The 128,224-nt window shown below is 37.2% G+C and overlaps 3 protein-coding genes and 1 long non-coding RNA gene across 4 annotated transcripts; 1 reads left to right on the top strand and 3 right to left on the bottom strand.

Moving 5' to 3' along the window:
• Positions 1–31,398: 31,398 nt before the first annotated feature.
• Positions 31,399–37,790, bottom strand: LOC124389335. The gene is made up of 6 exons (XR_006926564.1): positions 37,596–37,790; positions 34,870–34,947; positions 34,468–34,731; positions 34,252–34,269; positions 33,968–33,994; positions 31,399–33,499 (listed from the first exon to the last, which is right to left on the bottom strand). It is a non-coding gene; the product is annotated as an uncharacterized LOC124389335 (long non-coding RNA).
• A 5,221-nt stretch (positions 37,791–43,011) lies between these two features.
• LOC124389323 (PH and SEC7 domain-containing protein 1-like) lies at positions 43,012–99,798 on the bottom strand. The gene is made up of 17 exons (XM_046854688.1): positions 99,402–99,798; positions 83,611–85,799; positions 82,666–82,783; positions 80,633–81,134; positions 80,040–80,483; positions 74,615–74,806; positions 73,760–73,840; positions 73,394–73,506; positions 72,190–72,248; positions 71,124–71,213; positions 61,024–61,067; positions 55,427–55,596; positions 54,336–54,406; positions 51,307–51,464; positions 47,792–47,936; positions 47,442–47,585; positions 43,012–45,193 (listed from the first exon to the last, which is right to left on the bottom strand). The coding sequence occupies exons 2-17, from the start codon at positions 83,986–83,988 to the stop codon at positions 44,948–44,950; spliced, it is 2,955 nt and encodes a 984-aa protein (XP_046710644.1). The 5' UTR covers positions 83,989–85,799; positions 99,402–99,798; the 3' UTR covers positions 43,012–44,947.
• Positions 99,799–101,932: 2,134 nt separating this feature from the next.
• fbxl15 (F-box and leucine-rich repeat protein 15) lies at positions 101,933–108,320 on the bottom strand. Its single transcript, XM_046854705.1, has 5 exons — positions 108,221–108,320; positions 105,598–105,757; positions 104,974–105,476; positions 104,263–104,608; positions 101,933–103,255 (listed from the first exon to the last, which is right to left on the bottom strand). Exons 1-4 carry the CDS (start codon positions 108,298–108,300, stop codon positions 104,419–104,421), a joined length of 933 nt encoding a protein of 310 aa, XP_046710661.1. The 5' UTR covers positions 108,301–108,320; the 3' UTR covers positions 101,933–103,255; positions 104,263–104,418.
• Positions 108,321–111,286: 2,966 nt separating this feature from the next.
• gpx9 (glutathione peroxidase 9) lies at positions 111,287–115,386 on the top strand. Its single transcript, XM_046854707.1, has 4 exons — positions 111,287–111,380; positions 113,178–113,308; positions 113,726–113,856; positions 114,967–115,386. The coding sequence occupies exons 1-4, from the start codon at positions 111,296–111,298 to the stop codon at positions 115,022–115,024; spliced, it is 405 nt and encodes a 134-aa protein (XP_046710663.1). The 5' UTR covers positions 111,287–111,295; the 3' UTR covers positions 115,025–115,386.
• The last annotated feature ends 12,838 nt before the right edge of the window (positions 115,387–128,224 follow it).

The following is a 128,224-nucleotide window of genomic DNA, read 5'->3' on the forward strand; positions in this document are numbered from 1 at the left end:
ATGAGAAAAGAAATACTTGAATTATAATAAAAACTTAACTAACAATTTTAATAAACTTACAAATAAACATATGGAATGAAAAAGGGAAAGTACCTATGGTCACTGTGAAATTGGTGATGTTCCATCCACTACTCAGTTGTATCCAAAACGTGTAACTCCCGCTATCATTTACTGTTGCAGTTGCAATCGTGTAATAAAATGTCTGATTGCCATTCACAGGCATTTTATTTTGAAGCATGGTATCGTTACGTTTAAATCTATGGCCTTTGTAGATATTTGAATGTGTAACTTTGCAGGTTATATTTAACGATTTCCCAACAGTCCCTTTTTGGTCAGGGCAGGTTATGTTGATCTCTGTAAACAACAACAAAAAAATGTAAGTTATTAAAGCCTGATAGATTACAAACACACACTCTTGTAACAGACACTTTGTCTAGTGGTGCTTTATCAGGGCAAAAGTATTTGACTGACTTGGTTCTCCATAGGCGGTGATCAGCAAGACTGACATCAGCACACAGTGAAGAAGATATATTTGATCCATTACATCTTTCCTTTTGGAACAACACATGATTATTACACATCACTATACTGGTATAGAAAAAAAAATATTCATTCATAACACATATTCATGTTTTATATTAATATTAATATATTAATGGCAGAGTAAAAACAGAATTCTAAAGATGTCTGTAATGTGTTTATTATATATTTATTCTGAGTTATTGAATTCAGTTCTATAACATTTGCAGCATTTGGCAGATACCCTTATCCAGAGCGACTTGCAATTATCTCTTTAAAACAACTGTGCAGTTGTGGGTTAAGGGCCTTGCTCAAGGGAGCCACAGTGGAAACTTAGTCGTGGTGGGATTTAAACTCGTGACTCGTGAATAGCTGTAGTGTGGTAGTGTGTTAATGGCAACATTAATCAAGTTTAAAACCGAAGGTATTAAGTGGATTTGGCTTCTGTAGCTTTCTTGAAATGGTTTAAATATGTTAGGCTGTACAGCAATAGTTGTGACAGCAAAATATTCCTGTTTTTCTAAAGGCAGCCTGAACAAATGAACAGTAGCCGACCCTGCCAGTGCTTTAATGAACAGTGATTAGAATTCCGATGAGATGTTTCCTTTCTCTTGATTATCTGATAAAACTTTCTCCCTTTTTATTCCACTGATCTTTCAGTGATATAAACAAAGGCATTAGGTCTGCCTTTAAACACAATCATTTAAAAGCTGTAAAATGATCAGAATGTGCCCACATGACCCCAAGACATTAAAATATTCTAGAGACTGTGTCTGTTTCTCGTTTCACTCTTTATAAGTTTGCCAAACAAAAATCATTCCAAGTATTGCATGGGGTACTCAGTTCCTGTTAATAAACCTGGTACGGTTCTCAGTCATTGCATTTGAAATGGTTTTTGGGTTTACCATGGCTGATATCGGGAGAGATTTTAAAACACAGCTGTTCTGATTGTGAAAATGGTTTCTAATTATTTGGCTGGCGAATGAATCTAAAGAAAATGCAAATGTAGTGAAAGTAATACCTTCAGAATCACAAAAAGTTGGGTATATTTAATTTGATCTTCTAACTGACCCAACTACAAAATAAACCAAATACTGATGAAATCAGCTCCACTGTGTTACTTATTTGTAGTTACCCATCATTATCCAATTCCATGCTTCAGTAAGTTGTAGTTACTGAACACACTATGGTCCCTCTCACAAGACTACTACCATTTATTGCTATGTATTATGTCCCCACTGCATTCAAGCAAACAAGTGTTATTCCAATCCTGGTGAAATCAACTCTGAATACCTTAGATATAAAACAGTAATCAAAAAGTATTTCTCTTTTCTTTTTAGGATCCTGTGCTGACATGACGGTTTCCTTAAGTTTCACAGAACAACCTCCAATATTTTTACACTCATACTTTAAAGTGGACCATCTTACGGAAACATGAGATTGCAAATACTCACTAGTTTATGGGAATATATATATATATATATATATATATATATATATATATATATATATATATATATATATATTCACCATAAACTAGTGAGTATTTGCAATCTCATGAGAGATGGTTTGTTTACAAGATGGTGTGTTTACTACCCGGGGAGTTTGTTTATATGTTGTTTTATTTATATTCGACTTTTACTTTCACTAAACATTCAGCCTTCTGCAACTAATCCAGAATTCAGCTGCACTTGTTTAGATTCTTCTGAAGTTCTCAATACAAATATTTGATGGTCGACAAAGCAAAAAACAGACCAGTACCCACTTTTGTTTGTGAACTTCTCATCCTGCACTGCATCAATGCTCACTGGTCCCATCATCTTTCAGGGTAAAATGAATGCAATGCAGTGCAATATTTTATCTGTCTGACCATATGGTAATATATTGCATCTTATTCTACTAAAAAGCATTATATTATTTCTGCTGATAGAGACTTTGTTGCACTTTTGTAAACTCTCTGTCTAGTGGCATCTGCCAAATGCTATGAATATAAATGTTAATGATCTGTGACCACACATTATTTCTAAATAAGCAGTGCACCCATGTGGCTACTCCACTTAAATGCTTCATGTAGAAAAAGCAGACCAGCCGGCTGCAAACTCATTACTTACGGATCCTGAGTGTTGAGAATTCACGGCAATGTTTATTCCTTCTTGCCTCTGCTCCTTTCCTCTGCTCTCCAAAGGTTCAAATTAAAGCCAATTTCTCTGGTGACATTTCCATTAAACTCTCACAAAACTGGTTTTCTCATATATGTTGCCTAACAAGGAAAATCACTGAGAAAAGATTTGACAAATGCTAAGGACAAATGCACACACAAATCCAATCAACATTTATAGCTCTCAGAAAGAGCTCAAGTTACACCTTACCCTCAGAGGAATTAGGTTTACTCCACCTCCATCCCACCCACTGACCCACCCACTGACGCACACACCCACACATATATAGTATACATACGGTTTACTTGAAATAACTTGTTGATACAAACAATATTTACAATATAAAATATGTTTTGGAACACATTAGGAAACACCTGAATAATATACTGCATAAAATCATACTTCATAACTGCATTTTCATGTTTTAATATTTCTTGGTTTCCCCTGGCATGATGTCTAGGAAATTCCCAGAGCACAACCATTTCGTTTACACTGTGTCTACAAGCTGAAATGAAAACTTTTGAATAATAAAAATATTATATTTAAATATATATTCAAAATATTTTATTTTGAATAATAATAAAAAAACTTAAAAAGCCAGATCATTGTTGCAGTTCATACTATAAAAATAAAAATAAATTTATATATATATATATATATATATATATATATATATATATATATATATATATATATATATATATATATATACAGTAAGGAAAATAAGTATTTGAACACCCTGCTATTTTGCAAGTTCTTCCACTTAGAAATCATGGAGGGGTCTGAAATTGTCATCGTAGGTGCATGTCCACTGTGAGAGACATAATCTAAAAAAAAAATCCAGAAATCACAATGTATGATTTTTAAACTATTTATTTGTATGATACAGCTGCAAATAAGTATTTGAACACCTGAGAAAGTTAATGTTAATATTTGGTACAGTAGCCTTTGTTTGCAATTACAGAGGTCAAACGTTTCCTGTAGTTTTCACCAGGTTTGCACACACTGCAGGAGGGATTTTGGCCCACCTCCACACAGATCTTCTCTAGATCAATCAGGTTTCTGGCCTGTCGCTGAGAAACACGGAGTTTGAGCTCCCTTCAAAGATTCTCTATTGGGTTTAGGTCTGGAGACTGGCTGGGCCATGCCAGAACCTTGATATGCTTCTTACAGAGCCACTCCTTGGTTATCCTGGCTGTGTGCTTCGGGTCATTGTCATGTTGGAAGACCCAGCCTCGACCCATCTTCAATGCTCTAACTGAGGGAAGGAGGTTGTTCCCCAAAATCTCGCAATACATGGCCCTGATCATCCTCTCCTTAATACAGTGCAGTCGCCCTGTCCCATGTGCAGAACCCCCCAAAAAAGCATGATGCTACCACCCTCATGCTTCACAGTAGGGATGGTGTTCTTGGGATGGTACTCATCATTCTTCTTCCTCCAAACATGTTTAGTGTAATTATGACCCAAAAGTTCTATTTTGGTCTCATCTGACCACATGACTTTCTCCCATGACTCCTCTGGATCATCCAAATGGTCATTGGCAAACTTAAGACGTGCCTGGACATGTGCTGGTTCAAGCAGGAGAACCTTCCGTGCCATGCATGATTTCAAACCATGACGTCTTAGTGTTTTAATTCAATTCAATTCAATTCATTTTTATTTGTATAGCGCTTTTAACAATGAACATTGTCTCAAAGCAGCTTTACACAGATAATGTGGTGATTAAATGTAAATATGTTCTTTGTAAGTATGTTTGTCCCCGATGAGCAACTGTGGCAAGGAAAAACTCCCTGAGATGGCAAAGGAAGAAACCTTGAGAGGAACCAGACTCAAGAGGGAACCCATCCTCATCTGGGTTGCACCAAATGTCCATTTGAAGCATATATGCAAAGTTGCGGGGTACAGTGATGATGATCAGAAGCAAACTGCACTCCCGAGTCAGTGCAGCAGACCGCTGACACCAACTACAGTCCAATCCATCCTCAAAAGCACCCGTTCTACTCCGGAATTATATGGAACCACCCAAGGTGTTGATGAGAGACCGTTCGAGCTGCACAGAAGTGTGAAGATCCATGGAGGAGAGGGGCAGGAACAGTGGTCACTGGAGCCTCAGGAGCATGTTTAACTCGACCGAAGAGAGAGAGAGAGAGAGAGAGAGAGAGAGAGAGGGTGACGGAAGAGAAGTATATGGATTATTAAGTGTAACTATTGGTGTATGAAAGTTAATGTCACTGTGCAGTTTGGACTCCGGCAAGACTCGCTATGGCAGCATAACTAAAAGAGAGAACCAGAAGGTAACACAGACATGAGGGATCTCTGGGATAAGAGACGACCCACCACACCACCGTCAACAAACCTGAGTGAACGTGTGAATGTGAGGATGACAGCATACAAATATACCAGTTCACCAAACACTCTATATCCATGCCTCCAGATCTGTGCCTTTACCTAAGAAAATCTACTGATAAAAGGCTTGACTAAATAAATAAGTTTTCAACCTCGACTTGAACACTGAGACTGTGTCCGAGTCCCGAACACTGATTGGAAGGCTGTTCCATAACTGTGGGGCTTTATAAGAGAAAGATCTGCCCCCTGCTGTAGTCTTCATTATTTGAGGAACCAACAGATAGCCAGCACCTTTTGATCTAAGTAGGCGTGGAGGATCATACTGGTACAGAAGTTCACTCAGATACTGCGGTGCGAGACCGTTAAGTGCTTTATCGTCAGTAGTAATATTTTATAATCAATGCGAGATTTGATTGGGAGCCAGTGTAGACTAATTAAAACAGGGGTGATGTGGTCATATTTCCTAGATCTAGTGAGGACCCTTGCTGCTGCATTCTGGACTAACTGAAGCTTATTTATGCACTTACTCGCACACCCAGACAGTAAAGCGTTACAGTAGTCTAATCTAGAAGTAACAAAAGCATGAACTAGTTTTTCTGCATCCTGTAACGACATCATATTTCTAATCTTAGCAATATTTCTAAGGTGAAAGAAGGCGATTCTGGTGATATTATTCACGTGAGACTCAAAGGAAAGACTCGGGTCAATAATCACACCAAGGTCTTTGACAGCCGTACATGCTGAAACAGAAACACCATCCAGAGATGCTACATAATCGGAAAGTTTATTTCTAGCTGCATGTGGTCCTAGTAAAAGTACTTCTGTCTTATCTGAGTTGAGCAGAAGAAAGTTATTAAGCATCCACTGTCTAATGTCCTTTACACACTTCTCAACATTGTTAAGCTGATCTAGCTCATCTGGCTTTGCTGAAATATACAGCTGTGTGTCATCAGCATAGCAATGGAAGCGAATCCCATGTTTATGAATGATTTCACCAAGAGGCAGCATATATAAAGAGAAAAGCAGTGGGCCCAAGAAAGATCCTTGAGGAACACCAAACTTTACCTCATAAAGTGTGGAGAACTCACCATTTACATCCACAAACTGATAGCGATCAGTCAAATAAGACCTGAGCCAAGAGAGAGCTGTTCCCAACAGTTTTACCAACAGTAACCTTGGAAACGGTGGTCCCAGCTCTTTTCAGGTCATTGACCAGCTCCTCCCCTGTAGTTCTGGGCTGATTTCTCACCTTCCTTAGGATCATTGAGACCCCACGAGGTAAGATCTTGCATGGAGCCCCAGTCCGAGGGAGATTGACAGTCATGTTTAGCTTCTTCCATTTTTTAATGATTGCTCCAACAGTGGACCTTTTTTCACCAAGCTGCTTGGCAATTTCCCCGTAGCCCTTTCCAACCTTGTGGAGGTGTACAATTTTGTCTCTAGTGTCTTTGGACAGCTCTTTGGTCTTGGCCATGTTAGTAGTTGGTTTCTTACTGATTGTATGGGGTGGACAGATGTCTTTATGCAGCTAAAGACCTCAAACAGGTGCATCTAATTTAGGATAATGAATGTAGTGGAGGTGGACATTTTAAAGGCAGACTAACATGTCTTTGAGGGTCAGAATTCTAGCTGATAGACAGGTGTTCAAATATTTATTTGCTGTATCATACAAATAAATAGTTATTATATATATAAATATATATATATATATATATTCTGGTTGTAAAAAACAGTTCACAAGATTAAAGCAAGGTATTTTATTTTCATGTTGTTGAAATGTATTCTTTAGTAGCCTTGGCGAACCTTCCTATCTTGACCTCGCATATTCTGACTTAGATGTTTATGTCTTTGCTGTCCTGTACATTTTGTGCTATCGCGTTAACAGGATAATAGAAGACCAAGGGCGTTCAGCTAGACGATAGCTGTAAGCACATCCTGTTCCTTTTTCTTACGCACATATTTTCTTACGCACATATGTTTCTGACTATCTCTGTCAACACACGATAACTCTGTCTGTGTCCCCGCCTTTCCTACGCACTATGGCTTGGACTGATGTGTATATCTACCCGGCCGTGCGGCCCAGTCCTTTGAGCAGTTGTATTGAATAAACCAGACTTGATTTTAATCGTGTGGGTTGTTCTTTCATTGCTCCGGAGCGCTCCTAAGGCCTTGCAGAGAAGAGACACAGACGAGAGGGCAGGGGATCTTTCTTACAATTTGGTAACCCCGACGTGATACTCTCGACCAGGTAAGACATGTCTGATTGACTACCTGGTTGGCAGTATTTGGACTAGGATATCTCCTTCAGGGGAAGGTAGACCTCAGTATTGGTATTACTGAGCAGGTATAGGATTAGGGTATTCCTGTATAGCCCTGAAAGGAAGGAGGACCTCAGTATTATAGTTACTGGGCAGAGCGCGCTGTAAAACAAAAGGAAAATATTCTCTCTGTGTCTCTTGCCTGTATTGCTGATAAGTATTAGTGTTGGTATTTTAAAATGGGAAACTCATACCCTAAGCCTGAGCCTGAAGAGACGCCTTCTGTTTGGATGCAACGTTGTGGTCTAACATACTTCGTTACCCCTTATCTTGACAATTTAGCTGGTTGGACTGAGGCAACCCCTCAGATTCCACCTTACCCCAGAGAGGGTGCATTCGACCCAGGATATTTAGCCTCCGCGTATCGCATGATTTATGAAGGCCTCGGAGATCCACAATGGAATCTCGGTTAGATGCGGGAATGTTATGGGCGATGGTATGAGATGAAGAAAATCTGGGACAAACGCAAAAACATTTACACTCCAAAAAGAGTATTGAAGGGTATTCCAAAACCCAGGACCCCAAAGGATTCTGGTCTTTTAACGCCCATACCACTCTCCATTTCTCTCGCTAAACCGCCGCCTTATTCGGGGAAGGGTCATGGAAAAAAGGTATTGCCCAATGCACCTGACCGCAACCCCAAACCACCTCCAGTGGCTAATATGTATCCATCGCTAGCCACGATGAAGGTCTCCGACACAGGAGAAACATCAGCTAAGAAAAAACCAAAGAAGGGGCTAAAAAAAAAACCCAAGGACGAGGAATCTAGTGATTTCAGTTCCGACTCTAGCTCTGACAGCTCAGACGATGACAGTGACCCTGATGATGTTGGTCCCGATGCTTCCCGATCCTCCCCCATGGAATGCAGCATGTGTATGGGTAGCTAAACCCTCAGGAGTACAGGTTACTCCGCCTTCACCATCTGCTCTTAAAGATATCATTAGTCTCTTGCCCTCCCCTGATAAACCTCTGCCTTGTGTCGATATGTTAATCAAAAGTTCGCGTAACTGTCAGCTGACTGGCGCAGATTATAGATTCATCTTGCAAAGTAAACACCAATTGTCCCTGACGTCTCCTCCATTATAGCCTCAATTCCATGTACTCATACAGTCTTTTCTGTGATTGACCTCTGTTCTGCTTTCTTCAGTGTTCCTGTAGGGAAGGAGACGCAGCCTCTCTTTGCCTTCACACACAGGGGGCAGCAGTACACGTGGACTAGGCTGCCACAGGGGTATATCGATTCCCCCGCGGTCTTCGCGACCACGGTCAAGAACGCCCTGTCGAGCCTCTGTCTCCCCCCTGATTCAGTGGTTCTACAGTACGCTGATGATCTCCTGGTAACTGCTACCGACTATGACACCTGCCAGGCGGCCACACTGGCCCTACTCAAGCACCTGGCTGCAGAGGGTTTCAAAGTTTTCAAGACAAAACTACAGTTCTGCCAGAACACTGTCCGGTACCTGGGCTATGAACTTTCTCAGGGTTCCAGGAAACTGACTGCTGAACGAATACAAGTCATCATGGACACTCAGCGGCCTGCCACTAAACAGGCACTGCAGGCTTTCCTCGGCCTTATCAACTACTGCCGTCAGTGGATTCCAGACTGCTCTTTGCATGACAAGTGTCTGCGCACTGCAGTGAAGCACTCTGATCCTCAACCGCGCCTTGACATGGAATCCGGAACGCTGGCCGCCGGGACCTTGAACGAGCCCTGTGTACGGCTCCCACACTGGGACTGCCTAACTACAGCCTTCCGTTCCACCTGTACGTGGCAACTCAACCAGGGGTGTTGGCTCAGGAACATGGGGGAGGCATGCGACCTTGTGCGTTTCTTTCAAAATCCCTTGACTCCGTGGCTCAGGGTTTGCCGGCCTGTCTTCGTGCCGTTGCCTCCTGTGCTCTGATGGTAACTGATGCTGAAAAGATCGTTCTATCTCATCCTCTGATTCTGCACACCTCACATCAGGTAACACAGATATTACGCAATCTAAACACACAGCAGATGTCTTCACAACGTCGCTCAGGGTATGAGACTGTTTTGTTGGCCACTGAGCAGTTAACTATACGTCCCTCGTCTTCCCATGACACTGTAGCTCACGCCCTACAGCGCCTGCTTAACGCACGGATGACTGTATGGGGGCTCCGACCATGATTGCCTCACCGAAATTGTCAATGACAACAGTATTCGCCCTGACCTATCCTCTGTTCCCCTACAGATAGGCGATGTTCTTTTTGTTGATGGTTCCTGCTCCAAACCTAGTGATGGTGTTTATTTTTGTGGTTATGCTGTTTGTCGCCTGCCTAACACTGTCCTTGAGTCTTTCTCTCTTCCTTTTCTTCTGCACAGGCTGCTGAACTCTTCGCTCTTACCCGCGCCTGTGTCCTCGCGAAGACACTGACGCCACAATTTATACTGACTCTCGTTATGCCTTCGGGGTAGCTCACGATTTCGGCCGCATCTGGCAATCTCGGGGCTTCACTACTGCTGATGGCAAACCCATTTCACACGCATCATTAGTACAAGATCTAATCACTGCCTGCCACCTGCCCCGTTCGTTGGCTATTGTAAAAACTAAGGCGCACTCCTCTGGTGATACAGACGAGGTGCGGGGTAATAGTCTCGCCGACCGCATGGCTAAGCAAGCTGCGGCCTCACGCCCTCTGCCACCAGATTTATCGCCAGCCATGGTGTCTGTTAATACCATGATCAGCGCTGTTCTACCTGACATGGACCTCTCTTCACTGCAGGCTTCGGCTTTACCTGCTGATCGCCTATTTTGGACGAGTCAGGGTGCTACTGACTCCCCAATTGTTCTAGATGGACAGGGTCGTCTTTGCCTCCCACGTCACTGTACTCCATTTCTCGTCCGTGAGTTTCATGGTCCCACTCACCGCGGACGAAGAGGGGTGTTACATGACTTAACTGAGAATTTCTGTATAGACCACCTGTACACAGACGTGAACAACATTCTAGATAGGTGTTTAACATGCGCACAAAATAACATCTCCAAACCAACACCTTCCCGTCCCTGAGACACCTTTTCAGGAATGGCAGATCGATTTCACACACATGCCAAGACAGGGCCCTTTCAGATATCTTTTGGTAATGGTGGATAAATTTTCACGGTGGGTAGAAGCTTTCCCCTGTAGCAAAGAAAACGCTAGAGTCGTGGTTCAAAAGCTAACTACTGAGATAATTCCTAGGTATGGCATCCCTGTAGGAATTGATTCTGATAAAGGAACCCCATTCACTTCTAAGGTCACTCAACTTCTGTGCAAAGAGCTGAAAATCAATTGGCATTTCCATATTCCGTACCACCCACAATCATCAGGCATTGTGGAACGCGCTAATCGTAGGATAAAGGACAAGATTCGTAAAGCCATGCACGCATCTGGCTCCAAAAATTGACTGCATGCTCTCCCACTCGTTCTCGCCGATATGCGAATGACCGCACAAGTGGCCCTTGATTATCTCTCACCGTATGAACTTGTAATGGGGCGACCCTTTCCCCTCCCATAGCGACGAGGCAAACAGGCTGTGGGTACGGGGGACCTAGATGTGCATCTCAGCGAGTACGCTGCAGGGTTGCTACAAACATTAGATGATTATTGGACACGGGTAAATGCAAGGAGACCCCCAATTCCGATCAAAAACACTCACCCCTTTAAGGTAGGGGATCGAGTCTTGGTGAAAAGATTGGACAAAATGGGAACACCCCTGGGTGACACCCCATACAGTGAACCTGCAGACGGGATCGCTGTGACTCGTACGGCTGTATTAACTGATCTCTTTCCACAGTGGATCCATGCCGGATGACTGAAACATGCCCCACAATGATAATTGTTATGAAACTTTGTACCTAACCACTATGTGTTTTTTTGTGACCAGAAGTAAACCCTGACGCCCCTTCCCAGAGTTTTTTCCCTCCCGACAGAACTAAGGGAGTACCTTTCGGCTAGCCTGCTAAGGCAGCTCGTGGATGACCTCAGTTACACCTCAGAAGTTCCTGTGTCGTCTCTTTGGACATTCTCCTCACTGTAGGAAGTGTAGGGAGAAACTACAAGGGACTGAGTACCAACCTCTTCTTGGGACGGGCGCAGCCAGTGACTGGTATGGCTGCCATCATTCTACTACTCCTCACCCTGCTTGGGACAGGGTTACCCGTCCAAGCCCATCCACATGACATTTTGCGTTTGCGAAATTCATCTAATGATCAATACTGCAGGGGATCTTTCTTACACATGTTTTACTGACATTTTATTGGAAGCCTATACTGAACATTTGAACATGTATATTGGTTGAACAAAAAAAACGCCTAGCAAAGAGAGAAAAAGAACCACACTGCTCCCTATAGCTACAGTTGAAACTGTACAGCTTTTTTTTTTTTTTTTTATATATAAACACCTAAATAACAACATAAACATTTTGATTATTACATCTTTAATGTGGTCTTTTAACAAAATTCTGAAATAAATACATATATATATATATATATATATATATATATAATTTGGAAAATGTGAAATAAAAAAAACCCTACTGCACCCTGATTGCATAACTCTGCACACATTTTCATAATCTGGGAATCAACCAGTCACATTCAAATGAGGCATGTACAGTGCCTTGCAAAAGTATTGACCCCACTTAGCGTTTTTCCTATTTTGTTGCCTTACAACTTGGAATTAAAATATATTTTTATTTGGATTTCCTGTAATGGATGTACACAAAATAGTCCAAATTGGTAAAGTGAAATGAAAAAAAATAACTTGTTTCAAAAAATTCTAAAAAATAAATAACGGAAAAGTGGTGCGTGCATATGTATTCACCCCCTTTGCTATTAAGCCTCTAAATAAGATCTGGTGCAACCAAATTACCTTCAGAAGTCACGTAATTACTTAAATAAAGTCCACCTGTGTGCAATCTAAGTGTCACATGATCTCAGTATATATATATATATATATATATATATATATATATATATATATATATATATATATATATATATATATATACACCTGTTCTGAAAGGCCCCAGAGTCTGCAACAAGTCAAGTCAAGTCAAGTTTATTTGTATAGCGCTTTTCACAACAGGCATTGTCTCAAAGCAGCTTTACAGAAATCAACAGTGAAGGTGAATGGTGTGTGTTTATCCCTGATGAGCAGCCATGGCGACTGTGGCAAGGAAAAACTCCCTTAGATGTAATGAGGAAGAAACCTTGAGAGGAACCAGACTCAAAAGGGGAACCCATCCTCATTTGGGTGACATCAAGAGTTTGATCATAAATCTTTCAACAGTACAAAACACTGGAGAGTGAGACTAACATGAGTACTGGAGTATAAGATTATAAGTAAATGTTCTTTCTACAGTCTTTGGTATAAAAGTAGGAGCTACTGAGCTCAACATTTGTGATCATCACAGCAACACCACTAAGCAAGGGGCACCACCAAGCAAGCAGCACCATGAAGACCAAGGAGCTCGCCAAACAGGTCAGGGACAAAGTTGTGGAGAAGTACAGATCAGGGTTGGGTTATAAAAAAATATCCAAAACTTTGAACATCCCACGGAGCACCATTAAATTTATTATAAAAAAATGGAAAGAATATGGCACCACAACAAACCTGGCAAGAGAGGGCCGCCCACCAAAACTCACAGATCAGGCAAGGAGGGCATTAATCAGAGAGGCAACAAAGAGACCAAAGATAACCTTGAAGGAGCTGCAAAGCTCCACAGCGGAGATTGGAGTATCTGTCCATAGGACCACTTTAAGCCGTACACTCCACAGAGCTGGGCTTTACGGAAGAGTGGCCAAACATTTGGAAGAAGGTACTCTGGTCAGATGAGACTAAAATTGAGCTTTTTGCGCATCATGGAAGACGCTATGTCTGGCGCAAACCCAACACCTCTCATCACCCCGAGAACACCATCCCCACAGTGAAGCATGGTGGTGGCAGCATCATGCTGCGGGGATGTTTTTCATCAGCAGGGACTGGGAAACTGGTCAGAATTGAAGGAATGATGGATGGCGCTAAATACAGGGAAATTCTTGAGGGAAACCTGTTTCAGTCTTCCAGAGATTTGAGACTGAAAAAGAGCCATCAGAGAACATCCTCATGCAAAAGAAAAGTGAGATCAAATTCCAAAGTCTAATAAACTAATAAGATCTCAATCACAATGACATTTATGTTTTTGTTATTTCTGCAATTTCATAAGGGTGTGTAGACTTTTTTATATTCACAGTATTCCCCAACCTGATTAAAAGTCTAAACCCAGTCTTTAAACCTAGTTTAAAGTTTTATTAATTCATCTCACTACATATCAATAAGTGAGAATGATTTAATAATTGTATTTGTAGTAAAGTCTCCTTACAATTTCAACATTTTATTACAAAGGCAATTGATGATATATCTTAATTAGATTTATTCTATGTACTCAGTGGTTATCACAGTTTTTAATCACATTGCATTTGTGTATTTCAGGTACTCTGTTAATGAATAAGGTACTGTTAAATACACCCCATACAAAATGGCTACCCCTCATAGAGGTGTATCAAATGAGGCAACAAAAAAAAACAAAAAACGTAAATGAAAGGAACTTTTGGTAGAAATTCTGTGTATTAACATTATTTTGTGTTGACAATTTTCAAAAAAAGTAGTGTATTAATATAATGTGTTTATAAGAGTTAATAGTGACAAAACAAGTGTTAACTGTATAGTGTTTTATATCACGTGTTCTATTCTGGTGTTAATATCCTGATCAAAATAGCAGACCGATTTGTTTCCAGGTCAGGGGGGAATTTCTGTGTTGGTAGAATGCCCTGAGTATAAATGTCTATCTAGTACTTGACTATTTTGCTTATTATTGCATCACTGAATATGATCAGTGTGTCTTTGTTTAAATAAGAAGAGTGAATTAGAGCATGTGCTTTTGAATTGCTGATATATAAAATGTAGAGATTTCTGTTAATGTAAAACTCTTTTAAGGCAGATAATATGGTTTCATGCATTGCAAGAAGCAGTCAATTTGTGTTTTAATTTATTTAAGATATATTTTCCTCTTTGAGAGATTGGGTGTTTAATAAATGCACAAATTTGAGTATGTCTTACCTATTAGTTATAGATCATTAATGGCCAAAAATATTTGTGCATTGTTGTACTGTAAATAACAGACAACTTCATTCTGTTGGCCAGGATTTTGAGTGAAAGTTTTGTTGAGTGTGAGCAAAAGGGAAATACATACACATATGATGAATTGATGAAAGAAAAAGCAATGCACACAGTTCTGTCTAATTTATTATCAGTTTATCAGTAAACAGAGACTTATATCTATATATAAAACACATCATGCAAAAAACAAACAAATAGACCTTGGTGTACAGTAAATCAGCTTATATATGTGTATATATGTATATGTACTATATCAAATGTTTAAATGTTCCAATGTATTATTTGGTGGTTTGCTACAGTACAGTATTTTGGACAGCACTTGTATAAAATACATTGACAATACTGGAAAAATGCATTTAGAAATAGTTGAGTTCCCCCTCCCCTTCCTCACAGTGGTTTGACCCACTGCCTGCTTTCCCAGTTCATCTCACCTACTCTACACACACGAGTCAGTTGTGTGTTCATCTCACCTACTCTACACACACGAGTCAGGTGTGTGTCTGTGGCTCAATTAATGTTCAACTCCATTAAGTAGGGTATTTTATTCACTTTAAATAAAGCGATTCTTTTTAATGTAGTTGATGCAGACTCATTCATAAATTAGTTGCGGCAAAAATGCTGATTACCGATGTAATTTTCCATGAATCTGCTCTATTACTGATTAAAATATGACTTATCTAGTGAATGTTAGCTTGTTTACAATAGCTTGTAGCATAGTGCACTGACACTAACACACCAAAGCTGTTTCCCATGCAGTGTTTTATTTGGGACGACTTGGAATAATGTTAACATTAACACACAATTAGCATATTTTTTATCTGTGCATTTACTAAATGAGCACTGTGCTACATCTGAACTGACCCCACTGTATTTCTTTTGTGTGTAATCAATTTCTATTCTGTTCTTAAGTGTCTTAATTAATTTTAAATAAAAAAAATAACTTTTTTAAATTCCTCGTTTTGCTTTGTCATTGAACCTGAGGAAAACTGAAAATAACCATAATGACGCAGTCTCCATGCTACAATAATAATGATAAAAGCAAAGTTTTTCACTGTGGGGACACTGTGTCTTCATAAGTACAATTTGAATATTATTTGTGTCCCCCTTCAAAAATTGCTCATGGGAGATTTTATATTTATTGTCCCCCCTACTGTTAAATGGAATTTACGCCCATGCCCATGGATCAGTATGCCATGCAATATATTTAATATCTCAAATTAGTTGATATATTAATGTATAATAATATAACATTAATAAAAATGTATAAAGAAGGGGGAAAAAATCACTTATGACAGACAGGGTTGTGCACAAGTTTTCCCCCCTCATATTTACATTCAAAAAGGATTTAAAAAAGATCTCAAATTTCAATGTAATTGTCATTAAAAACCTCCTACGACCTGGGTGTCCACATACGTGGACATTGTGCACAATGGTGTCTTTATTGTTTTCTGTAGATACAGACCGAGTGTCCACATAAGTGACATCATACATAAGTGACATCATTTTTTTTTTCAAGAAGAGCTTCATGTTCAAAGAAAATATATGGTTATTATAATTATTAGTTCTTCCTAACCCCAAATAACTGGAAGAAATCTAAAATGCAAGCCACACCAAACCTTAGGTCTTAGGAGGTTATTGTTGGTTTCTACATCACAGGTAGTGCTACAATGCAATGTTTTTTCTCTTTCTATAGGTGCTTATTGCAATAAGTCAATTCAGTTTTATTTGTATAGTGCTTTTAACGACAGATATGTTCCCAAAGCAGCTTTGCATAGACACATAGGTTAGTAAATAGGCATACTAAAATAGTGATGGTAATAAGAGAAAAACCGAGAAGAGACACAACAACTGCAGCTGTGACTTTAGCTGGTAGACCTGTGAGAGAAACAGAAGTCATCATGATTTCTAAAACCCACATCAAGACCCCTAATAGCAAATAAAACAGATTCACAGTCATCTAAAAGTAGAAGTGTGGAGATTAATAATGACAGCAACAGAGCATAATCCAAGAATAACAATCCGAACCTGCCCATACATTTATTTACATTATATGCATTTATTTCCAAACGTGCTACTATTATGTGTAAAAAAAAAAAAAAAGAGAGATGGATTCTTGCAAGTTAGATTTAACGATTTCTGAACAATGTTTTAGTCTGGACAGATTATATTGAAATTAAGGGCCTTTGTTAAGGTGCCAACAAGGTGGTGCAGGGTATTAAACACATGACCTTCTGATCCAAAGTCCCATGCCTTACCCACTGAGCTACCATCTCTCTACAGTTGTACAATTTACTAAAGGTTTTATCCATGATTCTTAAAAAAAAATGAAGGAATGTAAAGCAAAGGAACACTGTACCTGTTTCAGGTGGTTTATGCTCTGATGCTGCAAAAAGAATAATACATTAATTAATTAATAAATAAATGTTAAATGTAATACTTAATGAATAATAATAATAATATTAATAATTAAAAGAATAATAAACAACTAATAATCATAATAAACTTACAAATAAACTTATGGAACAAAAAATGGAAAGTACCTATAGTCACTGTGAAATTGGTGATGTTCTGTCCATTACTCAGTTGTATCCAAAATATGTAATTCCCACTGTCATTTACTGTTGCATTTGCAATCGTGTAATAAAATGTGTGATTGGCATTCACAGGCTTCATTTTATTTTGAAGCCTGGTACCGTTATGTATAAATATATGGTGTATGTAGATACTTGAATGTGTAACATTGCAGGTTATATTTAACGATTTCCCAACAGTCCTTTTTTGGTCTGGGCAGTTTATAATGGAATCTGTAAACAACAACAAAAAGTGCGAGTTTATAAACCCTAATAGATTACAAACACACACAGTCTTGTAACACACTCTTTGTCTAGTGGTGCTTTATCAGGGCAAAAGTATTTGACTGACTTTGTCCATAGGCGGTGATCAGCAGGACTGACATCAGCACACATTGAAGAAGATATATTTGATCCAAACACTGTTTTTTTTTTTTGGTTGCGCTCTGTGCAACCAAAATGATGTTTTTTACGCCGTCACATGACACTATGAACGGCGTAAAATCGGCGCTTTTCTTGTATACTAAACGCCGTCAAATATGGCGTCATTTACGTATTTTCGCACGCTTTTTACGGCGTTTGTGATCACAACGGCGTATTTTACGGTGCCAATACTGTTTAAAACGCCGTATTTAACAGCGTTTTTAATGTTAGCGTGTTTAATCGAAGGCGTAATCTGACCCTTTTGGCTTGCCACAATGAACAGGCCTTACACCTCATGATGGCAACGTACAAAGTAAAATTTCGTCAATTCAACATACAATAAAACAATCCTAAAACAAAGTAGTGTTCAACACTCGTAAATAAATTCTTAATCTTCTCAAAGAAACGTTCTCAAAGATGTCAAGAGGCTAATGTTTCACAGTGCTTGTTTAATAACAAGTCTATAGGCATCATTAACAGATATATATGTAACAGTTTCCCCTCTCTGAATAGTGTGTTCAAGTAGAATAAGAAAAATTGGAATGTATTTGCAGCTATGCACATATAGAATTTAGACCTAGAGCAGGTATTAGGGTAAGCTATGTAAGGATGGTCAGACCTGTGTAGTGGCTATCACTGATATAGCAAGGTTTGACCAAGTAACTAAATCAATAGTTCTTTACGAATGAGCAAGCATTAAGTGGCCTACTTAAAGAATATTAGTTTACCGTTATATCCTCTGACTGAGATTCGGACTGGCTTATGTGCCTCCGTGAGCAGGTATCGTTAGCTAAGCACAAGGCTCTAAACGACTCCAGGTCCATAATGAATGATTAATTGAAAAGATGGAATGCTTAGAATAATCTATTAAAATCAAAGAAGTACAACCAATAAGCTGATCAGCTTGAATTAGAGATATTCAAGTTAAATCTTTATTATAAACTGATTTAATCGTTGAGCCATTGAGTGAACACCCTACAACTAAACAAAACAGTCAAGGGAGTTAGATCTTCACCCCAGAGGTGGCCCTCTTTCTACTATAAAGAAAGGATCTTTCCGTGGGCTCTCAGCTGTTTTAGCCCTGAGTACTCACTTAGGTAGGCTTGTGCAGTATGTTGTACAGGTCTATGTATATTAGTTTTGGATCAATATCTGGTATATTGGAGATATGTGTGTTGAACAGCATTTCACCTATGAGATTAGAATGTGCTATAGGCTTTCCATCAGCTGTTTTAAAATGTCTGCTTCCATGGTTCTGCAAAATTGTGCACAGCACTTTAAGCATACCAAGAATCAGTGTATATAGTCACTGGTTTACCTTCAGACAGCTGACATGCTCTTGTAAGTTCCACCAACTCTGCAGCTTGTGCAGATGTGTATGGTAATGATTTAGCCTCAACTATTTCATCAGGTAATCTTACAACCACATATCCACATAAATACACATCATCAGAAGGTTTTGAACACAAATCATCTACATAAAGGCAATCCCCTATTCCAGGGCCGTATCTAAAAGATCGGGCCTCCAAGAGGTCTCTTGTTCAATGTGTTTAAGGCAATCATGTGCATGGTCAAAACCATCTGAATCAATAAAGTCGAGCAGATCATGCAGCGCTACTACAGCTGAATGAGGCTGAGAAGTAGGCTTAATGGTTAAGTTTTCTGTTGTTAAAAGTGTGGTTTCATAACCAGATCTACGTTGTGCCATCATGTGTTGTGTGTGTTGAGGTTGTGTTACCTGATGTGAGGTATAGTATTGAAGGATGTGACTATTTTCTCAGCATCCCGGACCATCAGACCCGCAGATATATGATATGAGACCTTTCGCTTCACCCACTGTTTCTGGTGTGAAGCTTTTAATCCAGCCTGATCCAGAATTGTAGCCACATTGAGCACAAAAGGAGCTAATGGAATAAATATTTTATTGAACTCTCGTAAATCTTGTGTTAGCCTTCAGAATTTTTTATCTGCCTTCAAGACTGGATTTATATGTATGTTATAAGGTGAATGTTTCTCACCTTGTAACACCTTGTGACAATAAATTGTCAATAACTGGAGCAATGCCAGCATTCTTCTCTTCTGACAATGGATATTGCTTAATAAAAATCGGATGATGAAGTGCATGATACGGTTTTACTTGGATTAAACCCGCTTCATCCTCATGAGAGGCCAATTGTTTAGGTTTAACTTAAATTTGGTTCATTAGGCAAGTCTTCTATACTATCATGGAAAAAATCTTCAGATGTGGCTGAGGTTTAGTTGAGAGCATGAGAACAGAAGGAAAAGACAGTGAAACATTGGTTTAAATTTTTTTTTTTTAATCTATTTCCGTTTTATGCATCATATCTCTTTCTAAAAAGGTTTAAAGGTGAATTTGGAATTTGGAACTATTCCCTGATAGATGAACCCCTTTCTCCTAGGACCTCCTCCTTGTGTTTTGTAATGAGGCTGGAATGTGTCACTTCCTGTTGCAGCAAAGAGCATAAAGGTTAACCAAACATGCAGCACAGTAGAAACCTCTAGCAGCATTTAAAGCTTTACAAAAAAGTATCTAGATGTGACACAATTTCACTCCATCATGCCAAAGGATCTAAATAAGAATTAGTCCAATGACCGGCACTATTCCCATACATAAAATCTTTGGGATTTTCTTCCGGCAATAGGCAAGAGTTATCATGACCCATCTTCTTTACACAAAACTAAAAACAGACACAAAACACTGAGCACTCATACAATACAGCTGCGCTAGACACCAGGCGGATCGTAGTCTTCAAACATAAAAAGTATTCCAGTCTCTCCAATTGAATCACAAATGTTGTAAGTTAGGAGATGTAGACTATAAAGCCAAAACCTAAATTTTAATCTTTTGAATATTTCTTTTTTTTTTCAATATTTCATTTTTCGGGCATATAAACATGATTGTGGATTCTTTTGGATACTTCAGACAATATCGCCTATATTAGACAGTAAAAAGTCTTCTAATTTTGCATCTTACGCCTAAGGTGAGGATAACTTTGTCGTGACGAATTCATTTCACCAGAGGAAATTGTTATCAATTAATTAAATAATGCATAACCAAGGCACGAACAGACATGCAGCCCCTTTTAGCTGGCGAATGGGAAAATCCCCACAAACAAGGAAGTTTTAACAATTTACATTGATGTGTGATTTCCCTTTGGATTTCGCTGAAAAGTCTCCCACTTCTGACACTAAAACTGTTTTTTGTTTTTATAATGCTGAACAAAACTTAATTCTTGGATAGGTTTTCGATGTGACCTACAATGTCCGTAGTGTCTTTTCTGATCAGGGAAGAATCACACAGCACACAAAATGAGGCAAATCTTCTTCAGTTTAATGGAGATAACAGACAAGTATATATACACACTGGAAAAAACCTGAGCTTAAACTGTTCCTGATTGGGTTAAAGGACATAGTAACAATATGACAGACAATGACTTTCTGTATACCTTACATACTCTTATCATAAAGATCCTATAGACACTGGACACACAACATAGAAATGTGTTTAGAAAACCAGTGTGAGGCCTATCTTAATACTAACAGAATCTAATTCAGCTTATTATCCAGTCATCGTCAATGTCCCTGAAGGAACTTTCTCTCCTCATTCCTCCATTGGCGTTATCCTCCAGCTGTGTGATCATCAGCATTGTGCACAGGGTCACCACAGCATTTTTATGTTTACAGAAATTAGAGTGATTGTTAACACTTTGCCAAAATCACCGTATGAATTAGTGGTATCCTCCACCTGAGATAAAATTTAAAGATAAAAATGCAGTGGTCAAACATATTTCTTCATGCCGGTTTTGTTATGAACACCATTTGAGTTTGGACTGAAAACAAGGACGAAGTGTGTAACAATTGCACAACAGCTTAATTGCTGTATTTCCACACTTTGACATTTGATCATACATGCACAGTATTAAAGGAAAATATGTTTTGCAGTTATCTAATGGTAGGTTATTTAAATCTATCCTATTCCATCTATCCTATTCTATGCAGTGGGCCATCTCCTTCTCCTGCACTCCCTTAGTTGGCAATGTGATGGTAAGACACCGCTGATTAAATATGAATTTTGATTTAAGATTTGAGTGGGATTTTATAATAAGTTGCTTTTAAACAATTATCACTCAGTAATGTAGAAAACTTTGTCAGATCATTGTTGCAGTTCATAACTAATTAACAGGCCATACACATCATTAGCAAATTTCAATAAACATATTCAAACCATTTAGTCAACCCTTAAAAAAAAAATCTCTGTAAAAAGGTAATCAGATTAAAGCAGGATATTTCATAATAAACCACACAAAATAGAAAAAGAGTAGAGGAGAGACACAAAGAGAAAGAAAAAGTAAGAATAATGAAAACAAGCTGTTGTAAAATGACATTTTATTAGCAGCTTATACTGAGAGCTCATTTAATAATGTAAACTTGTTTGAAGAAAGAAAGTGTCACACTGCTCCCAAAGGCTACAGCTGAAATTCTTTCCCAGGCTCCTCTCTTAAAATAAAAGGATAAACAACACACACATGCACACGCACACGCACACACACACACAGTTTTGACTCTCCCAATTACTGACTGAGCATAAGTATTCATGAATACAGTGTTTGTTGCTGAACAGTGCTTCCTTATGTTCCCTTTCAGGAACTCGAGCTGCATAGAAACGTTTTGGGAACACACCTGAGTGTTCACGCTCTGAAATAATGTGTGTAATCAGTAAAAAATTTTATGTTGGCTGTCACCGGCAGGGTGATGTCAGGACAAGGAAGAATAAAAGCGCACGAGTGAAACGAGCGCCAGCTTCTGTTTGTTCTCTAAGCGAATCCTGAGCAGCACTTTCCGAGGTAGTGTTTGCGCTCCTCACAGTTCTGGCCCCGCACTCACTGAGGCGGAGCAGCACACCAGTTCCTGGGGCTCGTAAATGGACCTTGCAGAGGGTTTTGAGACAGGCTTGTCCCTTTCCCTAACCTCACCGGATCTGTCCAGCACTCGCTCTCAGGCTTGGAAGCACGCCTTTCGGCAGTTTCTTCAACTTGCAACGAGAGCATTTGCTCCGCCTCTCTTTCTCTAAGGAGGGGGGGAATGCAGTTTGCAAGCTAGGCTTAAGAACCTATGGAGTTGGGGCAGAGCTAGGTCGGTTCCCGAGGGAGCCGGCTGCGCACATTCGGCACAGATTCTCTGCAAATTCTGTGCATATTGTGCCGCGCTCATTGTGTCGCGTTTTTTGTGCCGCGCAGATTCTGCTCACAGTTCTATGCAATCGCTTCACTCCCGGAGAGCACTTCTAGGGGTGGTGCTCTCACTCCTCATGGTAAAAAAAAAATAATAACAATAATAATCCTTCATGCTGTTTTTTCCAGACCTGCACACTGAGGTGCCATGGTCATGGGCGAAGCCCCTTTAGCCTCTTTTGATGCTGTATTCACACTTTATGGGCCAGAAAGTACAGGGCAATGGAGTGATGCACGGTTTAAGAGATGCTTGGGAGATATCTCTGCATCCTTCCTTTTCACAGGAAGTTCCTGGGGTTCGCTTTCGGAGTCGAAGCTTATCAGTATCAGGTTCTTCCGTTTGGCCTTGCCCTCTCACAGAATGTGTCGATGCGGCTCTGGTTTCCCTGAGACTTCAGGGCATCCGCATCCTGAATATATTGGCCATTGGTAGATATTAGCTCGATCAGAGCAGTTAGTGGTCGGCATCAAAATGTCATTCTCGCTCACATGAAGGTTTTGGGGTTTTGCCAGGAAACACCGGGAAGTGTGCGCTTTCTCCATTACAGAGAAACGCCTATCTGAGCTTTATATGGTTTTCGACTACTTTGTATGCGCATCTTTCCCCGCCTGCATTGTGGCAATCCTTACGGCCATCATGAAGGTCAGAGAAGGACAGCCTCTCACTGTCAAGCAGTTACAGAAACTGCTGAGGGGGCACAGCTGCGAGGTTCTGGCCTCTCCACCTAGGTGGTAGAGACCATTCTCCACTTCAGAGCTCCTTCCCTCCCTCCCTCCCTTACAGAAGCTGGCGCTCACCTCACTACATGTGCGTATTATACTTCCTGGTCATTTCTTAGTATGCTCTTAACTGCACTTGCATCTGCCAGCCCTTGTGTAAAGTAAGTAAAGTAACTGGGGAGAAAAGCATGTCACATTATGCTATAATGATAAAAGGACCTGACTTACGGGTTATGATCCTGGAGAACATTACTCAGGGGCCTGCACAGGAGATACTTTAACTCATGTTTCTCTCTGAAGTTAAGATATTATGAAGAACTGATGAAATAAATAGCAATGCATACAGTTCTGACCAGTATCAGTTTATTAAAAATAAATAGACATTTATTTATCTATGAAACACAATATATAAAACCAAGTTTATACAAATACAAATAGACTTTGGTAATAGACAAATACAGGTGAAGTGAATAACAATGATTATCTCTTCATCATGGCACCTGTTAGTGGGATATTTCAGGCAGCATGTGGACATTTGGTCCTTAAAATTGATGTGTTATAAGCAACAAAAATGGGCAAGCGTAAGGATTTAGGCGAGTTTAACAAAGGGCCAAATTGAGATGGCTAGACAGCTGTTTCTTGTGTTGTGTTCCGGGTCTGAAGTGTCCAGTATCTGTCAAAATTAGTGCAAAGAAGAAACAATAGTGAACCGGCCACAGGGTTATGGGCGGCCAAGGCATATTGATGCACGTGAGGAGCGATGGCTGGCCCGTGTGGTCTGATTCAACAAATTAGGCCAGGATGGTTTTAGCAGCAAAATTAGGTAGGTGGTCATATTATGCCTGATTAGTGGCTATAAAGTTATGCCTGGTCAGTGTATATACTATTTAAAATGTTTCAATTTAGTATTTGGTTGTTTGCTACTTCATGTTGGTTAGTTCTTGCATAAAATACACTGTCGCCACAGAAAAACCTTACAATCAGAAAAAAAACACAGTCACATCATTAAATTCTATTCACAGTTTAAAAGATATTGTCCACCAGTGATTAGTACAATATATTTAAACTTACATTATTTCATATATACAATGTTTAATAATATTACGATATTAAATACTTCGTGCGTCAATAACTGTCTCTAAATTGGTTTTTCACAATACCACAACATTTGAGTACATGGTTATGAAGTTTGGTATCAAACATCCTATTGTACTTATATTAATTTACAGACCACCTAAACAACAAAGTGATTTTTTCTCAGAACTCAGTGAATATTCTTCTTGGTGATTTCAACATCAGCTAAATGTTGTCTTTGACTGTTTTGACCTCATCCAGCATGTTAATTTTCCAACTCATACTCATGGTCACACGCTTGATCTTGTTTGTACATCTGGTCTGAATAATATCTCTGTTGACAGTTTAGCTACCCCTCTTTCTGACCATAGACACATTTCCTTTGATTTTACATCTATTTGTCCAGTCAACCACATCAAAAATCGAACCATACCTTATCGTCATTTAAATACTGTTGACACTAGCTCCTTTTGTGATTCTGTTGCCTCCTCTGCTTTTTCTGATGTGCTAAATTTAACCTGCCCATCTATGATTTATGACAAGTATTGCTGTTCTGTTGAAAAATTGTTGGATGAGTTTGCCCCAACTAAGATTAGGTCTGTCCCTATGTCCCATTCCTCCCCGTGGTTCAATGCAGAGCTTCGAGGTTTGAAGGTAAAATGTAGACAACATGAACATCTCTTCAGGAAAACTGGTTCAACTGGCCATTTTCTTATTTTCAGCAATATAAATTAGCCTTAAATACAGCCCGCTCTTTCCATATCTCCAGCATCATTAACAAAGCAAGCAATAGGCCCAAAATGTTATTTAGCACAATTAATAAACTGACTCAAGATAAAGATAAGATAAGATAAACCTTTATTCGTCCCAAAGTGGGGAAATTTCTATGTTACAGCAGCAAGACAAAGAAATAAAAATAGATGCAAATATATATAAAAAAGAAGAATATACAAAAAAATAAAAAACAGAAATAAAAATAAATAATAATAACAATAATAATAATAACAAAGAAATAAAAATAAATGTAAATATCTAAAAATAATATACATATACTACAATACCAGTATATATACAGTACAATGTAATAATACGAATAGGAGAAAAAAAAACAAAAGTACGCTTTTTAAGTCGTTTTGAGGTAGTATTGCACGTAAATTGCACGTAATATTGCACATAATATTGTACCTGATTTGTTTAATAATATTTCACACAGATAAAGGTATTGCACATCTTAAAAAGTAATAGCAGTGTGGTATGTTGGTGACTGGTTTTACTGGGAACAGCTTTGGTTGTATAGTCTAATAGCAGCAGGGAGAAAAGACCTTCTGTATCGCTCCTTCAGACACTTGGGATGTATTAGTCTGTTACTAAAAGAGCTGCTCAGCGATGTAACGGTTTCATACAGGGGGTGGGAGGCGTTCTCCAGCAATGATGATAGTTTTGTTACCATCCTCCTTTCTCCCACCTCCTGTACAGTGTCCAGGGGAATCCCCAGGACAGAGCTGGCCTTCCTGATCAGCTTGTCTAGTCTCTTCCTGTCTGCAGTAGATATGCTGCCCCAGCAGACCACTCCATAGAATATGGCTGAGGCCACCACAGAGTCAAAAAAGGTCTTCAGTAGCTCTCCCTGTACTCCAAAAGACCTTAGTCTCCTCAGCAGAAAGAGTCTGCTCTGCCCTTTCTTGTAGATTGCCTCAGTGTTGTCTGTCCAGTCCAGTTTGTTGTTTAGGTGAACACCCAGGTATTTGTAAGAGTCCACTCTCACAATGTCCTTTCCTGAATGTTCACTGGTGATAGAATTTGTTTGTTCCTACGGAAATCCACCACCAGTTCTTTCGTTTTCCCCGCATTTATCTGTAGGCAGCTCTGTTGGCACCAGTCCACAAAGTTCTTTATAAGTCCTCTGTACTCTCTGTCATCATCATTCGTGATCAGACCGACGATGGCAGAGTCATCAGAGAACTTCTGTAAGTGACAGGTTTCTGAGCTGAACATGAAGTCTGCAGTGTAGATGGTGAAGAGAAACGGGGCAAGAACCATTCCCTGCGGGGCTCCAGTATTGCAGACAATCATGTCAGACTCACAGTCACGAGTCCTCACATACTGTGGTCAGTCTGTGAGATAGTCCAGTGTCAGACAGACAGATGATGGTCTACTCCCATGTACACCATCTTATCCCTCAGGAGCGCAGGTTGGATGGTGTTGAAAGCACTAGAGAAGTCAAAAAACATGACTCTCACAGTGCTCCCAGCCTTTTCCAGGTGTGAAATAGCCCGATTTAGGAGGAAGATGACTGCGTCTTCCACTCCAATGCCAGGTTGGTAGGCAAACTGAAGTGGATCCATTGATGGGCTCACCAGAGGTCGGAGATGAGTGAGCACTAGCCTCTCCAATGTCTTCATCAGATGCGAGGTCAGCGCTACTGGTCGATAGTCTCCGAAGTCTTTTGGGCGCGGCGTCTTTGGTACAGGCACCACGCAGGATGTTTTCCATATCTGTGGCACCTTTCCCAGCTTCAGGCTCAGGTCAAACATGTACAGCAGTATGCCGCACAGCTGGTCAGCACAGGTCTTAAGTAGCCTGGAGCTGATGCCGTCTGGGCCTGCAGCCTTCCTCGCTTTGATCTTCCTTTGAAAGCACAGCCTTAGTGACTCTGAATCCATGGTTATGTGCTGCTCTTTCCTGAACCATTTCCAGGGTAAGTTAGATACTCTGTATGCGACATTTGGTGAGGAACCAACTACCGATGAGCATATGAAATCTCAATCTAATAATTTTATGACAACCCTAGCCTTAACCAATTTCTCATTAATCACTGAGTTGATACAAAAATCTAACTCCTCATCATGCACTATGTGATCCTGCAACTACTTTCCTGCTAATAGACTATACATCGGCGATTTCTGCCCCCATCTCCCACCTTATTAATATGTCATTTATCTGCTGCTGTTACTCCCATACTCAAAAAGACTAATCTGGACCTGGCAAACTTATCCAACTACCACCCTATTTCCAACCTGCCATTTGTATCAAAGATCATGGAGAAGGCTGTGGCCTCTCAGCTGCAGTCATTCCTAGATGGTAACAACCTCTTCGATATTTTTCAATCTGGCTTCCGCCAACAGCATAGCACGGAGACCGCGCTAGTATAGGTTGTTAATGATCTTTTACTCACTGGAGACTCAGGTAGTCTCTCTATACTTCTGTTATTAGACCTCAGCTCTGCCTTTGATACTGTCTGTCAGAAGATATTACTTTCCCGCTTAGCGGAATTTGGCATATCAGGCTCTGCACTATCCTGGTTTTCCTCTTATCTCACGGGCAGGCAATATCACATCTCCATACACAATTCCAAATCTCCTACTGTCTTACTTAAACAGGGTGTCCCACAGGGCTCTGTTCTTGGCCCACTACTATTCATTCTGTACATTCAGCCGCTTGGCAACATTATTCGTCGACATGGTTTTAGTTATCATTGTTATGCTGATGATATTCAGTTATATACTGCTTGTCAACCAGATTCTGTTCATGTACAATCCTCACTCTCCTCTTGTATTAGTATGTTCTTAGCCTGAATCTGGGTAAAACCGACATTCTGATAACTGGTCCCCCATCAATAAAAAAAACTCTATGGACTTTAGTCTTGATCTGGATGCTACTATGATTTTCCCCTCAGCTACTGTTAGAAATTTAGGTATCATACTCGACCCCTCACTATCCTTTGATGCCCATATTCGCAGCCTCTCCAAAACGTCTTTTTTTAATTTACAACGCATTGTTAAACTGCGATCCTTTATCTGCAGAAATGATGCCGAAACATTAGTACATGCTCTGATTACGTCCCATCTCGATTACTGCAATTCACTCTTCTCTGGTCTATCAGCTCACTCAATCTCACGTTTACAGTGCATACAAAACTCGGCTGCCAGAATGTTAACCTCCAATAAAAAATCTGCCCACATTACCCCTATATTATTTGATCTTCACTGGCTGCCAGTCTCATCTTGCATAAAATATAAAATCATACTGCTCACTTATAAGGCACTAAATGCCCCCCCCCATCTTTCCGATGTTTTTACTGTATGTTTTTGTGTATAGTGCTGTCTTCTGTTATTATCTCATGCAGCTGCATGCGATCCTTCGTCCTGGGCAAATGTCCGACGAATATGTATATGTATGTTACACTATATTTCATCTGTCTTGAAATACTGTACCTTGTAAAGCGTCCTTGAGCTTGGGAAAGGCGCTATATAAATTAAACATATTATTATTAATTATTATTATTATTATTATTATTAAATATTACATATTTAATATTTAATGATATAACAATAATAGTTAGTTGAACAGGTTGATAAGATGCAGACCAGGATAGGTGCTAAGGAGGATAACTTAAGAGATGTGCACGAATTGAGAAAAAACCCCCCAAAAAAACAGTAATAGGATAAAATCAACAAAAATGTGGTTCTTATAGACCTCTTAGTCTGCACATCACAAATAATTGCTATGCAACTAGGGAATGTAATTCCCATAATTATCCATGCAGATCAAACTGCATTTGTCAGAAACAGACAAGGAGTAGATAATGACTGTCGATTGTTCCATGTATTATATGGCAAATAAAAACGAAAACATCCCCTGGCGATTTTATCGATGGATGCTGAGAATGCGTTCAGCAGAATATATTCATCTTTTCTGATATCCACCTTGAAACCTAGGAACTTTGTAAATTTGAACTCAAGTAGATTTTTCTGGTATCAATACTTTACTATTTATTTTTCAGACAACTTTTTACTTTTACTCTACATTTTTACACAAATATCTGTACTTTCTACTTTTTAAAAATTATGTCAATAATGTCAATATTGACAATGATGTCAATATTTTATCTTCTCACTGAGTGCCATTTTCAGCCCATCAACCTATTTCCTGTTATTGGGCTGCTTTTTCAACCTACCACTGGTGTATAATTTCATGGCTATCACACATCACAGTCGTACTGTAGGCTAGTTTACGAAGCCAACAATAAGCAAAGCAGAAGGAACAGGCCAAAAAAGGCCAAGAAATATGGATGAGACAGAGGAAGTCAATGATGTAAACATGATTGAGAACTGAGACATTCCTGATCAGTGGATGTTCAGCCTGGATACATTCATTTGGTAACAAAATAAAAAACTTTTTTTGACATTAGTATATTAATTATGGCTGTCAAAGTTAACGCAAATTCATTTTAACAGCACAAATTTTATTAACGCACGATTAATGCAGTGCGCATTTCTGTTTGACCAGTTTTATTACAAATATAAATGAACTTAAAAGAGGCGAAATTAAAAGCTTCAACGTAGCAACAACAACCTTTATTCACAACGTTCTTTCTTTACTCAAATATAAAAATAAATAAACTACACCAAAAAATAATTTTTAATTAGTAAACATTTGCTTTACTGTAGTCTTAGATGCTTTCTTTCGGCTTCTCCCGTTAGGGATCGCCACAGCGGATCCTCCGCACGTTTAATTTGGCACGTTTTACGCTGGATGCCCTTCCTAACGCAACCCTCCCCAATTTATCCGGGGTTGGGACCGGCACTGAGAGTGGCTGGGGATGGTACCCTGACCGGGAATCGAACCCGGGTCGCAGCGGAGGGAGCGCTGTGTCTTAACCACTAGACCACCAGGGGACCTTACTGTAGTCTTAGATAAAGCACGAAAATCCACCATGATGCACACAATTAACCCCCTGGGGTTGACCCCCGGGCAATTGATTTTTTTGATCGTACAGGAAAGGGAAATACATGATTTGAATATGTAAAGGGTCTACTTTTATTTGTTTACACTCATTATAACAACAAAATGTTGTGCTTTGGTAAAATAAAGAAAATAGACAGGGGGCGCTTTCTGAGGCGCATAAATAAAACAACCTGAAACTTAGTGAATATTTGCATCCCATAAATAATATATATAATAAGAAAGCTTAGAACGTCTATGTCAGAGAACCACCAGGCACTCTCCCACCCCCCCCACCCACCACCCACCACCCCACGCTCAACACTCTTGCTCAGGCTCTCCCACCTATAATTCACCTTTTCCTATTTCCCCTAAATCCATTTCTATTAAAAGATCCCTCTCGCCCATCACTCGCCATCCGATCTACAGTATCCCTACATTAGATCATCTACACTACTATTTCCTGAGTTTCCTGTGTTACTCGCTACGCTTCTCGTAAAACTCACTACAGCTAAGTTAATTATTTCCTGAACAATTCCTGGCTATCACACATCACAGACGTACTGTAGGCTAGTTTACGAAGCCAACAATAAGCAAGGCAGAAGGAATAGGCCAAGAAAGGTTAAGAAATATGGCTAACATGGATGAGACAGAGGAAGTCAATGATATAAACAAGACTGAGAACTGAGACATTCCTAATCAGTGGATGTTCAGCCTGGATACATTCATTAGGTAACACAATAAAAAAAATGTTTGACATTAGTATATTAATTATGGCTGTCAAAGTTAACGCAAATTCATTTTAACAGCACAAATTTTATTAACGCACGATTAATGCAGTGCGCATTTCTGTTTGACCAGTTTTATTACAAATATAAATGAACTTAAAAGAGGCGAAATGAACAGCTTAAACGCAGCAACAACAACCTTTATTCACGACGTTCTTTCTTTACTCAAATATAAAAATAAATAAACTCCACCGAAAAATTATTTTTAATTAGTAAACATTTGCTTTACTATAGTCTTAGATGAAGCACGAAAATCCACCTTGATGCACACAATTAACCCCCTGGGGTTGACCCCCGGGCAATTGATTTTTTTGATCTTACAGGAAAGAGAAATACATGATTTGAATATGTAAAGGGTCTACTTTTATTTGTTTACACTCATTATAACAACAAAACTTTGTGCTTTGGTAAAATAAAGAAAATAGACAGGGGGCTCTTTCTGAGGCGCATAAATAAAACAACCTGAATCTCAGTGAATATTTGCATCCCATAAATGATATATATAATAAGAAAGCTTAGAACGTCTATGTCAGAGAACCACCAGCCACCCCCCCCCTTTACCTTTACCTGTTTCCCCTAAATCCATTTCTTTTAAAGATCCCTCTCTCCCATCACTCGCCATCTGATCTACAGTACCCCTACATTAAATCATCTACACTACTATTTCCTGAGTTTCCTGTGTTACTCGCTACGCTTCTCGTAAAGCTCACTACAGCTAAGTTAATTATTTCCTGCACTCTAGTTGATGATTTTCCTGAGTTTGTTCTGTTCAAGATCAACAAACTACACCTTGTTTTACTCTCGGGTTCTGATGTCTGGTGTATCTGTGACGATCTACTTTTAAATAAAGTAAAAGGTATAACCTCATTAACAGGTTGGAAACATAGCAAAGGTTCTGTTTGGTATCCTGATGATTTACGGAATTTAAAACACCATAATTACTGATGTAAAACATTTACAAGAATATTTGGTCTTCATGCTCTGAGTTTGGTTTCACTAATAATAAACATACATTTGCATAAAGCATCCAGATTTGTCCATATCCATGCTGATTAGAGTATTCAAAACCTGAAAGGTATTAATTTAAGGTACATTTAGAACAGATACAAATGTGCAATTAAGTAAATTCATGACAATTACGATATTAATCACGGGTCAATATTTTACTTGATTGACGAGACAATTTTAATACCAGCATAATACCAGCAATACTAAAACAGGTAGTAGTAACCTTTTTTTTTGCCACCTCTGGACCCTCTTCACTGACATTCACATATTTTCTTTTTTTTCCTGTTTTTACTTTTTATATTTACTTACATTTATCTTTGTATTTTTAGCTTTGGTTAACTTTTTTTTTGAACAATACTACAAACATACTGTGCAGAAATGTACGGTGGCCGAGAAGTGCAAAACACATTAACAAATCCGAAAACAAATAAACAGATCCAAAAATAAAATAACAAATCCGAAAACAAAATAACAAATCCAAAAACACATTAACAAATCCAAAAACACAATGACAATGGAAAAAAATGGAAAAAAAATGGAAAAAGGTAGGTATAGCTTGTAAATGAAACTCTTACCGATCATTGGACGAGACACCTGTCATTCAAGATATACAGTGTAAAATTCTCCGTTTACTTTAAACAATTTTTTATTTCGATTAGTGCTTCTTTAAATATAAGAAAATAGAAGGTTTGTCTGAATTTTCGTTGTGTTTTCAGATTTGTTAACGTGCAACAATTCAGACAAACCGGAAAACGTTTATCCATATATAAAGCACACTATATAATACAAAGTTAAAACAAATATAAAGCAAATGCAACGTAGAAAACTCTTGTATAAAATACACTGACATTACAGAAAACCTTACAATCAGAAACCATCTGAATAGACCATTTCATTCTATTCACAGAGTAAAATCGCCACGGCTTGCTCATCAGGGACAAATTCACACCATTCACCTTCACTGTTGATTTGTGTAAAGCTGCTTTGAGACAATGCCTGTTGTGAAAAGAACTATACAAATAAACTTGACTTAACTTAAAATATATTTGTCTATCGTCCAGCGATGAGTATAACATGATATATTTAACATCTTACATTATTTTATATAATGCTTAATATATAACATTAATAGACATTAAAAAACAAGGGGAAAACACTTTTTGACACTTAGACAGGGTTTTGCACATACAGTAAAAACAGTATAAACCACCTTCTTTTCTTACATTCTTTTCTGAGATTTAAAAATGGAAAAAAATGTCAAATTTCAGTGTTAAGAGTTGTCATCATTTCTAAATCACAGGTAGCCCTATACTCACAGGAAGCACTTCTTTTTTTTCTCATTCTATCTATTGCATGTACTGCAAGAGTGACTGTAATAAGAAAGCACACAAGAGAAACCAAAACAATTACAAATGGGACTGCAGTTGATGAATCTGTGAAAAAAAACATAAGTAAAACATAAGTTTTCTAAAACCTACATCACAAACCCTAAAAGCAAATTGAACACATTTACATTAATTTGTAAGGAGAAGTGTGGATATTAATAATTACAATACTGTAACAGTTGTAAGTTCACTTGATGAATATAAAACAGAATAACCATGAATGTGATATATTTACTTAAATCCTGCCTACAATTAACATGTCATTTAAAAAATAACATTTTTACCACACCTAAGAACAAATAGTTGACAAACTAATTCTAGCTCTGGGTAATAACAGCAAGATTACTCACTTTTACTCATGAAACAAATGTGTAACAAATTTACTCAAAGTCAATATTTGTCAAACGTCAGGCTTGTTAAATAGCAAATTTCACTATTATAACCAACTACAAACATGTAAGATGTTCACCTATTTTATTGCTATTAAACAAAGTGAAAAAATACACTACACTGTACCTTGTTTTGAAGAAGAAGTGGTGCCTGCTGTAAAAAGAATAAATGATATGGAATTTAATTGCACTTATCATATGTTTAGATTTACAGCATTTAGCAGATGCCCTTATTGAGTGTGATTAACAATGATTCCTTTTATGAAACTAAACAACTGAGGGTTAAGAGACTCGCTTAAGGAATCAGCACGGCAGTACACAAATTTGAACATGTGACCTTCTGATCAATGGAGAAGGTTATATCCATTATGGTGTACAGATAACGAAATGTAAAGCAAAGGAACACTGTACCTTGTTTAACTGGTATATCTATTGATTGAAACAACAACAACAACAAAAAAAAAAAATTACAAAATTATTAAGAAACGTAATAGTTATTAAATAATAATAATAATAATAATAATCATAATAATAATGATAATACTAAACTAATTATAATAATTATATTGCATGAATAATCATAATTAAACTTCCAAATAGACTTATGAAACAAAAAAGTGAAAGTACCTATGGTCACTGTGAAAATGGCATCATTCCATCCTTTAGCCATTTGTATCCAAAATGTGTAATTCCCGCTGTCATTTACTTTTGCATTTGCAATCGTGTAATAAAATGTGCATGTGCTATTCATAGGCGTTGTTTCATTTTGAAGGATTATATTATTACGCTTAAAACTATAGTGTATATAACCACAAGGATTTGAAACACTGCAGGTTAGATTTAATGATCTCCCAACAGTCCCATTTTGGTCTGAGCACTTTATGTTGATCTCTGAAAACAACAACAACAGCAAGTGTGAGTTAATAAAGCCTGATAGATTACAAAAACTTTTGTAACTATGTAACTTGTGTAGTGGTGCTTTATCAGGGCAAATTATATAAATAAAAAAAAAAAAAGTATTTGACTAACTTGTTTTTCCATAGACGGTGATCAGCAGGACTGACATCAGCACAGTGAAGAAGATATATTTGATCCATGGCATCTTTTCTTTTGGAGCAACACATAATTATATTCTCATCACTAATCGTATAGAACAAATGTGATTTTTTTTCATAACACATTTATGTATTATATATTAATATTTAAGTGAAAAAATGTTAATATATTAAGTGAAAACAGAATTCTAGAGATGTATGTACATTTTTTTAAATATATATTTTGAACATTTACATTTACGCAATTTTGTACATGTCCTTATTCAGAGTTACAGAGTTGCAATAATCTCATTCATACAACTGAGCAGTTGAGGATTAAGGGCCTTGTTCAAGGGCCCAAAAGTGGCAAATTAATGCTGGTGATATTTTAACTCACAACCATCTGATCAGAGGTCCAACATATTAAACATTAAACTACTTCTCACAAGCAAAAGAAGGTGTTTATTGGTTTGGGCTTCTGTAGCTTTCCTGAAATTGGTTAAACATGCTAGGCTGTACAGCAATAGCATTGACAGCCAAATATTTCCGTGTTTCTAAAGGCAGCCTGAGTAAATGAACAGTGGCTGACCTTGACATTGTCTTCCTAAACAGTGATTAAAATTCAGCTGTAAGAATTCCTTCCTCCTGATTTTCTGATAAATCTTTCTCCCTCTTAATTCCAGTGATGTTTCAGTAATATAGTCATAGACTTAATGGAATGAAGTACTGGACAAGGAAAAAAAAAAATCAGTCCTGGCATTTTGGCCCAGGCCAGCCTACTACATACAATCACAAATTCTACCCATCTTTGCATGCCGTTGGATACGTATAAAAACTCCTATTTCGTAAAAGCACTAAAGCTTTATAATAATAAGAAGGAAAGAGTAAGAATTGATACATTTAGAATTTTTTAATGTCAATTCTCACTCTTTCCTACTTATTCCTAACTTAAAAGTTTATTGTTTAAATCAATGCATCAGAGACGATAAAATAAAATGTAAACTTTTAGCTAAACAGGAAAACATCAAAAACTAGCTTAGCTTAGCTAACACAACTACTACATTAAAGCTTAATCACTTTCCCAAATAGTCTTAGCGTACTGACACATGGAATTTCAGGATGTAGAATAATAAATACCGGATTGTATTGAATAAACAAATGTTTTTGAGTGGTAGTTAAGGGAATGTATTTTTTAAATAGTTGTTTTATTTTATTCTTCTGTATTGTGAACTATACATGCATAAGGGGCAAGCCATCACCTTTTTTCTCATCTCCTGCTGTTTCGGTGACCATTTGTTCATGATTTAATCAATGATCTGAGAGAATGCTAAAGCTGCGTGAACCTTGAAGTGGTTTGAGAGGGATAGTTATATAAGCAGCAGCTGATGAAGGTTCTGCTGTGGCCAAAATCATGTCTGTTATTTTGACACATTTTTGCAGCGTCTACATAAATGACCTGTTTCTCTACACTTTCCTTGCAATTCTTCTCCACCTCTTTCTGTCTATTTTGACAGATACACACTGCCATGCTGCATGCTCATACAGAGAAAGTTGTTTAAAGATGTGATTGGGTTAGCCCAATGTTCCGGTCTGTCTGGAAAAAACCCTACGCCAACATTTTTGACAAATACATTACAACGCTGTAAAGAGCCCAGCGGCATCAACTAATTAAACTGACAAAAAAAATAGGCTGATAAGAGTTCAAGATCAGTATGAGATATATCAGCCCAAAAAGTACATCGGCCCAGCGGGAAAATCCCCTGTTTGCCAGATAGCCAGTCCATCCCTGTAAACATTAGTTTCCTGATAAAGTGTAGTATGGGCTGGATAGCATATGGCCTGCTTTTTGCTTTCCCCAAACCAAAATTAGGTCAGCTGTTATGCAACTATTTGACAGCTGAGCTCAAGGAAACAAGTCAGATCCACTGTAGAATACCCAGACAATAAGTTTGCCATACAGAAAGTGTTCCAAGTATTAATTGGGGTACTTAGTTCTAGTTTATAAACCTGGTACTGTTCTCATTCATTTATGTAATGACATTCATTTTTTTTTTTTTTTAATGGTCTCTGGGTTTCCCATTGCTGATCTCTGAGGAGATTTCAAAACACAGCTATTCTGATTGTAAAAAGGGTTTCTAATTATTTGGCTGGTGAATGTATTAAAAAAAAATCTAATGATGTAAAAGTAATAATTTTAAGATCACAAAAAAGTGGGTATATTACATTTGATTTTCTAACTTGCCAAACTACAAAATTTTGCTTCTACAACTAATCCAGAATGCAGCTGCACTTGTTTAGATGTGTGACTTTTCACCAAAAATATTTTATGCTTGTCTACAAAACAAAAAACTTTTCACCCTGCACTGCAACACTTTGCCCTGTGATACTTCAGCACTGCTTACTGGTGCCAAAATCGCTCAGGGTTAAGTTAATGCAATGCAATGCAATGTGTATCTGTCTGCCCTTTTAGTAATATATTGTAACATATTCTACTAAAAAAAGCACTATATTATTTCTGGTAATAGAGACTTCAACGCTCTTCTGTAAATTTTCTGTCTAATGGCATCTACCAAATACTTTAAATAGAAAGGTTATTTGTGGCCACATATTAGTTCTAATTAAGTATTCTCTGATATCATTAATAGTGCAGCCATGTGGCTACTACACTTAAATGCTTCACATAAAAAAAGCAGAACAGCAGGCTTCAGACTTGTTACTTACGGCTCCTGAGTGTAGCCACTTCACAGCAAGGAATACCCCTTCTATAGTCGTCTTGCCTCTGCTCCTTTCCTCTGCTCTGCAGACTTTTACTTTAAAGCCTCTTTCTCACCAGAGAACTTAAAGTTTATAAGTTCTTTTTTTATAGAGCTCAGATACAGCTCACATTACAATTCCCCTCAGACTAATTAGGCTTACTTCACCTCCGTCCCACCAAATGTATCCGCCCACAGAGACACATCCCACAGAGACCCAATCCTCAAAATTAACAATTTACTTACAGTAACTCATTAATAAGAAAAATATCTACAGTATACAATCACAATTTTTTTTTTACACTTGAAGGACCACCTGAAAAAATACTGCATAAAAACACATTAAACACATTGAGAAATAAGTCTTGCTTCATTTCTGTGATAGTGTTAAAGGACTTCTGGTTTCCTTTGGCATAATGTTTAGGAACTTCCCAGAGCGCAATCTTTGATTGTAAACCTTGATTACAATGTGTCTCACCAAGCTGAATTCCACGTATCTACTATTCGGGTTGTCAATGAGCAAAAATGTCATAAAAAACATTGCTTGTTTATTATTAACTAATAGATCTAGACATTTCCATTACATCATTGTTGCAGTTCATGCATAGCCTAATGAACAGACAATACACATGATGAGCAAAATCCATTCAAGCTTATTTGAACCATTAAGTTTACCATAAATAAATTCTGGCAATAAAAACGGTAATTAGATCAGCAGGGTGATTCATATTAACCCACAAAAACAGGAAAAGGCAGGTGGGGAGACAGAAAGTGAAAGAAAAAGTATGAAGAAAAGATTTAGCTGTAATTACATTTCACTAGAAGCTTACACTGAGAGCAAAGAGAAAGAGAACCACACTGCTCTCTATAGGTACAAGTGAGGCTTTTTCCCCGGCTCTTCTCATTAAATAAAGCTCATATCCTAGAACACACAAACACAGTTTTTGATCCTATTACTTATTGAGCACAGGTCTCCTCAGTCAGTCCCCCAACACACACACACACACACACACACACACACACACACACAATTTATTTACACAGTATTTTTTTTTATCAAGACTCGAGGGAAAATGCTCACGCAACTACACAGGACATCCTTTACCTCATGCGACGATCTATAATGAACACAGGAAGTACAGAGTTTCCTGAGCCACGTCGTAAGATAAGAAAAGATACACCTTTATTCTTCCCACAGTGGGAAATTTCCAGCTCAGTAATGCTGACACCAGTGGCATACAGAAACAAAATATTTTTACTTTGTTACTGTACTCAAGTAATTTGTTCAAGTATCTGTTATCAGAGGACTTACTCTGATGATATACTTTCCCATTTATAGTCACTCCACTCCAAATTAATTAGAACCTGTTACAAGACCACAAGTGTAACTCAACTTTTTTGCAAGAGACTGTGTGGAGCAGATATCTTACTGTGTCTGTAAAAACCTCAGCTATTCATTAGTTATTTAAATATAGTTCTCAAAGATTTGTTCTTTTAGTTTTGATACCAAAGTCCGTTCAAAAGACAGAAAGCAAAAAAATAAATAAATAAATACAGTAATGATGTACTTCATCCATCACCGTGTATAAACGCTGTTATAAACTGTAATAAGCAAGACTTCCATCTAAATACAATGTTAATATGATATAACCTTATCTCCAGCTTACTAATGTCCTCACTGAACTCTGTAGCTATCTTGGGCCTCAGTGTGAGCTCAGGAAAACAAATACCAGGGCACTTACTGTTGGGTCGAAATGGCCTGTCAAAAAAAGAAAATTTTGTTGTTTAGATGTACAACCATGATCATGGCATTTGTGTGGAACCCTTTGTAAGTAACTCAGGCGGAGGATGAAAAACAGTGGCATCCCAGCGGCATCATCAAGAGGGATCTTTCAAGACAAGTAATTTAATCATAAATGAGTATAGGGACCCTGAATGTGATTTTTAGTATTTGAATAGGGCTTTAGCACAGAGTTTATCTGTAGAGACAACTGATCCTGTTGTTTAATCTGAGCTCGCTGACATAAAATGGTATGAGGAAGACACCTTTAGAGGAGGGAAATTCAACAGGAAACTGTCATCTGTGTGACACTGACTGACCTTTCATTATAATTTAATTCTTGTTAAAATTATTAACTGCTATCTGGTGTGTGCTTGAAAGCAAAACAGGCATTTTAGCAGGCTGTTTATATTGATTACAGATCCACTTTCATGGTTATTGACTTTATCCTTTCCACAGTAACCACATGGATTTAGTTAAATGAAAACATCATCCAGTGGTATGGAGAGGTAAGTGTCAAAAGAGAGAGAGAGAGAGAGAGAGAGAGAGAGAGAGAGAGAGAGAGAGAGAGAGTGTGTGTGTGTGTGTGTGTGTGTGTGTGTGTGTGAGTGAGAGAGAGAGAGAGAGAGAGATAAAAGAAAAACGAGGAAGGGGGAGATAGAGAGATAGAGAGAAGGAGGGAGGGGGAGAGAGAGAGAAAGAGAGAGAGAGAGAGTAGAACAGGTCATAAAGAGAGAGAAACATGGATTATTTGGTGTTCTTATTTTTACATAATAATAGACACCGTGTAATATTTACAGCTAGTCACATCTGAAAGAAAGAGCCAGAAGATAACACAGACATAAGAGATCTCTGGGATATAAAACAGCCAGCCATACCACTGTCAGCTAACATTAGTGAACGTGTGAGAGCTGAGGGATGGCATCTCAGTTCACCAAAACACAGATCTGCTCCTTTACCTGTTCACAAAGGCTTGACAAAACAAAACAAAACAAAAAAAATTTAATCTAGACACCGAGACTGTCTCTGAGTCCTGAACACTAATTGGAAGGCTGTTCTATAACTGTGGGCCTTTGTAGGAGAAAGCTCTGCCCCAGCTGTAGTCTTCACTGTTCAAGGAAAACAAATAGCCTGCATCATGGTGTATTATACACGGCAGATAATAATACTCCAGAAGTTTGTGCCGGTACTGTGGCACAAGGCCATTCAAAGTGCTTTACACATCACAAACTAATAATCAGATAAGACCTGAACCAGAAGAGGGCTGTTCCCCGTTAACTCCCAAAACATTTTCTACTCTAGCAAGTAAGAAATTATGATCAGTGGTGTCAAAAGCTGCACTAAGTTCAAGCAAAACACGTTAGGAGACACAGCCCCGATCAGAGGTCATTAGCAAGTCATTTAATACTTTAACCAGCACAGTCTCTGTGCTATGATGAGGCCTAGATCTTAACTGATACATTTTACGAATCTACTCCTATGAAGGTTTGAGCATACTGGCAGTTTTACAACCTTGTCTTGGATCTTGGAGATAAATGGGAGGTTTGATATCGACATCAATTTGAACAGTTGACAGGGTCAAACAATTTTTTTTTTTCAATTAGGGTTTTGATAACTGCTAGCTTTTATGATTTACAGTAGGTACTGTACATAACCAGTGTTAAGGAAATAATTTAATCGTATTTAAATGATGTTCAATTGTTTTTGGAATGATCTGTTTCATGTAAAATGCAGGTAAGGGATCTAGATTTTGATTTTGAGAAATAGGTGATATTGATACACTGTCTTAAATGGAAATAAAACTTATGAACTTATGATTGATGGAAATAAAACTTATGATCAAAAACCTGTGCAGTAGTTGATATGGATGTATGTTTAACACTGTAAAATGGTGAGGTACTGTAACAAACACACAGTACATTAAAGGACATGAGGTAATGATCTGAAACACTTCAGACTGTGGATAATGACTATTTTCTCCATTTACTCCAAATGTTAGTATTTAACTAGTGTGTCCAATTCTAAAGAATTTTTACTGAATCCAGAACAGACACAACTGCTGTTCTCAGGGGGTCTTCCTAATGATAAAAAAAAAAAAAAAAAATCACAGACAATTGAAGCTTTGTCTAAATAAGTTGCTAGGTTTAAAATGAAATGCAGTCATCCAACAGCCCGATTGTGCCAGATGTCTATATTATTTGACAATGATGCATGAGCATGACCCTTTTTATTGTTGTTGATCTCTGTGGTACCTTTTTCAAAGTCCCTGTCAGTGAGCAGATGCAGCCTCTGTTACATTAAAACAACACCAGTAAACCAAGACTCGAATGCTAAAAGGGTTGATCTATTATACCAGCTTACACTGCACGTGCCACGCCAGGATGCTGTGCAGTCACATGTTGTGTCTGGATATTATAAGGAATTCTCACATTTCAAGCCATCCTTTTTACCATGTATAATTTTATCATTAAGCCAAACACTGGCCAAAATACTGAAGTATTCTGGCCAGATGATGGTCTAGCAGAGATCTGAGAATACTTATCTCTGCCTACAGATGTCACACAACACCCATTGCAGGGCAGTTTACATATATTCATAGATACCATCTTATGTGGATATTTTGTCTGTTCTTTGACTGATATAGTACATGAAGATCACACCATCCTCTCCTTCAGCTCAAGCTGGACTTAACACTCAACACACACTCATTACTCATCTCAGCCCATTCCACCATCAATTATTTATTATTATTTATACTCTACCATACTACACTGTTTACATGCTGTTTTTTGCACCTTTGATTCTTATACCGTTTACATGCTGTTTTTTTATTACACTATGCTGTTATTATACTATACTGTTTACATGCTGTCTTTTGCACCTCTTGACTGCTGCTGTTTTTTGCACTACACTGTGTCTGTTTATATTCACTCCCGGGTATAGTTTTTACAGTTCTACTCATACAGTACTGTATAACCAGAGTATACAGTAGGTTTACTAGTCGGCGCTATCTCAGGTTTTGTGTCTTGTCTTGTGTTGTCTTGTTTTTTCTGTCTGCACTGTCTGTCTGTATTGTTTTTTGTCTGCATTGTTTGCGCTAGGTTGCACTCGATGCACTTTATGTAGCTTGTTGTGTTTAGTGTAGCACCAGGGTTCCGGAGGAACGTTGTCTCGTTTTTACTGTGTACCACTGTGTATAGTAGAAATGACAATAAAAGCCTCTTGACTTGAGCTGCTAAGCTTGTAGCTCATCATATGCTTTGGGTGTAGCTCAAGCTTTTGGCATACACATGGTTTAATTGCTGCTGATGCTAAGCTAATCTCACACATGGCACTGGCTTTTAACTTATTGGCTTTGAAAGCCTTAAAAATTACATATGTGTCTTGCCATCGATAATTATAAAAGTCGCAACCCAGTGGACTTAACAGTAGCTAGTGGTAAGTCTTTAGCTGATGATGTTGCCAAAAAAAGCAGTCAAAGAATGCACACCTCACCCGTTGTTCATGATAGAGCTTACATCATAATATACTGTATCCCCCATTCTCAGTTCTCTTAAAATAATAATAATAAAACAAAAACAATAACAAAAAAAACCCCAAGTCGTTTGTTTTGCAACATTTACTTGCTGAAACCATTTTACCAAACAGAATAATAAATATATTATATGATGAGAACAAGTGAATCTCCTAATGTGACTGCTGAATCTCATCACCATGACTCACTGAGTTTATAATATTCTAATAGACGATGCCTTGGTAATTAATATACATACAATATACAGACATTAGATTTTCATTTGTGTATTAATATCTCTCATACAGGTCAAAGCGTGCCAATAAGTGAACATGAAAATGTTCTGACTGAGCATACAAATATAGGTCTATGCTGAACAGGATGCAGTTGATGATCCATAAACTGATTATCCATGATCCAGCCATGTACCGCACATTCAAAATACATTTGATTGATCAAGAATTTTTTTCCAAGCACTCATTCATATACACATACAAAACATAACACAATAATGGATCAAATTGTATCCACTACCCAAGTGAAAAACAAAAATAAAATCAGACACACTTGCACCATGTACACCTAGTCATTTAACGTGTCTTGTATTTCAGCTGAATTTTGTTATTTGTATTTCTTGGTCAAATGTCTATGGTTAGCCAGATCGAAATCAGATCCATGTTAACCATTGGCCAAGCTGTCCTATGCAAAGTCGATTGCCATATAAAAACGAAATCACATTTTACTGGTACCAGCTTTTATATGATGTGATGTGTTTGCTTTTTGGTTACTGCTGGTGGCTTTCAATGACATGACAATGGTTACTTAATTGGATTTCAGTAGTTTTAAATCCATCACAATCAGAATTAATCCGTCGGAGCAGAAGACTTAGGAAACGACCAGGTGCCATAGGGGGCATCCAGAAAGAAAGGTAGGAAACATGAGAAGCCTAAAAGACAGCCAAAAGACATTGTATATTTCTCATCACCACTAGATTCACTGCTTTTTTGCAGAAGAGAGGAGTTTACAAGAAGCCATCACTATTCAGCCATGCTGGCCACATTAGACAAAAACACTCAGCCAAGAAAACCAAGAAAAAGAATTAAGGACGAGTAACATGTTATAATATTCAAAATGGAAATAAACTCCAGAGACATATAATAAAGGTAAGAATATTTGAGTTTGAGTGCAAGAGACATTCTGGGGTATACAAATTTTTGCATTCAAAATGAAAAGCCACTTGTTCGATCCCAAAGAGAATCCACTCAGTCCACAAATTGTATTTTTTTTTAATTGTAGTGCCACTGGGAGTTATTTCAAGTTGGTTGATTCCTGGAAGTGATTTCTGGTCAAAATTAACGACTGACAGAATCCTTTTATAACAGCTTCCAAATTGACTACATTGTTATACCTTGGTGCTGAACTAAAATCATACTGTTTGGGATTCAGTCCAGCAGAATCACATAATTGGAACAGCTATGTGCTGTTATGCATGCAAGTAAAAATTGTGGGCACAAATAAGATATAACTTTATGGGCTGAGATGCCCTTTGGTTCCATAAACTACATGAATAGTGAGTGGAATTCTAGTATGGTTTGTAAAAACAGGGATCGACAACACCATCGATTTGAGTAACTGCCGTTACGATGCTGCAGGGCTAACAGTCATTTTTAAAGGTACAGAGCTCTTTTTGGTCCTAAAATTGATTCGATCTGTGTGTGCAAATCCAAAGAACACATGGAAACTGAAGACATAATGGGCATTGGGAGAGAGGGGTTGTAGATGAACAGATAAAATTTCTTCTGTCCCTCAATTCAGCCCTTGACAAACACCATGGAGTGTTTCCCCACACATTCCTGTACCTCCACATCTTTATTCAGCTCCTGCACTGTGACTTCTTTGACCACATTATGATCTCAGAGTCAGACTCAGTCAGGATCTGTGCCACTACTTCCAGGCACAAAGAGCAGGAAAAGAGAATCACCTCACTTCATTCCTAGAACAAAGAGCTTTCTGCAAGTTTCCTGAGTCATTTTCTGACAGCCTGGCGATAACTGTGTCTCTGGCCTTGGCTTGTGCCTGTGCCATTGCCTGTGTTGGAAGGAGCTTTGTCTCTGGTGCTGCAAGTGACACTGATCTCCTGGAGACTGGGGCTGGACTGAGCCCTCTGCAGAGACCCCTCTGCCAGCAGCATGGCCTCAAAGACTGACAGATCATCACTTTCACAGCGCTGCTTCGCTCTCAGTAGCATGCTGTATGTCTCATATCGTGTTTTCTAAAAGGACAGAGAGAGAGAGAGAGAATATTGTATACATAATCCAGTCATTTTCAAAAAGTTTGAACACTGTAAAATATAAATAAAACCGAATTTGCAAATCCATATTCTATTCACAATAAAAATAAATATCTATAATGCTTTAACCAAGAATATATACCATTTTAACAGGGGGAAAAAGTTATTTTTGAATTTGATAGCTGAAACTCGTCTAAAAAAAAAGTTGGGACAGGGCCATATTTACCACTGTGTAGCATCATGTGTTCTGTCTGTATACACCTGGGAACTAAGGAGACCAGCAGCACCTAAACTCTTCTACTACGAAGTGATGCTATTGTAATAGATGCAATATGCAGTTAGCATTGTCCTGCTCAAATATGCAAGATCGAAAAAAAAATTTCTGGATGTAAGCGTTTTTTGCACTAAAACAGTACAGTACATTATATACCGTTCAGCATTGATGGAGCCTTTCCAAATTTGCAAGCTGCCCATCTCACAGGCAGTTATGCACTCCCATACCACCAGAGATGCAGCTTTGTGAACAGAGTGCTGATAAGCCTGGTGATCCTGCTCCTATTTAGTCTGAAAGATGTGGTGTCGATGGTTTCCAAAAAATTTCGATACATCAGACCACAGAATAGTATTCCACTTTGCCTCAGTACATTTTAAATGAGCTTTGGCCCAGAGAGGATGGCGGCATTTCTGGATCATGTTCACGCATTTCGTCTTCTTTGCATGATAGAGATTTAACCTGCATTTGTGGAAGACATGGCAAACTGTGTTCACAGACAATGATTTGTTGAAGTTAATGAGCAAATTCAGTGATTTCAATTTCCAATCATGACTGTTTTAAAAGCAGTGCCACCTGAAGGCCCGGCAAACACGGGCATCAATATTGATTTTCGGCCTGATGCCTTGTTTTACAGAGATCACTCCAGATTTTTTGAAACTTTTGATGATATGTACTGTAAATTATAAGATATTCAACTGCTTTGCAATATTATCTTGAACATTTGTAGGCACATCACAGTTTGGTGAAGCTCTGCCCATCTTTAATTCAGAGAGACTTTGCCTCTCTAAAATCCAAATCATCTTACTGACATGTTGTCAATTAACCTAATTAGTTGCAAAATGTTTAGTTTTAAGAACACCTGTGGTTTCTAGACTTTTTTTTTTTTTGCCCCATCCCAACTTTATTTAGACAGAATTACTTAATTTTTTTGTTAAAATGGAAAATTTCCTTATTTCAAACATTTCTATATATGTGAATATAATATGGGTTTGGAATTTGCAAATCTTTGCATTCTGTTTTTATTTACATTTTACACATTGTCAACTTTTTTGGAAGTGGGGTTGAATTTACATTATTTTAGAAAAAAAAAAATGTACACATGCTTAATAAATTTCATTTGTATAGTTATGTAGGACAGAGAAGTGGATGCAAAAGCAAATTATTTTAATAAATTAATAATAAACATATAAATCACAAAACTATTGGCAAAACAAAAGGCATGAAGGACCATCAACAATAATAAACAGTAAAGACAAATGTAAGACCCAGAGGGCTGTGAAAGGTGAGACTGACATACATGTCAAAATGTGGCTTAAGTGCAGAGGTCATGTGATATGTGAGGGTGGAATGGCTGATAGGAACCAATTTTTTCTAATCAAAAATCATTTTTGGCCAAAAAATGTTAAGCACCAACAAAGAATATGGGCTTAGTTTTCCACCTCTTATATAATAATGTACATTTAAACATGTAGTCTAATTCCAATCCAAAATTACTAGCACCTTTTATAAACGTATCTAAGGAAAAGAAAAACACAACAATGTTTTATACATACATGTGTTTAGACAGAATTTTTTAAAGCTCTGCCCGACGAACACTTCTTAAAGTGCTGCAAAACCTTCTGCAATATTAATATTTGTTGATGTTTTTTTGGCAAAGAATAACAGCAATCAGTGACATTCCATAATGTCCATGTTTTCTTTTAAGGAACCTTCAGTTCTTCTGTATTGTAATGCATTATGTTTATTCATGTTTATTTTAATACATAATCCTGCCTTTCTTTGTGGAAGGTAATCAAAGATTTTTGCTCACTCCTTTTAGAGGATGCAAATAATTTAGCAGTTGACCATATAAGACTAACAAAACACTGCTAAAATTGAATCACCGATTAATATTATGAGTCAAATAAAAATATTATAGAGAGCTTAAATGTTTAATAAATCATAGTGGTCTCTCACCTCGAACTCCAAATACTCCTCCCTAAGCCGGTATTCCTCAAGCTCACGACCTTTGACCTTCCGATCAGGTGGGTATGAGCGAAGCTCTGCCAACTCTGTGGAGGTGGCATGAAAGCGAGCCTCATGAGCTTCTACCTGTTCCTCCTAAACACACACAAAAAAGTAAATATGTATATATATATATATATATATATATATATATATATATATATATATATATATATATACATACACACACACACACACATATACATATATTAACCCCCACACACACACCCACCCACCCACACACACTTTGTCTTGCATTATTCTTTATTCTAAAACATGCAGTTATATATGAGTCATCTGACCTGTGAGTGTCTGGAGGTGGAGCCTGGTAGCAGTGGACGACTGAATTTCTTCTGGGAACCAATGGCAGCTGGGAGAGGCGGCGCAGAAAACAATGCTGCCACTGTATTGATGCGAGTAATCCAAGACTGCATTTGTTCCGCATTCCTATACACACACACAGACACCCCCCACACACAAACAGTTTATGGATCCAGTTTATGTCTGCAGTATAGAGGTAGTACTAACATAATATTTACTTGAAATACAGTTGGTTCAGATATGATTAACTACTTTTCGGGAAGGAAATACGTTTCACAGTCAATGTAAACTGCACACATATTCACATACACTTCATAAAATAAGACCTCTAACTAGGGCAAAAAGGAAGTGGAGCAGAACAAAATCCCAAGAGAGTGTGGATACAGGGCCAGCAGAAAATATATCCAATCCAAACAAACCGAACACATAACAGATCAGTGACATAATGGCCATGCATGCCACATACAAGGTACTGGGCTTTTGGTTGGGTGCACATGTGTACCAAATGCAATCCTTTTCACATGCAGAATATAGATAAAATATGAATTCCTTCACCGAAATACGATTTGTAGTGCTTTATATAACATGCACAAAATTGCTACCAAGACATTCTAACAATATGGATTCTTTAGCGTTTTATGTCCAGCTTCAAGAATTTATCTTAAAAGGAGAAATTCCGCATATTGAAGAAAATAATGAATAAAGGATGGAAGGAATAAAGACATTTGTTAAAGTATGCAGAAATAAGTAGAACAATCTGAATTACCCAAATGGGATCTAACAAATGTAAACTATTTAATTACATTTTTCCATTTATTCCATTTTATTTGTGCCAATTGAATTGATTACTCAATTTAACCAATATAATAAAAAAGTTGTTTGTAGATTTGTAAATTGTATTTATTCTATTTTATTCTTTATATATTTTATTCTTTATTAAATATTATAAAATATTATTGTATATATTAATTAACCAGGCAGGCATTTAATTTTAGATTGTTTACAAATTTTTAAGAATAATAAATTGCAATTCTTTCCCATAAATGGACTGAAATCGAATCGAACCGTGAATTAAAATCTGAGGCACGAACCAAACCATGAATTTTGTAAATCCGCAGCCTGATCAAAAGAAGTCACACACACCACTTTCAGCTTTCATGAACACATGCTAATGTGTTTCATGAACACATTATTTCATTAACCACATGCAACAGCACATCATTTATTTACTTTCAGAGTTACATTAGACAGGAGAGTGAAATTTTTCTAAAGTCTTCACTCTTTCACAATTAGAACCTGATGAATCTCAGCATAGTCATCCTTGTTTCATCAAAGAAAAAAACACTAATTACCTGGCCATTCTTTATATTCAGGTGCTCAGCTAAATTCATTTTATTGCTGTATAATGCTGCTGAGCTGAGACCTGACCAACTGAAGCAATCCCATAACACTGCCTTTAGAGCCACTGTGCATGATTGATGCATCACTTAAAGTGCTTCCTTACTTACCCTGATGCTTTCATCGGTGAAAATAGTGCAAATCTGGACTCAGATCACATCACTTTTTTTATTGCTCTGTAATAAAATCGTAATGCTCCCTGTCAAATTAGTACTAGCTTCTTTTCTATACTGGATTAATCTTCCTTAAAAGAATTGTCACTAGCTTGTTATCATCATGAACAGCAGCTACGCTAATTCCTCTGTAGACAGCACTGTAATAATAACACACAATCAATTACAAAGAATAGCTTAATTTTATTTATTCCCTCATCAAAATCATCAACTTGTATTCTCGATCCCTTCCCAACAAGTTTCTTCAAACAGATAATTCCAGATTTAATTAAACTGGTTATGTAACTATATCCTTCAAACTGGCTGTTATCAACCCGCTAATTAAGAAACCTGCTACAAACTACAGGCCAATATCAAACCTCTAATTTATCACAAAGACTTTAGAAAAGGTTGTAGCACAGCAGTTATTTTTACACCTACTTAGGAATAAAAATGTTTAAATGTATCAGTTGGGATTTAGGTCTCATCATAGCACAGTGTCAGCGGTAGTACCTTATATTGGCCACTGATCAGGGTTTTGTCTCTTTACTTGTTTTGCTTGACCTTATTGCAGATTTTGACACCATTGATCATAATATCCTACTTGCTAGACTTGTAAATGTTGGAATAAAGGAAACAGCTCTCTCCTGAATTAGGTCTTTGTTGACCGATCACAATCGGTTTGTTGATGTAAATTGTGAGTTCTCCACACTCTCTGAGGTAAAGTTTGGTACTCCGCAAGGATCTGTCTTAGGCCCACTGCTTTTCTCTTTGTATATGCTGAAGCTACACAATTTTATATAGTTCAGCAAATCCAGATGAGAGAGATAAGCTTAACAATGTTGAGGAGTGTGTAAAAGACAGTGGATGCTTGATAACTTCCTTCTGCTCAACTCGGATAAGACGGAAATACTTTTACTAGGACCACATGCACCTGGAACTAAACTTTCTGATTATGTAGCATCCCTGGATGGTGTCTCCATCTCAGTGTGTACAGCAAAGACCTTGGTGTGATTAACATTTCCAGGATAGCCTTCTTTCACCTTTTCACCAATTTGAAATACGTCATTACAGGATGCAGAAAAACTAGTTGATGCTTTTGTTACCTCCGCAGTATCTGAGTGAACGCATAACTATACCAATATGATCCTCCATGCCCACTTAGAGCAAAAGCTGCAGGCCATTTTTTAGTACCTTAAATAATGAAGACGACAGCAGGGTGCAGATCTTTCTCTTATAAAGCCCCACAGTTATTTAACAGCCTTACAATTAGTGTTTGGGACTCAGACACAGTCTTAGTGATCAAGTCGAGGCTGAAAACATATTAATTTTGTCAAGCCTTTTATCAGTAGGTTTCTCTTAGGTAAAGGAGCAGATCTGGAGGGATCATGGATATAAAGTGTTCGGGGAACTGGGATATTTGTATGCTGTTGTCCCCTCACTCTCACAGGTTTACTCAGATTTGTTGACAGTGATGTGGCTCACTGTTCCTGCCCCTTTCCTCTCCTCGTATCTGCCTGCTATCATTCCGGCCTGCCTCTGAATGGTGTTCTCTTCGATTGGAAGCCACTCTGTGCAGCTGAGGATGGTTTCACTTCAACGGCCTGGGGATCCAAGAAATTATGGAGTAACACAGGAGCTTTAAGGGTGGTTTTGGACTGTAGTGACTACGTTTGCATGTAATAAATGGACATTCGGTGCTACCCAGATGAGGATGGATTTTCTCTTGAGTATGATTCCTCTCAAGATTTCCTCCTTATGCCATCTCAGGGAGTTTTTTCCTGCCACATTCTTAAGAACATTCTTATTAGGGCTGCAACTAGCGAGTATTTTGATAACCTTATTTTAGTATCTGGATCTTGTGCATAATTGTTGCAAAATAGGGGAACCTGGCACTACTCTGTGAGCAGGGACATCCAGAGAAATGTTCTGCGTGTGGTACTCACGGAGCTTGGAACAGGTAGACCCTCCAGTCGGCCGTGCGCAGGTAGAACACGTTGGGCCGCTTGTGATAATCAGTGGCTCTAACAGCCAGCGAGTGGTGGATGGACACGGCGTTCTTCAGATCTTCATCAGAAAGCTGCTTATCAGGCTGAATCTCACCCTGGTACAGAAAAAAATTATTGATTAAATCTATTAAAAACATCGTAAAAATGGGAACAGACAAGACAGAAGACCCTGTGGGTCATTTGCCACATTGCCAGAATTAAGATTTTATTTGTTAAATCAAATAAAAATAAATCTATGAAATCTAAATGCTTTCCCATACTTTGTCTTTATTTCAGATTGCAAAATGAAAGAGCTGGACATGCTTTGGTATTAAGCCTTAACAGCCCTGAAACATTCAGTCATGTAATACACGATATACTATATATCTTATGTCACTGATACCTTAAATCTAATGCTACATTAAGCTACAGAAGGACAAATAGATAGATGATTCTTCTTCTTTCGGCTTCTCACATTAGGGGTCACCACAGCGGATCATCCATCTCCACAGCCCCCTGTCCTTCACATCTGCTTCTTTTACACCAACTACCTGCATGTCTTCCCTCACCACATCCATAAACCGCCTCCTTGGCCTTTCTCTTTTCCTCCTTCCTGTTGGCTTCATCCTCAGCATTCTCCTACCGATATACCCCATGTCCCCCCTCTGAACATGTCCAAATTTCATTCTCGCCTTCCTCACCTTGTCTCCAAAACGTCATACATGCGCTGTCCCTCTAATAAACTAATTTCTAATCTTGTCCATCCTCGTCACTCCCAAAAAAAAACCTCAACATCTTCAGCTCTGCTACCTCCAGCTCCACCACTTGTCTTTTACTCAATCCCACTGTCTCTAAACCATACAACATTGCAGGTCTCACCACAGTCCTATAAACTTTCCCTTTCACTCTCACAGATACCCTTTTATCACAAATCACTCCTGTCACTCTTCTCCACCCACTCCACCCTGCCTGCACTCTTTTCTTCACTTTCTAACGCACTCTCCATTACTTTGCACTGTTGACAGTAGGTACCTGAACTCCTTTACCTTCTCCACCTCTTCTCCCTGCAACCGCACCCCTACAATGCACTCCCTCTCATTCACACACATGTACTCTGTTTTACTCCTACTGACTTTCATTCCCCTTCTCTCCAGCGCATATCTCCACCTCTCCAGACTCTTCTCAACCTGCTCACTACTCTCATCACAAATCACAATATCATCCGCAAACATCATTGTCCAGGGAGACTCCTGTCTGACCTCGTCCGTCAACCTGTTCATCACCACTGCAAACAGGAAAGGGCTCAGGGCCGATCCTTGATGCAGTCCAACCTTCTCCTTGAAACAGTCTGTCGTTCCTACTGCACACTTTACTGCTGTCACACTGTCCTCATACATGTCCTGCACCACCCTCACATACTTCTCTGACACACCAGACTTCCTCATACAATACCACAACTCCTCTCTCTGCACCCTGTCATACGCTTTCTCTAAATCCACACACAGTGCAACTCCGTCTGACCTTCCCTATACTTCTCCATCAACATTCTTAAAGCAAATAATGCGTCTGTGGTGCTCTTCCTCGGCATGAAACCATACTGTTGCTCACAGATGGTCACCTCTTCTCTCAGCCTGGCTTCCACTACTCTTTCCCATAACTTCATGGCGCGACATGGTGACTTAATTCCCCTGTAGTTACCGAAGTAAATACAAAATATGCTCTTTCATGTAATTTTTAGACAGCAGAAATTTTAGAAAAATATTTGTTTTTTAGAGCATTAAACAGTATATAGCTAATATTAACATCATAAACAGCTTATCTCTCAAAAACCAGAAAAAAAACCCAAAACAATTCATTTTGTACAATTATACACTTGCTGACATCAAAGCCAGAAAGTAAATAGAAGTCTTAATCAGCAAGAAAGCATTTTTCCTTTTTACCTAAAAGCATGAGAAGAAAAGGAAAAATAAAAACCCTGCAGACACACCTATACTATATAAACTTTATATATACACCCACATACACAGTACCAGTCAAATGTTTTAATACACGTTCTTCTTAGTGGTTAACAAAAACATGTTGAACAACATTAACATAGCAATCTCTATCAGATTCATAAGTCACATGGAATGGTTTTTAATTTACAGTTTTGCCTTGCCAAGAGTTCATCTGTGTCATTTCTTGCCTTTGTAATGTGCTTTAGACTATCAGTTGTCTTGTCCAGAGGGAAGGGTAAGTACCATACAATTCTGTACTGTATAATTCCACATTACAGCAAGAATAAAAAAAAAAAATACAAATGAAAGTCAGTCAGTCCAAAAAATCTCAAGAACTTGTGAATGTTTTCCCAAGTGTATTTGCCAACGCCATTAAACGCTACGGTGAATCTGGTTATCACTTAGTGGGGGCATTATTTGTTTTCCAACAGGACAATCACCCAAAACACACCTCTTATGAAAGAGCTATTTTTTTTACTATTCTTATCTACTATTCTGATGGAATGCTGAATCAGATGACCTGTCCTCCACAATCACCTGATCTAAATCCAGTTGAGATGATTTGGGATAAGTTGGACTGGTGTGTGAAGAAAAAAACAGCTAACAAGCACGTAACATTGATGAGAACTCAAGTTTGTTGGTAAACCATTCCAGGTGACTACCTCAATAAGGCTGACTGAGACAATACCAAAAGTGTGCAAAACTGGCTACTTTGAATAACCACAATCTAAAACATATTGTGGGTTATTTAACATGTTTTTGTTTACTATCATTTATTTTATTTACATAATTTACATTATTTTATTTACATTTACATACAGTCAATAAAACACAGTGCATATATATATATATATATATATATATATATATATATATATATATATATATATATATATATATATATTTATCGTGTGTGTGTGTGTGTACAACTCATGCTCATAGTCAGGCAGAAAGTCATGTAGCAACACAAGAAGGAAAAACGCTTCTCACCTTCTGGAGGTAAAGAATAAGACCCTTCAGGATAGCATAGAAAGTCTTCCAACCTCTTTTTCCACGTGGAGCTGTAATTTGTAAAATAATTGAATGCGGTTAATGTACTACTAAAACACAGAACTGTCCACAACTGGAAATGTGTGTATAAGTAGAAAATATAGCAATTTATGCTGCTCTTCTGTCACAATTCATCACAGAAACAAAATAAATGTTTATATTAGGGACACATACTAGCAGACTTCCTATATACATATAAATATATTAAGCTGAGATGATATCACCAAGTGATAGATGTGCATTTATGGGACTTTGGCAGACACCCTTATCGAAATGACTTACAGTTGAAGTCACTTACTGAGCAGTTGAGGGTTAAGGGCAGCTTGGCCGTGGTGGAAATTTGAACTCAAAGCTTCCTAGTCAGAAGTCCAATGTCTTAACCACTGAGCTACCGCTTTCCACCCCTATCCCAAGCGATATCATTGTAGTAGATGTTTAAATATTTATAGTGAAAGATATGAAGGATATATGAGAGGTTAGAGTTGTAAATAAGCAAATTGGGATAGTGTGGTTTCAAAGAGAACCAAAGTATTTATTTTTCCACTGGCTCATTATAGTAAATGTCACATTGAAGTAATTAGAGAGTAATTATTCTATTATTCACAGTATTCTTTTTATATTGCATTTAGTCCAATATGCACTCACGTCAAGCTATATTTGAGGTTCAGTTGCCTCTTATTGTTGCTTCTTTTGTCTGATTAACTATTAACAACTGTACTGAGAGAAACTGTGAAAACAATGAGGTGCCAAATTACAATCAGCAGTTGCCTTGATGGCCCACAATGGGCTTCAATCCAAAAACCCATATTCACAACAAATGAGAGTTTAGCACCCTCTAGTGCTAACAAATGTATATAGCACCAAATTAATTGCAGTATTTTCCCAAAGTTCATTCATATTTGATGAACAATGCTTGTGTTTTTTCAGTGATTCTCTGCACTCCCATATATCAATCAGACCAGCCACATGTTTTGCACTATAAATAACTGTCGGGGCTTGAACTGATAAAAGTAGTGAATATTGAAACATACTTCTTTTCCCGTCACTGTCAGCGTGGACTTTGCGTACCAGGAAACCCATCTTGTAGAGAAGTGCACCAGATGCTGGCACTATCCCTCTCCCTGTGCACTTCATGTCTCTTGAATTTGTGTCTTCACGATGCTCTCCCAACTCCGAGAACGACTTACGCAACTCCTCATCACTAAAGAACGTAAATAAAAATCCCATTAGGTTAGACACACAAACCCATTTCTAAATACAATGAAGCCCTCGGGATGATCAATTAGAGTACGTCAGAACATTTAATTACTAGTGAATTAAACACAAAGCTCTGTTGCCCTATTCTGTGTCCCTATTTTATACGGCACACATGGCTGAATGCATGGTACCGTGCCTGCTAATGAGCTCTCCTGACTTGCGCTCATATGAGACTGTTGTTCCTGATAGTTGACACTATAATACTTGCTCTTCTCCCCACCATCTGTTTTTTGTTTTTTTTTTGCCCTTCACTGTGTGCTCTCTAAAGCAACTCTTGGTGGCGTGTCAGTGATTTAATTAATCCATAGTGTGCAAGGTTGCATCACTTTACAAGACAAAGTGTCACTGGACCAGTAGGAAACTTTTTTTTATTATCTAGCATTGCTAATGCAAAGGGATTGCATAGTTCATGTCTTTTAGGGAACCTTCAAAGGGCCAACTATTCAATAAACCATGAAATGTTTTATAAAGGAAATACAATTTAAATATTAATATCGGTTCATGGATTACAATTAAAGTACAATTGTTAAAACAGCACATAAGAAAAAAAACTAAGAATCGGTCGGAAGGTTATTTTTTGAAATCCGTATTTAAAAACACCTACAGACAATTTAAAACCTGGAGCTGTGTCTTATGCTAAAAACTAAGGGAAGGATTTTGTCAAGGCTTCTGTTAGCAAAGTGAAATATTTGGAATGAGCTATGCTGCTTCAGAACGCCAACAAGAAAAGCCAGGGTTAAACCATTCAGATATTTAAACAAAAAAACAGATTTCGTACTTATTGTAAAACCTGACTACAGACCATGAGCATATTTATTTCCAAGTAGAGATATGAACTTCTGAAATCAAGCAAGCTTTAATTAAGAAAACAGCAAGGCAGTCAGCCACCAAAACATTGTAATAGTCCAAAAACTAATCTCATCATTGTACAGAGCTAAAATATGGTCTCTAGATACTTCATCAGAGGTGATATCCGTTTATGTGGGACTTTATTAATGAGCAACTTTTCACTATACCAGGGTCTTAAACTGTGGGGGTAAAATCAGCTATTTTGCATGTATGAAACAGCAACACAGTGCCACATATCAGTTACAGATCCACACACTGGGCTTGAGAACATTGTGGTTAAATGATTGTATAAACCTATTCTGGTGTTATATAAGCCACTGTGAACATGTCCAAATCAATAAGATATCTTCTGCTGAAATACTGTACCATTTTACAGCTCAAAGCGTGGGCCAAAAAAGCTAAAATGGATCTTAACCAGAGGCTGAACCCTGAATGGTTTCATCACCAACAGGCAGAGAAAAAGTGCAGCGGTCAACCGCATACACAAACACGGCTGACTGACGGAGCATGTGCGGAAAACTTCAAGCCTGTTGCCTGGTAACTGCCAGCATTATCTCACACAAAGGGAAAAAAAAAAAACATGGAGAGATGAGAGGAAGACTGACACGTGCATGAGAAATGATATAAGAAATGGTATGAGAAATGGTAAGACAAAGAAAAGAAAAATCTAAAGGTGTTATAATATTTGCAGGTCTATCTTCTTTACAATATAATATACAGATCTATCTACTATACTGGCAACTTTGTAGGTGCACAAGTATGTCTTTATATGATTGTAGTAAAGATTTCAGTATAGTACACAGCTTTTTGTTAGGTTTATTAAAATACATGTATAAGCCAAGTGTCTCTGAAGCTCCATGATGTAAAAAAAAGCCGATGTTTCAATATTAAGCATATTTAAGATAATAGTACTGTATGAGATATAATTTGACCATTCTTCCCTACACAATTATGTAGAATTAATGCCCAGGACTGGGTCTGATTTGATGGTGATCGAAAATCAAAATGAGTATAGTAGAATGGCAACTTTCTGTATAATGCTGCCAATCATTCTTGAGGATCGGTAGTGAATGTACAAAGAAAGACAAACCAAGTGCAGAGGCTGAAGTGTGTATTAATGGACCAGCACTAAGTAGGAACAAACAATGTCATGCAAGAAGGAGTGTGGCAGCTAATGAGGACACATAAAACACACACACACACTGAAAGGCACACACACATCCACAAAAATAACCTCACCTTAACATATGCAATCAAATAACATCAGCCAGCCATCTTAATTCACTGCCATTCTGATGGGTACATTAGGCACTGCCACAAAACACATTCACATATACATGAGAATGTGTTTATTCTCACACACACAAACACACACACAGATTTTAATCACAGATTCTCCCTACCCTACATAAAAAGCTATATTTAGGCATGCAGAGACCTCAAAATTACTCTATAATTAATAATAAATAATGTTACACCCATGTTATTTACATATATGGGAGCTTTTACTAGACATTATGACAAAAATATATTTAATGGATTAATATCATCAATATTGTTAATATTGAAAACATGTTTAAAAAAATATTAAGATAATAAAGTTGTCATTTTGAAACAAAAATTTTATATAGTTTTCTGTACATAGACAACCATCCAAATCCCAAGACTACCATTTAGAAGCAGCACACCAGCACCGGTGGCTTTAGTCATTTTCACGGTCATCATTGAACTGATGCATCACTTTAAATGCTATTAAGCATCTGAGACTAGATATATAACCGTGACATTTAGTAGAGCTAAGAAGTATGGAGGCCAACAATTAAAAGCTGCCATCAAATCTCAACAGAATAATATACACACGAGAGATGACAGGAGTCACAGAAATACCATAGGCAGCAGGGACTGAGCAGAACTTCATCTGTTACACATTCACTTGGGATGAGGTGGAGAAATTAATGAAATTCTGGCAGATTCTGTATAACACAGAAGCCGTTCCAGCCAAAAATATGTGCATAACTGGCAGTGAATCAGAGAGATCCCTAAAAAATCATTAATTTAACAAAATATTGTGTGGCAAAATATACACAATTATAATTGAATCTATTATGAAACTTTGTCCAACAGAATACGATCACATCTCTACATAGGCCATAATTCTGCAAAACTCTGCATTTGTTTTCACGAGATCTTGCTAAAAATGATTAACGCTCCACTCTTAATCATCTCAGAGATCCTTAAAATTTAAATTCACATGCTTCAAAATGGTTATAGTGGATCCAGAGGTCATTCAAATAACAACACAGAACTGTCCACAAAAATACACCCAGGCTGGGGTAACCACTGCATTTTAGAACTAGGAGAAAATCCAGTACCCAGAGAAAACTCATAAAGAAACAAGCACAAACTCAAAGAACATAACTCCGGATCGAACCTGAAACTCTAGAGCTGTGAGCTGGCTATGTGCAATGTGCGATGTGCTACACGGCCACACTTTCCATATACTGTTATGATATGAGCCTAAATAACTATCATCATCCAAGCACATAATTAGAACTTGAACCTGCATCTTAGCACTGTGACACTCTTCACTTATGTACATAATCCAGATAATTATGTCTGTGCTTACCATAGTTGCATGTAACAATAAAACTCTAACTTGCAAACTGAAACTGTGGAAAAAAAGCATCATGTAAACTGAAAGTTTAGCTAAGAAAATATGGACATGATCTACAACAAGCCTCAGACATGCTGTGAAATTCATTCACATGTAAGCTAGAACATCAACAGCAAAAAAAAAAATTAATGCCCACATCACACTAGCACCACTGGCTTGCCATGTTCACACCAAACAGGATGATTCCATGGACTCATGGTGCTTACATCATTCTGTTCCTCTTACATATGTACAATGCAAAAAAATCTGATTTATTACAATTCCCCACAGGAGAAAAAACGTTTTCTAAGATCGAACAATGTTCTTCACACTCAGGATTATCTGAGTTGCAGGTTATTTCTTCAGTTGTTCAGAATTTTATTTTTTGAGAAGGTTTTTATTTTATTACTTTACTATAAAACTAAGTAGTATAGTATGACCCGTGGAGATGTACACTGGTTTTATCGTAGGCTTCTGAGTGAAGTAACTAAGGGTTGAACTTATTGGCAGGAATTCGACTGTTTGTATCCTAACAATGCCACAGGCTCCTGTAACCAAGAGGATTGCTTTCTACTTGCTCAATATTCAACCCAAGCAGCTGTTAGCGCAAACACAGAATAATAAGCCCAACCGGGAGAAACTTGGATGATGCAAAGGATGCTTTTTTTTTTTTTTTTTTTGAAGCTAAAACTTTAATGCATTAAATTATGTTAACTTTACGCACTAAATTGCATAAAGCGAATCAACCCTAAACTGTGTGTACATAAATACACCTATCAACGTTATACAATCAAGTGACCCGGACTTGTCTTTCATCCCTATATGACATATTGACACAGCATCCTTTCATCCTTTTTCCATATCTATATATAACCTTCTCATCCAGTTCACTCATCTGCTCTTGCTTTTGCAGTATCCCCAGTCCAGTTCTTTCCAGCAACATGCGGCGTCTCCCAGAACACGCTGCACTGCCGCACAACAGCCCACAACTCTTCATATATAATGTATAACCTGGAAAGTGTAACACATACCCATGTGGAGCAGAGAGCATGTTTGCATAACACTACTACTGTGAAAAGCATCAAATCTTTCTCCTGTAATATGCAGCCGAAAGTAAACCCCCAAATCCTGGGATACGTGTCCTGTTCTTGTGTCTGTGACTGACTGAGTGAGGGATTGAGTGCGGGAAAGGAGACTATTTTAAGGCAGGTAGTAGGAGGAATGGAAGCACACCTTTACTTTAAATATAAGGCATCAGCCATGGGTTTCAAAGAGCCTCTGCTATGCACAGCTATGTGCTTATGCTTGTTGTGTTTGTGTATTTGTGTGTGTGTGTGTGTGTGTGTGTGTGTGTGTGTGTGTGTGTGTGTGTGCGTGCAAGAGTGAGAATGAATTCAGATCAGCAAAAGGAGATGAGAGCTGCTGCTATGGAGCGGTAGTCATGGAGGAGTAACCATAGCAACAGCACTAGGAAAACCAGGGATGTTAATTGGTGACTGCGATGGCAAAAGCAAGAATAGAAATCTTTGACACGGTAATGCGCCTACCCTACACCCCTTACAGCATCATCGCAGCAGACGTCATCTACATACACACACACACACTGATACGAACATGTCCCGATTTTATCAAGGAGAGCACCACAAATATATTCTAACCTTCAAATGTATTTAGGAAACTAAAATCCAATATCTGACATACACTTCACAAAATGAAAAATGTTCCGCATTAAAATGGTCATTGCAACTTTTTTACCCAGCAAAACCCAAGAAATGGATGCTGGTAGGCAAGTCAAATAAGGAGAGAGAAAAAAAAACAGGACCCATTTTCTATCTGGCATCATGAGCATGTACAGTAGAAGAGACTCACATTGTCCATTGAAGCTTCTCATTCTTAATGGAGTTGTAGAGCGCCTGCAGAGAGACACAACAGGTGAATTAGACAGAAATATTATGCTTGAAAGCATGAAAACCATGTCTACCCAAACATATTTATATAAAACACAATTCAGAGGCTCAAAGGCAGCAGCGATCATCGCTGCAGTGACATAACGTGTCAACAATGTCTTATTTTGTGATTAAATATCAGTCTCCCACAGCTTTAATTAAAAATTTCAAATGATTTGTGATGGAGCCCTCAAATGTGACTGCTGTCATTTTGGATAATTATGCTGCATGCAATTGATTATTCTCAACTGCATCTCTTCTACTGAATAAAACAAAAGAAAAAAAAAAATAGCACAGCCATTAATTCAAGCACAGCATATTAATTTGTGGAGTACTGTTAATGGTAATGTGAAAATGGAATCCAAGGCTGTATTCATTTCATGATATGTTGCATTGCAAAACTGATTACATCAGTTACAACATTACAGCTGAGTGATAGCATATCATGACAGCTGACACATTATGAATTATAATCTTATACTGGCTTAATGCTATTCTTGCAACAGGAAATACTGCAAAATAATACGCGTTCAGCAATTTCTCCATGCAAGCGCATATCAGTAAAAGTGGTTACAGCAGTATTATCGTATAAACAGCATATTATATATCGTATTACTGTATACGGCTTTGCATATCAAATTCTTTCAACAATGAGTAGCAATTTTAAAACAGTACTGTAATACTGAAGTATTCATCACATCTAATTCGACGAAGATTTGCTAACAAATATTGCTCGAAAATACTCATAACTAAGTACACATATCTTGCTTTTTACAAACTCCCAAGACTAGGCAGGGCTTTAAAAATTCCACTCCTAGCTACAATTATGCATTTTAACCGCATACTATATGATAATCATCAAAAATACATCTATGTTAATCCACGCTTTTATTCCCCAAGTGACAGCAGTAATATGCTTTTTGGTAACTCATACCAACAGGTCCTTACTGTTTGCTATTCAAAATAGACACAACTTGTGGAAAATCAAGATCAATACATTACTCCCTTTAACATTGTTACACCAACATCACAGATAGTTGCGAGCACTCACAATAAAATTAAATTGTACTGGATTGGCAGCTTTTAAGAGGATTCCTTTGACTACATTCAGAGCTGCACAATAACATTGTCTTTATCTTAATAGCGATTTAACCACAGCAATGTTAAGTGTTAGAAACTGAAGACAATGATTAATTTTACACAACAACGCAGCACTGACAATAATTGCAGCTAGAACCTAAATGAAAGGTTTCTATTAATGCACTTGCTTTAATACGTCATCGTTTCTATAGTAACAGCTCATTCACAGAGACTTGAATGGTGGGTGCACAAGGTAAGTATAATAATAAATTAGCTTTAAAATGTATAGCTGTTAAACAAATATAAAATTATAATCATTTATTTTTAAAAGTTCTGTAAAGAGAGGATTATTTAATTTCATTCATTTAATAGTGTTCAGAAGAGTTTATGATTTTCACTCTTTATAGTTGCAATTCTGTAAGTAACAGGAACTGGGTCACATTCGATAACATTAAATGTAACTATAAATTGTTTAGACAGTGCCACATACTAATAAATTCAAATTGTATTTGTTGTCAAAATTGCTATGGTATAAGAGGAATAAAGCATCTTGGGATGTACAAGTATTGGAAAATAAATTTTCAATAAGAATACACATAATGGTATAACTTATGTACAGAATATTATATTATATACATTGGAATATATAATGTGATTGCTGTAAAACATGGCACAGTACTGATACTTGTTAACTACTAAAGACCACACACACACACACGCACACACACACACAAACAGATGTTAAATACATTTCGTCTATGTATGCTACACTATGTAGAATATCACAAACACTTTACAGTTGTGTAGCTCAGAAATCATGCAAATGACCAATAAAAATTCAGACATTGAAACTTATTCATATCTGTAACAAAGTAGGTTTAAAAAGACCTACCCTGTGCAAAACAGCACAACTTCTACTTTCATAATTTTAACTATTTTATGTCCTAGTTATAGGAAATATGTCTAATGTATCGTTCACAGATGTTTCACAAGCTTGAAACAGGGGTGAGACAGGTGCATGATGGATAAGACGATTTAATAAGAGATGGAGAACTATATATAAACTAAACATGTAGGACAGGCATGCACAAAAAAACTGAGGCTGACAGACAGCATACCCTCCTTTTGCGAAACTGAGGATGTTTCTGGCCGTCCTGAGCTTTGCCCAGCAGATCAGGGAACACTAGAGGCTTGAGGGAACGTGAACGTGGGGTACGAGGGTAACGAAATGGGTCCATCATACGAAAGTCTCGGCCGTAACGTACAGAACAGAGAGAGCGGGAGCGAAGACGTCCCGCCGAGTGCAGACTGTTTACCCCTATCATGATGACGGAAACAGGTTAAAGGGAGCTAAACAGGCCAATCCTGAGGAGTCACACAGTGAGGCCAAGGTCTCGTCTGGCAGTGTTGGAGCAATCTGATAATGGCTTTTTCAGACTGGAAATGAGAGTCAAATGAAAAGTCGGGAGTAAAATAGCTATAAATGTTTCCTTCAAGCTGGAGCTTGGAGAAGAAAGAAAACTCCTGGTTAGTGGATCTTCAAAGAATCAGAGTTAAAAAAAAAAAAAAAAAAAACACCACCACATAAATCCCTTAATTTGGTAATAAGTGATTGTCCTGTTTCACTTCGGTTTTCCTTTCCAAAAAAAGAGGTGTTGATGTAGTCAAGTTATAATCCAGCTTCATGTAGAACCATTACAGATGTTATCTTAACTGTTTCGCACAAGCTCGATAAAGTGAAATCCAAACACACTTAAAATCGAAAGATGAACATTGTAATGAGGCCATATCTATTACAAACAAATTCAACTAAAAATAATGCAGCCAAGGTCAAATCACATGCAAAATAAGATCCCCTAAAAGGAAACTAAAAAGTAACTGGGATGTTACAAGATCTGAAGTAAAGCTGACTTAAACAGCCTGAACCTGAGGGAGCAACATAAACATAAAAAAGCACAATCTATAGCATATATCCTGAACTCAAATCAAGTCTGGAAAGGAACAATCCAATTCTCACATCAAAAACAAGCGGCTGATGACATAACAGAAGGCAAAAAGCCATGTATACACACACAGATGGCAAAGGATACTTGCAGAAGTGTGAAAGCACAGCCAGGATCCAACAGATGGATGTAACGGGTGGAAACACAAGTGAGCACACACCCACGCGTACATAAAAACACACTGTACAGAGGTGGATGCGACATAAGTGTCTTCCGTCAAACACGCATTGTATTCAAAATCAACTCAAAAGCGTACGGACATCAAACTCAACAACTAAAATATGCCAAAAAACCTGCCCGTAATCGGAGTCTTGCAATTAAAAAAAGAAAGAGAAGGAAAAAAGAAATAGAAAATCAAGATCTCATGTCCCTTGATTCCCCTCTCTCACTCCACTCGTCCTGCTTGTAAGGACAACTGAACAGACCTCAGGCTTTAGAGGATGTCTCGCTTGTTCTCTAGCTCTCTCCATACACATTTATAAGATCTGAGCCTTTTTTTCTCTGTTACTTTTCCGTTTTGGTATACTGATGCTCTCCTGAAGCGGAAAAATTATCCTTCATAATCCTTCTCGGTGCTTCGTTCGAATGGCTGTAAGGTGTTCAAGCTCAAACCTCAAAACGAGCCTCTCTATTTCAGTCCATTCAGTGTAGCTGATGGAGAGTGGCCGAGTCTTGGAGAGACCTGATTGAAGCTGCGAGTTCTTTCTACCCTTCCCTTACCTCTCTCTCGCTCTCTCTCTTTCTCTCAATCTCTCTCTCAGATGCTCTCTCAGCCTCCCTCCCTCTTCCTCTGAATGCATATCTCCCTCCCTCAGCACTCAGCCATTGAGCAGCCAATCGTAGCCATCCAACTTGTCTCTACACCCAGACACACGCATGCAGACACACGCATGCAGACACACGCATGCAGACACACACGCGCACACACACACACACACACACACACACACACACACACACACACAGAGAGAGAGCCCCACGCTCTGAATACTGATTAAAATTTTGCACTAGTTCTTTCTCAAAGCTATGTGTGAAAGAGAAAGAGAAAGAGAGAAAAATGATTAACACTGATCAGACACAGAAAAATCATCACATGTGGGAATGTGTGAAAAACAGGAAGCATTTTACAGTATAAAGATGTTCGTGCCAATGCACAAAGAATACTGGCTAACTCCAAATTGCCCTGGTGTCCTCTTTTTGCAAAAGTGATTAAGAATATTATTTTATGCGCATTTCCTCTCAGATATAACATGACTCACTAGCTACAACAGCAAATAAATCCAACACAATAGCTAAGAAATTTAAGATATTAAGAAAAATAATGCATAAGGATTTACATAATAAAAAGACGACAAATGTTTGTGATATTTAGATTCACAAAGCCTTACTGGATCAAGCAGGATTCAAAAACGTAAAAATGTATCCATGTTTGCACAGACAAATTGCATCTATATAAAGTAAAGGACTTGAAACCCAGGTTATCGTAACAGGGTTTTAATATTGCAATATATATATATATATATATATATATATATATATATATATATATATATATATATATATATATATATATATATATATATATATATATATTGCAATATTAAAACCCTGTTACATATATATATATATATATATATATATATATATATATATTGCAATATTAAAAACCCTGTTACGATAACCTGGGTTTCAAGTCCTTTATCAAAATAAAAAGCTTTCACAGCTACTCATGCGGGGTATGTTTGGCTTGTTTGTTATTAAAATGACACAATTGATTTAGTGTGCTCATTAATGAAACACCTACAGCCAGACAGTTTATCATATTTTACATATACAACTGGCAGGCATTTAGAAAGAGAAACATTATTCCAATTCATTGCGACATTGCCGATAAAATCAGAACCGAACAGCTGAACAAATACTGCTTTGAATTATACAGTCTAGAAATATTTGGGTCACCAGCCACATTAATAGGAAAACCTATGTACCTGCATATTATATATTCTAAGAGCTTCAGGTAATGTTCACATAAAACAATAGAAAAGTGATCACAGTGACTCTGGCATGATCCATGATGGGCTGGTGTAAATATTTCAGCTGCTCATCTGGGATCACTCTCTCTGTGTGTGTGTGTGTGTGTGTGTGTGTGTCTGTGTGTGTGTGTGTGTGTGTGTGTGTGTGTGTATGCAATTTGTCTGTGCAAACATGCATTATTTTTTTTTTTTAACCTTCTTGTTCCAATAAGGCTGTGTAAATCTAAATATCACAAACACTTGTTTTGTTATTATGTAAATCCATATGCATAATTTTTCTTCTTAAAATTCTTAGCTATTTTGTTGGTTTTATTTGCTGTATATATATGAAAGAGAGAGAGAGAGAGAGAGAGAGAGAGAGAGAGAGAGAGAGAGAGAGAGGGATGGAGGAAGAGAGAGGGAGAGTTTACACAGAATGCTGCAAATGCACTGACCATTGACCACTGATCTCAACAGTTCACTGAAGCTGTGCAATAAAAACCACAACAAAAACAAAGACATTGCGTAGTCTTGTTCTGTTGAACTCAGGACCTTGCTGTTATTGAAAAATCCTTAATACTGGGGTATAGTAACTCCACTCTGTGTCAAACAGAATTATACTCTATGGCTGCTGACTATTTTTCCTATAATGCCGTCCTGTCAAGTGATGTATTATTTGACAGACCATAAGTTAAAGAAATTGGTATTATTGACAGCAAGATAAAATCACAACCACTTCGCAAATAAGATGGTCTAATATATCTGTGTTGTGCTCCTGCATGTTTGCTTCCATGATTCCATCCTTTTGGACACAATTACCACTTGCATGATTATCATACTGTTGCAACAGAAGCCACTCCGGCCAAAGACTGCATACCCTCAGTACACACATACTTACATCAAACGGGGAAACAAATTCAGTAAGTGCACCGATGATGGTGTTTTAGTGTTTCAAAGATGACTTGTTTTAGTAGCATAAAATGTGTGTGAGTAAGCACAAGCGAGTGAGAGAGTAGGAGTAGGAGGAAAAGTAAGAACTGTTGCTGTAGAACAGAGTGGAGAAAAAGGAGATAGAGATGGGTAGAGTAGGAGGAAATAAAGTAAGAACTGCTGTTGTGGGTTATAAAATGATAGCTGGAGGGAGAGAGAGACATGAAGTATGAGAGAGAGAGAGAGAGAGAGCTATGGTTTTTAAAATCCAGAAAATCTCACCAGGGCCATAATTTCAACTGTATCTAAAATGTTCTAGTATGTTTAGATTTAACACCAGTCATTTTCAAACCACTGTTTTCAGTCCTCACAGTAAAAAAAGTCAAAGTCAAAGAAAATGTAAGAAATAATTATTGCGTTCATAATAAAGTGGCAGCATTTAAATTTTTATTATAATTTTTTTATTTTTATTTATTTTATTATATATATATATTTTTTTTACATAGTTTAATTTTAACTAGCATATGCAGATTAAACTAGCAGTCCAGATTAATGGGCTTTCTATTTTTATAATAATCACAAAGACTGAGAAGTGCTAGCAAATGAGACCAGACCAAAAGACTGCATAGATGCATACAGTGCCCTCCACAATTATTGGCACCCCTGTTTAAGATGTGGTCGTGGACTTCTAAAAATTCTCCTTTTTTTTAAAACAACATAGAACCCAAATGCAAAAAAAGAGAAAAATCCAACCTTTTATTTACAGTGCCCTCCACAATTATTGGCACCCCTGTTTAAGATGTGGTCGTGGACTTCTAAAAATTCTCCTTTTTCTTAAAACAACATAGAACCCAAATGCAAAAAAAGAGAAAAATCCAACCTTTCATTTAAGTACATAACTTTGGTGGTAAAAAAAAACATACATTTAGAAAAAAAAAAAAACTTGAAATCATGTGTCCCACAATTATTGGCACCCCCAACAATTCCTCTGAAAATTTAAATTTTTTTTTTTTTTATATATATTTTTCTGTAGTTGCTAAGGTTGGTCAGGGTATCTAGGGACTTTTAATTAGTAATTCATGATTTCCTGTTTCCCTGGGGTATAAATATGACGTGACACAGAGGCCTAATTCTCTTACCCATTTGTCAACATGGCAAAGACAAGAGAACACACCATTCAAGTAAGGCAGATGTGTGTCGACCTTCATAAGTCAGGCAATGGCTACAAGAAAATAGCCACTCGCCTTAACTTGCTGGTATCTACAGTCAGAGGAATCATTAAGAAGTTTAAAACAACTGGAACAGTGACAAACAAGGCTGGAAGAGGTCCCAAGTGTATCTTGCCACAACGCACAGTGAGGAGGATGGTAAGAGAAGTAAAAAAATTTCCCAAGCTCACCGTCACAGAATTGCATCAAAGAGTGGCATCTTGGGGTCACAGAGTCTCCAAAACAACCATCAGACGCTCTCTACATGCCAACAAGCTGTTTGGGAGGCATGCAAGGAAAAAGGCTTTTCTCACTAACACTCACAAACGTAAACGTCTGGAGTTTGCTAAGCGGTACTGGGACTTCAACTGGGATCGTGTGCTTTGGTCAGATGAGACTAAGATTGAGCTTTTTGGCAACAAACACTCTAAGTGGGTCTGGCGTAAAACAAAAGATGAGTATGCCGAAAAGCACCTCATGCCCACCGTGAAGTATGGTGGAGGATCTGTGATGCTGTGGGCCTGTTTCTCTTCAAAGGCCCTGGGAACCTTGTTAGGGTGCATGGCATTATGAACGCTTTGAAGTACCAGGATATTTTAAATAAAAACCTGATGGCCTCTGCCAGAAAGCTGAAGATGGGTCGTCATTGGGTCTTTCAGCAGGATAATGATCCAAAACATGTGGCAAAATCTACACAAAAGTGGTTCAGCAGTCACAAACTCAAGGTCCTCCCATGGCCATCTCAGTCCCCAGACCTCAACCCAATCGAAAACCTGTGGGGCGAGCTAAAGAGAAGAGTGCATAAGAGAGGACCCAGGACACTGGATGATCTAGAAAGATTGTGCAAAGAAGAATGGTCAAAAATCCCTCTCTCTGTGTTCTCCAATCTTGTGAAATGTTATAGGAGGAGATTAAGTGCTGTCTTGTTGGCAAAAGGAGGTTGTACAAAGTATTAACATCAGGGGTGCCAATAATTGTGGCACACATGATTTCAAGTTTTTTTTTTCTTTCTAAATGTGTGATTTTTTTACCACCAAAGTAATGTACTTAAATAAAAGGTTGGATTTTTCTCTTTTTTTGCATTTGGGTTCTATGTTGTTTTAAAAAAAAGGAGAATTTTTAGAAGTCCACGACCACATCTTAAACAGGGGTGCCAATAATTGTGGAGGGCACTGTAAGTACCAAAATGTAAAACATAAGTATCCTTATATACAGGTAATATTTGGTCACCTCCTATTAATAATGAACATGCATTCATTAAACATCCTAGTACAGATTTATTCCTGCTTTGCTGTTGTAATAACCACCACTCTTCTGGGCAACTTTCTAACAGATTGTGAAGAGTTTCTGTGGGTATTTTTTTTTTTATTCGGCCAAAATAGCATTAGTGAAGCAGAAATGGACAGGTGTCTATACCCTCCTGGCATATACACACCTCCTGGTACGTAAACACAGAAGACACTGCAGACTGAAAAGTGGACGAAGTGAGAGAAAACAGCAAGAGGTGAGGAGAAGATTCAGGCCAAAGAAAACAATAGAAATTTCTATTGTTTTATATAAAAAAATAGTCAATTTTAAATTACTTTAAAAACAGTAATTTGAAATTGACTATATTTTTATTTATATATCTGAATGTGCATTTTGATGTAATATGGCAATTAATTGCATTAAATGGGTTTGAATTTTCACAGATATTCTAGTATTAAATTTTAGCAATAGTAGTAATAATAATATTAATTGCTGAAAAAAAAAAAACGAAAAAAAAAAAAAGGAAACACATATCTTGATAATTTTAAAAGACCGGTCGTATTTTGTATATTCGTCTTTTGTATATTTAGTATTGCTCTTTAATAAAGGAAAAAGTACTTATTATCCAATTACTCAATTAATTGATTAAATAATTCATAGAATACTCAGAATAGAAGAAGCTATAATTCATTTTTATTTTTGTAATTAAATACTATAATCCGTAAATATGGGCTATTATTAGATGACCTAAGCAACAGCTTGTTATGTTCAAATGTATTGAAAATGTCTTTAAGAGACTGTAAAACCCCAACAAACCATAATGGTTGGTTTATATGTGCATAATGGTGCATAATGCTGTATAATATGCATACTGTAAATGGTGTCCCAACAAAAAGGCAATCACACTAAACTGTCAGTTCTCTTTGTGGATAGTATTTTGTATTTTGCAGCATTGTTTTAATAAAAACTACACATTATTTTTTTATGTGTTTTACAATGCTGTAGGCATGTTATCAGTCAGGTCAGTAAAAGGGCCACTCGGTAACTATGGAAATGACCTTTTCCATTAATAAACAAAGTGAGGGTGGACAGTTAAGGTGATCTTACTCAGATTTCACTTCAGATTTAAACCTCAACATTCTCGAATCTATAAACCCAGTCATCAGCATCTTTATTGAAGAAAACCTTGTTACCATTCATTAGTCAGACCAGATACTCTTCTGATTGACTTTGCAATGCGCCTGTGGGCTTAATGAAAGGAACCACCAGAATTCCTATCCATGACACAAAAGCAATAATCTAATAATGCAATCTAATGAAAAACAGTCTAAGGACCAGGCAAATCCCACAAGACATCCAATTTCTCTTACATCACACAAACACCAGCAGTATGAGTACACAAAACACAATTGATCTATGTTAATATATACATGACTCCCTCACTAGGCTAATGCATTGCATAGAACCCAGGTATACAGCTGTTTAGACTCATTACTTATTACATCAGGGAGTTTGGTATGTGTAATAGCCTTAGTAATCTACCTTGAGAAGTTCCTTTGGGAAATCCTGGCTATTGTTCAGTCCCTCCAGGTTTCCAATGAACTGAGAACAGGACATCCGCTTGCCAATATTCTGTTAGCAGAAATGAGATTTAGAAATCAGTTTAATTTGATTTATGTTTTATTATTTTTGACTACATATAGATGAGTGACAAATTAATAATAATAATAAAAAAAAACTATATAGTGTCATAGAAATACCACAAACCATACAGAAGAGTTCCACTGTGCCTTGAAACTGATATACAATATGTATTGGAGTCAAGGACATTGTTCTTTCAAAGTATATTCCTTGAAATGGTGTTTGGGATGATGATAGTGGTGAGGACTATATAATACTCATGCTTCGAATTTTCACACAAATGTTTAATTGAATTGTGATCTGGTGACTTAAGACTATAGCAGATGCAATCATTTTCTTTTACATGGTCATCCATTGTTAAGCATGTTATAGTTTCTATGCAAACCCTTTGGCTAAAGATTATTGCCGAAATTCCAAATACAGAAGTGACAGACATTTTTACAGCCATGTCTGAAAACAGAAGATACTATAGAGTCATGTTCTAAGTGGGAAAAGGTTACAGCTATTTATAGAAAAGAGATTGCAATTTGTTAAATTGAATGCTTTTGATCCACAGACAAGAGAGTCATTTTAACAAATCAATTCTGGCACTTCACAGCAAGAAACTCAGCATGAATTCTGTGTTTGTGTTAAGCTTGCCTGCCTATGTCCCCAACTAAGTATAAAAGGAAAATGTCTGAAGGTTTTAAGTAATTCTTGATTTTGACTTTTAATATGCCAAATATAAAAACCAATAGGGTACATGTTTATAAGATACAGCTTTCTTGTTGAGACACTCTCTACACAGTCAGAGTACAGATACTGACTGAAACCTGTTTGTTGCTATTTACATGCATATACCTCATTCATCATTGTCCAAAAAACATTAATGTAATTTATAAATAAAGCTGTACAACTGGTTCCATTCAGAAATTAAAATAATATTAATAAAAGCTCTTTTTCTTTTTGACTATTTTTCTGTGCATACCGGGCCATACAGGTCTGTGTTCAGCAGCATCAGGGAGCAGGTCAGCGTGTGGATGCTGTCTGTAAGCACGTGTAAAAATACATAATTATTCAAATGTTAATACATGTTATATTCTCTCTCTCTCTCTCTCTCTCTCTCTCTCTCTCACACACACACACACACACACACACACACACACACACACACACACACACACACACACACACACACACACACACACATACATACATACATACATACATATACATATATATATATAAATATATATAAATAAATGTATATTGTGTGTGTGCGTGAAATCTATAACATATCATATATGCACTAGATGAACAAAGGTTTATTGACAAGTGACCAAAATATTATGTGCTTTTTGAGCATTACATTCCACATGTAGTCTTCATTTGCTGTTATAATAACCTCCACACTTCTGGGATACTTAATTCAATAGATTTTTGTGTGGTTATGGAGATTCGGGCTCATTCAGGCACAAAAGCATCAGTAAACTCCGGTTGCTGATGTGCAGTACGGTGATGAGGAGGCCTGGTGTGCTGTCAGCGTTCCAATTTATCTTAAAGATCATTAATAGTGTTGAGGTCAGAGCTCTATAGCAGAGCTCCACATCTTTTTGGAGCTCGCCTTGTGTACACAGGCATTGTCATGCTGGAACAGGTTTGAGTGTCTTAGTTCAAATGAAGGGAAAATAGCCAAATACATCCAGTACAATTGTGTGCCTCCAGTTTTGTGGTAACAGTTTGAGGAAAAGCCCAATACCTTTTTTTCAATACTATCTTTTGTACAGTTAATCCTAGAATTGTATACAAGAAGTTTAAGTATTTTGCTTTGGCACAAATATGGATTTTGTTAATAGTTAAAAACCTTAAACTGCCTGCATATTTATGAGTATAAAGTACTTTTATAAGTATGTTTTTAATATTTTATTATAACTTGTTTTTATTATTTTATAGAGAACTGGAACTACCACCTAATAAAAATTTTTTACAGTGTAAAATTATATTAGTCTACATAATTACAGAACTGTTAGCTCTTTTAAATCTTCTGAATTCTAATGAAGGGAGAATCCATCCAAGCACAATTGTCACGTCTCATTTTTGATAACCAAAATCCTTAAGTAACTACAATATTTAAGTGTTTAAAATGTGTTCTTGCACAGAAATGGATCCTTTTTTTTTTTTTTTTTTTTTACCTTCAGAGAGAGTGAGAATAGGGTTGCACTGCAGGTATCGATGTGAGAAGTGGGCTAGGACTCGCTCTCTCTCCTGTGTTTCTCCTTTTAGCACAAATTCCTGTAAAAATGTCCTGAAGTAAAACAAACAAAAAAAAGCAAAAGGAAAAAAAAATTAAAAAATATAAAAAATGATACATACTGTAGTTCATCTACACATCAAAAATCAAAAAAATTATTAGATTTCACATAGATACTGAAGATTTCTAACTACATCATTCTGACATGGCTACAAAATGAGAAGGCATTTAATAAAGTGCCCTATGGAGTATCATTTCAGTCATTATTATTTATATTCATTAATGAAAACTCATTGGGCACACCAACCTCAGTGCCTGATCCAACGTTTGCCCTGTAAAATTAAAGCAAGCCAGGTACTCCTCTGCTACCATCTGGCTGAAGTCATTACTATACAAAAAAAAAAAAAAGAGGGCGAACCAGAAGAGGATGAGAAAGAATCAAATAACAACAGACTAGCATCAAATTAAGAGTTTTGTCCGGAAAGCATGGTAAGGGGCTTTGCTGTTTCCATGGTGCTTCTGTCAGTTTGAAGAAAGATCTTGCACACACAAAGACAGAGAAATACTCAATGTCCAAAATGTAAAAAAAGATCCAACAGCACAATTAAGCCTGCCAGCAGGGATACAGAGATATTCAGAAGGACAGATTTAGCAGGAAGAAGTCTGGACTAACAGAAGCCTGCTGTCATATCAAACTGCTCATTGAGAGTGCAGTGCTCAGCCTCGGTTTTGTTTAAAAATCCTTATTATATTTATGCATGATCATCACTTATACACATGCAAATTTTGATGCACGTGGAAACATAGGTCTCCCACAGCCTGGAGAGTAGGCACCAGATAGGATTGCTTCAAATTCTATTTTATTTTCGCCGTTATTATGTAAATTTTTGTTATTTAGCTGCACGTCACATCTCATCCCTACAGTGGCTTCGGTAACTCTTTTTACCACCATTTATTTTTATGAACTTCATTTTTTATGACTATAATTCAACTGTTCAAATATTAAACCCAGTAGCCAAGTAAGTACTGTCAAAAATATTTATTGTACCCATTAAAATCTTTATTACTCAAACGTTCACCCACAGAACCAATTACATGGTGCTATTATATACTGTAGATCTAAAAAATTTTTCTATGACATTAACAGCAGAGTTTCACTCACTTCTTGCACAAGTGGCACGAGACGTCACACTTCCTGAACCCATCGAGGTTGTAGAGCCGTTTAGCCAATCGCTTAGCAGCCTCCAGGTCAGCACGGTTACTGCTGGTTAGTGTGTCGTTGCTTCCCAGTCCCAAACGCTCATTCAGCTCCTGATTCAAGACCACATTTGTAGCCAGTCGTGGAGATTTCTCCCTATACACAAAAATACATGCACACACACACGCACACAAAAACACACAAAACCCCGTTGTACAATCTGTGAAAGGGCATTCCATTAGCAATTATGAATGCAACTAATTACTAATATACTAACTAATATACCTTAATGCTTAAACTTAAACCTAAATTGTTTCACTTTATCATTTTATAAAATTTATAAAAAAAGACTGGGGCTACCCAAAAACAGCCAGATGTTCAGATTCTTTTGGGTGGTTGCAGATAGTAAAAAAAATAACATTCAAATTTGCACTATAGCAAATTGCTTTATATAATATTGAAGTTGCCATGGTTCCCCTCATAGTTCATAACATAGATAGATAGATAGATAGATAGATAGATAGATAGATAGATAGATAGACAGACAGACAGACAGACAGACAGACAGACAGACAGACAGATAGAAAAACATTACACTGTATACAGCTTGTATGCAGTTTTACTCACCACGTTTTTTGCTTTAATCAAACTTGAAATAGTACAATATAAAGATAGAAGCAATGCCTAATACACCTATTCAGGCTATGAGCTATATAGCCATATGCTTGTAATATCAGTGACCTCTAATGAGTATATGGTAAAGATTGTCCTTGTTTTCATTTTTTTTTTCTTTTCACATTGGCTAGTTCAGATTAATTAAAATTAAATTACATATGTTATTAAATATTAAATTATAAATGAACATCTATATGAGTGGCTTTTATTTTGATGTATGGCATTGTGGGCCAGATCAAATGTCACCATGGGCAAACTACCTTAAGCATGACCGTTAAGAAAGGAATTACATAATAAAAACTTAAATGTAAATGTAATGTAAAGACATCGTTGTAAGTGTTTTTCTCCACAATTTTCAAATCCAAACTCATCTAAATAAATAAAGTGAAGAATACATGTACATTATACATCAGACAACCTGCTACATTTTTCAGCAATACTATAGATACTCTTTACATTGATTTGTCAAAACACTGACATAGACAGTTACACTACAGTGCTTTGGGAAACTTACTCCTGGGCTTTTGCAGAGAAACAGTGCTTTTTCAATGTAGGTTTTTTTTTTTTTTATCAGTGACTCACACCTTAAATCCACAGAGCAAAACAAACAGCAGCTCAAGATCTTTGCTGACTTAAAAACAGTCGGTCAGAACTGTTGGAGGAGGAAGGACAGAATATTTATTAATTTTTTAAAGAATGTAACTAAAGTCGGCCCTTGTGTGTTAATAAAAAGGAGTTTGATCAACAAGGGGAAGAACCTTAAGTTTCCGTAACATTTTACTTATTTTTTTTAAATAGGTGAGAGCTACAGTTAAAAAAAAGAAAAAAAAAGAAGAAGCAGTCCAAACAAAAAAGCTGCAATTTATGTCTGAAACTTGAATTCAAGATACAGATGTGGTCATTAAGAATGCATGTGTATAAATGTTGTTTCTAATACTTTTCAGTATTCCTATTACAGACTAATTTTAAAGCATTTCTGACCTTTCTGTACATTTCTTTTGAGCTTTTTTTCGTTAGTTGTATTACCATCCAAATTGTTATTTATTAACCTAACAATTTGGTATTAATTCTAAATTAAGGTCTTTATTATTGCAATTAATACCTGGAAATGATGATTTCTTTCTGATTCCTATGCAGTGCCATTCTAAAGGTAAACAGTACTAAACGACTGCCTTTGTTTAACCAAGTCTTACCTGCAGCTCGAATGCCGGCGTGTTGGCATGTACTGATCCTCTGAAACCCCACAATGCCAACAGAAAACTGAATGTGCATTTTTCCTGTGGCTCTTTCTGCTGTTTTGGCTAACCGACCCAGCTTGAACGACTCGTTCACCTCGAGGCCCTGCAGCTCTTTTACCCCGCCTCGCACTCATTGCAACCGGCCTGGGAACTGCTTTAGGAACGCTGCCTAGCATCTGTAAAGTAGTTCACCTGCAATGTGTACAGGTCTCATCTTAAATGCTTTGCTCGAGTGCTGAAATACCTCATTTTTACTACAACAACAACAAAAAAAAAGTTCTTGATCTGTTGGCTTGCTCTGTATGCTTCTCCATGTTTCCATCACTCATCCGTTACTGACTGTTTGCTCTGGAATTTGGCAGCTCTTTCTTTCAACAGAGTTGCTCTGACTCTCTTCCCTCCCCTCCCCTGTCCTCCCTCTTGGTAAACTTCTGCAGTCCTCTCAGATGACCTCTAAAATCAGGCATGAACCAGAAAGAAAAAATAGTGGCTTTAAACCCAGTCTCTCTCTCTCTCTCTCTCTCTCTCTCTCTCTCTCTGTCTCTGTCTGTCTGTCTGTCTGTCTGTCTGGTACCTAACCTAAACTGACATAATACTACAAGACTTGATGCTGGTCATAGGAAACAATAGCACACTGTATGAGTGTATAACCCCTTACATAAAATCAGGTCTTGTGAGCGCTTGACAGGAGGGGCAATGAGACAAATATGGCAGAGGACAAAAATTCCCAATGTAAGAATTTAGATAAAATTGCACTTTGTAGCTATAAAGGACTTTAACATCCTCCTACAGATTATGTTCCTAGAATGCATCTCACACACAAACTGCTTTTTTAATACTAAATTCTAATTCAATACTTCATTTAAAAAAAAGTGTGCTATATTTTTATGGTCTTAAAATTGTCACAGTTAATACAGTACACATACAGTAATATAGATATATTTGTCCATATTTGTATTTTGTACAGATTTACAGAATTGTGTGCATCATGTTAAACCTGAAAACTGACGCTTATATGCTAGACATACAGGAGCCTAAAATGTTTGCATACAGTGGGCCAGGGTTCCTCGGCAAATAAACTTTTTGAAATTTGCCTTTACTACCCTCCATGTTTTATTATTACACTTTTTATAATATAAAAATATTTTATTAAATATAATACTATTATATTATATAAAAGTATGTTCACTATTACATTTAAATGTGGTTATAATTATTGGGTCTCCCAGTAGATTTAAAAATTACCCGGCAAAATGCACCCTAATAATTGGATATTCATAATAATAATTTAGAAAATAAGTATGTGTATACATGTAAACCATAAAACCTCACATGACTGTTTCAGAGTTCCTGTGGTATAACCTTGTTAATATGACAAAGGTTCAGCAGTGTTATGTAGTCCACCATGCTAACTCAACAACAAAAGAAGCCGATTCAACAAAACTTGGCAAGATCACATTAAAAAAATAAAAATACAATTCTTTCATTTTTTACTTTATCATTCTATTTGTCAAGAACGCCAAAAAGAACTGGAGTATTTTGATGTCACCAGACACCCCACAGACAATAAATGTTACTGTAAATAGACCTTGTTTTGCCTAATACACTAGGAAAATTCATGTCTCGGCTTGCCTTAGTACTATGAAAATCAGTAATGTACGAAGTCTGCTAGCAGACCAAGATAAATTACCCTTACTTCATTTACAACTTCATCTCTGGAGGATGCATCCAAATATAAACTTTCTTTTGACGCATGGAAAAGGGGAAGCTCAGTGATTAAGATGTTGGACTTCTGATCAGAAAGTGAAAAGTTGAAATCACAAAGCTGCCACTGCTGGGCCCTTGAGCAAGACATTAAACCTCAACTGCTCAGCTGTATGACAGATAATTCTAAGTCAGTCTGGATAAGGACGTCTGCCAAATGCCAAAAATGTTAATACATAGATGTAGACAGAAATACAATTACACTCACAAAAACAATTATCTTTACCATGTATGTCAAAGCAAAGTGTCTTCTTACTGGTACATTCCTGACATGACTACCTACTTTTCTTTTATCTCTGGAATTCACACACTTACTCCAAATACCGCATGAAGGGGGAAAAAAAATGCATTTTGCTCCCACCTTCTGGTTAATCTAGAATATTACAGCCTATAAAAACATCCATACCACTGAGCAAAACACTAATCCACAAACTTCTCTAAAGGGAATTTAAGGTTGTAGAATTTTGCAAATTAGTCTTGGACACAAGCATTCATTTTACAATTAGGCAGGACTTTATGTCCAGTGTTTCTGATTCCAACATTTTAGTACACATACAGGATATGCAGCTGCTTTATCAAAGACATAACCTTTCTGTTTATACACCAGCACATTAACCTCTTACATTCATACACACCTGGGTAAAAACTCTATCAGACACACACACACACACACACACACACACACACACACACACACACACACACACACACACACTCAAACACTCAAACACTCAAACACTCACACACTCACACACTTACACAGAGTGTAAAATCAAAGCCCGTCTCAGTGACTAGGCCCCTCATTTCTGCATTGCTCAAGTGTGCATGCTTCATGCCTGTTTCACAGAGTTTGCATCCACATGGCCGGTACTTATCCCACAACATATTACTGTCACAAGTTACCTCAGAAGCCTTAATAACAAATTACCATACAGAAAATAATTCATCATAACCACAAAACGTTTTTTAAACTAAGAAAATCTAAATTGTGCTTTCTAAAATGGACACTAGCCCAGAACAATTTTAGCACCAGCTCAGTATCAGTACGAATTGAACAGACTAGTACTGATCTCTGGTGGTTTGTTTATCATACTGCATCACCACATACAGGATAAATACAATAAAATGACAATAAAACTGAAGTGATGTGTGTGTGTGTTTGTTATTTCAACACCATGTTGTTTTTTCCAACGGGCATTCTGGAATGCATGGGTGTTGTCAAGGTTTGTATAATAATATTTTATAACCTATCATGAAATGACCAGTCACCAAACCTATTGAACTGCTCTGACATGAACTGGATCACAAGGTCAGATAAAAAATATCCAAGTAGTGAAGAACACCTTCGGCAAGTTTTATAAGCGGGACGGCAGTGTTTTATATGAAAGTTTTAAGAAACTAACTGTCCGGATGCCAAGAGTGTGTAAATACTTTGTTCATGCATAGGGAGGATATTTCAATAAAAAAAAAATCTGCACATTGATATAATTGTAAGTCTTCATACTGTTAAATTATCTAGATGGTTGCATACTGTATAAACAAAAGAAACATGCAAGAGTCTGTAAAAAGATTAAAGACTAGGTGTTTGCAAACTTTTTGACAGGCACTGCATGTAATAGAAAATATGTAGAGTTTTGCAGGACTGCTATGTGTCTTATTAGGTATGGTTTTTAGAATTTAATGTAAACAGTGATTTGTCACTTCTTTCTTACCTAGGCAGTATAAACAAATTGTCACTGGTCCAGCTGTGTCCAGCTGATCTGTCGTCCGAGCCACTGCTGAGCCGTTCGCTAGACGGTGCCCTTGTTGCATCCGTGTCCCCTGTAATGGTCAGAACCGACTCAGACACACTGGGCATCTCGGCATGTGCAAGGGGGGCAAAGCTCAGCTCCACGATCTGCCGTGCACTGTGATACATCTGAGCCTTCACCTGTGGGGTCAGGGTTGGGAGGTCAAATGTCAGCCTGGTCTGAGAACTGGAAGTCATGAGCTCCAGGCTCTCCAGGCTGTTGTAGGAGGTGCCTTTTGCTCGCTGAGACTCCAGGATGCTCTCAAAATGGTGACTAAAGGTGTCCATGTGGTCACCCGAAGTTTGGGGGGGACCTTTTACAAGAACAGGTGATTTCAGAGCTGAGTGACCGTTATTTAAACAGGGCCTAGAAAGAAAAGACAATAAATGGCAATAAAGGAAAAAAATGTTTATATGTTGATTTTTTTTTATCAATGTTTCATTAATTAAATGAATGCGGTACTTGTTGTGGTCATGTTCATGCATGCTCAAGTAACAGAGAAATTTTAGCGACACCTCTTGAACAGCATGCTAAGTATCTCTTCCTCATCCTGCTTTTGACTGGCCTGTTGCCTCCTCATATCACACTGTGAGCGAACACTCGCCCAGCTGGCCACATCCTCCTTCTCCTCTTCCACCACGTCCTCCTCCTCTCCATCTGTTCCCTTGTATGCTGTTTCTCCCAGTGGACTGCTCCCTGTACCGGAGGTGCCCATCACGCTACGGTTGCTCCCGAAAGCTGAGTCAGAGTCATCCTTGTCAGCCAGTAATACCTCGTCAATGTCAGTCTCCCAATAACACCGCAAGGGGACTGCGTCTAGATCTGTCTCGGAGTACTTCAATGTCCGACGAATTATGCCTGTTTTTGGGGAGGTGCCTGGAGCAGCAGGTGGAGGGGTCACAAGCTCCACCTCAACTCGCTGCACGTCATGATTGGCACGGAGAGCAGCTTCCTGTAGTGGTAGGTAATTGGGTGGAGTTGGGGTGGAGAGGCAGCTAGGGGGTGCAGTGCACAGCTCTGGGGGTATGCAAGCAAAAGAATGGTGTTAATACATTTTAAAAATTCTGGTATCCTATAGATGCATAGTTAATAATTTCAAGTAGCTCAAGTAAAATAAATCACCTACTTTTAAATACCTTTTATTCTCCACTAGAAGCTAAACTATGGTCTACAAGCTTGTAATGACATTGCAGACTATTTTAGCAGATAATTGCATTGCACGTGTACATGCCACAAATTGAACCTGTTATTATCAGATAGTAACATTATTTTTGTTCCTCAAGCATTATAAAATCTGAGGAATCTTGCAAAATGTAAATGCCTCTGAAAATACTGCTTACAAATTCACTGTTGTTGTAATTAATTTATAATACTAACACACTTGACATTTAATTTAGTCTATTAGCTGCAAATGTAGAATATATAGTTAATTGTCAAATTATAATGTGGGTAACTGTAGCCAGTTTACCTCTTGAACACTATGAAATCTTACCACGGGTGATTTAATATCATTACTACAGTGGAACCCGGTTATGTCGCGGGCCTAGGGGGTCGCCAAAAAGCGCCGAGATAACCGATGATCGAGATAAATGAAAACCAATATGTCGCCAATATATTAACGTGCTTGAAATTTATTTATGTACATGATCTGCGTTATTAAATGAGAATGTGCATGCACGTGTTTTTGGAGGTTTTTTACACAACAGCTTTGCCGCAATTTGATTGATTGGTCATGCGGATCGAGATAACCTGTAATGCGGATAAGGAGGCGGAAGCTGAAATAAACGCAAACAAAGTTTATTGAGAATACTCAGGAGATAATCCACCAATACTTGTAGCGAAGCAGTAATATCAAGTGATGCGCTCCTGGAGCCACGCCGCCGAAGGGGGCGTGGCAGTGTGATTCCTGACATAACCGACGTTAAGTGGCAAATTTGCCCCCCCTTGTGCTCGAGATATTAGGGTTCGGCGACATAAAGGAATCGACATAACCGTTTAAAAAATGCTAAGACAAAGCGAGAATTTGGCGGTTCCACTTCAAAAACGTCGACTTAATAGGGTTGGCGAGTTAACTGACGTCAAGATAAGTGGGTTCGACTGTATTTAATAATTCAATTAAATAAGTAACTGTGTGCTTTAGTATTTACATTTATGGCATTTGGGCAGATGCCCTTATCCAGGGCGACTTACAATAACTGAAGTAAAAGGTTAAGGGCCTTGTTCAAGGGCCCAACAGAGACAGCTTGCTGGTGCTGGAATTTGAATTCACAATCTTCTACTCAAAAGTCCAACAAGCTGAGATAATAAAATGCTAGCTACTAACAGTACAGATGTAAATTCATCATAACACAAACAAAATTTAAACTCCATGGTTTAAAAGATTTTGCTGATGATTTCTTAGCTATTTAAATAAACATACTTGCAATTGATTTTAGAAATGATAACAAATGCATTTTTGGTACTGCTTTCTTTGTGCTTATCTGAAGTGACTTGAATGGAGATTGATGATGTGACCAAAATGAAAAAAAGAAATGGACAGCTGACTCACTCTTTTCTTGTTCACTGGAGACGGTATCTGTTGTGGTTCCAAATAAGAACTCCCACTTGGCTCGAGCAATCTTCTGGGAGTGCAGAGATGGCCCCAGTACAGCTGAGCCACTATCAGACTGTGACACACATAGGTCATGTTCAGAAATCCTGCTTTTGTTCTAATCATGAACTCCCTGCTTCACATAGATATTTATTAAAATGCATAGTTTATCATCCCATTATCCCAACTTCCACAAAGTAATAGACATTTCTCACTATCAGCAATAGTACATATTAAGATAAAATAAATCAATTTAACATTGCTAGTAGCACAATACAATGCTTTTTGTATTGTAAAAACAACAGTGTGGAAAGCATTCCAATAGTGCTTTGATTAAAAGATCAGATAAGTGTCTGAGAATTGTATGCTACACTGCAGGTTTAATAAATATTATTTAATCATAGAAATAAAGCTGGGCAAATAGCTTTTGTAAAAAAAAAAAAAAAAGGAATAACAGAAATCATAATTGAAATTGATTTGGTATAAAACTACATAAGAATTTAATTAAAAAATTAAGGACAGGAAAAATAAATATATTTAAGTGGAATCAGTATCAGGAGATAGTCAGTAAAGCAACTAAACCTGACCCTTCCTGATTTTTTTGCGATGTGTGGGAAACTATGACATGAGATATTATACATTTAAATCCATTCAAACATCAAAATACTATAATATTCAAACAATTATAAAAAATATATATAAAAAACAAAATTGGTTCAGCTGGACCTACACATAGAGAGTAAAATGGAAAAGAAAATTCACTAAAACTTTCTTTGGTTACTCATCAGTTCTATGTGGAATCCTACAACAGATGCTTTTCTCTTGTGCTGTTTAGAAATGTAGAACCTATTCACCATCTAACAATCTAAGTCTCAAATATTTTTTTCTTTAGGTTTAACTCACCTGGATACCTGAGCTGGCATGTTCGGTCTGGTTACTGTTATTGCTGGATTCAGGTGAGAGACACTCATGATCTCCCAAACTCCCTGTGACACCACTGGAGCTTGGAGATGAAGTTGGTACGCCATTCTGCTCCACCTCTGCTCTTTCCTCATTCTCTTCATCTAGTACAACAGGACCAAGTAGCAAAGCTTGTCTTCGTCTCCATTCTGCCTGCTTTTGTTCCTGTTTCGAAGTCCCTGTCTCATGCCCTGTCAGCAGTTCCCTTGTGCCTTTTTCAACACCTTGGTCCTCCACTTCTCCTGACATGCTGTCCCCTAATTTCTGGACTGGGTTAATAATTTGCAGTTCATTTTCTCCCTGCTCACGCCACCTCTGCATAAAGGTCCAACTAACTGGTGCTTCTTCAATATGTTCCCCAATTAGAAGTCTCCGGGAGATTTCCACACTGTCAGACACAGGCTGATCCCTGATCTCCCTGTGCCCATGTGGGTAGAGGTCCCAGGCATCATGATGGTACCAGACTTCACCTGTGTACTGTGGAAGCCTTCTTCTATGCAGTGTGGGACTGTCTGTGCTTGACAAGTCTCCCCAAAGCACACGAGGATCCCGCAAGGGTGAGTCCTTCACCCCTTTAGATAGCCATGGACGCACTGCATGAGAGGGTAAAGCTGGGGGTCAGGGTACTGTGCTATGGGTATTGAGCTATAGAAGGTTTGCTCACCCCTTTCAAGGCTATGACTGGCTAAGGACTCTGTTGTAGATGAGCAAGAGGTCGCCCCATTTGTTAGGGGAAGATCAGAATGCATCCCATGTAAAGGGATGTTCATTTTCATTAGTGGGCTCCGATTTTCGGAGGGGCAGTTTTGAAATTGTTTGGGGCTGCCTAGCTCACTCTGGACTCCAAAAGCATTGCGGGCAGGTGACTTTCTGAGATCATCAAAAATAACAGAGATTTTGGTGGCTTCCTCTGCAAGCTTACGTGCTACCTCTGGACTGTTTAATGCTGAGGTGGTATTGCTGCCACTGAGCTGGTTTAGACCTTCAGAATGTGCGTTAGTGATCAACAAATTGCCCTTCTGACCTGAGAGAGTGCCATCCACCCCACTGGATGTGCCTTCATGAGATAGCTGGTGTAAGTTTTGATCTTGCTGTACCTTGGGAATGGAGTTTTGCTCTAATGAGAGGTTGGAGTGTTCCGTGTGGGATGACAAACAGTTTGAAACTGGGATTTGTGATGGGCTATATGGTGCACTCGGTCTGTCTTTTTCATGGTTGTGTGAATTATTGTCTTGTCCAGGAGATCCTGCCCACGACTGACATTGCACTTGCTGGTTGTGTTTCGGCTTTGGACTCCAGTCTGACCCATGGGCAAATTTGGACCTTAGTTGGGGTGACCCAAAATCCTCTAGGGCCCTTTGAGTGGCTGCTCGACCCACTGTGACTCCACAGTCCACAGTGATTCGGTTGAGAGCGGGTGAGCCCGCCTGCTGGTGAAAAGGACTATTATTGCTGATGGAGCCTGAGGAGACAGCAAAATCCAGATCATTCTTATGTGGCTGAGCAGTTTCTCTTTGCACCCTCAAGACATTGTGTGGACTCTCCAGTTGCTTGACTTTTGCCTTCTCAATGTAGCTGAAGGTAACTACAGATGTTTGACCAAGCTCTAATGGCTGAGTTGAGCCATGAGGTTGTTGGGAGCCTCGAGAAGGAGTTCCTGGGCCAGAGACTGGCACTGAAGTTGAGGAATAGGATGAGTGGTGCTTTTTCACATTTTTACTAGCCATTCTGTGACTCAGTGCAATGCTCACACACTGGTTCAGCTTCTCTGGAGGAAAATTGTGAGTAGGTGTGGATTGTGGGGATAGTTGCTGATGATGTATAGCCTGTGGATGGATGGATTTGGGTGGAGGAGTGGATGTGAAACACTTCCGCATGGCTCAGGTGACACAGCTGAGAGCCAATGATACCTTCTGTAATAACTTGGTCAAAATCTCATCAGGTCAGTCTTGGTCATTTAAGGTGCCATCATGCAGTGAGGCAGATCATATTGACATTTACTTCAAGGCATGGTGTTAGATATACTGAGAATCTGATTCTTTCTTTCCCCTTCTTTTAAGCCATTTAGATACAACTCTGGGGTTGCTTAATAATCAAATCCATATTTTACAGATATTGAATCCATCCATATTCTGAAACAGAGACAGTAAACAAGAGAAATAATAATTTTAGAGTACTATTTCTACATGGATGTAAAATATGACATTCATTTTTGCTTTTTTTCATTAAATATGCCTCCAATAAACAGTGGAAGAAAAAAACATAATTAAGGATGCCATCAGCATATTTATATTACAGTAATAGCATTTGGTAGACGCCCTTATCCAGAGCGACTTGCATTGCTTCATTCATAAAACTGGGGAGCTATTAGCTTAAGGGCCTTGCTCAGGGGCCCAGAAGTGGAAGCTGGGTTTGGCTGGGATTTTAACTCACAACTTTTAGATCCAAAGTCCACCGCCTTAATCACAAAGCTACAACCTTGCCACAATGATCTTTGAGTCATGTCCCTGGAACCTTTTTTATACAGTAGTGTGAAAAGTGATTTCTTATTTTACTGCATGTTTGTCACACTTTAATGTTTCAGATCATCAAACTAATTTAAATATTAGTAAAAGATAACACAAGTGAACACAAATTGCAGTTTTTATATGAAGGTTTTTATTATTGAGGGAAAACAAAATCCAAAACTACATGGCCCTGTGTGAAAAAGTGTTTGCCCCCCTTACCTAACCGGTTGGGCCACCCTTAGCAGCAACAACTGCAATCAAGCGTTTGCGATAACTTGCAGTGAGTCTGTTACAGCGCTGTGGAGGAATTTTGGTCCACTCATCTATGCAGAATTGTTGTAATTCAGCCACATTGGAGGGATTTTGAGCATGACCCGCCTTTTTAAGGTCATGCCACAGCATCTCAATAGGATTCAGGTCAGGACTTTGACTGGGCCACTCCAAAGTCTTCAATTTGTTTTTCTTCAGCCATTCAGCGGTGGACTTGCTGGTGTGTTTTGGATCATTGTCCTGCTGCAGAACCTAAGCTAACTTCAGCTTGAGGTCATGAACAGATGGCCAGACATTCTCCTTAATTTTTTGGTAAACAGGAGAAGTAATGGTTCCATTTATCACAGCAAGTCTTTCAGGTCCTGAAGCAGCAAAACAGCCCCAAACCATTACACTACCACCACCATCTTTTACTGTTGGTATGTTCTTTTTCTGAAATGCGGTGGTACTTTTACACCAGATGTAATGGGACACACACCTTCCAAAAAGGTTAACTCGTGTCTAATCAGCCACAGAGTATTTTCCCAAAAGTCTTGGGGATCATCAAGATTTTTTTTTGGCAAAACTGAGACAAGTCTTTATGTTCTTTTTGCTCAGCAGCGGTTTTCGTCTTGGAACTCTGCCATGCAGACCATTTTTGCCGAGTCTCTTTCTTATGATAGAGTCATAAACACTGACCTTAACTGAGGCAAGTGAGGCCTGCAGTTCTTTGGATGTTGTTGTGGGGTCTTTTGTGAACTCTTGGATGAGTTGTCGCTGTGCTCTTGAGTTATTTTGGTTGGCCGGCTACCCATGGGAAGGTTCTCCACTGTTCCATGTTTTTGCCATTTGTGAATAATGGCTCTCACTGTGGTTCGCTGGAGTCCCAAAGATTTAGAAATGGCTTTGTAACCTTTTCAAGACTGATAGATCTCAATTACAGTGGAACCCGGTTATGTCGATGTCCTAGGGGGTCGCCAAAAAGCATCGAGGTAACCGATGATCGAGATAAACGAAAATGTGTCTTTATGTACATGATGTGCGTTAATAAATGAGAATGTGCATGCACGTGTTTTTAAAGGTTTTTTTTACACAACAGCGTTGCCGCGATTTGTTTGATGAAGGCATGCTATAAAAATACATACAGTACATGTTTATCTGTCAGGAATCCACCTGCCACGCCCCCTTCGGCCCCCTTCAGCGTGTCAGGTGCTTTCTCGGCCGCTTTCTCTGAAGCTCCCGGCTTCAATCGCGCACATATGGTGCTCGTTTATCATCATCACCAGCTCCTATTTAAACTTCCACACTCTCCCCGATCCTGCCGGTGTTCATTCTATGATTTTGCTGCTCATCCCACGTTCCGCGCCGCCAAGCGCGGCTTTCGCCTCCCGTTCATCGCATAACATTGAACAACAAAAGGCATATGTGCACTAACTAACAGCAGAGATTCACCAGTATACAATACAACACCTGCAGCAGCTGTAAGACTTGATTTTTCCGCCACTTTCGCGAGTTCTTCTGCAGCTGCACCGATATAACCGACGTTAAATGGCAAATTTTTCCCCCCTTGTGCTCGAGATATCAGGGTTCGGCGACATAAAAAAAGTCAACATAACCGATAAAAATTGCTTAGAAAAAGCGAGAATTTGGCGGTTCCACTTCAAAAACGTCGACTTGGGGAATAGGGTTGTCGAGATAACCGGGTTCCACTGTACTTTCTTTCTCATTTGTTTCTGAATTTCTTTGGATCTCGGCATGATGTCTAGCTTTTGAGGATCTTTTGGTCTACTTCTCTTTGTCAGGCAAGTCCTATTTAAGAGATTTCTTGATTGCGAACAGGTGTGGCAGTAATCAGGCCTGGGTGTGGCTAGAGAAATTCAACTCAGGTGTGATAAACCACAGTTTTAACACTTTTTCACAAAATGCCATGTAGTTTTGGATTGTGTTATCTTTTACTAATATTTAAATTAATTTGATGATCTGGAACATTAAAGTGTGACAAACATGCAAAAGAATAAGGCCAACACTTTTTCACACCACTGTATATTTAAGTTCATAGTTTAAACTTTGCGGTTTGCAGGGAGAAGAGGTGGAGACGGTGGAGAAATTCAGGTACCTGGAGTCAGCAGTGCAAAGTAATGAAAAGTGTGTTAGAGAAGTGAAGAAAAGAGTGCAAGCAGGGTGGAGTGGGTGGAAAAGAGTGACAGCAGGAGTGACAGCAGGAGTGATTTGTTATAGAAGGGTTTATAGGACTGTGGTGAGACCCGAGATGTTGTATGGTTTAGAGACAGTCTTCTTCTTCTTCTTTCGGCTGCTCCCATTAGGGGTCGCCACAGCGGTTTATCAGTCTCCATACCACCCTGTCCTCTACATCTGCCTCTTTAACACCAGCTACCTTCATGTCTTCCCTCACCACATCCATGAACCTCCTCCTTGGTCTTCCTCTTTTTCTCCTTCCTGGTGGCTCCATCCTCAGCATTCCCCTACCAATATAAGTCATGTCCCTCCTCTGCACATGTCCAAACCATCTCAATCTCGCCTCCCTCACCTTGTCACCAAAACGTCCAACATGCGCTGTCCCTCTAATAAACTCATTTTTAATCCTGTCCATCCTCGTCACTCCCAACGAAAACCTCAACATCTTCAGCTCTGCTACCTCCAGCTCCACCTCCTGCCTTTTACTCAATGCCACTGTCTCTAATCTATTCAACATCGCAGGTCTCACCACAGACCGATAAACTTTCCCTTTCATTCTTGCAGATACCCTACTATCACAAATCACTCCTGCTATCACTTTTCTCCACCCACTCCACCCTGACTGCACTCTTTTCTTCACTTCTCTAACACACTCTCCATTACTTTGCACTGTTGACCCCAGGTACCCGAACTCCTTCACCTTCTCCACCTCTTCTCCCTGCAACCGCACCCCTCCACTGCCCTCCCTCTCATTTACGCACATGTACTCTGTCTTACTCCTACTGACTTTCATTCCCCTTCTCTCCAGCGCATACCTCCACCTCTCCAGGCTCTTCTCAACCTGCTCACTACTCTCACCCCAAATCACAATATCATCCGCAAACATCATAGTCCAGAGAGACTCGTGTCTGACCTCGTCGGTCAACCTGTCCATCTCCACTGCAAACAGTACAGGGCTCAGGTCCGATCCTTCTGTCCTTCTCTATACTTCTCCAACAACATTCTCAAAGCAAATAAGGCATCTGTGGTGCTCTTCCTCGGCATGAAACCATACTGTTGCTCACAGATGGTCACCTCTTCTCTCAGCCTGGCTTCCACTACTCTTTCCCATAACTTCATGGTGTGACTGATCAACTTAATTCCCCTGTAGCTACTGCAGGTCTGCACATCTCCCTTATGCTTAAAGATCGGTACCAGCACACTCCTTCTCCATTCCTCAGGCATCCTCTCACCTTCCTGAATCTTGTTAAACAATCTGGATAAAAACTCCACTGCCATCTCTCCTAAACATCTCCATGCTTCTACCGGTATGTCATCTGGTCCAACTGACTTTCCACTCTTCATCCTCTTAATCACTGCTCTCAATTTTCTCCTTACTAATCCTATCCACTTCCTGCTTCACTAACTCCACATCATCCAACCTTCTCTCCTTCTCATTTTCCTTGTTCATCAGCTGCTCAAAATACTCCCTCCATCATCTCAACACACTCTCCTTACTAGTCAACACATTTTCATCTCCATCCTTTATTGCTCTTACCTGCAACACATCCATCCCTGCTTGGTCCCTCTGTCTGGCCAATCGGTACAAAATGGTTTAGAGACAGTGGCATTGAATAAAAGACAGCAGGTGGAAAGGAGCTGGAGGGAGCAAAGCTGAAGATATAGAGATTTTTTGGGTAGTAACGAGGGTGGACAGGATTAGATATGAGTTTATTAGAGGAACAGCGCATGTAGGACATTTTGAAGACAAAGTGAAGGAGGTGAGATTGAGATGGTTTGGACATGTGCAGAGGAGGGACATGGGGTATATCGGTAGAAGAATGCTGAGGATAGAGCCACTGGAAAGGAGAAAAAAAGAGGAAGGCCAAGGGATAGATGTGGATATGGATGTGGTGAGGGAAGACAAGCAGTTAGTTGGTGAGAGCTGGTGTAGAGGACAGGGAGGAATAGAGACAGACGATCCGCCATGGCGACCATAAGTTGACCAGAAGTGGGAGAAGCCGAAAGAAGAAGAAAGACAAAGTTTATAATTTGTTTTAAGACAAATTGTTTTTTTTTCCTCAATTATGCATGGCAATTTAAGTTGTTTTATTCACCATAGAATTTGGCCAGGAAATACTGTCCCATTGCCCGTACCCATGTAAGTGTTGTTTTTTTTTAGTATACTGTGTAATTGGAACAGCAAAGTCTTATGAAATATATGAGGTAGCCTGGATTGTGCAATGTTAAAGAACAATGACAAAACACAACTCTAAGCTATTCCCGGCAACAGAAGAATACAAAAATAATATAACGGGAACAGAGGAATACAAAATATGAGTTGACTTAAGGTTTTCTTCTCCACACTACAATAACACTTGATTCAACTAATCAATATTTGCAATGGACCCTCATGACTCTAGACAGCACAATGGATGCACACAGCCAAGTTTGGCACCCTGTAAACAACAAACTTTTTTAATGCATGGGAATCCATGGACACTGCTGAATAAAGGCATCTCTGTTGGGGCCAAGATTTTAAATTTATCTTCTATCAAGCATAGATATAGCTGCTGATCTAATTTTAGGCGAGACAGGCTAAAAAATCTGATTTGTGTAGACATTTAACAAGCAGATTCTATGTATCCAGATCCTCATCAACATTTTGATGCACTCAGGCTTGTAATATTGCCTTTTCCACCCCATAGTCACCTCAGCATGTCTTATTGTTACAAGGCATTGTAGACATGGTGTTTGTGGGTGACTTGGCTGGAGTTGCCATGGCTGACCCAGTCTGAACACAGCTATAACCTCTGGAAAAGACTTGTTGTTTTGCTTATTTTATTTCTTTACTTATTATGGTAAATTATTGAGTCATAGAGAGATTTTCCCTTATTCATTGTTCATAGCAAAGTCTCCAGATCCACAGGGTGGCATTTGAGACACACAGTCACACACAGCAGTGACTACATTTGGTCTTAAATCATTCAGCTAGTGAAACAGTGTACAGAAAAAAAAAAAAATGTCAGGATTTGCAACACTTTTGAGTCGTGGTCAAAAAGCATAAAAATAAATCAATTGTTTACAATTAGTAGCATGTTTTTTATTCTACATTAAACAGGAATTGAAATGCCTGGCAACTGATTGATATCTGGATAAAAACACCAGTTACTTTACAAACTGCTTCAAGTGTTAGGTTAGCAACAAAAACAATGTGCTGACACACACGCATTTCTGAATGAAAGGTCACAGAGGGAAGAATTATATATCTAGTGTTTATGTAACATCTCAGCAACTTCCAGCTGTCTGTGTTTACTGGGGAGTTGTGGCTAATGAAGCTTGCATCAGATTTGTTTCTAAAATTAGCTCCATGGCCATCAAATGGAGCCAAAGGACATGGCTAATATTAGTCTGCTGCTTTTGCATTTTCAACGGGTCCCCAGCTAACTACTGAGGCTGACTTGTAGCAGAAAATACAGGAAACATTTTAACACTAAGAGAATATACCTACAAGTGACCTTCTTTTAATATATACAATTACGAACGCCTGCTCTGAAGCCTCTCACTTAATCAATGCCAAAGAAAGAGAAATAGCGAACAAATACCACATTGTAAAGAGGAAAAGAGCAATCACACTTACATCCATCATGAAATAAACAGCCTTAAGAGTACAGACTACAGCAATTTAGCCTGAAATACATAAAATACACAGTCCTGAAATACATTATTTCCTAAAGTGGTGGTTAACTCTCATCCTATTCTATCCATAAAGAATTTCACATTGCTCATAACCATCGATTACTGGGCTGAATAATCATCACAACTTAGAGCTTTGGCTATGGTCATATTGCTGGCTTATGATATATGATCTATAAGACAATATATTGTTTGCAAAACAATGACATCCCATTTGTTGCTGAGCCTCCATCCAAGCTCTGTTGTACTGTAAGGTATAAAAAAAAAAAAAAGAAAAAAAAACCCCCAATAATTTATTTACTATTTTCTTAAATCCCACATGGATAGATCTTTATTAAGAGATTTATGTATTAGTTTAACAGGGCCACATGATTAGCATGCAGGAGGACATCGTATCTAAAACGTTGCTGCATGTTTTGAGACTTTAATTCCTTGGAGGCTGATGACAGGGAGCTAAGAATTGTTGTCATAGCGACAGGCATTACGTGGCAAAGCTGTTCTTCGAATTCAGCAGTCATGGACTAAAGCGTGCACACATACTCCTGCTAGCTCTCTGTCTGACCCATAGACAAAAACAGCACTGACTTGTAGTATCTGAGACTGTGTACATAAAAAGCAAGCAGACTGCTTTGATACCAAGCGTTTAAGTGTGTGCACTCAACAGATTAATTGCCACAAACACCTGTTCAAGTACAGGCCCCTAACTTGTAGAATCCTGGTTTAAAATGACATCCCTTTACCCATTTGACATGTTAAGCTAGAACTTATGCAACTGCATCCTGTTTGCTGATGTCACTTCACTGGTTCAGTCAATAAAAGAGCAGGATGTAGAACTTGATACAGGGATCATCATTCTTTTAATGTTCCCACTGTCTGCCAGGTAACCCAAGACAAAAGCAGGAATCAGACTATATAGACTATACAAATTCATGCAATTTAGCTTACCAACTGCTCAAATTGTATATCTTCAATGGCTTACTGTGAATGTAATTCATAGTTCTATATACCCTAATATAGAGTAATGCACTTTTAACTAAGTTAGCCCATGTTAGGTCTGTTAAATTCAAATAAAAAGCACTTTGCACACTATTGTGCTGAGTGTAAATCTAGTTAGCTATGTAATAAATACAGTCACTGACAGCTGTATATACCATTTCACTGTGTTTAAGTAGCATGAAACTGGTACAATGACTGGTAGCCATGTAGGTTTTACAAACTCCCCTGTTTCCATTCTATAGCTGTTATAATGGAACTTGGACCCCAACATTTAACATTAATAATTTCAGCTAAAGATGAATAAAATGATTTATGTCTCCTTCTTTTATAAAGTAAAACGTCTAATTATTATTAGATTCCTATGATATAAACTGTGGGGGAAAAACACATCTTGATGTACTGATAAAAAAATATATAATAATAATTATGTCACACCGTCTTGAATATTTTCCAGGTCATATTGTTACTTAATTACAGTAATTACATAAGTGTGTGTTCTTAAGTGTGTGATCAGTGCCTTTGGTAAACACGAGCAGAAGCAATCATAAAAATAGTCTCATGCTGTTCATGCACATAGTTTTTTGCATGTTTGTAGTAAACAGTTTGAACTGATTTAATAGGTTACCATTTTGAATGTGCAGCATTTCCTGTATGCAACAATTAGTTTAATTCCCCAGCTAAGAAAAGTGTCTCACATTACAGCAGCTGTCAATAAATATCAGTGGTACTCCAAGCTCTATAAATGGGAGAGAAACAAAACATATAATATATTCTGATCCACAAAAACACCCCCTACATAAAAAAAAATATTAAATGAACATTTAATAAAGAAATTTCTGCCTGCACCGAGATAAAGTACTGAATTGTGCAAAAGTATTCCAACACAATGAATCAGTGACAAAAAAGGTGTCAAAGGGAACAAGTTCCTGCATCAGTTATGAATGTACATGCAGAGACTTGTCTCTCATTCTCAATTTTTTTTTAAAGCTTACATGTTTTGAACAAGTTGCAAAGTGCTGTCAGCTCAGTTATTTACAGTGTGTGAAAAGGTTGAGGTCATTAATTCAAACCTTATACATAAAAACAACTGACTACCTTTTATCAAGGCAATACAATACAAACCTGTTTAAATTGAGTCATAGTTCCTGAACTTTGTTAATAAGCATTTTTTGTTATTTTAAATAATAAAGTCAAGTCAAGTCACGTTTATTTCTATAGCGCTTTTCACAAAAGATATTGTCTCAAAGCAGCTTTACAGAAATCAACAGTGAAGGTGAATGGTGTGCATTTATCCCTGATGAGCAGCCGTGGCGACTGTGGCAAGGAAAAACTCCCTTAGATGTTATGAGGAAGAAACCTTGAGAGGAACCAGACTCAAAAGGGGAACCCATCCTCATTTGGGTGACATCAAGAGTTTGATCATAAATATTTCAACAATACTGAACACTGGAGAGTGAGAACTAACATGAGTACTGGAGTATAAGATTATAATAATGTTCTTTCTACAGTCTTATACAGTCATTATGGTTATAAAACTAGGAGCTACATTTGTGATGATCACAGATCCAGCACCAGCTTCTTCATGCCAGAGCCTTTAAACACTCCAGGAGGTCCAATGACAAAACTCCACACATGTAGTGGGATCCAATTGCCACTACAGTATACAGTACAAATACAGTTCAAATACAGTACATACAAATCTTTGACATAAGAACTTACTGCTTTATTGCATCCACCAGCAAAAAAAAAACATTAATACTTACTGAAGATTTTCACAAGAACTGCAAGGAGGTACGCTGACCCCAAAACATTAGTTTGTGTACAATGTTTTTTCAAAGTTTCTGCTCATGGATGTTGCTCTATAAAATTAAGATACCAATTTATACTATATCATACTCTAAAAAAAATAAATAAAAAATAAATAAATATATATATAAGTGTGTATATATTATATATATACACACACACACACACACACACTGTATCCATGTTTCTAGGCAAATGATAACTACTGAAGAGACAGAAAGTACCCTTGTGCCACTGTATTGACAACATGAAATAGATTTTTACTTCTAAATGATTAGGTTCTGCCTGAGGCTTTGGCAGACCAAAAAAGAATAAAGAAATAATAAGAAAACAAACACACCCATACCTGTGAACACAAACACACAAGAATGTGTACATGCACTCTTGCAGCATAAATATAATCAGTCATCTGTCTTTTCTATACAAACATACACACAGATCAGTCTTCTAATACTCACCTGAGAGCAATACAATGACCACCCAATTATATTACATAATCTCTCTTCCTTGTCTTTTTTAAGAGAACGCTGCCCTGACAGACAACAAGTTTGGAATCTAGTAATGCATCTGCTGCATTTTTTTCTACCTGCTCCCTCTCCTTCTTACATACATACACAGACACACACAGACACACACAGACAGACACAGACACACACAGACACACACAGACACACACAGACACACACAGACACACACAGACACACACAGACACACACACACACACACACACACACACACACACACACCTCTATAGCCCAAAACAACACGCATCTCTCACAGCTCATTAATCTGTCTCATCCTTGTCCTCTATCCATCCCCTGTCCCTTTTTCTCTTTCCTTGTTCCCTCTCTGTCTCTCAGGTGGAGTCCAGATGGGCTGCGCTTGTCTACTGCACATTTATCGCCATACTGCTGTTTACTAGGAACTAAAAATACATTTGAAAATATCACATAACGAAACAGGCAAAACAAGTAACTGAAACATGAATGTGGACCAGTTCCGCTTGTCAACAACATACAAAAGAATGTACAGCTCTAAAATCTGAAAAGTATCACAGCAATGTAATAGTTAAATTCTTGTTCATCAGGTTAACAAAAAAAGAAATTGTGTTTAGATACATGACTGCAGTTGGCTGTTTCTTCATGTTTACATTCATGCCAATTTGCAGATGCCCTAATTCATATTGATTTACAATTATCAGTCACATACCAATTAAAGATATACAACTGAGCAACTGGGAGTTAGAAACCTTGCTGAAGAGCACAGCAATGGCATCTTAATGATACTGGGTTTGAAACTTATGACTTTCTGATCCAAAGTCCAACGTTTTGAAGCTGCCTGATGTGAAGTAAGTTATTGTTGATTATTTTCCCAATATGGCATACCCTGTTTTATTTCTCTTTTACAATTTACCAACACAAAGTCATTTTATTAGTTAATAATTGTGTTCCAAAAACAAGCTAGTTCCTGCTATCACTTAAAATATAACTATAAACAACAGTTCCTCCACACATCTCCTTTTCCCTTTTTCTTGAAGTTATGTCCAGAGTCTCCTCATAGAGAAAACTCAATTTATTTCACAAAGAATCAAAATCGAATACTCTTCTGCATTTTTGCATAAACGCAAAATTCACTCCCCCCATTTTCTCTTAATTTTTAGAGCAACTGTTATAAAAACATAATGCATGTTATCACATTAATGATCACGCTGTGCACTACAATGCTCTGAGAGACAGTTCTGCGTCGCACTGCTAAATGACATGTTGACAACTCAACACTGCTGAATCTAATTTCAATTGTCCAAAGCGACAGGCTACAAAGCGATAACCACAACACACAGTCAGTAAACCTTAAGTCACAGCTTACTGCCAACGCAAGCAGCAGATATATCAGCCTAAAACAGAATCGAAATGAATAAACCATCTAGGCCAACAGGTTAAGTCTTCAATCATTTCTAATTAGACGATGATGTTTGATTTTCAATTAGACAGATGGACACAAGACCAAGAGCTCATGCTGATCACTGCAGTAGTAGTGACAGTATAGGAGCCATTTAATAGGGCAGAAAGTGCAAAGGTAAGCAGAAGAACAGATAGAGGAAAGAGAGAGGGCAGGAGAGAGAGAATAAGGACAAATGTTTGCTAGGGCCAATGTCTGTAACCTCAGTGCCTATCAGCAAGGAGCTGGCTGACTAAAATCCTCTGGGCCATTTAAGTAATGAAGACAAAAGACTCTCCCTATCCTGCAGGCATAAACTATGAACACCTATCCTTTCCTCTCTCTCTTCCACCTCTCAGCTAATTTTCCTCTCTTGTTTTCTAGCCCTGTCTGCATCTGTTTATTATGAAACAAATTTCATCCCCACAGTGTGTGTTTCCAATGGACTTGTACCTTGTATTCTGTCCATGCTACCAGCCAAGACAATTTATTACCTGCTAAGGGAATAACATCCAGGAAACAGAGACAGTAGGAAAACAAACAAGCATTCTCGAAAGAGAAATTAGGTTCACTGTAGTACATAAGTGGAGACATGTTATTCTGCCTAAAGACAATGGATTTTAGTGGTAAGTAGGTGTGGGCAAAATGTCAGAAATATAATAAAAGCTGGTTTGACATTTCATAACAAAGTGTCCAAATTAAGTATTGAAGTTAGAAGTCATTAATGGTCCCTACTATAGAAAGATTTTTAATGGGAGAAGTATTATTAACAAAACTTATCTTCTGTAAGCACTTTATAGTATAAAACACTTTATAGTGGTCACTGAAGGCTATCCAAAAGGACAAACATACAAACAAAACAAAAAAACAGTGACTGGATATATACTCATACTGTATCTGATATCAAGAGAAAATCATTGGCTCAATATCTGACCTGATTTTACTTTTTTTGGTCAGATTTACTGATGTATTTTATGAGTGTAAAGTTGACCGATATAATAGTTCATGCTTGGTTACACAGGAGACAAAAAGAACACCATAGCAACTTGTAGGTAGAATTTTAGAAACATTGGTAACAGAAGTTCACAGGCAGCACACTTGTTTCTAAAAGGATGTCAGTGCATCTCTGAGGATCTCTGAGCAGAGACACAGCTAGGAATTTGGGGTCTATGCAAATGATTTTGCACTGGTTCTTGCATAAACCCTCTGAGGATTAGTATTACATTACTATACATTAAAATGATTTAAACAGCAAAAATTGAATATTTGTAGGATCTCACCGACCTTTTTAATCATCCATCCAGCAACATTGTAAAATAAGAACTTATTTTTCTGTTGCAACTTTGTGCAACAATTAAACTGGTCAGTTTGATATTCTCAAGAAAGTGTACTGTACATAAATGTATTGCAATACAAATACCAATGCCATACCATAACATCACATCACATCAATATGGCCTAGACCTCATAGGCAGCATGTCTGGATCAATCTACAGCAGTCAGCTGTAGTTTGACTGCTAACTCCTCCAGGAGTCTGCCATATGTGTTCAATGTTAAAGAAGGTATTGTGGACAGTAGATAGTATGTCACAAAATGCAAATTAGGGTTTTTTTTTTATGGGTTTGTCAGTCAAACTGTTTGAAAATGTGTATATGTGGCTAAATGATGCACAGATAATGCAGTTAGATTTTGGACCTACTTTTGCAAAGTCACTTTGCCATGTCACTTACTAGGCTAAAGTCTCCCTCAAGGTATGGGGTCATCATTTCACTTTACTGTTAAATCTTAAAAACACCAGGCTCTGTCATCTTCTGTAATCATGTTGCAAAGCCAAATTATTCACAATGCTATGAAATAATGTACCTTAACATTTGTTTCCCATCAAGTCAACAAACCACTAACAAACTGATAGACCTCTACCGGTTATTTTTTCTTTCCTGAATATATCATCAACTTGAAGGCTTTACAAGTCCACATACCAAATACCTTGTCAAGGATGCCACTGACGGAATGCAGCAGACATGACCTCCATGTCTCATTCAACTAGTGGGACACATAAATGCACTCCAGAAAACTTGTCAAGCAAAATTCTTTAGCCAACATAAGTGATGTGATGATGGAGTGATGATGATCAGCATGCACAGTCAGGTCTATACAGATGTTTTCTTTAATGACCTTTTCCAAACAGAAGACAGCAGCACAGGAAATCATCTTTATGCACAAACTCGACCAGAAGTAATTGATGTATTTTATAATATGCTGTAATTTATATACATGAAAAAAATAATATGCATTTCATAGCACGCGTTAATGATAAGAAAACACGGAGTAGGTCAGCACCTTGTGTAAATTAAATTGATTTCTTACCGGAGGATGGTGTTAAAAGGTGTTTAGGAGGCTCGCGTCCTTGTCATGAGTGCGTGTGCGGAATGCGGGAATGCGTAAAGCCGGGAAGCGCCACTGCAGTCCGCATCGTTCGGCCAGGTTTTCTGCTTATCCCTGTCTGCCCAACAGTGTGTGTGTGTATATATGTGAGTGTGCGCGCGCGCGTATGTAAATGTATGTGTTTATCCTAGCAGGCAGGTGGCTGACTCTCTCCTCCGTTATATCTGCATTTCGAGTCCGGTCTCAGCATGCTTTATTCTTGACTTCAACCGGCGAAAGAAGGAGAGGGGAAAAAGCCTCCTGTGTAACTCAACCACTCTAGACAACTAGGCGCGCGCTCACGCGCACCACGCCGCAAACACACGCTCGCCCTACCCGGCCTGTGGCTTGCTGAGCATGCGCAGTGCATTCACTCAACTGGGATTTGCTGGAAACCTCTGCAGGTGGGACAAGTTTTGCAGGTGGTGTGTCATAAAGTTCCTGTAGGGCATCCTGCCCAACCCTGCTGCTTAAGTTCCACCACCCTGCAAGCTTTACATACAATATATACTATACTGAGCTATAACACTTTAGTGTTTAAACCTTTACTTACTCAAAATAGCTCTAATGGCTAATTCATTCATTCATCTTAAGGATCTGCTTTAGGTATGGGTCATGATAAATACAGAGAATATCCAAAATACAGTAGGCACAAGGTCCTTTTGATCACATTCATCTACCAATTTACCCACTGGCATGCTTTTGGAGATAACTGCAAAGTCTGAAGGAAACCTATGCAAACCCCAAAGAATATATGAAACTCTACACAGATAATAACCCAAGTGCAGGATTGAACTACACTATGCAAACCTGGAGCTATAAGGTAGTGATACTGTCCAGTAAACCACAGTACTAACAAGTGATACCACAAATATATATCAAATGCATCATGTTTTTTTTTGTCATTTTAGGTGACACATAGATGAGGTTGGGTTCCTCTCATAGCTTATTCCTTATTCCATATCAGGGGGGTTTCCTTGCCACTGTCAGCACTGGCCTGCTCTTTAGGGATGAACTTCTAAATATTAAACTTATTGCCATAAAATTATAGGCATTAAAATACATCCATATTTTATAACCTATGTATTTCTGTAAAGCTGCTTTGGGACAATGTTCATTGTTAAATGTGAATTGAATAACATTTTTTTAAGAAATTCAATATTTAAAACCATAAATAAATTTACAGTGGAACAAGAGAAGAAAGTAAAAAATAAAAATAAAATAAAATCAATGTTGACACAATGATCCAGTATCCTATTACAACATATCAAATTACTGTACAGTAATTTTTTTTTATTTTATTTCAGAACATTATACCAGTTTGATTGCAAGCTGTCCATGTAATGTAAAAGCCCCATTATGCACCTTTTTCCGACATAAAATAAGCAGTAATTTGCTGGCTCAGGGGTGCTATATAACAGTTGCCATATCACTTCATTGCCTAATTCTGATCTAATAGATTGTGCAGAGTTGTTTGTGAAGTGTTCATGGCATTGACACAAGCTAAAGCCTAGTAAAGTCCTAGTAAGGTATCTCAAATACACTCATAACTAACAAAAAGGTGAAGCATTTGCATCATTCAGTTTGCATCATTCATTTTACAACTAAATCACTCGAATTTGCAAGAAATCAGCAGAGCACTATTATAATACATTATTTATTAAAGAAAACTACAAACCTAACACTATAATTAGTAGCACTGCGGTTAAAGAATTGTGAAATTATTTTAAGATAAGGTAATTGCCTAGACCCCATCCTTTCTTTTAGTTTGAATGGTGCAAAACATCCTGTCTAGGGAATTAAGCACAAAATGCACAATTTTTACACAGTACTGGTATTTTGGTACAACTGCAATAAATCAGATTATATAGACAAAAATAGTTTGTGTGTGGGAGAGAGAGAGAGAGAGAGAGAGAGAGAGAGAGAGAGAGAGAGAGAGAGAGAGAGAGAGAGAAACAAGGCTGGATTCCAAATGGGTCCCTATTGAACCCAATATTATGCTGCTGAAATGCTGATCAGCAGAACATGTGACAAAAATAGCACTGATGCCATGGGTTCAGTCTGCAGTAACTGTATCTTCTACTGACCTCTAGTGGTCACATGATCTCTAAATAATTGCATCCTTTTATGACTATTATTATGAACATTTAACCTGGTCCCAGTATAAAATCTATCTGCAGGTTTTTGTGTCCTTTTGATAAACATGGAGCTGATAATGCTCATTTAAAAAATGTTAGTACCCAATTTATCCTCCAAATCATTTGAAGGTTTTATCCACACACTCATTTACACTATAGTTGCAATTTTGCTTATATAGCCCCCCTAATGTCATGTTTCGGGAAATGGGCCAAGCCAGAGAAGCCCGGAGAAACCCAGTTAGACACGAGAAAGAGTGGGGTACATGTGAAACTCACACATAAATTAACACAGGCTCAGGATTGAACATAAATTTTGTAAAAGTAATAAATCATGTATATATTTACTAATGTTTATTATTAAATATTTATTATTAAATGCAGAAAATGGACTTTTTTTCCACCAGATAAATTTTGTATGTCTTTATTTTCTACTGAATGATATCAATGCAGACAAAATGGTAATTATGTGTAAGACTAGGCATCTAGGTCTCATTAAGTATGTATAACATTTCAAAATGTAAAATGCATACAACATTATTAGACATGTACTTATTGAACAAAAGGGATTTCAGTCTAAATTTAACGAGTTCCCAAAAATCTAATGAATATTGCATATTAGTGTGTGTGTATATATAACCACTCATTTATAATACATGAACACATTCATAACCAAAAAAAAAAAAAAAAAAAGAAGAAAAACATTAAAGCTATATCAAATGTAAAGCTTACACACCATGTGGATTTGGTTACACAGTTGAAGTGACATGAATTCCCATAACTGGACATGTTTATAACATGTAATAATTACGGAAAAAAAATAGAAAACACATTCCTGACAGAATGTTTTAATAAAATGCCTTAGCATTTGTTGTGTTAATGCCAACTGTTGTCAAATCAAGCTATATAATTTTCTCTTTAATAATCGCAACCAACCAAGTGTTTATTTATTAGAATTACACATTAGATTATAAATCAAAAATATTACATTGAAATGTCATTATCTCTTTAATGAATTAAATGTGACAAACACATTCACTCTGGTTTAAATCTATAGTATGCTGAGGTGGTATGGTGTCAGATTTAAGTTAGCTGTAAAAAAAAATAACAAATAAAATAAATAAATAAACACTAGTTTGGGTGGGATACAAAATCCGTCTCACAATAAGATTTGCTGGGTAAATTATCACACAAAGCAACAGATCTCTGAAGAGATGCTTTGAAATGTGCAAGCTTGTTTCCTTCAGTCTCTCATTAAGTGCAAAATCATGAAAAGCTTTTGTTTACCATTAAAAAAAATAATAAATAAAATACAGCACAATTACTGATGAACATATGCTCAATCCCAATCCATATATTTATAATCAAAAGGAGTGCTTAGAGAAACAAAAATACCAGATTATCTAAAAGACCTTGTATTTACACGTGTATGATAGACACAATAAGAGGTACATTTCTCTCAAATAAATGTCCTTAATCAGTATTAAATGGACACAGCAGCTCAAAAAGAGAGATTTTGTACTCTTTGTATTATTGCACCTGACCAGTAGAACACACCTCCTCACTCCCACAGCTGAAATAGAGATTTCATACAAGTGCATGGTCCCTGTTATTGCACAGTGCCAGCACAGTGAGTCACTCCAGATCGAGGATGAATCAATCCTGAAAGACAAACAGCGAATCAAAATGCCTTCCTGGCAGGAGGTTAACTTGCTTGTGGAACATTCTTGTGATAATTACATGCATGAGCAGTCAAGTTACATTTTTATTGTTTACAGTTTGGACTGAATTAGAAAACAACAAGTAGCACAAAGTTTTTCTCTGGTAGTCTCAGCAATACAGCATAAATTATTCTATACATTTAAAGAATGTATAGATGTTTAGGAATTCTTTACTCCTTTAAGAAACCTCTCTGATATGGAGAAATTCCGTTGCTGATTAGGGATTTTTCCACATTTTGCCAATCCACACCCACCAACTAGCACATCCTAGTGACAAAAGTATGACAAGAGTAACAGGAAAAATGTGTCCTCTAGACACATGATATTTTTAATAGCATTTTTTTCAAAACTTCACAGAAAGTGTAACACATCAATGGTGAAAGCCATATCTGCTATATTCTGCATACATTATCTTAAAGATTTACATTTACATTTGGCAAACGTCCTTATCTACAGAATTCTCTCATTCATACAACTGAGCAGTTAGGGGTTAAAGGCTTCGCTCCAGGGCCCAGCAGTGGCAGCTTAGTGGTGGTGGGATTTGAACTCACAACCTTCTGAGCAAAAGTCCAACATCTTAAACACTGAGCCACGCCTTTCACTTACAGATGCTCAAGCTTGGGTAGTGTCTCTGTGATTGATAACGATGCACATGCCAATGCCAGATCACATCCATCCCAAGCATGTGGATGTGGCATAGACATGATTCAAACTTGTGACCTCCTAATGAGTGCTGAACCACTCAGGAGCTCAAATGTACATTTTTCTAGGAGGATATTAAAGATAATGTCTGTGAGAAATGATTCTTTTTCCTAATCATTACACAGTTCCAAGTCAAAGAGCAAAGAAGCAAAACAAGACCAGGAACACAGAAAGTCAAAAGTGAGATGTTTATCCTGTCTTTTAAACAGGTAATTGAATACAGTAGATTGAGTACTCGTCACTCACCTGATTTAAACTCGGCTGATCTTCGGGTCGTATATACACAACACCTCTCAGCAAAGCACATCTGACTGATGAACGTGATGCTCACCGAGAGACAGCTGACTGCACACTCTTGTTCTGAGAAGTATAATACATATGGACCCGAGTGCTCATGTAGTGTTATATCTGTAGGTTGATGGAGGGAGCAAAGCCCACCACGTTCTGTAGCAGCACCAGTGCCCTCTGGAGGGGAGGTTCCACATCGATCTGTACATTACGCCTTCGTAGAATGCCCAGACTGGCCTCACTAACATTATGACAGTGGTTCACCTTCAGAGACTGCAGTTTAGGGCAATATTCAGCCACAGTCCTACACACACCCACACAAAGATACCAGGGGCTCAGAAAAGCAGCAAAGACATTTTTTTTAATAAAAATTTATGTATGAGAATGTGAAATGTTATTCGTTTGCTTATATTGGGTTGTAATTTAATAAATTATTATATAATTATATACACAACAATATGATATCTAATATATAACCAGGTTAAATACTTTGGGGGAAAAAATATAAAAACATATATCTTATATTTATAAATATTAGAATAATTTGAATAACTCCAATACTGAAGAACAAACTGTTTTGCACAGTTTCATCCTATTCAATCAATCTCCAGAGCCTCAGTAACACATGAACACACACGCAGAATAACAAACGCACTCTCCCTGGCTAACCTTATAGACTCATTGCGGACCCTCAGACAGCCGGTCAGGTCGAGATGCTCGAGCTCCCTGCAGCGCTTGGCCACCTCCTCCACAGTCGTATCTGTGATGTTGGCATTGATGGCCACAGAAAGCGAGTGGAGCAATGGCCAGCGTGCCGCCCCATAACACACGGCCTCGTCTCGTACCTGCCTGCAGGCGGTGAGGTCCAGCGTACGCAGCTCGGTGCAGTGATCCGCCAGGCTGCGCAGTGCCAGGTTATCCACCCACTCGCAGTGAGCCAGGCCCAGGTGCTGCAGGCGGGGGCAGCCCAGAGCCACAGCCACTAAAGCATGCCGAGTAAGATAGAGACAGCCATGTAGGTCTACACGCTGCAGCTGCTGGTTCTGACCAATCACAGGAAGCAGCTCCTCATTAGTGATCCAGTCACAGCAGCCATGTACAGAGAGACTCTGGAGGATTTTATTATCACAGAGCATGGAACAAAAAGCTTCCTTAGGAATGTGAGGTCCTGTCTGAAGTGAGAAAAAAGAGAGTAGAAAGCAGCAATCACTGTATCTAAAACACCTTTATGAAGATTTATGTAAAAATGCATCTTTAGACGCATCTATAGACGTCAGAACACACGCAGCTCACCTGTTCAGGGTCGAACGAGCGGCAGTTGGACAGATAAATCTGAATCAGCGACCGGAAGCTCTTGCTCACACGCTGAAGGCTGACCAGGTGCCGTAAAGGTAAGTAGCATAGAACATGCGTCACGAGGACGTCCTCCCAGGGCAGGTCTAATAGCTGATACCTGCAACAATATGTTATCAATTCATTTGTCAAATGCTTCATTAATTGCAGACTAATCGAAATTAAATAAAAAGACAAAGCAAGATATGAGAAAAACAAATTACATTAACTGTAAACAGCTGGTATAGATATTACATATAAAACACAAGCCATGTGCTAAAAATCAATGCATTTTGGATTCTTCAATCCTGAACAACAAGGAAACTCTCATTTTAGCTTTTGCTGTTAGAAATTACACATTTTAAAATACATTCTGTTTATACATCCTACAAAATACATCCTATTTTATTAGTATTATTTTTCAGGTTAATTATATCTATACACATTCGCACAATAGACTGGGTATTATGATCGTATAATATACAGTAGATTATAAAATATAAAGTGTGCGTCATTACACAAGCATTTTTTTATAACAACGGTTGATTCTGCAGTTATGCAATATAAAGTAGCTGTTTAAACATTAAAATCTATTTATTGTATCAGGTTGTTTTAGTAGTCTTCTATAGTGGTTTAATAACAATAAATTGACACAATAAGAAATGTCCTCAAGTAACATCACTATAGTGTTGATGGTTGTCCATCTACAGCAGGGGTCACCAACATGGTGACCACATGAGTAGCCCGCGGGCCTTTTCTAAAAATAGCTGTTTCCTACTTTGTTAAATCATTGTTAATAGTTATTATGAGAAATCATTAACATGATCAGTGTCTTCACATAGATGAATATCATTAATTATTAATAATAACATATAATAAGGGGTAAATTGAGCAAATTTGTTATTTGAGATCAAACTGCAAACTGTGTGTATCAAACTGGTAGCACTTCACATTAATTAGTACCCAAGAAGTAGCTCTCAGTTTCAAAAAGGTCTACAGTATACTCAGACCTGAGAGAACTAAATATTACTTACATTTATGGCATTTGGCAGATAATTCTTATTTATACAACTGAGCAGCTATGGAGTTAAGGGTCTCAGGGGCTCAGAAATGGCAGCCTGATAATGGTGAGATTTGAACTCATGACCTCCAGATACAAAGTCCAATGCCTTATCTACTAAGCTACCACTGCACAACACCTATGTTGCACTAATTAATCTAAGAATTATAGCTGGGCAAATGGATGAAATCTATTCGGAACCAGCTGCAAGGCTCTGACTTTAATACTGATATCAATGCAACCATCTTAAGTGTTTGTACAGTAAAGTGCCCAACCAGTTTTATGTGCCATTTTGCAAAACCAGTTCTACTATAAAGAAAACCTATAGATTAGTCAGCACTGATAGTTGATTGCTGGAAATATCGCCAAAAATCAATACCGATTTTTCTTCTTCTGTAAAGTCTGAGAAGGACGGCTGTGATTATACAGAGCAATAGCGGCCTCTAGTGGTGAATCACTGTCGCTACGTGATGTTTGTTTTGACACGTGAGACACAAGTTCAAATGTTGTTATTTGAAGTTTTTGGATGTAATTGGTTTTATTTATTTGGAGTGTTACTTAATGTCTCAGTTTGAATGCACGTCTTTTAGTTTCCTTAATATTTAGTAATATAATAAATATATTGATATTTATTTCATTGAGCACATTTTCATGATTGAGTACTTTTTTTGTAATAAAGATCAGTACTATTTTACAGGGAGTTTTATTTTTATTTATTTAATACATTATCCATTTAATGATTAGCGAGATATCATACGCAGTCAAAAGTTTGCAGACACCCGACCTTCACATCTACATACGATCCTTGCTACAAACTCCAACCACACAACTGACTAGGATGCCTTTGAATGCTGTAGCATTACAATTTCCTTTTCCTGGCACAAAGAGCCTCTCAACCTGAACAACCATGGGATGAACTGAGACCTTCTGGGTCCAACATTAGTGTCTCAATCTCACTAAAGCTGTGGATGAAGAATGATAAAAACAAATCCAAACACAGCTCCAAAATGTAGTTGAAGACTGGAGGGTATTAGAACAGCCAAATTTGGAATGTGATGTCCAACAAGCACATAAAGGTTTGGACTAGAATAGTATGTACTATATCAATTAAAACTGTTTATTGTGCAATATGATGCTAAATATAAAAAAAGCAAACATAATAATAATAATAATAATAATAATAATAATAATAATAATAATAATAATTTTCTTCTTCTTTCTCTTCTTCTTCCGGCTTCTCCCATTAGGGGTCGCCAAAGCAAATCATCCAATAATAATAATAATAATAATAATGATGATAACAAAATAATAATAATAATAATAATAATAATAATAATAATAATAATAATAATAATAATAAAGACATGCATCTCTTGGTGCTTTGCACTGTATGGTAAAGAAACAGTAAAACCCACCAACATAACAACTATACACACGGGAAAGCATGCATGCAGTCAATAAAGCTTTTTTTGCAATATTACATATAATTAATATAGATTCTGTAATATAAAATAATCTCTGTACTTGGACCATCCGGGTCGCTCCCCTGGTTTTGCCTCCAGTGCAGCGTAAATCCCATCTGAGCGTTGATTACAGTCAGTCATGTTGAGCCCCTTTGACCGGGTGATACATTACCAGTTATCCCTCTACACAGTCTGCACCCTCAAGGCCCCCTTAGCTGGCTGCCCTCGTTTCCGCCTGATTTAAAAATCATACACGAGCGCAGTATTTTATTTTTATTATTTTTTAAATAGAATTTTAATTTCAATTCTTTAAAGCCTAGATGATTAATTAATGTTTACTGTATTTTAAGTCAATTTATATATTTTGATACCCACGTCCCTAGATGTTTTGGATCACATAAGTGAAATTTAGCAACGTTTAAAAAAGGTTTTTAAATACTAATACTTATTTAAATGTGTATATCATGTTAATTTAATGTTTAACTGTACAACTTTTTTTAATTGATAATTTTTTTTAACAAAATTACATTTTACGCAAGTCAAAATTAGGCACATGAAGAGGAGCCTAAATAGTTTGTTAACAATAGCTCGTCCAATCAGAATACGGCAGGAAGTAAGGATACAAAACTTTTAAAGATGCGTAATAGGACAACACACCTATTTCTTCTTCTTTGGTTAAATAAACTGCTTGGAGTTAGACTTGTGTACCGCCATCTAGTGTTTGGAAACAAGTAGCGTCCATATAAAAAAAAAAACCTATTTATGACATTTATGTTTTTTCATGCATTTGTTTTTGTTTTAAAACGAGAAAAAAAAATTATGTGTGTGTGTGTATATATATATATATATATATATATATATATATATATATATATATATATATATATATGAAATAATTATGTTTAAAAACTAAAAAATACAATCTATCTATATATATATATATATATATATATATAGATAGATAGATAGATAGATAGATAGATAGATAGATAGATAGATAGATAGATAGATAGATATAGATATAGATACACATAAATAAAATAGCAGTGCAGATGTGTCATGTGTAATGAATCAGCAGTATGAAAAATACAATATGTAATATGTACAATGTAAGTATAATTGTACAGTTGTATGCAGTGTTTTTTTTGTTTGTTTTTTACAGTGATCTAACAGTGTAGTGTAGAGTTCAGTAGTGTGATAGTTGATGGAAAAAAGCTGTCCCTGAATCTGTTGGTTCTGGTACGTATGTTCCTGTATCTCCTTCTTGATGGAAGGAGATTAAACAGTTTGTGTAAAGAGTCCTTGATGATGTGAACTCTGCGCAGACATCTGCTGTGGTGAAGATCTTCAATGGCAGGTTTTTGGGTGACAGTGATGCATTGGGCGATTTACGTTCACACACTGTGGAGCCTCCGTACCATACAGTGATGGAGTTGGTCAGGGTGCTCTCAATGATGCAGTGGTAAAAACTCGTTAGAATTCCTGGGGACCGATGAGCTTTTTTAAGACTCCTTAAGAAGTACAGGTGTTGTTGTGCCTTCCTAACCAGAGCTGAAGTGTTCTGGTGCCAGGACGTTTTCTCGGAGAAGTGAACTCCCAAAAACTTAAAGCTGGAGACTCACTCTACCTCAGTTCCATTGATGTAAACTGGGAAATGTCTCCTGCTGTTAGATTTCCGAAAGTCCACAATGAGCTCTTTAGTCTTTGAGGGTTGAGAGACAGGTTGTTTATAACACACCATGCTGTCAGGTTTCGGATCTCTTCCCTGTAGGCCGATTCGTCGTTGTTGCTGATCTGGCTGACCACGGTGGTGTCATCTGCATACTTGATAAAGATGTTGGAGCTATGCAGAGGAGCAAAGTTATTTTCTCTCCTTTGTGTTGCTCAGTAACAGTAAAAATTATTTTCCCCTTGTGTTGCTTTCGAAATGTAATTAAAAAGGAAATAAGGTATTGTAATTTACATTTTGCTTGTTAATTGCAAGTCAAAATCAGAATGAATGCAAACATATTTATTGATGCTACTTGATATATCTTTGTTCCAAAATACATTATGTAAGTTTTTATTTAATGAGCTTATAAGATATGTGGTGTGGACCCGATAACAGCGTTACAAAACTTTTTAAAACTACTAAAAAGATCTTCCAATGATGATCATTTTTTATCTGAATGATGTGCTTTTATTGCATTTAATGTTCTTTCATGTTCATTTTAATTCACAACAATGAACACATTTTTCTATAAGCATATCTACAAAAGCTTGTTTCATTGTGTCATGTTGAAACGTATTCTAAGCCAAAAAATATCACACAACCTCTACTTCCTGGATAACCATATGTATGTAGATTAAAAACCTTGGCAAGATGTAAACCAACAATCCCTGTCTATTTTGTGATTAATACATACATCACAGACAGGATTTCTGTATCCCTGCAAACACTAATCCCCCCCACAAAAAAAACAACAACAACTGAAACAAACAAACAAAAAAATCAGCATGTCAGTTCACCAAAAGGATTAAATCACAATAGAGGCACCCGAGTGGAACAACTGCTGAGCCATGAGTCTGGATTGTGAATGAAGCTGAACTAGTGGCAATGCAAAAGTTTACTTTAAAGCTAAGCAGGTAACCAGCTGCACGTGTGGAAAACATGGCAGGCAACTCAGTTTACAGCTTTACTTTGAAGTCGCTTGAAGGGAATCCGGTTTCTCTTGGGGATTTCAGGGGTAAAGTGATTCTCATCGTCAATGTGGCCACTTTCTGAGGCTCCAGTGTCAAGGAGGTATCTAAATCTCACAAATATACTATGCATATTTGACAGTATTTTGGTGTAGTCCAATAAGATCTAGGAAAGTTTAGTTAATCTGGAGAGAACTAAAAGTTCTTTACATGAATTTACATAAATTTATTTATGTATATAAAAGGACTGAGTTTATAATTTTTTTATAAATAGGTCAATTTTCTAGTTGAACTGTACATGAACATATCAGGATCCAGTATTTCAGTGTTCATCGATGATATTTAGATCTTTTCATAGATCAGCTGTTTTAAAGGAAATCAGTAATGGATTAATGGTAAAGTCTTTACAAACCTCAGTAAAGAGCAGGGCTTGCTCTTGTGATTTCAGTACCACAGGATGAATGCACTTATGGACAGGTTCAGTGGGGAGAACTTCACAATTCTGGCATTCTCATGCAATCAGTTTGGACTACAGGCACCAGGTAAGATCAACACACTTTACTATGATTTATCATGGGCCATGGAATGTGAATAAATCACAAATTTTGATTGGTGTGTCCAATTGGGCCCTGTTACATGTACTGTAAGCACACCATCCAGGTGCCTTCTGCCTCGTGCCATAAATTCCCTAGGGCAGGGGTGTCAAACTCATTTTCACTGAGGGCCACATCAGCATAATGGTTTTCCCTTAAAGGGCCAGATGTAACTTTAAGGCAATATAAATGTAGCTCAATGTAACTAAATGTAATGTAAAATAAATGCAACTACTCCTTAATGTTAAATAACTCTGGATTTTTATTATTCAACTTACAAATATCACATATATATTTGCATATATGTAAAAATAAATATTTGCTTGTTGCTTTGTTATAACATAAATCCTTTTAATTTGTCAGTTTATGAAACCCACATTACTCCATCAATCAGTGATCAAACTATCCAAGTGAATAAGGATAAATAACAAGTTATGACATTAACTTTGTTCAAAACTTTTTGTCATAGTTGAGAGGGGCAGAATAACAGTCCAACCAACAATAGTGAGCTGCTAAGAACATGTGTGACAGGTGTAGCATTTTACATAAACAACTAATGAGAGATGGTTTGATTACAGTGAACTTTATTCTGCATAAACAAATGCAATTTGCCTTTGAATTCTTGCACTATTTGTTGTTGTTTTTAAAGGCTCACTTTGCTATACTTAGCTCCATGTTTGGTGTCAAAATGCAGACGTAGATTGTACACGTTGACAACCGCCACTGCCTCATAATACAAAAGACATATTGTTTTTTCTCTTTGAAGCACAAACATTTATTCGCCTTTTCATCTTTTTTTTTTGAAACAGCCTTCCATCTGCATACATTTTTCTCTTCCTGGATATTTTGGGATCATTGTTTGTATTTCTTAATTCGGAAAATGACACTGATGTGGAAACACTGCAATCTAGTGGTGGGAACATGATCGGCATGCATTATGGGAAATGTAGTTTATGGTCAATGCACCCTTTTGACTTATTTATTATAAGATAATTAGACTTTTTGAGCTTTCGTGGACCACATAAAATAATGCGGCACAAATATTTGACACACATATGCCCTAGGGTATCCTATGTGTCTGATGCCACATACTGTGAAAGGCTGACTTGAATAACAGCATTGATTGAGCTGTTCTTTACAAAAAAGGGAAGATAACTTAAAATTGCCATTTGTTCAAACAACAGATGCATAATCTGTCTTACAACTGATGCAGTTAATTATTATTTTATTTATTGTATTAAGTGGGTTATTCTGGAAACACACTATGAACATACAGTAAGACTAGCTGGTGAAACCTACGGGAAAAAAAACCAGACATGACTCTAATCAGCAGCTCAAGTGTACAGTATTCAGGGTAGCATGAAAAGTAATCTAGGACAGAAAGAATAAGGGGTTTATATGGTACATTTCAACAAAATATATTAGCTCTAAAATATGACAAAGAAATAGCATAAGAACATGTTTATAGCATAATGCTGCCCAATAAGCAGGAGCTGCAGTGGTCAATACTCTGATTTGCATATTGCTGTGGGAAAAAGTGAACTAAAGGCATGTTGAGATGGAGTTTGTTGCAAATTACAGTAGGTATTTGTTCTTGCAGTTCAGATTTTGACATGAGTAAACATGTAATAAATCATGAAACTAATATACATTAGACAGAGAGGCAGTGTAAATATCATAAAATGAATATTATAGTGTTATAACAGCCCTGTTGCAGTGTTACATTCATTCTTCTTTTTTTCTCAGAGGAGAATCACGAGACTCTGGACGTCCTGCGGTGTGTCAGACCTGGCGGCGGTTTCATCCCAAAGTTCCCCATGTTCTGTAAAATCGAGGTTAATGGGCTGAATGAGGAGCCACTGTACTCTTTCCTAAAGGCAAGTTATTAATATTCTGATGACAGACATCTGTGTTTTACTTTGGAAGCGCATGAATGCTACCGTTTAATTAAAGGATACTAAAGTTTTCCTCATGGATGATTAGCTTGCAACACTGTACACTTTAGCTCTTAATCACTGACTCAGGTTTAAGATACAGATTAGCTCATATGTTTGTCAGTTCATTCATTCATTCATTCATTCATTCATTCATTCTTCAGTACCTGTACAGGGTTTAGGTTGATCTGTGAACATTCACAGTTTGTAAATAAAGACACAATTAATAATACACAAATACATAATTTCTTTTGCATTTTATTTACCTATAAGCATGCTTTTGGGAAGTGCAAGTAAACAATATAATATAAAAAGTATTAATTAGGTAATTAGGCTATCTTGACCTCTGATTGGTTGCAGGAGACTCTGCATTCTATGAACCCTGTTGTTGGAGACATCAGAAAACTCTACTGGTCTCCGATTAAAGTCAACGACATCCGCTGGAACTTTGAAAAATTTCTTATCACTGCAGATGGTTTGCCATACAGACGGTATGAAGCATGCAGCTCTATACTTTCAGGCAGTGGTGTATGTTAGGCTAGCAATCCAATTTAATAAGTAACATGAGACTTACATATCTGGGAAGCAAATGCCAAGCCTAACATTACAAAATGTGAAGCTTTTACTGTTTATAGCAACAAATCATTATTCAGAAAAATATCAAGAATTAAACAAATACAATACTGAGACTTTTGCTCATTTTTACATTTGCTTATTTACATTTGCTGCAGTAAAATGTTTGGGGGAAAATATATTAAAAAGGAAATTCACTTCTATTGTTTTCTTGCATGCAAAGGTAAAATCATGCAAAAATATTTTTCAAATACAAATCTACTACATTATTTGGACAAACGTATCAGGACACCTGGCTTTTACAGCCATGCATGGTTCTTCCCCAAACTGTTACAACAAAATTCAAGGCACAAAATTGTATTTGTATGTAAGATTAAAATTTTCCCTTCACTTGAAATAGGAGACCCAAACCTGTTCCAGCATGAAAATATAGCTATGCAGAAAGTTAATGAAGACATGGTTTATGTGGGTTGGAATGGAATGGTTTGGAACACTGACTGCACCCCAGACCTCATCACCCTACATCAGTACCTGACTTTACTAACGCCCTTGTGACTGAAATCTCCACAAGCTCATTCCAAAATCTAGTAAAAGATTTTCCCAGAAGAGTGGTGGTTATTACAAGGTACCAGTAAATAGGGGAATAGAGTAAATGTGGAATAGGATGTTCAAATAGAAAATATGAAACTTCTGGTAAAGTGTCCAAAAACTTTTCTTCATATAATTTATCTGAAGCTATTAACAGTGACTTTCTTTTCTGTAGAAAGCTTTGTGCAAGTTTTCTATAAGACTTAAGCATTTAATTTCCTGACCAATGATTTGTTTTTAAGCCCAGTGATTGTTTTGATTGTTTTGGGCTTCAACCATTTTTAAAACATAACAAGTACTTATTCCGATAGCATCCGTTACAGACAAAAAAAAAATAAATAAATAAATAAATAAATAAAATTAATAATAATAAAACATTTTCTGCCTTTTTCTAGTCGCACTATCTATATTGACTGTCTTGCTTATTTTATCTTGTACAGATATGACCCCAATCAACCCTTTGAAGAGGTGGAGAAAGACGTAGCTGCACTCCTGTAAATCCTCAACCTCTTTTATGTCTCAACTGACCTTGGATAAGTCTCTGTAAACACAACTTTATAAATAGTAATAGATTTCATTATTACATGTGTAATATACAGTACAAAAACTCACTGACTATAAATCAGAATTACTTAATTCACAATCCACATTCCTGGTGATTTGATTCAACATATCAATAAAGGAACAAGAATGTGGGTTGTAAATTAAGTAATTCACTCAATCTGACTTTTTCAGCCATAATTGTTTTTTCCCCAAACTGTTTTAACAGAGCTGGATGCACATAATTGTGCTTGATATGTAATAGCATAACATTTTCCCTTCACCTGAACTGTAGATACATACCTGTTCCAGCAAAACAAAGCCAGCTCCATGAACATATGGATTACATGGGTTGATATAGAGCTCTGACCTCAACCCTATTGAAAAACTTTGTGATGTAATGAAATGCAGACTGAACCCCAGGCCTCCTCACCCTACATAAGTACTTGACTTATAGCTGAACTCTCCACAAGCACACTCCAAAATCTATTAGAGAATCTTCTCAGAAGAATGAATAAAATATAAATGTGGAATTTCCATTAAGCCATATCAATCTTATGGTCAGGTGTCCACAAACGTTTGTCTATATAGTGTAGAAATTATTAATTGTAAATATTGAATATGAATTATGTAGGGTTCTACATAAAACCTTTAAGATTTTCCAACCAACACCAGCTAAAGAACCTCTCCGATTACAGATTTTAGTAGAAAAGTAGTGGGTAAAAATAACAAAAAGACATTGAGGAAATATCTAGATTAAAGAAATTAAGGGTTGGGAAGAGTTGAGGAACAGCCAGGACCACAGACATCATAAAATCATGCAGAACACAGTGAAGTATGAGTTTTAGCAGATTAAGCAATTTTTAAGTCTTGTGTGTGTGGGTGTGTGTGTGTGTGTGTGTGGTGTAGTGGAAGGGCACTGTGATGATCCCTTAGTAAAAGCAGTCAGGCAGCTGAGCTGGGTCTGATAGGGCTGGAGAGAAACTCTGAGCTTCAGTGTGTTCACTCAGAGAAAGCTCTCCACCCAGCACTATCACTGTAGCCACACACACACACACACACACACACACACACACACACACACACACACACACGCACACACACACATTACCCAGAGGTTTCAAAATGGATAATACAAAATAAACAGCATTTTAACAGCATATGATCCATCCTAATTGTTTTTTTTTTTGGTGTTCAAAACATGTTTGCGCAAATGCATTAATTGGGGAACTGGTATCTGAATGGTTAAGGCTCCGGGTTTCTAATCGGAAGGTCGGTATCAACAAGTTGCCACTTTTGGGCCCTTGATGAAGGCCCTTAACCCTCTGTACTCCGGAGATGCTGTGCTTTGACCCCAGCTTGCTTACATCGGTGGGATATGTAAAGTAAGAGTGTGTTCACTGTGCTGTAAGGTATTTGTTACATGTAGAAAGCACTTTTACCTTTTTATCTTTCATACTTCTGTGTGAACAAAAAGCTGTCACTAGGGGGCAGTATTTCATAATTAAATGTAATGTAATCTATTATAGTTATTAGTTCATCATTGCTCTTTTTTCCTTTCTTAGAAATATGCTTACATAGCACTGTATCGAACAGGCTATTATATATTGGAAAATGCAGTGAGTGCATACAGTCTGTAGAACTTTATACCGTACAAACTGCTTTTGCATAGAAAATTGCCTTCTACAGGTTATATGCTTGTTAACTAAGCTAAGTTTTCAAGCTCAGATGTGTGGAGCTTGATACAGAACAGAAAACAGAACAGGAGCTTGGAGAGTTGTTTGAAGTCAGTTTTATTCTTATTAAGAAAATTTGTGCAATTAGACTAATAAGATAAGATTGTAAGAGTGATAGCAATTATAACCCAATCTGTGCGATTGTTTACATAGAGTAAGCTTTTTTCTCAGGCACTCAATTGTGTGATTATGCTTTATGCTGTTTCGTCTTTAGTAACTACTTTATCCTGGTCAGGTGAGGTTACAAATCCTATCATGGGAATGCGATCTGGATGGGACACCAGTACATAGTAAGGCATCATGCACACACAATAACACCTAGGGGTAATTTAGTATATCCTATTCACCAGCATATTCCTGGCAAACCACACAGTCCTTTAAAAAACCCTGATGAACATGAAAAAAATTCCATGCAGACGTTAACCCAAGATAGGGATTTAACCGAGGACTTGGAGAACCATTGTGCCACCTTACTGACAATATGACATTGAATTTTACTGTGTGTTTAACATGAAATTAAATATGTTAAACTGAATATTACTTAAGTTGTGGTGAGAGAGAAATGGTTCTAGCCATAGCTAACAGAGATGAAGATAAGTCATTTATCATCCTGTAGTGTGATGTGTGATTTATGAGTTTGCTGGAAGGCCTCGATAATCTTTCATAGACTGTAGGCTATTAGGGTTTTTCTTTTCTTTTCTTTTCTTTTCTTTTCTTTTCTTTTCTTTTCTTTTCTTTTCTTTTCTTTTCTTTTCTTTTCCTTTCCTTTTTTAATCATTGGCCTACTCATTCATGTAAGCTGTTTCTCCTCCAAACATTGTAGATCAAAATACTGTTACAGTCAAAAGTTAAATTCATAAAAAAATAAGTAAATTTGCCATTTATTCCTGCTTTTTATACAGATTCAGCACTGGAAAGCTGTACCCTATTAAAGTGGCCGCTAAGTGTATGTATAGATCCATTTGTGAACATGGCTAATGAGAGAGAAGAATGAATAAATGAATCATTTATTATTTATGACACAGGCATGCTGCCAGTTTGCGTGCATCGTTTTCATGTGTATAGGCTAATTAAAAACTGTACTCATTTTCATAGGTCATTAGCTTGCCGTTCATTTACTGTCAAAGCAGGAAGCTTTTTCTGAGTAATTTTTGGTTACTCCATAATAAACCATTGTGTAAAATCCATATGTTGGATGCAATTTATTTCTCTACACAGTGTGTGTTTAGATGCTTTCATTTTTTTATTTTATTTTGTAAAGAGCTAGACTAAGCAAAGTCCTTGACTTATAAAATTAAAGAAAACACACAAAAAACTGATATTTATAGTTGAATTATTCATATATGTATAGAAATAGCTGTGACTAAAAACCAGTATGAGAAAGTTCAGGGGTAATAGTAATATGATAAATATAATGTAGTTAGCAGTAATATTTAATTATTAACAATAATGCCTAATAATGATTAATAAAATGATACCAATGATAAGATGATATAGCATAACGTTCTAACATAATAATAATAATAATAATAATAATAATAATAATAATAATAATAATAATAACAGTAATAATAAAGAAATAAAGAAATAATAAATATAATTAATCAATATTATTATATTCGCAATGTAATAAACAAATAAACTGCTAGAAATATAACATATTATTATTATTATTATTATTATTATTATTATTATACATTTTGATGTATATGCAATATTATTATATTATACATTAATTTTATGCATTATTACCAATAAATGTGATTGCTAATAGACTTTTTATAATAATAATAATAATAATAATAATAATAATAATAATAACAATAATTATTATAAAATTAATAATAATAATTATCATCATCATTATTATTATTATTATTATTATTATTATTATTATTAGTAGTAGTAGTAGTAGTAGTAGTAGTAGTATTATGTACACATAAATAATATTTTTTTCTAATTCAGTCAAAGTGTTTAGTGTAAAGGACAAACCAAATACATAAAGACATAAATACATAAAGACTCTTTTATTATTTGCTTATCATGTAGTAAATTTTGAATATCATTCCACACCTGTGTCCAGCAGTTTAAGCTGTTCTGTGCTGGTTTGGCACTTATGGGGGTTAAATGTACACAGCCAGGCTCATCCATCATCTCCAGCAACCTTTTGCATTACCATTGATCTACATGGACAATAAGAATAACATGCTTTTATTGTTCCATCCCCACAAGTCGGGTTTTGCTCCCGTGATTGAGTACACAACCACATCTCTTTAGACACATTCACTGTGGTCTATTTTGTCTTCCTGTCGATAACATGGCACTTGTCCAGGTTATGGATCGATACGTGCTGATCATTTTACACTGTGCCATTATGGAGTTGGTTCTCTGCCACTACTTCTGTCATTAAAGCTGGTGGGCTTATGTTTCTTTCTTGTTTAATACCTGCACTCTAAATTCCTTTCCTAGACTAAGACTGTTAAAGTCTATAAGCTAGATCATATATAATGGTTTAATTTCCCGATGTTTAATTTTCTTGGGGCTTTTGCGTGTCGTTCATGTGTGCAACTGCAGCAGAGAAGAGCAGCAAAGCAAATCCCATCGGGGGAAAATGCAACATCTGCTGCTCTTCTGGCTCCATCAGCTCTCGGCCGAGAGGGATTGTTTAGAGCTTCTTGTACGGAAATATGTCTGTAGCTGTCGTTATTTCCACTTTACCTGTTAGGAGGAGATAATAAAGTAATCCTCAGGAGGACATACAGTACAAAGAAAGCAGATTTGATTGATTGTGTTTTACTTTTTTCAGTCAATTTCTTAATCTTGCATCAACATGATTGAGTTGTTGACATTCCTACATGTATGAAGTTTTTTTCCAAATTGCACATGATGTTTTTGTTAATTTCGTATGTGATTATTAGTAATGGGAATGCATTAGTAGATTTAATCAGAGATTAATCCGAAAGGTGACACCATTGACAGGTGTTTTGCTTATGAATAATTTATTTATATAAATAATATTTATCAAATATGACCAATGTTTTCTATCTTTAAGGGTTCACTGAAAATCCAGTAGATTCAATGCAAAATGTTAGTTTCAGATAATCGACAGAATATACATTTGCTATACCTCAAACTCACTAATGTGCCACTTGTATCAGTGAAGTTTAACATTTTGTTTACATTAAACATTAAAAATCAGTCAGCTGAATAAATTACAAAAATATGAAGTAAAACTACACAACATGAATAGAAATACATAATCTGATGCAATGTTGAATACAGTGATTAACCTCATAATCATAAAAGGGATTTAAACTAAAACCTCAGGGTGAACTAGAACTAGAATCCATTGCATGTCTAACAAATTTTAATAAGTAATTTAAATCAGCACTGATTTTCTGAGATTGAATCCCACATCAACACTCCAGATGAGTTTCGGCTCGGGTGGTGCTTCTTAAAGCTAGAGGGCCTTGCCGTCTCTCCTGAGTCCATCTCATGCACTATTTATCTTCTGTCTACTCGAATCGGCCCGTAATTTTTCATCTACACAAAACATTAGTCTCTCGTCTCAACCAGAGAGGCCACGCGTCAGCTTCACTTCAGGCCAGCTATAAATAATGTTACGTCTCGGCCTGTAAATAAACGCCCAAAACAAGTGCTGCGGTTCAGTCTGATCACTCTCGGATGGCTCTATTACAGGACTGGCTGCCCAGTTTAGTCACTACGAAATAGACTGGAGTCATTTTGCCATGAGTTATTGTTGTAGTAAACATTATGATCACCACAGTGTCATTGTCTGACCTGTAGTTATAACTTAGAGACTTCATTACTGTAACTGACTTCATTGCAGTTTTTGACTCTGAAGATGTGATCAGTATTGCACATACTGTATCTTTTCAATAGCATTGTTTACTCAGATGCTTAAAGCTATGCTGTTTTTATGGTAAGTAGTGAAAAAATAACCCATTTGCAAACTGAATATATTGAAATAAAATGCTATCAGATTCATCATTATATTTGGAATATATCATATAATAATGTGCATATTATTATGTTTTTATAAGAATTAATAACTTTTACCAAGGACAACCTTTGTGACTTTTTGTAGTTTCTGAAATGTATTTATTAAACCTCACAGCTTATAGTGTATTTAATTTAAGAAATCATATTATACTACTACTATTAATTCTTCAATAAGTGCAGTGAAACTAAAAGAAAAGTAAAAAAAATATTTTATGAAGAAAATGAATCTGGGCCTACCTTTTCCCACATCAATCTACATTCCATATCCAATAAAGACAAAGAAAATAAATTATTCCGACATCTTAACAAATGTATTAAAAACACAGAAATGCGACACTGACATATGTATTCAGATCCTATGCTATGACACTTGTAGCTCAGGTACATCTCATGTTTCTGTATCACCACTATATCAAGATGTTTCTCATCTTTGTTTGGAGTTTACCTGTGCCAGATATAATCAATTGGACATGATTTAAAAAGACACACACTTGTCTATACAAAGGTCTAACAACTGAAAATGAATATCAGACTCACAGGCAATAGCTGCAGTGCTGAGAGGCAGGATTGTGTTGAGGAACAGATCTGTGCACGTTTACAAAAACATTTCTGCCTCATTGAAGGTTCCCAAAATTACAGTGGCCTCCATAATACTTAAAAGGAAGAAGTTTGGAACAACCAGGACTCATCCTGGAGTTGGCCACCTGGCTAAACTGAGCAATTAGCAGAGAAGGCCTTGGTAGGAGAGGTGAACCTGATGGTCACTCTGACTGAGCTCCAGAGATCTCATGTTTAGACAGTAGAAACACTCAGAAGGTCAGACGCAACATCACTGCAACACTCCACTGATCGACAACACTCCATAAGATGTTTGTTAAAGTGTATGAATTGCTTTATATTTTAAACAGAAAAACAAACGCAAAAAAATATCAAGGCAAATTTACAATTTCATTTTCTGTTCATCTTGTCTGTGCTCCCTTCAAATCAATCTACATTAATTGGGCTGATCAGTGATGTGTGTAAGAAGGAAAAAATAAACATTAGGACTTTACAAAGGTAGTGGTGAAAAAAAAACTACAACTGATGCTCCAGATTCTTGTTTCATTTTCATATTTCTAATTAAGCGGCTTCCTCTAGCGTGTTGGGCGCATAGGCTGGCTCTTCTTCAGCACTGATTTGATGTGTTTTATCTCTGAGCACCATTCATTCAGGGATTGACGGGATTGGACCAAACTTCTGGTCACCACAGAGGCAGAACTAATGATGACATTAGTCCAGCTTTGTGTGTGGGGCCACCAGATATGGATTAACCAAGCAAGAAATAATCTTGGATTTCATCATATGCATGAATGAACATGTGATGTATTTCTCTCTCTCTTTTTTTGTTAATTTTCTGTTTAGGTTTGATCAGAAGAATTTGTAGGTTTCAAATCTTTTTGGGTTGAGATACTTTTTTTTATATTAAAACACAAGGGTCCATACAGGCTTTATTTATGTTATATTTACAATGACCTTAAATTATATTTAGCATTTTATTAGATGTACCAAAAATGTACTTGACTCGTACACTTAAATGGTTTGCATACATGACATAAGTGCTTCTTATACCATAACACAGAATTTACTTTTGGATTCTAATTGAACAAATCTGTAAAACAAATTGCAAGTTTATTTTATAATGCATGCTCATAATAATTTATATGTTGAAACTTTTTGTAAATAGACTAATGTAATATTTATGGACTTTATGTAACATTTATATGCTTCAGTGTCAGTACTGCACTTTCTAAAAGTACAGTAAATTAAATAAATAATAATTTTATTGATGGCAAATTGCTGGTAATATAAATTGATTAAAACTTTAGATTTTGAAAGATTCTGTAAAATATGTTGTACTTTACTAATTTTTTTTGTAAAATTTTTTTAGCCACCTTTCTTTCTTTCTTTCTTTCTTTCTTTCTTTCTTTCTTTCTTTCTTTCTTTCTTTCTTTCTTTCTTTCTTTCTTTCTTTCTTTTTAGCCTGTTTCTTAGTGAATGAGAAGTAAATGTCACACATCTGGCTGTACTTGTACTTTATACTCCAAGTGTTTGGAGTAGAAACACTTATAGTTAGTTATAGTGTATTCGTGGATCAGTGATCTTACACTCACAGGTGTTTACCAGCTCACAGTGTTGACAGACAGTATAACCTCACCATATCATACCACACTAAATCCTTAATTCTTTCAATAGCCAGCAGAATCATCTAGGACTGATATGAACAATTCTTTTTTCATTCTGAAGCATTGTCTGGGTCATAATCCAGATTAAGATAATAAATGTTTCTAAAATAATTAAATAATTAGATAATCCAGATTAAGATCAAAACATAAATATGGTTACACTTTCGAATTTTCACAAAAAAAATTCAATAGTTAAAATATACCAAAATTGCTTTTTTTTTATCTCATTTGTGGTTTATTTTTGGGCATAATAAAATCATTTACAATCTGTAACAATAAAATAAATCTTTACATTTATCTCATTAATACAACTAAGCAGCTATGAGGTTAATGGCTGGAATTTGAACTCAGTCCAACGTCCAACATCTTAACCACTAAGCTATGTGCCACATGCGGCAGCAAATAATGGTTTGTAAAATGTGAGTGCAACAAGCTGACTCACTAGCCTAGGACTTCAAGGTTCTTTTGTACTCAACACAAAACATCAGTGAATAAAAGTCTTGAATCCAAAGTTCTTCATTTGACTGTTTAATTATGAATCTCAAAACATAAAAAATACTTATACTTTTCTTACAAATTAACTGTGCAGTTCCGTGTAGGTCAAATTACTTTGTTGCTCCAAAGTCTAGTGGCTTCTGACTGTTTTGCAGGGTTCTAGTTCTTTCATACTAAATCTAACAGCCAATTACATTATACTAGATCACTAACTAAGTGTTTACATTCCAATTTCTATGTTTCATTTGCAACACAGGTTTTTCTCAGATTTTACAAAATAAACTCAAAATATTATTACTTCCATAGAAATTGCTTAAACAGTGAAGTATTAATTCTCTTTTATAAGTAAGAAATGATTTGGTCAGGGGTTGTGTGTTTTGTGAAGATAAGAATACATCATGCATAAACTTTTAATAGCCAGTGTGTTAACACTAACTTTACAGAATTTATTATTATATTTGCCCAGATCAAATTAATTATCTTGTTATTTATTCTCAAGGAATGTTTTATTGACTATTAGAAGCTTTAATACTTCACTAGTTTAGCATTGTCTCTTTCGTTCCCTTTCTCTGGTGTGTGTGTGTGTGTGTGTGTGTGTGTGTGTGTGTGTGTGAAAACTGTAAATAGCTTTAAATACACATGCCACCCGATGTTCTCCAGGTTAATGAAGGACTAATGCTAGTTTAATGAGGTCCAGCCGTACAGCGGCCCCCGTGGAATAAAACCTTCTTGATTCTCTTACAGAATTTTACTTTTAATTATTTTCCCTTTTTTTGTATAAGTAGTTTTGCAGCTTCCCAGCTATCCCAGGTATAATGGAGTCAGTCTGTAATGTAATAATTCAGTTCATTTCAGTTGGTAGTTTATTTTCTTACAAACACAGAGTGACAACGTGTGTAAAAGGACATTAGTTTGTCCTGTTGTCACAGTTACAGGGTGAGATTTATGTAAGATATTGCAGACAAGTTCACTCACAGACACACACACACACACACACACACACACACACACACACACACACACACACTGTTATGCAGACATGTGACAGCGACCTGTTCTGCTGTGTGGCACTGGGGTTTACTGTTACACAGCGGTGCGTGATGAGTGTGATACTTCAGTAATCATGAAGACAGAAATGAATTCTGTCAGCAAATGATACAGCATCTGTCCTCGCTTGTATGTGTGTATATAGTGTGAATATAAAATGTTTGTGTGTGTGTGTGTGTGTGTGTGTGTGTGTGTGTGTGTGTGTGTGTGTGTGTCATGCTCTGTGTAAATTATTAAATACTATAATAATATATGCTTTAACCATTTATTTACTTTTCTTTTAAAAAAAAAACTTTTGTAAGGGAAAAAATATATGCAATTGAGATGCAGGACATTTTAGTCGAATTTGTGTTAACTGTGTTTAGCTATTTTCTTTCCTCTTATACATTTCCTCTAAACCATAATATGAAAAATAAACAATAGATTATTTATAAGGTGAAGTTGGTGTATGGTGATTGTGACTCCAAGTGATGGCTTTGCTATTATAACTCAGCAAGGACATAAACAAACAGGAAAAGTCACTCGATCCAAAGATAACTGGAAGGTGTATAAAGGTTGTTCAGTTCTGGAAAAATATACAAACCATTTGTACCTTTTCATTTCCAAAAGCATCTTTATTGCTCCTTTGGTTCCCCTTCATGAATGGTATTAACTTTGTCAGGATTCAAACCTGTGATCACACTTTTTTGTGCATCAAGTTTTATTTGTAAAACATTTTTAAATCCATTTATTAGTAATGTGAAGTAGGAGTCTTTGCCAAACAAGTTATTGAAAGTGGGTTTCTAACTATACATAAAATTTACATATGAGAATGAGCACTTTCATATAAACCAGTGAAGTTAGTGGTAGATTATTTTTTATGTAAAACATAATAATAAAAAAAACAGAATGTTTATAAATATTAGATATTTTTCACTGCCTGAAACATGAAAAGTCAACCGTCTACAAAGCGGATTGATTCTGCAAATCTCTTTCTCTCGTGAATTGCAGTAGACAAGAAGCCTTTAACGATGTTTGTAATCCAGCCAAATCTCCAGATTAGCACTACAACTTCCTGCTAAAAATCCCATCAACAAACATGGCTTAACACTTCAACCTCATGGAGTCAAGTAAACTATTTAAAATATTTGTGATTAAATAAGATAATCCTGGCAATATCATGAAAGTGAGAAAAAAAAGAGAAGTATTCTCATTGTAATATTTCAAATGCAAAAGTTTTAATGTTAAAACTATTCATGATAAAACTAAAAAAACAAATGTAAAAGTGTTATTTATACATATTATACACATTTATAAACTATTTAGTGGTTTATCATTGATTTCATTTTAAGTGTGATGAATTTAACATGTAGATTGTTTCCCTCTTCTGGGTCCCTTTTAGCATGTAAACTGTCCCTTAGTAAGATAAAGAACAAACACACTTTCTGGTTTATTAGGCAATTAGTGCCATTAACAGTCACTTGTTATGTGGTTCTCAAGCATGTTACTGGTCTAAGGAGGGTAAGTGGGTAAGCCCTCTCAGCCTCTTACACTAAGGACTCTCATCTAAAAAAGCTTGTAAATGGGCTTATCACACAGGAAGCCTTCTGATGATGATGTGTGTGTGTGTGTGTGTGTGTGTGTGTGTGTGTGTGTGTGTGTGTGTGTGTGTGTGTGTGTATGTTGTGCATGTGTAGAGGCTGCACACACACACACACACACACACACACACACACACACACAGAACTGAAGTGAGGGTGCCATTTGTAGGTCCCAGCTAATTTGGTTTGGTTTAAAGCTAAATAAAGAATATTTTCTATTGAAATAAATAATCAGAATGCTATTTTTTAAAATACTGTTGGTCTAACAGTGCTTAAACCTTGCAAGCATCAATCCTGTTCACCTATGATACTACTAGAAATAAATTATGCTGTCCTCTCTACCTGGAATAGATTGCAGTGTATCTTTAAACTGTTATAACATTTTAGTGTAAAGCTTTTGGTGTAATAGGTGAAAGGTAAATACCAGAGGTACACAAAGATGTCACCTAATTGACAAGGCATGGTACAATTTATTCCCCTTATTTCTAAAAGTGTATGGTGCTTTAGTTGTTACAAATTAAACCATGACACCACAGGGATAAACTCTTATGGTAGATATATCTTTTTCTGCTATAGCACCAGAATGACTTACATTTATCCCATTCATGCAACTGAGCATCTATAAGTCTAAGGGCCTTGTTCAGGGGCCCAGGAATGGCAGCTTGGTGTGGCTGGGATTTGAACTCATGACCGTCAGAGCCAAAGTCCTATGCCTTAGTCCAATGCCTTAACCACTAATAATTAAGATTTGTTTTTCATCAGAAAGTTGTGGTTAATGTAATGTAAACGATGCAAAGCATTTAGGATTAAAAATCTATCTTTCTAAAAGCCTTTTGCTTGAGGTTTTGTTGTATTTGAAGCAGTGAGAACTGATAATTGCAGAAGCACTAGATGTGCATTACTGTCAGTTGGCAGTAGGGGGCGCGTTGTCCTCATTTTGAGAAGAAATTGTTCCACAGAATAGTCCAGCTCCACATACAGACTAAGCAGAACGGCTTATTGAATTACATGGCCAATAAGAAGTGTAGAATTGAACGTGCAGCCAAACCAAATCCAACAATCAACATGGACAAGTGTGGTAATTAAATTTGGAATATTTTTGGAAAATAAATAACAGCTGATTAATCTCTTTAAAAAATTCTCAACAGTTTACTGTAACTATACTGCACTGCTGTAACTGTAGTTTATATATATATATATATATATATATATATATATATATATATATATATATATATATATATATATATATGTAAATTATAGTGACTTGCATACATTAGCTGTAGCCCTGCTACATTGAATAAAAAAAGACGTGACTTAATATCTGATTTATATCTGAAAAGAACAGAACAAAGTATCATAGTCTGGTTTTACCAAAATAGCACAGCATATCCGCTCATGTCTGTCACGCTGTATAAGGGTTAAAAAAAACAAACTAACTTATATTTAACCAATAAAACCTATATATTTATCAAACATAAAGGTAAATTCTCCAAATATTTGAGAGAGAGGGATGCAGCTACAAACTCATCAAATTACTGCATAAATCTAGAGGAAAAAAGTATATCTTGTTTTGCTGCTCTGCCTTTATAATATTCATATAGTATATAAATATACGATTGATCTGAAACAGAACAAAGCACCATAGTTTGTTTTCTCCAAAATAGCACACCATATTCTGTCATGTCTGTCACACTGTATAATCACTGTTTTCTCATGTTTTTTACAGATATTTTTAGTTACAGCATATACCCTAATTTGTCTTTATACCTATTTATGTATCTGAGAAATGCTCTAAATGTCCTTATTATTCAGTTGTCATGGAATAAACCAGATGTGTTACATTTTCCAAATGTGGCCCTCAGCCCCTAATGCCCACCCCTAGTCTCGACCAAATGCCTTTGTGAACCTTTCTGACGAGCTGATAACTTTTTTGTGTCTGTATTTCTGTGAAATTGTTTGGTCATTCAGAATAATGTCTTCATATCCAGTTACATCCATATGATATAGTATGTATACTAGTATAGTATACTGTAAATGGATAAAACTAAACAC

This window comes from Silurus meridionalis, chromosome 7 (genome assembly GCF_014805685.1).
Source record: "Silurus meridionalis isolate SWU-2019-XX chromosome 7, ASM1480568v1, whole genome shotgun sequence".
In the NCBI taxonomy this organism is placed as follows: Eukaryota; Metazoa; Chordata; class Actinopteri; order Siluriformes; family Siluridae; genus Silurus; species Silurus meridionalis.

What these genes read in the sequence shown, in the direction of transcription:
- fbxl15 (XM_046854705.1), bottom strand. Translation starts at nt 108,300, where the DNA reads ATGACTGACTGTAATCAACGCTCAGATGGGATTTACGCTGCACTGGAG. An exon ending in GAGCGACCCGGATGGTCCAA is followed by an intron (nt 105,758 to 108,220) that starts GTACAGAGATTA and finishes ATATTGTTGCAG; the next exon opens with GTATCAGCTATTAGACCTGC. An exon ending in GTCCGCAATGAGTCTATAAG is followed by an intron (nt 104,609 to 104,973) that starts GTTAGCCAGGGA and finishes GGGTGTGTGTAG; the next exon opens with GACTGTGGCTGAATATTGCC.
- gpx9 (XM_046854707.1), top strand. Translation starts at nt 111,296, where the DNA reads ATGAATGCACTTATGGACAGGTTCAGTGGGGAGAACTTCACAATTCTG. An exon ending in GTTTGGACTACAGGCACCAG is followed by an intron (nt 111,381 to 113,177) that starts GTAAGATCAACA and finishes TTTTTTTCTCAG; the next exon opens with AGGAGAATCACGAGACTCTG. An exon ending in CACTGTACTCTTTCCTAAAG is followed by an intron (nt 113,309 to 113,725) that starts GCAAGTTATTAA and finishes GATTGGTTGCAG; the next exon opens with GAGACTCTGCATTCTATGAA.
- LOC124389323 (XM_046854688.1), bottom strand. Translation starts at nt 83,988, where the DNA reads ATGCAGAGGTGGCGTGAGCAGGGAGAAAATGAACTGCAAATTATTAAC. An exon ending in GAGAAGCTTCAATGGACAAT is followed by an intron (nt 55,597 to 61,023) that starts GTGAGTCTCTTC and finishes TACGTTCTTTAG; the next exon opens with TGATGAGGAGTTGCGTAAGT. An exon ending in TGACAGTGACGGGAAAAGAA is followed by an intron (nt 54,407 to 55,426) that starts GTATGTTTCAAT and finishes TACAAATTACAG; the next exon opens with CTCCACGTGGAAAAAGAGGT.